The 144,179-nt window shown below is 40.4% G+C and overlaps 4 protein-coding genes across 5 annotated transcripts; 2 read left to right on the top strand and 2 right to left on the bottom strand.

The window, feature by feature from the left end:
- Positions 1–3,018: 3,018 nt before the first annotated feature.
- PCOLCE2 (procollagen C-endopeptidase enhancer 2) lies at positions 3,019–29,322 on the bottom strand. Its single transcript, XM_086468180.1, has 9 exons — positions 29,081–29,322; positions 28,031–28,139; positions 20,009–20,264; positions 17,240–17,364; positions 13,994–14,130; positions 10,516–10,670; positions 6,975–7,058; positions 4,802–4,969; positions 3,019–3,149 (listed from the first exon to the last, which is right to left on the bottom strand). The coding sequence occupies exons 1-9, from the start codon at positions 29,170–29,172 to the stop codon at positions 3,019–3,021; spliced, it is 1,257 nt and encodes a 418-aa protein (XP_086324306.1). The 5' UTR covers positions 29,173–29,322.
- A 26,841-nt stretch (positions 29,323–56,163) lies between these two features.
- Positions 56,164–57,414, bottom strand: PAQR9 (progestin and adipoQ receptor family member 9). Its single transcript, XM_086468379.1, has one exon. The coding sequence runs from the start codon at positions 57,412–57,414 to the stop codon at positions 56,164–56,166; it is 1,251 nt and encodes a 416-aa protein (XP_086324505.1).
- Positions 57,415–67,273: 9,859 nt separating this feature from the next.
- Positions 67,274–111,722, top strand: U2SURP (U2 snRNP associated SURP domain containing). 2 transcript variants are annotated; one of them, XM_086468391.1, is made up of 28 exons: positions 67,274–67,344; positions 75,037–75,084; positions 78,081–78,179; positions 79,282–79,396; positions 79,784–79,917; positions 81,059–81,100; positions 81,874–81,941; positions 83,898–83,992; positions 84,076–84,111; positions 84,215–84,297; positions 84,776–84,941; positions 86,072–86,283; positions 87,224–87,267; positions 90,548–90,652; positions 91,882–91,948; positions 92,040–92,203; positions 93,261–93,423; positions 93,931–94,010; positions 95,058–95,145; positions 96,381–96,503; positions 97,805–97,961; positions 98,638–98,733; positions 99,326–99,392; positions 100,364–100,526; positions 106,269–106,379; positions 108,828–108,946; positions 109,730–109,906; positions 111,209–111,722. In XM_086468391.1, exons 1-28 carry the CDS (start codon positions 67,300–67,302, stop codon positions 111,345–111,347), a joined length of 3,006 nt encoding a protein of 1,001 aa, XP_086324517.1. In that variant the 5' UTR covers positions 67,274–67,299; the 3' UTR covers positions 111,348–111,722. The 2 variants fall into 2 exon arrangements, with proteins under 2 accessions (XP_086324517.1, XP_086324519.1); XM_086468393.1 differs by lacking the exons at positions 67,274–67,344; positions 75,037–75,084; positions 78,081–78,179; ... (7 more) ...; positions 84,776–84,941; positions 87,224–87,267 and having other exon boundaries at positions 86,197–86,283.
- Positions 111,723–125,185: 13,463 nt separating this feature from the next.
- Positions 125,186–126,481, top strand: CHST2 (carbohydrate sulfotransferase 2). Its single transcript, XM_009960930.2, has one exon. The coding sequence runs from the start codon at positions 125,186–125,188 to the stop codon at positions 126,479–126,481; it is 1,296 nt and encodes a 431-aa protein (XP_009959232.2).
- The last annotated feature ends 17,698 nt before the right edge of the window (positions 126,482–144,179 follow it).

Raw genomic sequence — 144,179 nt, forward strand, 5'->3', positions numbered from 1 at the left:
GCAGCATGTTAATGTAGCTATTTCTAATTGCTTTTGATATGTTAGGCAGAGTCACTCAGAGCTGGCTCGGTCATTGTCACATGGCACTGTGTTCTACTACAGTGTAGATATGTCCTTAGGAATAATTGTCTTACTTCAAGGCACTTTTGGAGGGTTTGAACTGGAACTGGGTGTTCCAGAGTGTTTATTTGTCCCTGAAATGCATACCTGTAAAGTGATAGGTACCAGAGAAAGAGGAGTTTGCTCTCTGTAGTACATTAGTTGTATGACACACTGCATCTCTGCCTTGTTTGAAAGCTGTTGCAGTCTTCCTATCTACTTGGCTACTGATCAATACAGAGTACTGTGTACTATTTAGTCAATCTTGTCTTACCATTTAGATTTTCCTAGTTCATGTGTATTGAACATGCTATTGCTTTCTCATTTGACAGTTTAATACTGGCTGTTCCAGAAGTCATCTGTGGATGTTTGGGCTCTGAGATCTCCCTTATGCATACTCACAGAACAGTTCTGGACATGCAGAGACAAAATTTTAGGCATCTGTGATACTTCTTTAAACGGGGATGTAAAAAAAAAAAAAAAATAGTTTGGAGAAGCTACAGTTTTCTTGGCTATAGAATTCAGAATTTCTTTGTTCAAAGTTTAGTACAAGTCATGAAAGGACCGAGTGGGTTTTTTTGAGACTACTGAAAAATGTTGATTTTTCTTCCCTTTGATGTTAACGTCTTTTGTCTTGGAGCTAACTTTGCCTTGATGAATGAAAAATGGAGATGGAAGTTTTCATGCTACCTCCATTTGCAGCAGAAAAGTGAAAACCCTTTGTTACTGAAAGTCAGCCTACTTTATGCGCTTGCTAAACTATGGTTTTGATTGTTATTTCTGTTGACATGATTTCAGAAATTGTATTGCTGTTACATAATTTTTATTCTATTTGGTTGCAGGTTGGATTTTAAATGTCTGAAGCGTACAGTCACTATATCTGCTTTTAAAAACATGTAATAGTTGTTACCTATGTTTTGTAACCAATTCTTACTTGAGAAAACTGGCACCGTTCTGTGTTTCTTTTAAGTCCTGGCTGCTGTTCCCTGTTGCAGGGTTACTGCTGTCAGTGCTTTGATTTGGGAAAGAAATGGGTCTAAAGGGAGTGTTGAGAAGAGCAGGCAGGAGCTTTCCCTACCCACCATTTGGGAGACGAGGAGCAGGCTGCCAGACTCTTCTTGCCTCACGGAAAAAAGCTGCATGACAGAGGGTCATGTCATCATAAATAAAAATTTATTATTGTAGTTCAAGACAGTTCCAAGCATGATTTCCACACTGCTTCTCCCCAGGCTGCTGTTGAGAAATGCAGAGAGCACAGTGCATAAAACCCCTTAATCTGCATAGGAATCAATACTGGAAAATTAAAATTACCATTTAAAAATTTTAAAATTGCTTTGCAAACAAATACTGCTGTCGGTCCCACAGAGAAATGGTGTTTGGTTTAGTCAGTAAGGCAAAGGCCTGGCACCGTGTAAAGTGTGGTTACAGCACTGAGCTGTTTGATGTGAGCTGCCAGCACAGCCTTTTTGTGCCTTAGTGCCTCCCTCCTGCCTAGCTACCCGTTAAGGCTTCCGAACAGATGCTGCTGTGCTACTGGGCTGCGCTGTGGCAGTACCTCTTGGCGTTACCTATGAGAATCAGTAATTGAAGAAGAATGGTAATCCACACTCCACTCCTGAAGTAAGCAATGAGTGCTTCCAACAAGGACTCTCTGTTTCATTAGTTACCTGCCCATGCTTGCAGATTATCAAAAGAACTCTGGAGTGGTATTTATATACGAGGGAAACAAGTACTTGAAGAGATCTTAGATTCTGTTCCATCCATGACATTTTTATCAATATTCAAGTTCTACTCAGATTGAAAAGTGTTTCTTTCATATCTGCTTTTGACCAAAATGTTCTTCAATTTCTCAGTATTAATCTTTACCTATAATCTGATTCTATTCCTCCATCTTTGGTTATAGCCTTTCAGTTTCAGAGTAACACATATCTGCATACAACAGACAGACCTGACAAAGATCTCTTTAATGTTATAACATTGGCTAACTGCTTCCAGTCATGTTCCTTCCCTTATTCTCAAAACAGCTACTTGTTCAACATTTTGCCTGTAGGAATGAAATAAATTAGACAGATATGCTACTATTTATGCTACTGGTGCCAGACTGAGCATTGCTGTGTTGTCCGTCCTCTCCCAGTAGAGACAAAAATGTAAACTATTTTATGTGTACTTTACCGCCACTAAATTAATTCCTACATTCTTCCTTCCTAATTAACTTATGGAACTTAATAGTTACATTTACTAACTAGATTATAGTCATCAGTAGAGAAAAGTGTGGTGCTGTTTTACAGCTCTTTAACTCTTGGAAGAGGAAATCCAGTTCCTATTCAAATCAACAGTTCAATGGAAGGAAAATCAGGCCCTTAATCAGCAAGGAAGTGTAGTGTCAGTCATACTATGCAAGACCCAAACCATCAAAAGCATGTAAACGATCAAAAAAGAGTTTCTATGTTTAACCTGCCCCACTTTATACATAATGAATAACTAGTTGGTCTATGATTTAATCTTAAAATATTTTATTAAGCACAGATAATAATGCAGAAATCCATGTAGTAAAACAACTTTAGAGAAAAAAGCTAAGTTAAAATGAGTTACTATAAATATTGCACTTAGAATTCTTATTTTACATACACAACTCCTTAAAAAATTGGACAATTATAAATTAACAGCTTCCAAGTAATTGGAATTTGCTATGTTTGAGATCAGATGGCTGTGCTGCAAATCTTCGGCTTTAAGACTTGGGAGGATCTGTTCTCGTCTCGTAATGGATACCACTTTGTGCCAAGGTGTGCTTAGGTGGATGGGAGGGAAGAAAGGGTGAGCATTGTCTTAGTGTTGACAGTCAGTTGTATTTTCATGATTTATACTAAGTGAAAATTATTTTTCAAGAGAGATGATAGAATGCAGCTGCAGAGTTTAGTTTTAACATATTTTGGTTTTCAAGGAATTTAGGATCTTTGAGTTCTTAGTCTTAAAACTCATGACAAAACTGTTGGGAAAGACTTTGCCTCTACCATCGTCTTCTACCTGTCCCATGATGATGTAGTTTAATCCTACAAAGGAGAGCACAGAATTATGATATTACAAGATGGAAATTTGGGACATGATTTGATAAGTATAGCTCTTTGTCTGTGCTGTAGTCTCTATTTGTCTGCACTCTGTTACCAATGCCTTCTAACATTTTTTTCCTTCTTACCTAAAGCATGTACTCCCTTACCCATCTTTGCCATGCTTGTTAGGCAACAAAGTACAGTAATGTAAAAATCAAGTAGATGTACAGCTAAGTATCTCCTACATACATAATTAAATATATAGTAGATATTCATTAAATGTAGACTGTCAAATGAGTCTGAAAGACATTAGAAATGCAGTATAAACACTGGGTGACTTAGCTACTAACACCCAAAGTGGAATGCGTCTCATTCATTTTGAATACCTTCTCATTTGCTCAGGTTGTAGGGTAGTGCACTTATGGGATAATGCACGTGAGTCTTTTCATGCCCTTTTCCTCCCCCCAAAGACATAAATATCTTTTAGATAAATAGAGAGGCAGTCAGGCAAGCAAGGTGGACTTACTGTGTGATAAACCCTAGCTTTGGAGAAGTCGGATGGATTTGCCTATTTTTATGGCTTAGAAGGGTTTGGGGTTTGCAAGGCCTTAGGCTGGAAGGAGTGGTATTATAGGGGTATAAGCAGAAAAGTTTAGATATTAAGTAATGACTAATAAATAATTCATGGAGATTTAGGATGAGAAACAAGTGTGTGGTTCAGAGTCAGTGGTCTGCCTAAAAGGAGACAATTTGTTCCACCAAGGATACTATTACGTCTCCCAGACAGATGTCTAGTTTCCAGAGAACTAAAGGTAAAAGCAAAAGCTAGTTTCTGACATGGATTTTCCACTTTGGTACTGCCAAATTAATCTGCTTAAACACCAGCAGTATCCTGAATGTTACCAAGGTTTTTTTGACGTTTATTAAATTATTTTGACTGCTTCCTGCTATGGTTCCACTTAGGTTCTGTTCTGCCTGTTTACTCAGGAGGCAGAGCTGAAAACTGTTTCATTTTTTACTTAGTTACTTCAATGGAAAGTACTCTTTCTTATAACACCATATAGGTAGCCCTTGTTACATTTACCTGGAAATTATCTAGGTTGATCTCTGTATAATACTATTTAAGATAGCTATAGAAATACTGGCTGTTTGCAGGTATGAGTGGGTGTAATACTACTAGTATTTCTACAGTAAAGATGTGAATATGTACAGGAGAGAAGCAACAGGGAAACGTGTTGATTTTTGTCACTTGCTGTAACATACTGTTCTTCTAGGTTTAGCATGCTGTTGGTTTTCCCTTCTAAATAACTATGTATGAAAACTAGCTCCAAAATACATACTTGTACAAACAAAATCTAACTGAGCTTCGAGAGAACCAAATCAGGTTTTACTTTATATCACATGGGGTTTTAAAAAATATTTCTTTCAAACTCCTTTGATCTGTCTAATCCGTCGTAAGTAAAACTAAAAAATGCAATATAAACTTGGATAACTAGTTATTTTTATCTTAAATTGATTATAATATTAGTTATAGATTATATTATTATAGAAACTAATTATTGTAATTTTACTGATTTTTGTGGTCACATTTCAAATAGCAGTTTTCAAAACTGTTCTTTTATAAACACAGAAAGCAGTTATTTTTGTGTACTTACCTCTTCTGATGAGAGGACACTGCTTACATACAACAATAATCTTGGCACTCATACTCTTGCCAGCTTGTTGAATTGCTAAATTCCCCTCCTTATATACATTAATGATTGATACTGTTGCATGCAGACTGCCAGCCCGCGTTATTGCCGTGATTACCGTTCCAGTTATTACTGGAAGAAAAGATATTTGATACATTTTTATTATTTTTTAGACATAAAATTTGAGGCATCATAAAAACTGAATACGTTTATTAGTCCATAATAAGGAAACAAACAATACTGGAAGCAGTTACTAAAGCTGTGGGTATCACCTGTAATAGATGACCCACCACTGGCAAATTTTGGTGGGACCAAATATAAAACTGTTCCTAGAATGTATCAGTCTCTTGCAAACCCGGTTCTAGGTTTTGGTAATTTCAATTAAACAGTACAATTTGATGCTACTTTTAATGACTAATTTTAAACCACCGGAGAAGTTGAATTGAAAATGTTCTAGCCAAAAGCTGAATTCCCAGCTCTCTGACACTCTCAAATGAGCAGCAGGGAATAGTTAATGCCCTAGGAGTTAGATTTGGAGCTGTCTGAGGCCTGATACTGGTATGAATTTGCCGATCTCAGCTAAATTTAGACTACAGATTAGACCATCATATCTCCCAAAGACCTCTCAGTATGAAAATAGGATGACTAGATTAACTTGTAGGCCATCTTCATTTACCGAAAGGGAATGGTAAATGATATTAATGATTTTCTTTCTTCTCAGATCACCTTTTGTAAATAAGCTATTCTACCCTAGGATCAATTAGCTCTTCAGTTATCAAGTACGTGCAGCCAGATTTATCTTACAAATTTGCATAATCCATATGTGGGGTTAGGTGTTTGTAAATTTGCACATCATCTTCCTTTAATCCAGAGCTTTTAATTAAATAGGAATGTTCAAGTTCAGTCAAAAGAGAATGGTGGATGTTAAAATGCTGGATATTGCAGTTACATTTCTAGAAACAATAAAAATGAAATGCATGATGAAACAGAAATAGCTCTTATTTTCTAAAGTCATAAAGTCGGCAAACAAACTTAAAATAAATCCTATTCTACAAACAGCACACTTTCTGTTAAGATACACTTGCATTCACAGAGGTATATAAAATATTTTTACTTTTACTCCTGCCATGGAGAAGACTCAAAAATTTCAAGTATTTGGCAAAAGGTGAGAGAGAAGAAAGTAATTTATTACCCTTTTGCTAGAGGAAAAAGAACAAGTTTTATGTAGCATCGTTTACCATCAACCACAAAAGCTGAGGTGTGGTTAGTGAGAGGAGACCGTGGTTTGGTTTGGTTTGGTTTTTTTCTACTTGCTTCTTTTGGTCTTAGGCCAGCCTATACTGGTTGCTAATTAAACCAGGCTGGTGGTCAAGAGTGGTAAGGGGTCATGCTGCAGTGACTCCGTGCTGCTTTAGGGTACAGCCACAGCCCTCAACTGTTGTTTCTAGCAAAATGATGCAAAGCTGCCTCATGTTCCTGAAACAGCAGATTTCCACAAATTCATGAGATTAGCTATAAAGTTAGAGAGAGAGAGATTAGAACAAACAAAAAGGGGGTGGGGGAAAGTTGTCTTATCACGTTTTTAGGCATGTTATGGGGAATTAAAAAAGCTTCCACTATTAATATGGGAAAATACTCTGAGACGTAACTGAATAAATCAGCAGTAACAGTGCTATCCAAATAGACAGCAGGCACCATTTTTCCTGAGTGATTTGTGCCTGTGAATGGAAAGCAGTGCTTGTAAGCTTCCGTGCCTTCTAATTTCTTTTAAAAATATTTTGGAAGTCTATAAAGTGAATCGTCAGCAGGTACAGCGTAAAATGTGTATCGGCTGGTTACAGACAAAGGAGATGACAATACAGTAATTGAATCAATACTTTCCTGTAGGAGGTTGTCTCACATTGTCATGATTGAGAAAGTATGTATGTTTCAGACATATGTGCAGTGCCTGTTTCGGAATATCTCCAAGAATGTATTGAGTGAAACACAGATACTAATGTCAGATGAACACATCAAATGGTGTAAAAAGATAGCCTATATATTAATGGTAACTCAGAACTACATCTGGTAAATCCTATGAGTCTAAAAACACAGTGCCAAGTGAATAATTAAAAAGAAAAAAACTTTGCTTCCTTACCAAAGTTGCTTGAACAATAATTGCTTTCCAGAGTCCCGCTCCTCTTACACTTTTGCTGGCACAGGGCAACTGTAGGTTTCACAGCTTTTTGAAGAGCAGAAAGTAAATTGAAATGGAAATGAGGTATTTGATACAAATGAAAGCAGTATGTTTAAAAATAATGAAGAAAGATGAATAATCCTGATGAGTACATTAACTAGATCTGGTATTGCAAGGGATGAACACCACAATAGCAACATCCCTTTTCTCTGCCATCACCTCCAGTCATCATCCTATCACGTGTGTCTTGGCTACATATCTGTTCAAGTGACCTTATAGAATAGGATGTTACAGAAAACTTACATTTGATTGCAGTGGGATCTGACATATGTAACTGATTTAGTGTTGTTGCCTGTTGCCATACAGCCCTAGTTGAAGTACCATAACGCTGTATTACGGTAACACTTCAGAGGGAGGGGGTGGCCTTTTATCTGAAATTCCCGTACTGTGATGGAAGAGATCAGAGTTCAAATTCCTGACTTTCTTTTTCTAATTTTTTCACATAGCTTCATGACATGTAGTACGGGGAATTTTTTCCTGACGACATTTTTGAAACACAACATTGAGTATCTGTTTAATATTAGGGATTGACATTTCCATTCTGAAATGGCATGCTTTGTTTATAAACAAGTGAATGCACTTTGTATTTTTTTTTCCTCTGGTGGATGTTAGTTGTCTCTGTGCTTTACTCAGCTAACCCTTTCTACATAACGTGGTGGGATACAGTATTTTTAATGCTTTTGTGTCCTTTTCAAATTTAGTTGGAACTGGTAATGACATCATCATTATTGGAAACATGGAGCTGACACCAACAGATTAAAAAACACCAACCCCCTACGTTACCCTAATTTCCAAGAAAAACCAAATGAGTTGAGAAGAGTATCTTTGCAGTTTTTTACTTTCCTCAGAATGGAGCATTTTGCAGTTTTATTCAGCCTATACTTTCTGAAAAAGAACTTCTAATTTTCCCATCAGTAATTTATAGTTGTACTTCTTTTTAATTGAATGAATTGATTCTTTTTATAATTTTCCAGGTTTCTGAGATTCAACTCATTAGAAAGTTAAATGCCTCCCACAAGGAAAAGTGTTCTGAAAAGCAAGTTACTGTGTCTACGGAGGCATACCTGGTCATATTCTACCTGATGCGCCCTCAGTCCTACAGCGAAACTCCCACTGCCTTGATGTGCTGACATAGCCCTTTCCTATCAGTGTGTGTTTCTAAAAATGTTTTTAAATATACGCTGAGTTGCTTTTTGTAAAGTGACTTCCGTGTAGAGCCCAATGCAGAAATAATACCCTATATTCAGCTCCTAGAACTTTAAACTAAATGATAATTTTTCCAATTATTGTTCCAAATTACAGTAAGCACTTGGCAGGGTGCCATGCCATTTAGTTAGTTCTGTCTCACAGTGTCAGTTGCCAGGTCAGGCAAGTGGCTCCAATCTCAATGCTACATGCAGCACAACAAAAACTAAGAATTTAATGTTCCTTGAGTCTTTCAATTCAGTGTCCATCACAGGAAGATAAGACATGTAGCAGGTAGATGAGTCACAAGTACATGCCAGTATGGTAGCTGCCAAAAATTTATTGAGGTGCTCTGATTTTTCTAAAACCGGGATTATGCTTAATGAAATATACTTGTTTGGTCCTCTTGGGGGTTTGGGGGTGTGGGGTTTTTTTTGGTACTACTACTTCAAGTTTTACTTTTGAGTTTAGTAAATTTTGGTTGGTGAACTTTGCTTGTTTGATTTGCCAGGAGAGGCTGCCTATTGTCTGTACAGACAATTGAGGTAATTTAAGAAAATATGAATTGGAGAAGAACCAAATTAAAAGTTTAGTTGCCTGCCCTTTTACATGTAGCCATATTGACAGACAAATGCATGATCCAAAAGAAAATCGGATACTAAACCATATGTATCGGATTAATCTTCATGACTTTCATTAATGTATTGTATAGCATTTACTTATTTCTTCAAGTACTAATATTTTAAAGTAAGATAGAGACTGAGGTAATTCGTGAAAGTGCTTGCTAAAGTTAAATATTTTATTAATGCCTGGAGTTCTGTGCAAGTTTGAACAGGTCTGATTTGCAAGATAAGAAGGTAAGTCTATTTGAACTCAACACTTCTGAAGGCAAATGACTGATCAGAAATTTAATGAAACTGTAGAGGTTTGGTGCGCTTTGGTTTTTTTAAGATCAGAAATGCCTACACCATGTGTAACTCAACAGACATTGAAAGGACTTATTTCTGTCTGCCTGACAAGTCTTTTTGAACACCTTCTCTCTGTTGTCCTCTCTCAGATGACGTTGCATTGTTTTTATTTTCTAACCCTGATGTTTTCATAAAAACAGATTTGGAATTAATTAGTAAAGTACACCTCTCTTGCATGTGCACACACAAACAGCTCACAGAGCAAAACTCAATGGCAAAACTCTGAACACAAATGCAGTGTGAGATATCTGACAGCCTGGATTAGTTGAGACAAGTGTTTGAACTAACAACTTCGTTAAGAAATGCTTTATAGTGAAGAAGAGGTGAATTATTTATTGTAAGAGTAGCAGTCACATCAGGATGATTTGCAGATCATTATGATTTCATTTTTATAATGTTTATATTCATCTATTTTAAATACCTTTCATTATCAGTAGTTAAGCACCACACCTTCTCAGTTTCCTGATGACAGGCCATTGCTGTCCTGACTTTTGATGTGTTTTAAATACAAATCAGGTTATGTGTTGCAAAAACATCAAAAATAATTTGGGTTTCTGCTATAACTCTATCTTACATCTCTCACATTCAGGTTACAGAAATTGTAAGAATTTATCCCTTCAGTGTCTCAGTAATGAGGTAGTTTTAGCAATACCTTCAGAGAAATCCTCCTCTGATCTTTCATATAGCTGTCTAGTCTTAAATATAAAAGGAAATTTATTTTTAGTGTGACATATTTCTTTATAAGTTCCAATTTCTGGTTTGGTTTTTTTTTTTAAATAAAAATAATTCTAGGAGAGTGTCGTATTGACAGGATGTTGATAGAACATGCTTTTGATACCAACTCCGCTTGATTGTAATAACTATATGAAGAAAAATATGGTCAGACTTTTACATAGTACTTTGTATAGAAGAAAGAGTTCCTTTAAATGAAACAATTTCCTGAAATATTTAGAACTTATACAAAAGAATTTTGCTCCTCCATTCTTCTATGGAATTTGCTAGTTAACTGTCAAGATGAGACAGGAAAATTCTTTCAGCTGAAGTGAGTTACTGTTACACTGAACTCTGCCTGGATAGATTTTCTTTTAATAATGGTAAGTAGATTCTCCCTTGAGTATATTAAGATACTCCCTTGAGTATATTAATTTTAATTAATTCCCTTAACATTTGAAGTACCAACAAACAATAAAACTGTAATTTTTAATATACTTTCTATTACATTTTTCCATAACCCTCTCCTTGCCCTGGAATAATTTATTTTTCTAAGAAATAAAGCCAGTAAAACTCACCTGAGGTAGCAGGGACTGTTGTAGTACTAGGTGGAACTGTAGTTGTGGGTAACTTTTTTGGTCTAAATTTATAGTGGCCAATAAAACCATCAGCTGTTAAGCTTAAATCAGACAAAAACTGAATAAGCAACTCATTTCTCTCAGACAGAATAGGCCTGAAATAGAAAAACAAAATAAAATATTTCCATTGTTTTGAATGTCAAAGCCAAAAAGTATTAACTGCTTTCTTCTTATTAAAAAAAAAAAAAAAAAAAAAAAAAAAGAGTGCGCTTCATATGTTTCCCTGCTGGCATGTCAGACACTGGTGTTTTGAGTGTGAAACTTATTCTGATGAATCATCTAAACCTCTGATTCCAGAAGGTTATGTCAATATGAGTATCTCTAAATTCTTCTGTGTGACTTCATTGTAGACTTCAGTTCCCTGGAATGGAAGGGGCTCAAGCAACACAGTGGGAAAATATGTGGAAGAAATCCTCAGTATGTAGTGGAGGTAAGTAAATGTTTGTGGGTTTTTTTAATTTGTTTTTGCTTAATAAAAAATATATTACGCATTTGGAAGGCCTTAAGAAAATTAATTCAATGTTGGATTCTGAAACTCTCTGACAAAAACACTAAAAATAAAATGTTTTGGGTTATGATTTCTGTGGGCTCGGTTTTTGTCCATGATTGGATATTCATTACCAAGGCCTTGAAGAGCTAATGGAGTTATTTTCTTAGGATTTCAAAAAGTGGATGTTGGAGTCTTCATTCAGGACTCCTATTAGAGAAAAACATATGGAACGCAAGTATAGCCAAAGCAGCACTTCTTTCATTCTTCTGAGCTTTCCACAGACCTTGTCTCAATATTAATTAATAATTAGTAACACAAATTTTCAAGGAAGAACACAGTTTTTGGAAAGAGGAAGAAAAATAAATATAGGGGCAAAAGAACCTGGGTGAGGAGAGAGTAAAATAGTTTTAGAGAGAAAGTAGTTTTAAGATGTAGTTTTACTAAAATGACTGTGTTGTTTCTTCCCAGCAAGTCTGATAGAGTTCATGAGCAGGAGTTCTTCAAAACACTTACTCAGGCCTTTGAAGTAAAAACTTGTGATCATCTCCCAGCTTTTTGGCAGGTGTTTCGGAAATCAGTTTACTCTGGTGGCTGAGTCTGACATAGCCAAAAGTTAAGTGCCTGGTTATCTGGACTTGTACAGATTTACAGACACAGCGGTAGTTGCAGAGATTACTTTTCTTGCTGCAATATTGACACAGGCTGTGGACATAGGGGGGCACTGATTATCAGCTGCCAGAGAGCTTTGTTCCTTTTCCTGAACACCAGGAGTACAACACCAAATATGAAAAATCTGACCTAGTCTGTGTATCCTGCCTTTTTAAAAAAGGCTTTTTTGTCTGAGAAGGGATTTTTTTTTTAGCAATTACTTCTCCTAATAAATTGTGATTATTATGTACACCACTCATGTATCATAGGAATTGTATTTAGGAATCAGGTATGTGGTTACACTGTATGCTTGCTGGTCTGCAGTGGGATCTGAATTCATCTCTGCAACCACCAAATGAGTTCAGGGTATCCACTTTACTCACACTTCTGATGTATACTGTTTCTGTTACAGAATGCCACGTTACATTATCTGTATCTCATGGTTAATAAGTTCCACCTTGCATAATTACTGTGTCATACATGCAGTTTATAGAGGGCTTGCTTCACAATTCAGTTTCCACACCATGATTTCTGGTTCTTTTACAACACTGGTCTTGTCCTTACTGTTTTTCTGAACCCAGCTGATAAATTATAATGAGAATTCTGCAGAGCTAGTGGAAAATCCCCAAGAGCCATACTTTCCCACTTTCACTGATTATAGAAGCTGCCTACATACAACTCTGCAAGGGAAAGTGACTGTGTTCAAGCTCTATATTGGATCTCTGGTTAGGAAGCAATGCTATCCTAAAACTGGCTTTCAGGACACTTCTAACATTCTGTAACAGGAAATCTCATCTCTAAGCTATGTGGCCGCAGCCTGAGCCAGTATTCTGCTCTAATTTGCCTGTTGCACAAAGTCCATACTAAAATGTCTGTATTTTGAAACTCACTAGGGTTTGGCAGACCAATTTAGAGCTTTGACTTGCTGTGGGAATAGATGCTGAGCCACAGCTGAGAGGTGGTTTAGGAATCTACTCTTGATTGCCTCTCAGGGGCTAACTGGCATTTCTTTCTTTCACGCTGCCCTGTCAGCCAAGACCAGCTCCTGACCGTGCAAAATGTACTTGCACAGCTGGGCTAGGTTTTAGCTGGAAAGAGGCAGCTAAGTCCCAGGGCCTGTAAGCTGCCAGCCTCATCTGTAAGGGGTGTTGTATACTGATGCCTTCTGAGAACCAAGGGAAGGGCAAGATCTTGTGGAGCTCAGTTCTTACCTCAGTTTGAAAAGGTCTGAAATGTCCCAACTTACATACAGAGTGAGTCAAACTAGACTTAGAAAGATAGGTATGCACCTCCTCCCCCAGTACCACACTTAGTTGCTCTTGTGTATCAAACTAGCTGCCAATTCTGAGACTAAGTCTAGTCATGCACCTCCATGTATTTTTAATAGCTTGTATTACTGAAGCAAAATGTATCCTCTTCATGTTCTACGGCTACTCAGCTTTAAAAAGCTTAATGGAAGAGGAACAATGGGAAAGGTGAGGTAAAATTTACTATCCTCACCCAAGAAACTTCACACTTTTTTGGGGAATAATTATGATCCACTATTGCTAGACCTCGTTATACAGTTACAGTGCCATTGGCTGGTTTGGGGGGGGGGGGGGCTTGGGGGGATGGATTGTTTTGGGGGGATAGGTGAGTTGTGGATTGGGGGGGGCTGTTGAGGGGGTTTGGGGACAGCAAGTTGATAGCAAAGTTGGTGAAAGCTTGCTGTGCTACCCAGCATGCTCAGGAAAGCCATCTGCACCACGAGGGAATGTGCCTTGGCACAGATGGAAGAGACGGTGAGCAGTGATGCAAGAAGCAGCCAGGGAACCAGCAGAAGGGAAGTGGGTGAGGAGGAAATGAGTCAGATCAAGTGAGTAACGAGCCAAGGGGCTAGAGTTCAGTTGGATGCTTGTATTTCAGTATCTATAATCAAAACATACATCTTAAGTGATGTTAGTGTTCAGCTACCACTGATATTGGTATTATATCAGTATCAAAAGCATTAGCGTTAGTATTGGTGTTATTAGACAGTGCTCTAATGAGGCTTGCAGGACAGGACAGAAAACAGGTTGGAGCCAGGGCTAGTCATGGAGGAAGAGAGAAAAGGGAAAACCTAGAGAGGGACCAGATACTAAGCAACTGCAAGAAGTTCAAAGAAATTCAATTTTCAAGGTAGAAAATGTCATATTTCATTTAAAAAAAAATAAAAATCTTTCAGAAGCCTAGTACAAAATTGGTTTTGTACAAAATGACATGTAGTGGTAGTGAAGTAACTAATTCACAAAAGTTACTTACGCTGGTGGACTGTCTCCACAGAACTTCCCAATTCTTTTAGCATCGTTGATTTCCCCACCATTAAACACTGCGACATAGTCGTATCTGCAGTAGTTGTCTCTCTCCACATCAAACTTCTCAAACTTTAACTCTATTAGCTGCAGGGAAAATATAAGTAGCTCATTAAGGTTTTGATATGCAGAATTTATTAGTGCTTCTTATAGTAAGTGACCTCTTCATATGAAGTACTAATTGATTTTTCTTTCCATAAAGGAAAAGTCCTCAATCCACTTAATTGTGAAGGTAAAGTATTTAATCCATGTGACTTCTCTCCAACAAATAGTTCAACATATGACTCTAATATTCTATAAAACATTTTGTTCTCAAATATATGCAAGTGACTTCTGATAAAGTTATTTTTATGAGTGAATGAAAATACCCTAGTAGGTGTTATGCTTTAGTTGCTTTTAAAATAACAGTAACAAATGTAAACCACAGAAAAGAGGCTTTAATGTCATTGTATTATTCAAATCATGCTAAAGAAAAAGCAAGGGCAAAGTTGGTAAAAGCCGTTTCACTGACTTCATTAGGAGCAGGGTTTGAATCACTGTGGTTGCCAATGCTGTGTTTTCTTGATGCAGAAACAAAAAGGTCAGAAACAAAAATACTGAGAGGACAAAAATTAATAAATAGTAAGACTAAAACCAGAAGAAAGGAAGTAGTTAAAGGAATTGTGTTTCCATAAATGATTTCTAGAAATGTTGGGGCTTTACAAGTCATGAGAACTAGTATAACTTTGGTATTTCCAGTACTGATGCCATTATCTCCATTATGACTTGTATTTATGGACTTTTCTACTTAAGAAAGAAAAACAATGGGCAAGAAAACAGAAATGGAATTTACTACTCTGAAACAAAGTCCAGCATATGATTCTATCAGTTCTGTGTAGAAAGGAAGGAAAACACAACCTAACTGCATGATTGAAATAGAGGTAATATATGCATTTAGGTTGCTCCTTCATATGAAGCACAACAGTATTTAAATCGCCTTCCCATAAAAAGCACAAATGAGGCTTGAATGACAACACTAAATTGTGTTGATGGTAGACATGCAGGATTTCCCTTTAAAGGTTTGTCTCAAACAAAGATGATATTAAGTCTTCTAAGACTGTACAGAGAAAGAGGAGTCATTTGTACATTGCATACACTTTATTTGATTTACTGACATAGCAAAAATTATCTTGTTCTACAGCCATAGTAATGATAGCCTGTTATCACCTGATGTCTTAGTTTTGCCTGAATATGCTTTTGCACTATTCAGACGTGTAAGGCATTAATTTTGTTTCCCATAAAGTATGAGTAACCTAGGGGGACTTTGTTTCAGAGATGAGTAACAGGCTTGTTTCAAAAACGTTGTCATCATGATGAAAAAATGCACTTTAAATGCAAGTAGCCATCTGAATAACACGCTCGTGATCAAAAAAGATGGTATAGAAAGAAGTAATGGAACTGGGAGCAGAAATGCTGAATTTTTCCATAGCAGGCAAAACAGCAGGCCGTAATATCTACTTTACTACTGTTCGTAAGTGCACTTTGCTCTAATGAAGAAGTATTTCATCATAGAATAAAAGCTCTTCAGCATCATAAGAAGCTCCTCCACCTTCTGCAATAAATGAAGTAATTATTGGTTTGTATTAGCAGAAAGAGAGTGCCTTGTTTAATTGCTCACATGCTTGCGAAAGGGAAGTACAGACAATGGCACCTAAACTTTGGCCAACGGAAGAGTGAACAGCTTTTCATGTGCACTTGAAGAGCGATGCTACTTCCTCAAAAATGGCTTTTGTCACTGTCAAAATTCTGCCTCATTTGCATGCAAACAGCCACTATCGCAGTACATGAAAAATATATATTTGGAAACTTGTAGATTTATGGAATAGGATCTTCAAAAGGCACAGGATATAATGTCCTTATTTTTATGCTCATATAGCCTTTCTTAAATCTTCTCTACAAGCTTAGGAAAAGTTTTTAGGCTTATCTAGAGATATTTGGAAAGAACCAAAGTAATCTGCAGTTCGCAGATAAGGTTTTAAAAATCACTGCCTATCTATAGGATTGTTAAATGACCTGTATCTAGCAAGCAAGGAATGTGGATTAAAGAGGAGTACAGGAAAGACTAAGCTGACATAATGCTTCAGCTCAAGGGAAAAAATATCTTGGTAAATGGAAAAGTATGAAAGATCTAAAGAATATATTTATCTGGGGCAGCTTTTTTTATTTGGAGGATTATGGTCATGAGCAGAAGATTAAGACGAAAGTTGTCTTTACACGTAGAGGAATTTAAAAAGCTGGACAGGGTTAAGGAAAGCAACCTACCAAACATGCCTGGCAACCAAAACATTAAATCTTTGTAGAATCTGCCAAGGTACAGAGCAGATGGCTCAGCAACAACCAAAAAATGTGAAGCTAGGATTCAGATTAGCCCTACAGCGTAGGGAACACACTTGTGTTCGCCATGTGTGGCAAATGGTGGCAAATGAACCCTCTTGGTCTGCTGTCACATCTCTTCAGGTCTTAATGAGGTGGTAACATATGCTCTGGTGGCATTTAGCTGATTAAGCAAGCATATTATGAGATGGAGCATTTATTATGAAATAAACCAAACTTTATGAAATGTACATTGAAAATCCCCATGCAGGACACATCCGAATACATTCCCTGTACTGTAAGCAGAATAAAATAATGTCTGCTTTTAATAAATTAAATCAGCTCTGCCTGGGTACCTCAATAACAAACTGCAGCAACACTGAAAATGCTACAAATGTTGTGCGACTTAAACCTAGCATTGGTCATCATCATGTTTGGTCCTGAGATGATCACCTGCTATAACAATTTGTATGATGTTTTGTTAGTCTATAAACAAAATAGTCTTTTAAAAAATGTGGTTTAAAAGCCACACCAGTCATGGGTGCTTTAAAAAGTTTAATTTAGGGGAATGTACCAATGCACAGAAGAGGACATACAGTGTTGAGAAAGCAGAGGAGTTCCTGGAGTTAGCCAGGTAGCACACGAGAGGAAGGCGGGTACTGCTGGAGCGCAAGTGTGCCTGCACTCCTCGCACCTCCCCAACTTTACAGTTCAGCCAGATAGCATTTTTGTTGTTTCAGTGCAACGCAGGCAGCGTGTTGTGTGAGCCGGCTGTTGCCAAGGTGTTAGTCCTTGCAGGCCACGGAAGCTGGGCCACCCCGGCGGGGCGGTGGCAGTGCCTTACCTGGTTCTTCGGGGCGACAATGTGCCAGGAGCAGGTGACTCCTGCCGGGTAGTCTCGCTCCGGCCAGTTGGGCGTTTGAAAGGACCCCGATGGCTTCTCCAGTCGTCCTCCACAGTACTGATCCCCTGCAAGTACAGTGCACCATGCTGACAAGAGCGCAGTGGGGATGCAGGCAACCCACCTGATGCACCTGTTTTACTGCAGGGGCCTTGGTGATGGAGACATGGCCGGTCCCAGCTGCCTCTGCCATGGCCCCACCACAGGACGTAGATGAGCCCTTCAGCTCAGCTGGTGGCACCTCTGGGAAAATGTATTTAATAAAGGGCAGAAAATGCCAGATGTAGACCAAGAGTTGGGTAAAAAGAGTGAGAAACATTCCTGCAAACACCAGGGTCGGAGGAGGAGGAGCTGCAGGTGCTGGAGCAGCCATCCCCACAGCCCCTGGGGGAGCTGTGCTGGGGCTGATGGGCATTCCCAAAGGAACCTTTTTTCCAAAGAAAAACAGACAGGTCATTTTCACAGGAGACTCCCTTCTGAGGGGAACAGCAGGACCAACACGCAGACCGGACCCACTTCTTATGGAAGTCTGCTGCCTCCCTGGAGCACGGGTTAAAGATGTGAAGAGAAATCTTCCTACCCTGGTATGGTCCTCAGATTAGTATCCATTATTGATTTTTCAGGCAGGCAGTGATGAAGTTGCAACAAGAAGTCCAAGGGCAATCAAGAGAGACTTTAGGGCCTTGGGACAACTGGTTAAGGGATCAGGAGCACAAGTAGTGTTCTCTACCCTTCCAGTTGCAGGGAATGATAGGGGAAGAAACAGGGGGACCCAGCAGGTCAATACCTGGCTCTGAGCCTGCTGTCACCAGCAGAATTTTTGGGGGTTTTTATCATGGGTCGGTTTACATGACACCAGGCCTGCTGGTGACAGGTGGGGTACACCTGTCTCAAAGGGGGAAATGGATCCTTCCACAGGAGTTAGCAGGGCTCATTGAAAGAGCTTTAAACTAGATTTGAAGGAGGGAAGGGATAAAACCGGGCTCATTAGAGATAAGCCTGGGGCAGCCCTCTCTTCTCCCAAGTAACAAGTGATAGGACGAGAGGAAATGGCCTCAAGTTGCACCAGGGGAGGTTTAGCTTGGACATTAGGAAAAATTTCTTCCCCAAAAGGGTTCTCAAGCACTGGAACAGGCTGCCCAGGGAAGTGGTTGAGCCACCATCCCTGCAGGTATTTAAAAGATGTGTAGATGTGGTGCTTAGGGACATGGTTTAGCGGTGGACTTGGCAGTGCTAGGTTAATGGTTGGACTCAATGATCTTAAAGGTCTTTTCCAACCTAAACAACGCTAAGATTCTATGAATTGCAGCCTGTGGAGAGCCTATGGTGGAGAGGGCTTTTTTTCTATATATTTCCTCCTCCCAGTCCCAAATTACAAAGCTACATCAGGTCTGTAATCCTTATTTAGAATATGATTATGAACCTTCTTTATTAAATTAACTCTGTCACATCATGGTCATTTAATATATCTTTCAAGAAGTTATCAATACAGGGGTACAACTTGAAGGACTAATAGATTATTCATTGCCTGCACTTTGTCTGCCCAACAACCCGTCTAGTCTGGTATCATGCAAATAGCAAAAGCCTTGAAAAACAGTCACTCAGCAGGGCGATACCGCCTCGTTGTAACCTTCCAATCTCTCACAGTTCATCGTCTTCCCAAGCACAAGGCACTGTCTTTATGTTTAATACCTAACAAATTTTTCTTTCATATGTTTTTTCTGTTTTTTTTTCTAATTGTTTAATACCTAACAAATTTTTCTTTCATATGTTTTTTCTGTTTTTTTTTTCTAATTGTTTAATAACTAATAAAATTTTCTTTCATATGTTTTTTCTGATTGTTTTTAAACCAGTGTAGAAATTGACAATCCACAATGCTCCCTCACACAGCACTACACCACTTAACAGCTCACTGAGAAAAATCACCCTCTCCCTTCCTTTGCAGCCGCTTGCTCATCTGGTTTTTGTATTAGAAGAGACAGTGACTGTGGTCACTTTCTCCATACCATGGAGGTCATGGCTTTAGAGCCCTGTCCTACACTCCCCTTGACCTTCTCTTTGCCAGCATTAAGAGGTCCACGCTGTGCAGCTCAACTTTGTATAGATGTTCTTTATCATACTTGTCTTTGCTTCTGATAGCTTTTTTCTGATTACTTTTGCCAGAATGGCAAACAGTGTTCAAGATGTAGATGCATTACAGGCTTGCAGTGGCATAATTTGTTGTTGTTGTTGTTTGGTCTCTATTCCCTTTTCAAAAAAATTAAGTTTCTGTTTCTTTTTTGATACCTATTGAGCACTGGATTGATGCTCAACTATTGTTTTCATAAATTACTTATTTTAAACCTAAGATCTCATTCCTAAGCAGTACTAGTCAATTCTGAGTCCATTGTACTGCACATAAAATTAGGGTCTTTTCCCCTTATTTGTAACATTTATCTATATTGAATTTCATCTGCCATTTTATTGACTAGCCATTACCATATTGCTACCAGGTGAAGTTCCTCCACAACTCTTACAATAGTTATTCCACCTCTTTAACTACAATGGCTAAATAGTTTTACTTTGCTATTTGCTAAGCAAGATAATTAATGAATACGTTGAACAGCACAATCCCTACTATCTCTGGCATCGCATCTTTTTAAACATTAATGCGGCTCTACACAGAGTAGCACAGTTATATTTGTCTTCAGCACATATGTGATTGTTAATTACCTCTTTCGTGTGGTTCTGCTGCAGAAAACTTCGCAATGAATCCACTTCCAGCAGTATTAGCATCTGAAGTCATCTGCACCAACATTTTATTGCTATTGGATACAAGGGCACCTGGTTTCACAGTACCACAGAACCTGCCAATGCGTTGTCCATTGGCATGGCCGTTGTATATATCCACAAAATCGTATCGGCACAAGTTGTCACTTTCCAGGTCTAAATATCTAAAAGAAAGAACCACAACTTTTCCTTCTGGGACCTGCAGAGAGAGAAGGAGGGAGGGAGAGATGTATCTTGAAGTGTGACCAACACCACATTATCTGTCTGATCCCACTATCTGCATGAGTATTTTCAATCCTTCATGCCAGGTAAACTCTTTTGGTCAACTACACTCCAGGCAGAGTGGTTTTTAAAATCATATCAGACCAATCATAAAAACAAAACTCTGGCCATCTCTGTTGCCATTATCTTCTTCTTGATCCACAGTATGATCTAGCCAGGCTCATATAGTTGATTATATACCATCACCACCCAGTTCAGCTTGGCATGTTTCTCTTACTTTCTGCTGAAAGTGTGCAATCAGCCATGCAGCTCCCTGTCACCAAGTAAGCTGAGGAGGATGAGATTAATATGGGGTTTTTTAAAAAAAAAAATAGAACAAGCAATTTACAATTTTGAGCAAATTAAATAGCCTCTCTTACCTTTCTGATTTGTGACATAAAATTTTCATAGTTTGAAGGTTTTTTTATTTACTGACATGCAACTTACATTTATAAATAAAATTGGAAACTTTATGGCTAATGCTGTACAACCCTAGTATTTAGTTATTGGAGTGGGTACGTTTAGCTTGAAGGCTGCAGTGAAAGAATTATATTTGGAAAGAATATGTAAAACTATAAACGGGGAGTTCAAAAGAACCATTAGTGGGTGTCCTCAATACAGAAAAGAGTTTTGTTTTCTGAAACATCTGAGGAAACATAAGACAGGGCAAATCTTCTTACATGTCTGCATCTGTGGACATTACGAAAGAGGCAAGAGTACTAAGAAGGATGTAAATTAAGAGAGCATAATAGTTTACAAGGAGTAGAGAACATTTCCTGGGATAGAGTTGCAAGCTCTTAAAAGTATTCTCTTAATTCTCAGAAAGAAGGGGAACAGTATTTTAAAGTACAGAGGGACCCTAGACAGGCAGAATGTAATTATCTGCATTCAATTTATAGACCAGTAGAGTGGTTGCCTATTAAAATAACTGCAGCTGTTGTATTTTACTGAAACACTGCTATTATTTTCTCCTTTAAATATATAACGCACACATAATGTATCTGCAGTAAGTCTATATTTAAGCCACTTTATTTAAGAGTTCATGGATTTTTCCCTTCCTTAACAGTGACTCATTTTAAAATACCAGTTTGAGATAAGCTACAACTAAACTGTTCCTATACGGAATTGTCAAAGAGTGTTTTAATGTTGTGAGTTTCAACAGTTAAAAATGCCTGGTCAGGTATAGATGGAAGTGATCGCTTAACCCACAGAAGATAATGATACAGGCAGCAGCTCCAGATGTAGTGAAAAATGTGTGTAGATATGCTAAAGTTACTCATACATGTGGCTGCTTTTACACCCGGTGCTGACACTGATCCTGCAGCAGGACAGACTTTTGCATGAGTTGTTTTCAAGTGTTCGGGGCCCATGTACACACTGGCTGACCAGCCCCACTGCAGATCCTGTTGCTGGTTTCAGAGTATCTTCCTGTAAGTTCAAAATTCTCTCAAAAATGCATTCAGTTCCCCTATGCTGATGTATATCACTACTACTACATCAAAACCACAAAACCCATCCAATCTTACCCAGAAATTCCAAAGCACGATGACTATGTTTAGAAAACTTTAAAGCCAGATGTTAGGTTTAAAACTCACACTACTGAAGTGAGCAAGCCTTGTAGCTGGTATTAAAAAGTAAGCCACATGTATATTTAGTCAGCATAAGGCCAATACATGATCATCTTGTAAGGTATTCTGAGAAAGCAATATGACTCCTTGAATCACTGCTCTCACAACTAAATCTCTCTCTTCTTACTGCATTCACTTGTCTTCTGGTCTGAATCACCAAGAATAATTAAGACATGGTCATTTTAACAGAAAAAGAGCTAAAAGAAATTTGGTATTCCTGACTCTTATTTATGGTTATACTACAAACTATGTGACCAGACAAATCAGTTCAAAAATGCTGGCTGTAAAGTTAGTCAGATAAAGTCGGATTTAGGCCATTAAATTAAAGCAGCCTTTTTTCCAGAAGTATGTGTGTAAAATACATATGCTCTTTTGAGCTGGAACACTCATGATTTGTAAGTTTGTACAACTGGTACAACAGGATCCAAATGAGGTGATCTTTAAAGATTATGTTTTAAAACAGACTGAGCTGTTATGCCTACAGTTAAGATGGTCCGACATTTTCCACTACAGTGTCTTGCAGCTTTACTACAACTTACCCATCGTTGAGAAGTTTCCCCTTTTCCTTCCCCTGTTTCTGAAAGTTGAGCAGAAGTTGCTCTATTCTGTTACATTAAATAGTTTTGTCAGTGCTTATGAGATTTTTCCCTACTTTCTCAGCTCGAATTGCTTCTTTGAAGACACCTAATCCCTCCCAGAGTTCAAAGAAGGAAGTTGAAACGTGAGAAGTGGCTGGTTCTGGGGTAAGAAAAGGCCTTTTTGCTGTCCTTGTAGAAATGCACTTAGATTTAGCCAAGTGGTTATGCCTCAGTAATGCTGCTGGGTGCTCACTGGCAGCTTTGCTCCATGAGCACACTGAACCAGAGCTGCTCTGCTCACACCAGCCTCAAGGCTCTCAGTCCTGCCCCTGGGTATTCCACTCTCTCATGCTGCCCCAAGGGGCACGGAGAACCAGGATGTGGGACTGACCCGCGCTTGAGATGGAAAGGATGCTGGTAAAGCAGCCAAACTCTGAACTGCCAGCTAACCATTCACTCAAGTCTTGGGTTTTCTGTTTCATGGTGTAAGTAATTCTGTGCAGTGTTGTATGCTTCCTTCTCTCTCCACCACTGACCATGTTATACCACACTACATTACATTATCTAATTATATTTCATTATAGTTTTTAATCTCTCTAGCTTCTATTAGTTCAGTCTACTTGATCTTGGTCAAGACTGTTCCTCATAGATGTACCAACTTTCTAAGTTTTGTTTCATGACAGTATGTAAGAAAATGAGTAGGAAAAACTCAGCCACATGGTCATGAATGTTTAACAAGGAGCCTACTTCAGATTTTAGTTGTCAGAATAATCCTTGCTCACATTTAGCTGAATTTGGGGACGTAAGTCATTTACAGAAATGTGTGAACTGGGGCCCTTAATCACAGTCACTACTTACTTCCATTACTTTGTAAAATATTGTCATTCCTTATTAAAATAATATTTTTCATTACTCACAAAAATAACAAATTTGTTCCAGCATGTTAAATCAATTAAAAGTCTATGGTCTGACCAGATGACATTCAAGAGTGCAGAGAATGGTGGTTCCACATTCTGGCAGCAGCCACTCCAGTTTGCAGCTACTCCCAAGGAATCCCACCCTAAATACAGACGTCTTTGCAAAACAATATTTTTCTTTCATTTCTACCATTTCACTTTTTTAAATGTTGTAAACTAATGTGCTAAAATCTGCCAATGTTTATCCTAGGACATTTAAAATATTGCTCCATGAGAAACACTGGGGAGAGAGCAACAGCCAGCATGACTCAGTATTGTTTACTTTGAGCCACGTCTGCGCCTGATGCAGTAAGATGATGGGATAGCTCAGAGGAAGAATTAGAAGGAATTCCAGCTCTTAAGAAGGAGAAAAAAAAAAACCAACAACAGAGGGAAGAGTCAAAGGAAGAATATGTGATGCTTCCCCTGCAGGGTGTGCCTTATTTTTCTGTTTTATCCATCCAGCTGGTATCTTTCAAAAACAAAGGCACTTAGCTTCTGCCTCTCCTTGTCACACTGAAGGTGACTGACCCATACTTGCCTTCTGCTTCCCTACTTATTTTAACTCTGTTAACTTCTGTAGGATCAGAAATTATGACACCAAAATCATGTGAAGGATGCCTTACTCCTATTGGAGGCTAAAGGAAAATAGCACTCCCTGAATTTTTAGGGGGAGTTTTTATAGATCATAATTCCCTAAAATCATCTGTGTAGATTATTAACCTCTTCAAGAGTGCAGGATTATTTTATATATACAACCCACCACAAAATAAGGTCCCTAGTTTGTTGGGGTTTTTTTTGGTTATCATTCATTGCAGGTATTTCATATAATGTTAATCAAAGTTCACTTACATTTAAAGTAGTTAAGTGTTTTTCTGTTGTTCTTCTGACCGAACGCAAAGCCCTCTTCATTGTGGTGCCTCTCAGTTTCTGGGGAGGATTCCCAAACTGTCATACTTTTCAAAATCACTTGGTTTAGATTATTTGCTTCAAAAATAAACTATTGGTGGGGAAAACCCCTTAAATGCCAACTTTCTGAGAAAATATTTTGCCTATTTTAAACCTATATTGTGTATGGGTTTAATACATTTTGGTATACGTTTAATACCAAGATGCTGATCATGTGTTTTGCCACAGCAGACCTAGGCAGACTTGAAAAACACATCAACTACCTTCAAGCCAAACATATTATTTTTCTCTGCTGAGAATTAATGTGAAATTTATTTGTAGTTACATCCTGGGAAGAACCACAGTTCCTGCCTAGTCACTTGTTCCCTAGCTCCATCCTCTCCAGCCACAAAGGAACGATTTTTTAAAGAATTCATATTAGCTTGCTCTCCCTGACAAAGGCACTAGGTTCTGCTCAGCTATTTCTTTTCTGGCAATACAAGTAGGCATAAAGATCTGTTCTCTACTGGAAGGACAGTTTCACAATGATATGGGAAAATGAATGCTTAAAACATAGAGAAAATTATTTAAAATATTTCAGTTTCCCAGGGCAGACTCCCAACTCCCCTGATAAGTAAATTTTTCAAACCTTGCTTATTGTCAGCAAACCTGCTGGAACACAGCTCCTGAACCTATAAAAATACAATCTTACATAACTCTGACAGTCTTCAGTATTATTGTTGCACATGAAGTTGTTAAGAGTTTTATGGGAACTACAGTCTGCCAGAAAAACACAGGACAGCAGTCCAGATTCTTGGACTGTGTGACACATTAATGTGAGGTGATGGCCAAGAAGGATTACAGAGTATTAAAAGTAAATGTATATGACATATTTTAGATAAAGCTATATGCATTGCTATAGGAAAGCAAATAGCTGTACAAATGACTTCTTAGCAAAGCCAGCTAAAAAGCTGCTGGGTAGTCTGCCAAGGTTGTAATATAACCACAAGCATGTGCTGAACACTTCTTAGAGCTCTTAGAATAGAGAAGCTGTTTTCTTTAGCCAGCTGAAAAAGTCCCAGTCTCTTGAAATAACAGAACCATAATTGAGTTAGAGAGACTCTTCTAGCTTTAGCAAACCAGTTGGAAAGATTTCAGCTGATACCTGAATGCTACATTGCTTTATCTGTATTACCCATAATGTTTTCCAAACCTATTTTCTTCTAAAGAATGAATTAGCTGTCACTGCCTCTCTGTAGATTTCTTCTATAGACGATGAAATCCTGTAGTTAAGAAAACAACAGCCTCACGCTTCTCATGACCCAGACACAAAGTGAATCAATGTCTCTTCCAGCCTTGCAGACTTGTCAGATCCTGCATTAGCCAGACTGTTTCCAGGAAGGTGTCCACAGCCCTTGGCTAAAACGGACAGGCAAAAAGTCTGTGTAGTTACCTTCTAAGATCAAATGCTAAATGAGGAAGCCTCACAGTAACTACAACATATTTCTTCATGGCAGTGTAACTGGCTTTCTTACTTGGGTGCTATTGCAAGCTATCTTGAGCCGCAGCAGTACCTGGTGAAAGGATTTTGTTGTTTAAATTCAGGCTAACCAGATCCTTGAGTGGACCACTTTCCCTCAGTTTGGTAAAACATCCTCTTTTTAAAGAGGGTGCGGGCTTAGTCTTGTAAGTTGTGTAGTCCTTGCATTCCCTACATCCTTTCTGTGCATCCAAAAGACAGGGCATTCTACACAGTTGATGGGGGGATAAAATCAGATTGGCTTAGTGAATGATATTGTCTAATAGGGGTTAAATGAGGTGGGGGCAAGAAAGCCTGGACTACTACAGTTGTGCAGCCCTTCTCTGGCTTTGGGCAAGCTGCAGAGAATAGGTATGCAGCAGTTGAAGAGCAGGAGTAAACAGCAGCACAGCAGCAAAGTGGGAGTCAGCATGATGGTGAAATGCCAGAAGCCATCGAGTTCCTCCCATGGTCAATAAAGCCCGAGTGCAGACACAGCTCTGCTACAGCTTTGTGGTAATGCTTCTCACAACGTCCAGGCTAACCTGGAGGCTCACATCTTGGTGGCAACAGCCACATCAAGTCTACAATGAAAACACTCTGTATGGACTTTTTAAATACAGTCAATTGTTCTCTTCTCCCTCTACCCCCAATATATGATGAAGGGCAGATCCACAAGATGCTTCAGTAAATTCTTCAGTGCTGCCTCCATTTGTAATCTGAATTGTTTAATGGTAAAAACTTTATGCTGTTATAATCATAATTATTATTTCCTTCCAGATTCAATTTTGAACTTTTGAAGATCTAATTCTGAGTAACATTGGTAAACTGACTTTGGAGATTTTTTCCCTTTCCTTTAAGGCACGTGTGTATGATTCCAAATGCAATTTGCGTCTGCTCTTCAGATTGTAAAGTGGGCCATGCCAATTACTGTAATCTCAACAGCGGGAAGCAAGTTTATTTATGAGCATACACTGTATTTCGCATTATACCCTCCTGGATAAAGCTAGTCACAGATTAAAGGTAACCTCCAACTTGGCCCTAACAGTAATGCAACATAAAGTTGCAGAAAGCAACTGTTGCAGCTTCAGTGGTATCCTGCAGGTAAAATGACTAAACTTACATCACTCGTTTGGTACAAGAGTCGTTTTGACCGAACACTCTGAACAGATCAGTGTCTCCTGCTTTGCATCAGCACCTCTATAGTAGCAGGAGACAATCATCCTGTGACATCCTATTCTACTGCCAACACAGCCTGTAATGCAGTCTTTTGAACTGTAGGCGTCTTTAGTGATGCTGTCACATGCAGACTATTTTTTTTTTTTATGGTTTCTTATACTTCTTTTTTTCCTGTAAAGCCCACATTATAGGTCTGAATGTCACAGGAGTTCTTAGTAAACTGTGCCTAAAAAACTGAGAGGAAATTTGGTGGGCAATTTTGGAGGGCTTAATTTGTGTGTCTGTGGATAAGGACACATCCAGCACCGGAGTGTTTAGTCCTAGTTGTTTAATGGCATCTGCTGTCCATGAATATGATGTCTCTGTCCTACAGTCTCATTTCGGCATCAAAATACCACTCGTACCACATGCTTTCCTATGGTCATTTATAAATGTAACGGCACTTTCCTGTTGCTTTTATGGCTTTGTCAGCTTGCTGTATGACATACTCCAGATGTCCTGGCTGGCAGAACGCTGTTATTAGCACACTACATGCAAACCTGCCGGAATGTTTGGGTTTTGTTTGAAACTTTTGTATGCCTTCTTGCCAATGAATTTTGCTTTTCATTATCTACCCCTCAAAGCTTTACTTGAATCGATTTGAACTAACTAACTATTGCTTTCTGCAGTGACTAGAAAGGCAGATGTTTGCTTTCAAGTAGGTTAATTTAAAACAATTAGAGGTGTATCTATGGAAGTCAATGAAAATTTGTTTCTGAGATTAGGCAAGGTCAGTTCTATTTCGGCCACTATTATCGTATTACAGCAACCCTAAAATGCTCCAGATAGTCGAGCTGCTCTGAGTTAACCGAGTTCATTATTGCACATATGTTATCCTGTATAAAACACTGGCATTAACAACAAATAGCTCTTCATTTTGTCTTCAGCAGTGATTTTGTGATATTAAAAATTCTTACTGTGATTTTCCAAGTACATTTGCTGTTTGGGGGGTAGACTCCAGGAAATCCTTCACTCCCAATGAACCCTGACTCTCCAGATACAACTCCTCCACATGTAAATGTAGGCCTGAGAATAGGAAAAATGGTGTTTCATTTTAAAATACATTTCATTTATTCTTTGTGTAACAGTGAAGAGGCACAAACTGTCTTATACTTAAAAACACAGCTTAAATACTTAAAAACACGGCTAAATTTAAATGTGTTTCATTACACAATTTCACTATTGACATAGAATGTGAAATTTAACACGCAAACTTAGGTGCGGAGAAAATTAACTACTTGGACAGATTGTTCAAGATTCTGGGTGTACAGATTGTTATCCTTCCCTCTCTTTTTAATTCAGAAGATGGAAGGTGTGATGGTGTGATGCATCATTGCAAACTGCTATTATAATGAAAAAATAATTAAAAAGTCGTTAGTAATGAAGTTTTATAGTATATATATAATAGTAGTTAAAATAGAACAGTAATAAAAATAACTTTGAATTCCTTTCTGTTCCGTTTCTGCTTTGAATTTAGATCTTTTAATCAAGTAAGTCGCTTTGAAAGTTCTCTGCACCCCGGGAACACAACCCCCACGCACACAGGTCCTGCTGCTCTGCGCTGGTGACGCACCCGATTTCGCCGGTGTGAGGATGCCCAGCGCTAAAGAGGTCCGGTGTCAGCCCCCTGCTCCGGCCGCCCGGGGCCACGCGAGGAGCCCTGAGACCCCCGGGGCCGCAGGAGCCCCGGCGTTCGGCTGAGGACACGAGGGTGAGCGGGTGCCCTGCCGGGCTTGAGATGCTGGGGTATTACATCACACCACAACGTGACGTTACGCTATGTCACATACTACGTTGTCCGGGGCCGCTCTCGCAGCGGCCCGTTTCCGCGGAAAAAGCCCCGTCCGCGCCCGCCCTCCCCTGATGCCGCCACGGGCAACAAACGACCCGCGGGCGCGGCGGGCACCGCTCGTGCGGGGGGAAGGGGGGCGCGCGGCGCGGGGCGGGCGCGGGGGCACGCGCGGTACCTGTGCGGCGGGGCCGCGGGGCGCGCCGCCGCCGCCAGCAGCAGGAGCGGCAGCAGCAGCGGCAGCGGCGGCCGCGGGGCGGCGGGCGGCATCTCCGGGCGGCGGCTGGGGCAGGGCTGGGGCCGCGGAGCCGCTCCTCCGGCTGCCGCCTGCTCCTCCCGTGTGCGCCGGGGCCGGGGCCGGAGGAGGAGGCAAGGGCTCCCGCGGCCCTCCGCCCCCGGGGCAGGGCAGTGCCGGGCAGGGCCGCCCGCCCGCCCTCCGCGGGGCGCGGCGCCGGGCGGCCGCGGAGCCGCGGGTGCTGCCGGCTGCCCCTTTCCCCTGGGGGCCCGGCCCCGGGCGTGCCCAGCCCCGCCCCGGTGTCTCCCGGGGGAGCGCGGGCGGCGGTGCTGCAGCCGGGGCCCGGGGGGCGCCCCCGGCACCGCGGACTTTGCGCACGCAGGGGCTGAAGGAGCCCGCGGCGACGGCGGCGCAGCGACCCCCCGTCGGCGGGGGCGGCCGGGAGCCCGCACTCGCCCGCGACGCCCCGCTGCCTGTCCTCACGTGGCACAGTGGGGGTGTTTGTGCCGGCCATGAATGAACTCAGTGTCACCGCTTATGCAGTCGCGTACGGGCTCCGCCAGGGCTTGAAAAACAGTAATGCTGCTTTGAAATTTCGTCTTTATTTAAATTCTAAAGTAAACTTGAAATGTTTCGTTTTGTTTACTAGTTGGTAATCTTGACCCGTTTTAGTAGCCTTTTCCCTCTGGCTGTGAAAGATACTCTTTAAAAGGCTGTGGCAGAGCTCACAGTAAGGAACTCAATACTTGTGTGTTCGTAGGATTTCGGCCAAAGTTGTTTGACTGGGAAAAGAAATGAAAAATGAAGTCAATATTCTTACTGAACACAAGAAAATTTGACATTTAAAAAAATGTTTAGAGAAACCACATTGTTAGTGCTGTTGGATGATGACATGCAGATTATCACATCAATAAATGACAATTTATCTTTCAGGGACTGCTTTAAGAAGAGCCTGCCCTTCTTGCTTGAAGTGCTTCTTCCCGTATGCACTTCTTGCAAGAGAAGGTAGTAGGTCTGTAGTAAAGTGTCCAGGCATAGCCAACTGAAGCAAAGACTGGAGGAACGTAGACAGAAATTCTGCTGCGTGCAAGGCAGAATATCAACTTATGATCTTAGATTTAGCTTATTTATTAAGTACTTAACGTTCCCATTATTGCAAAATACAAAGAAGGGCATTCCCGCTCCCAAGGTTTAAAGAAGTGCTGTGGATTAGAGAGGATGCTCTGAGGATTAAGCAGAAAGTGGATGCTGCAATTTAGCAGATGCAATACCTGTACTCTCCCTTCCACAGTGCTGGGTGAAGAAAGCAGTAGAATAACCTGGATCCGTGCTTGCTAAAATTCCAAGAGGATTTGTGTGGGAGAGGTGCAGCTGCTATTGGGACATCCCATATCTTTGGAGGCAGCCTGCAAGATGGCTGGTAAGTCAGAGGTGCCAGCAGTGTTCTGTGTGCACAGAAGCAACGGAAGACAACAAAGAGCAGAGGCTGAGGTTTTGTATGAGTGCATATGTGTCAGCAGCCAGGTGGGAGTGCCTGGCCTGTAGCCCTGAGGAGGGGCTGTCCCACATGCCCCAGTGGGGCTGGAGGAAGGAGCAGGACATATCTAAGCACGGCTTGGTGAAGGCTTGGGAGAGGGAGCTCAGTCCACAAAAAGGAGGCAGTGGAAACAGAGAAGATTGTAACGTGGTCAGAGCAGAGGTACTATTTGCAGCTGTGTTTTGAACTGATTTGAAGTGACAGAAATGGGAAATAAGAACTTAAAAAGGAGACATTTACTTACTGCATGGCCAACAAGATGCTGGTTAGCAGCCAGAAGTTTAACCACTACCACTAGGTATATTTGGTTTAGTCATGAAGGTAATGTAATGTTAATAAAAATCTCTGGATATGGAAGCCATTGATTAAAACAGAGTTGAGTAATCCTCACACCACAGACACCTGTATTCCCTGCTGCTCCTCTCTGATTGTCAACATTTTTGTCTAGAGAAGACCCACTATTTAAAAACAAGAAAGCATTTCAGGTCTTGTATCCACTGAAGAACTGGCCTCCATGCAAAACCCCTAGCAAAGGCTGTTAGTTCGCATGGATTATGTGTTCGAGGACTCTTTTACATGTGGTTACTGCAGACTTTTAACCTCTTCCAGAGGTAGTTTTAAACTTCTGAACAGTTAATGTGACAACAGGTTCTGGATTACTACCCAAGAATATCTACAGATCTGTAGAGCAAAGGGACAATTCAGGCCTGACGAGCAAATCAAGGCAGAGAACAGGCTGCCGGGAAAGCCCCACACACCCATACACAGCACGTGCAGCCAGGCTCCTGCACCTTTGCCATATCGGGAACAGCATCAGCATCACTCCCTGGCACTGACTATCTGGGAACACACCCTAAATTACAGACTACAAACAAGACACTCAGTCTAAATTAAACTGTATTTACCAAATGTAAATGATGTTGCTAGAGAGAATTCACCCATGAACTAAACCAGAGACATCTGGCTGGTTTCCATCGATGGCTGCAGAAGGAATGGAAAAGTAACAGGCCAGTAAGTAGTTACCTATAAATAAAGGTGTTAGTATTGGCATTAAGATTAAGATAAATTACTACCTGTTAGGAACACAGAAATGGGAGTGACCTTTCTTCTTCACTAAGACCAGTCCTCTACTGTTGCAGGGAACCAAAGCAAATAAATGCTTTCATAAATTGATGATGCTTCATTTTTTAAGTCAGGAAGCAGCTCGATCAGCATCTGTTAGAGTCCTGTCTTTGCGGATAAAACCGTGAAATGCACAGTTAGGAACTGCATGTAGGAGATGGGTATAAATTAAACTATAAAGGTTTTAAGCTCAAAACCAAAAGATGGCAGATTTACAGTGTCTCATGCAATCTTAATTATGCTGCCTTGTGTATGTATTCTTTGCATAAATGATGCGTAGGTTATGTGACAAAAATAGTATGGAGTTGCATAAGCAAAAGGTCCGTATTAATGTGCGCAAAAAATATCTAAGTTTTGACAGTTGACTTTGCAACACAAGTAACTTTCTTTCTTTTCTAACGTAGTTTCTTTTTGAAGGTAGAACATAAACTGTTTTCTGTTACATGTTTCCCTGAGGTTTCTTCCTTATATCTAGTCTGAATCTACACTCTTATTTAAAAACATTACCCCTTGTCCTGTTGCTACAGGCTCCATTAAAAAGTCTGTCCCCATCTTTCTTTTAAGTTCCCTTTAAGCACTGAAAGGCTGCAATAAGGTCTCCCCAGAGCCTTCTCTTTTCCAGGCTGAACAACCCCAACTCTCTCAATGTGGACTTACGTGCCAAAATCTTGGTATTTTCACTTCCAAAAGAACTTTGGTATTTCCTGGAACTGCAAGTTGTCCCTTTTCAGAGTAGGACTGGACAACATGCAATAGAGAGGACGTATCCCTATTTTCTTGATAATCCTAGCACCTAAAATGCCTCTTACGAACTGATTTACCCACCCAGTTCCTAAAATTTGCTTTAATCTGTAAGCCAAGGATTTGTCCATGTTATGCCTTTAATTGAATCCACTACTTTATAGAAATAAAAAACCACACAAGAGTTGTCACTGGAAAACTTGCACTGCCTCCACCCTCCCCCAGGCTCGAATTCCCACTTTTCTCTCTTTTTTTTTCTGTGTCGAGCTGCACTCTTGGTTCATTCTTCAAATGACAATGTAGTTTCTGGCTTTATATAAAAAATGGGTGTGATGAGTCATAGACCTCCCTTTCCCTTGCTTTCTTTTGGTGCTGAGATACCAAGTGCAAATGCATTATTGACAGTATTCCCACACCTTCTTAGGAATTTAGGACCCTCTTAGAAACTGAGCTTACATTCCTTAATTAACTTTTTTTTTTGTCCTTTTGCTGGCTTTACCTCAAGTAATAATGTATTTAATACGGTTGCAAAACTTCATAATTCATATTATCATCTAGCAGAGAGACCAGATGTGATGCATTAATCATAAGAGTGGTGCCATTTTTCAGTATGGCTCTTCTAAATTACCTTCTGGTCCTTCCATTTGTCAGTTTGGGCAGTTCTGACACCAATTTCTACTTGCCTCTTCTCTTTATAGGAATACAAGCTGGTATCCAATTATGCTTTTTTAAAAATGTTTTACTCCCTATTGTTCAAAGTCAATTGCTTATTTGCCAGCATAAGAAAATATGAAGGAAAATGGTGGTGATTTATTGTTAGCTGAATTGGTTTTCGTCATAATATAAAATGATAAATTGGACAACTACTGCTAAATTGCAAATATTCCTGTAACCAAAGAGATCTAATAATTATTAACCAGAGTGTCTGCTATCAAGCGGGATGCTTGAAACATTCATGATGATGTGAACAGATATTCCATCATAGTACAAGCCTCCTAAAGGATTGTTTCAACACTTCCAATGAAGCATCCCAGGGTCCATTAACCAAGAGCCTGCATTTACAATGACCATGTCACACAGCAGGTGGAGAAATTGCTAAAGTACTGATCAGACAAATGGACTCTAAAAGAATGTTTTTAAGCAAGAGCTATCTCCCTAATAGTGCGTTTTAAACACGTCAGTCCAAGGAAAATATTCAGTACATAAAAGGAACCAGAACATAAACCACAGAGTAGAAGGCCATAAAATTATCAAGGCAGAACCCCTGAACTGCCTGCAGGTACCTGTGACTCAGGCAGTCCCATGGCCGAATCTTGCAGCAGCAGAGAGGAGCAAAGCACTTCAGTCTCTGCAGGACAGCTTCCAAGCCCTGGCACAGGACAGGGCATCATCGTGTCAGTAAATGCTATTCTTATCTTATCTAAAGAGCTGTAAAGCAAAGATAGGTCAGCTACCCAGTCAGTCATTATCCCAGGCTTGATGTAATCTAAATCAGCAAGTATTCAAGTAGATAATATTATGAAAGAAAATTCCAAAGCAGGTTCCCTTTGCTTTGGTGGATGCGGGAAACAAAATGAGACCATTAATTATGCTTGTGCTTGGGGAAGGAAATACAAGAGGAGTTAGAAAATTGTGTCACTACAATGGAAAAAAATAGACTTTCTGTTTCTGGATACAAAACAGAATTACTTTTATCAGGGATATATAAGAAAAATTATCCTTGGATCCATTGTCCTCATATAAAGACAAGGCTAGCTCATGTCTGTATATGAATAAATTTCTGAAGTCCTAGAGCAAAGTCTGGTTTATAGACTGAGAAACGAAAAGAGCTGATATTTTGAACAGTCTAGAGCACAATAGCATCCTCTTCCCTCCAAAAGCACCACCACCACCACAGACTTTTAAGCTCAGCTCTGACCTGAATGAAGAAAGTGAGTGAGAGTGTGGAGTCATTGCTGTGTTACATGACACACTCGGTAGTACTAACAAACTGGTGATGATCACAGCCATCTTCCCTTCCAGTAGGCTGCAAGCAACAGTGGAGGTGTAAGGTAAAGGCTCATGTGAATCCACTCAGAAGTTCTGGCTGTGCAATGAGAGACAGACTTTGTCAGGTACTGTATGTGCAGAAGCAGGGAAAGAAAAGTTGGAAAAGGCATCAAGGGTACTCCAGAGAAGTCTCTTTCAGGCATAGAGTGCACTTTTGGGAAGAATGCCGTCAAAAAGAAAACTGGAAGTGTGTGCAAAGAAGCTGCCTGTTTTTGTGTGTGTGCTTTAATTCTCTTGTGTTCAAGGAAGAGAAAGTTTTACAGCCTCTGTAAATGAGTAGGTTTGTATTAAGGCACCCAGCTTCAGTTTCCTTTTTTTTTTTTTTCCTATCTTCTGAATGCTGTAGTTGAAAAATAGAGATATTTTTAAAGAGCATCAAATGTGTTATGCTGTTGTAGTACTATTGCACAGGTGATACCTGGGACCTGAGTCTCATGGTGCAGTTTCACATATTATAATTAGTTTACTGTTACTGGCAACACAGATTGGAAATCAGAAATAAGCACTGTGAGAAATTACTTCATGCCAATAGTCTCTGCTTTTCCTAAATTTCCCTCTATGGCTCTTATTTATAAGGCTACTACTCTTACTTATAAGGCTATACATAAAAAGGAGAACAGTTTGATCTGATTTATTTACTGAAAATGTTCTTAGGAAGAAAAGTGTTTTGGACAATTTTAGTTCAGACAAAAAAACCCTGTTTTCCTACTTTTACTGATAAGAAAATTCACTATCTGCTTCCAAAATACCATAAACTGTATGGGAAGGGGACAATGAAGATTGAATTCTTTACAGAATGTGCAAATTATATGATAGCCTGTGCAACAAGAGATGGGAGGATACAAGGAAATTACCGTCAGACATAATCATTCCTGCACTTGTTTTCTTGACTTCAATAGGAGGCCCTAACTTAAGTTAGCAGCTCAGCAGCTACATGTGAATGATAAAACAGCGAAGTCTACATCTGAAGGACTTCCTTCTCCGAAGATGAAAATCCAGAACAGAGAAAATACCCTATCTTTGACACGCAGATTAGATCAAGTTGAGAGAGCTGAAGGATTTGGGAGGGAACATCTTGATGCAGCCATCCTCTGCCAGGTACAGCATCATACTGATGATACAAAAAGACTTACTGGATTCCCCTTGTTGTTTATTCTATACCCTCTGTTGTATTATTCAGTCTTTGGAGCACAGTCCTTGGCAAGAAGAAGGATGTTACACCACTGATGTAAATTAGGACTGTTCCTGTGCAACAATAAATTGTACCAGGGCTGGGCAGTTCTGACTAGGAGAATTACAGCCTGTCCCTATGGCCTCCTTCCCATCCGAGTACAGGGGTCATGGAATGCATAATTGGGGCCAGATTATTTCACTGGTGGCTGGAACTCAGCTATCTGCCATGTGCATTACAATGGCACGTTTACTTTTTCTAAATGCTGAATTACTGCCCTGGGAGATGCATACATGCATTCCAGGCCAGAATTTGGAGTTTAGCCTAATATTATGTTTTTAAGCACATCTGGGATCTATTATGTTGCTGGGTAATGATTTTCACAGAATCATCATTACTTAATATGTAAAGAAATGTCATTGTCAGTATCAGTCTCAGCATGGTATTGCAGAACAACATGTCTGAACACTAGATAAGTGCTTCTTGCTATGGGCAAAATACTACAGGTCATTCAAATGCTAAAGTATTAAGGCCAAAAGTTATAAAAAATGGATGGATCCTATATGGAAATTTGAGGAGCCAAGTCCAGAGACTTCCAGAAAGTAGCAGTTTTGTTTACAAAATGTATCACAAAAGTAACCTAAATACTGGAAAAGCATTAGGGAAACAACATTATAGGCTGAAATTAGACACATACTTGGTATAAAAATGCTTCAGTGTTTAGTGTTATGTGGAAATGATTGCATGAAACTTCTGTGAAGTTCTAACTCAGCAGCAGTCCTTTAGTACTTTAGGCATCAAAAGTGCAGGGCCAGAATCAAGGAGTAGTTTATCCTTTTTGTATTCCAGGATTTACTTGTTTTAATCTTTTCAAGACGTTCAGACTATTTTGGTTTTAACAGTCTCTGAGGAAATTTCCCATATCAAACAAACAAAATAAAGGCCATACTGAGTCAGTAATATTATAATTTAATTTCAGTGTTCCTAAACTATACTTAACTTCAGTTTGGAGGTGGACAGTTGAGGACAGGCGACTGTTTGGAAAGAGTATGTTTAAATGCTTCAGCTCTCTTATTGAAAGGGTACTTTCAGAGGAGAAAAGTAATTCCAGATTCTAAGCCTGGTTTGGGGGCTCATTCTTGAGATTAGAGTCAAGTTTCTTTTTAATCCTTGCAGGAAAGGAACCAAGAATGACTGCCTCTACCACATAATGTTTTCTGGCAGATGTGTAGCATCTTTGAATAAAGAATCAGAGCATTTGCAAGGATTCGTGAGTATTTTTTTTTAATTTCTGTTGTTACCTATTCTATAGTTGAAGAGCTGTACCGCTGTAACTCCTTCCACTTCAAAAAAATTATGCCTGGCTTTCAGTGTGTATGAAAGACTAATCAGGCTCTTTTGCTCCTGTTTTATGTATGCTATCGTTCTTTAAGAGGTGCAGTACTTTGCCTGAGGTATGCTGAGCCAGCATTCCCTCACATTTCCAGATGTACTGCAGTGCACTGATAATAATTCTGCATAATGTCAAATAATAAGGAATTCTGTGCTGTAAATAGGTACAGATGCAGATATGTGATGCTAGGTATATAGATTCTTGAAAGGGAATGAGCGAAACAGTTTTATGTGGAGTCTGAGTTACAAGTGCAACCCATAGATCTTGATGGTTATACTGTCTATCCAGCACAACATCTCTGTATTCAGCTTTCCAGCTAAGTTTTCGATGCTCTTGTTTCTTAGGCTCTTAAACTGTGCTGACACACCTCTGCCTTGACACCACCCTAAATATGCCTAAAATGTTTCCTCTTGGTTATCACCCTCTCACGGTTACAGCTTTTACCGAGGTGAAAGTGTGCTTCTGTGGGTTCCTTAACAATATTCTGCTATTATTAACCCTGGAGTGTCTTCTTAAGTACCATTATTCAGTAATCTGCTGTAAATGTAAGTGAAATCCAAATACATCTAATTATGCTAAGTGGATTCTAAGCTAAGTGTATCTTCCGAAGCACTACTATGTGTCTGACCTGCCCTGGATTGTTAATTTATGGATTTATAGCTGTAGTATCACTTCTATGTATTCTTAATGTGGAATAAGACTCCAGCACACGATTCCAGCCAAGCTGTAATGCAAGACTCATACGCAAAAGGTTATAGCTATAAAAAAAATGATCAGAGGTCTGATCCAAACATAAAATTTTTTGAACAGGACTCTTGATCATATTGCATCCTCATTGTATTCAAAGTTTATTTTGGCAATTTGACTCCATTTCAGAATTCTTCAGATACTAGGTATTAATATGAGAATTGGGGGTTAAATCTGCCATTCAAATTTGGATAGTTTAGCAGTCCAGTCCACTCCTAATCCCAGATTGTCTGTTTTGATTTAGTTTGGTGTTTGAATTACCCTCAAAATATTAATCTGTTTGTTAAACCATGGGCCATATTAAAGTAACCATATCCCTAGAAGTGATGAAGTCTGTCTAAACACCAGCAAAATGTGAATGCAAGCTCAATAGTTATTAGAGGCACAGGTGTACAAAACAACTGAAAATAGAAAACCTGTATTGTTTGTTAAAAATGAATTGTTAAATTTTATAAAACAAACAAACAAAAACAGCCAACACACTCAAACACTTGATTCTGGGATAAAACAGTCCCTTTTTTTTGACTTTTCCTATCCAGCTTTTAAATCCAGAAAAAAAAGATATATAGAACTGTGAAACCAGACAGACCTTAACTATGTTAGGTTGCTGTCAGCTAGATAACAGCTACTGAGTTGTGGCAAGAAAGACTTATTGTTAAAAATAATTCCTATAAACCCCTCAGTATCATGGGAATAGCTGAAAGTAGACATTATGATCACTGTCTAAAACAGCAGGAGGGCATAAGGTTAACCTTGCTTTTGCATATTTCTTCAGTAGATGAATCGAATGTTTTCCAGTTGATGGAAATGAAGTTTTTCCAAGCTGTGAATTCCCAAGTTATCCTGTCTTTCACAGAAACCCTTCACTCCGTGACAATAGGTACAATTAATAGTTTTTAAAGCAGAAAGCAAAGATTACTTACCTGAACTCTGATTAGACTAAAATAAAGGCATAGAATTTGTGGAATCCATACTGGTAAACAAGATAATATTTGGGAAGGCTTTCTAGATTAGTTTGGGCTAATAATTGACTGAATACTTGGACAGGAAAGAAAATCTCAGTACCCAGGAGCTGAATATGATTTTTTTGTATTTCTAAATGAAATTAAGTCCTCAAACTCAGTTTCATTGTGTACAAAATATTACATTTAATGCTAAAAATATGTTTTTATGTAAGTGCTTGTCAAAGTAATGACATAAGTTGACGTGTAAATGCCACAGAGAAAGAGAAGATCATATTAGTGTTCCTGAAGAAGTCAGTGCACACCTCACAAAATCTAATTCCTGCCTGCATTTGAGAGGAACTCCCTCTCCCCTCAATTCAGATTAGGTTTTGGCCTCACAGCAGTGACCTGACCACCAGCCCCTTTGACTGGAACAGTCCTACTTTGTAAAATATATTTAAATATTCATGGAGCCAGCTGGTGAGAGAAAAAACAATGCTCTAGTTTGGTGGTTCGGTAAACCTCCTGGGGAGGGTGAGGGTGTTAGTCCCAGTCCCAGTGAATGTGTAACTATTTATACATAGTAGGATAGTGTCAACAGGAGGAGTGACAAGTCCTGTCCCCCCAAAAATTTCCTTGCAGGAATGAAGAAGTCTAAAGAAACAATAATGCATTCGACAGAAATCTGCCAGGTATAGTTAACAACAGTTTAAACAAACTCTTAAAATAATTTACAGATTATTCCTGAAATAGCTAAGCTTTTGGATGAATAGATGTTCTTCCACATCTCTGAGACAGGCCTTGTTCCTCATATTAAGTGAACAGACCTTTCATCCTCCAAAGCAAAACAGCTCTTAAAATAGAAATAATTCAGAGCATATTTTAAGATCTTAGCATGTCATAATATCATACCTCTATCCTTGCTCCTATTGACATCAATGGAAGGAAAAACAGTATTTATATGTCCCACAAGCAGATCTGTCTCTCGGAGAATGCTGCTCTATAATGGTTTGTGTCTGACAGCAATAAAGAACTCTTGAGACCTGCCTGCCGGTTGAATAGTCACGGCTGTGATGGAGCTCCAGCAGTAATGTTTTTGCAGCGTGATTGCTGAAGACATCAAGCAAGGCAAGGTTCTTAGACACAGATGAGTTTTCATTGGACCAGCTAAAAAGACAGGCAACATTTTGGGCAACAAATTCTTATTCAGGGCTAAGACAGAAGGAGCAAGCTTTAAGCTCTGTGCAGGCTGAGGAGAACTGCTCTCACTTTATCTCAATATGTGAATTAGGCAATGTGACACACTTTTCTAACATTTCCTTACAGTTCATCTGAGTTAGCATTAGAGAACTCACAAAAAGCATAGATAGTTTCAGTGCATAGCTGTGATTTCTTTTCAATATGCACATTTTGCTAAAGTCTGAACCTTAGAGAGATATTTTGCATGCAAACACTTAACTGTTACTGACGCAAAGATGGTGTCTTACTGATGACTGACTTGTGTATAATGTGGTCCCTAAGCCAAAATTCTCCCGATGGCTAACATACAACAGAAGTAGATATGTGATGGGATAAAAGAGTAGGAAAATGATGAAATCTGAACCAAAAGATGACTATGCCAAGCAACGCTTACCTGGAAGTTTTTATACTGATAACATTTGCGCTTCAAGAAGGTAGGTCCCTGTGACACCTCTTCTGCCACTGCACATGTGAAACCTGGTCCTGAATAACTGCTTTAGGTCTGAAACTCGTATGACTTCGGTGTTGAGAAGGCCTGGGTTTTCTAGCGGTGACTCTCTGCTGGTCAGGCATCAGATCCATCAGCCTGGCTTTTATGGCAGTGGTGCTACAGCTGCTAGTAGACAGATGAAGAGGACACAGACATCACTCCTCTGTCCTCAGGCAGTATCCCATGTAAAGGTTTTAGAGAAGCAGTAGCAAACCAGGACGAGAAGTATGCCGAGAGCTCCTCATCACTCACAGCAAAGAGGGGTGTTTTGTCCAGAGCTTGGGGGAGAGTCATGTCTGAGCACCCTAGCCCAAAGCCCAGAGACCTTCTTCACCACTCTGCTTTTAATCTCCCCCAAATCTCTGCTCGCTTCCAGTTGGGCTGTCAGGCTTTGACTGGTGTCTTTTGAAAATGCTCCAATGTTTCTCACAGAATTACAGGAATCACAGGATGTTAGGGGTTGGAAGGGACCTCGAAAGAGCATCTAGTCCAACCTCCCTGCCAGAGAAGGACCACCTAGAGTACTCCATTATCTTACTAATGAGGTGAGGGTGCACAATTTACTTAGTGTTACAGAGAAGAAATGGAGGCACAACTATATAAGTATATTCTGAATAGAGTGTATTTTACTTTTGCAATTTGAAATGTGGAAAAAGCTAATTGCAGACGTTACAATATATACAGAAATACAATAATCAAGGGTAGCGGATGCACATATTTTTGGAGGGAGCAGCATTTCTCTGCTCCCTTCACTGCTATACTGTGTGCCCCATAGCAGCTTCCACAAAACCCAGCCCAGACCAGGAAACAGACTTTGGGCTAAGAGGATGAGAGCACCTGGCCCTGGAAAATGAGTGTAGTGAGCCACTGCCTAGCTGAGGTTAAGGCATCCTTCTGACTGGCTGTCACTGGCCAAGTGCTCATAGGAAGGAAACTCTTCTGTCCCAGGTCTCTGGTGTGCAAGTGGTGTGGACGTAAAACTCTCTGCAAGTTTGGTTTATAGCTGTTTGTCTTTGGGTTTCTGATCTGGGTTTTCACCCATGATTTCCTAACTCTGTTCAGCTCTGCTCCTGATTGTGGGCTGTGGCTGCAGGATGCTGGGCTTAACCTGTCTCATTGCCCCTGCTTGCTCTCCTGGTGGTACAGAATATAAGGCTGGGATGGTGGGGCTGCACCAGCATGATGCTGCGATGCTTTGAGAGCTGTGGCTGTGCAGCTGCAGGATATGGGAGGATTGGAGGTTTTGCATACAGCTTGGAGAGCCATGAAGCTTGGCCTACCAGAATCAATTCCTTCCCTCTTCCCCTTAGTCTGTGGTGTCACAGGAATTCTGTGTAGGCTTAAGATATCTATTCAATGAGCGTTAATAAGAACATTGCGCTGTAATGCCAACTGGACCAGGGATTTAGTCTGGACTACTACCCTCAGTAGTCAAAGCCGAGTAACAGCTTAAAACTATTTTATTTTATTTTCTTAACAGCTAGTCCCAAAGCAACTGATACTTCTAAGACTTGATCTCTTCATGAAAGTAATTTAAGGGAATGTGGGAATTTTAAAGAAAATTCTTTGAGTTAAAGGATAATGTGGGGAAAGTTATATTTCCCCATTACATTCCTATTTCTTCTGTTATGTTCCCACCATAAAATAAAAATCTTTGAATGCACAATGATAAGTGAGGTCTGAAACTTGAGACTTAGCATCAGCATACCCTGTAGATGGTTGTCCTTTCTACTTACTTATGAAGCTCCCAGAGTTCAATGCATGCTGTGGTAATTTGTGTAAGAGGAATTGTAAATATTTAATTGAAACTCACCCTGCTAAATCCTCTAGGAGAGTGTTGTAGGTGAGAAAACTCCCCAACATGTGAAACCTTTCTGTTCTTACCATGTCACTAGAAAGAGTTGCTGTTTACTGCACTAAGTCACTGTTTACTGCATTAGCTATAATCCAATGAGATGCTTCCTGTAGCAGATCCAGGGCTGGAATAGCTGGACAGATTGTGGTGATTCTATTATTAGAAGCCTGTTATGTTTAACATTGAGCATAAAAGATGCGGCTCATACTGCAGAACATTTCTCACACTCTTAGCTGAGAGTAAATCCCAGTTGTTATTGGAAAATATGGTCAGGCCTCCAGATTCTCATTGATCAGACTTGCAAGTCAATCAGTCATGCTGAGATATGCAAAATCTGTTGACAAAGAAATGATGACTGATATCCGAAGAGCAAAATCTGATGAGAAGAGACAATACATCTTGCTATTACCAAAGCAAATTCTTCAGAGCATAGAATTTCACTCTCAAGGATTTCATTATCTACATTTTGTATGGAGATAGGTTATATGTAGACTTAGTTTATATAATGTGCCTGAAATATCCAGAAAATCTTTACCTATAGATAGATTGTGTAAGGGAATAAGTACATTCAGTTTTCAATGGTGTGTCAGAAAAAATTGATTGTTACGTTATTGTTGGATTCAACTGAATGTACAGGTATGAGTGCATGTTGCTGCATTTTGACCATCCCTCAGGTGGGATATAATCATTTACTCTTCTTCAGTGCTAATACAACCAATGGTACAAGACAGGAAGAGAAGACTATCGAAAGGTAGTTAGGAAGTCAGTTGTATGTCCTGTTTGCATGACAGCAGTACATGTAGCTACACAATGTTCACAAGATTCAGGCAGGGCATTGGTATGTCAGTGACGCAGGAAGAAGCATGGACAGTCTTGCTATCTGCTCCACCTTGGTTTTTCTTGGAGAATTTCCACACACATTTGAGGCAGTTGTCAGAGCTCAGATTGCCAGGAGTCCAAAGGAGTCAGAACTAAGGAAATACAGCTTCAGGCTTCAATTTTGTGAAGAGAAGATAGTGACCTAGTGAAGTTGGGTTAGAAAGTATGAAGAAATAAACAGCTGGGGAAAATATTTTTTGAAAGGAAGAAAATAGCATAGTAAAGAAGTTCAGAAACACTGATGAGATGCTAGATCTGCATCCATGCAGTGAGGCTGCTCACTTTGCTGCTTGTGTCAGCACAAGATGCAGGGGTCATTGGGCAGCTGACGCAGGAGCTCATACTGTAAAACACTTTCCTATATGTTAGTGTTAAAAGAGAAAGGAGTGGACCAGGCTTGCTCATATCCCAGCTTTGATGAGAGCTGTGGAGATCATCTGACAGCCTCAGGGCAGCTCTGGCTTGTGCCTGTGCCCAGAACAGGCTTATTTGAAGGATGAATAGTGGACAGGAAAGCACAGCTGTGTGACCTTTGGCTGCAGGTTGGGAGTGAAGTGTCACTGGCCAAAATGAATCAGAGCTACTCAGGAGAGCTCGAAGGTCATGGCAAGCCAAGGACTACTAACCTTGTCTGTCACTGAGTAGGAGGGGTGAGTGTCAGCTCTGCTTTACAAACAGCAGAGCTAGTCCAACAGCTCCTGCTCAAGTGGGAAACTGTGGGCAGAGGACAATGTCTATACTCTGCAGCTGAAGGAGGGGGAGAAGGCTAGTTAACTAGCAAGCAGGGATTGAATCATAGCACTGTTACAATACTTGAATTGACATGTCAACATTATAGCCAAAAAGAGGACTGAATATTTCAGAAAGTACTTTTTAATGCTTTAGGCATTGAAAACTGTAGCATGGACTAGATGTGCATTGTTTGACATTAGCTGGGATATGGTAGGTAGGCTGTACTAACATGGACCAGTCTGAAAACTGAGTGGCAGAATAAAAAAGCTGTTCATATCCAGCAGGTGACAGGTTGACTGTGGCAGGGTAGACATAGCATCATGCCAGCCAGGTGTATGCCTTGTGGCTAACTCGGGCTTTACCAGGGCCAGTCCTGTTCACTTGCCCTGAATTTGTCTTGAGAAATGCCTGCAGAAAGTTCTGGGCCAGGATGGAGCTATTTCTGAACTGATGACTTTCAAATGCTCGGCCTTGCAGCCTTCCAGGTACTGGAGGATGAAATCCTGCACAAGGGGATATTTTCAGAATTTTTTTTGACCTATTGCTTGTTTTGTTTCTTTGCTTGTTTAGTGCACATTTAGTTTTAAACTGATATGTAAGCCTAATAGGTACATTAATCTGTATCTGCTCTGGTATGTATGTGGTAAAGGAAACAGAAAAATGAACTTTTGTCAATAGGTTTAAATAAAAAGTTAACATGGCAAGACGCATGCTCTCGCTCTGACTGACTCACTCCTGGTTTAAGTTCCAGGAATGCCTAAGAGGGCAGCGTCATCGCCTCCAAAACAGTTTTTCTTTTCATATGGGATTATATCAGCAAGCAGCTGCCTCTAAGGTATTATTTTTGCCAGGCCGTCAGGCTCTCTGTGCCAGCTTCTCCCTTAAAGTGTTATACGGATGGGGCATCCCTTCCAAATAAGCTCTGGGGGCAGTAGGGGTGCCCAGTGGAGGGGAGCAGCAAAGGGCAGTGCTTTCATCAGCTGTGCAGCATCCAGGGAAAACAGGGCGGTGGGCGGAGGTGCATGGTGAATACTCCTCTGCTCCCTTCTTCGAGCTGCAAATGAGAAATATAGCGGCTAGCTACCATGGAAAAAATGTGGCCTTGCTGGAGCCAGACAGCTTCCCACCGGCCTTGCTGGAGGGACATCCCTGTGCCCCAGGAGCGGTCTGCGCGCTCCTCCTGCTGGCTCTGCTGCCCAGCCTCCGGCCTCGCTGCCAGGCCAGCCCACGACCCGCCACCACGCCGGCCAGCTTCCAAAAATCACTGCAGCCAGCTTGTTTTAAAATAGACACTGCGCTACAGTACACGTCATTTGATCTTCACACACACTGCTGTGCTACTGTTCAGGTCTGTGCATTGACTGGGACAGATTAAAGAAAACCAACCAACTCAATTAGCTGGCATTTTTCAATAAATGTGAATAGTTTACTTTGTCTTTTTTTCATTTCAGGCTGGTGAAATATGTGGATTCAGTCAAACTCTGAGATCTCAGAGCACCAATGGCCAAGTTTGAAAATTAAGGTTTGTTTTCTTAAAACGGAGTAAGACCACACCTTGTCTAGGAAACTGCTGCTGGCTGACCTCAGTGTCCTCCACAGGTCTGCTGGGCACAGACTAATGTTGCAAAACTTTCTTCTGAACAGCAGGCCTGAATCTCTTTATTCTGAGGTTCACTTGGCACAGCAGGCAGGCAGGGCTATAATTGCCTGGTTCTCAGGCTGCTTTGACTCACGTGCGCGGGGGCAACCCCAGTGGGATCATCTGGGGCGATGTGCCACATATGGACTAGTGCAGTGCAAAGGAGATGTGCTGTGCCACTCTGCATTCCTGTTGCATCCTCTGTGCCAGTACTGGAGCGATGTGATTAGGGAATAAGTAGGGTCAGAGGGCTTTTTACCAGCCAGAATTATTCTGCAGCCTGTTTGTGCCTTCCAGGTAAAATGCAAAGGGAAATAAATTGAGTCTTGTGCTTGTTTGTGAATTTAGCTCATGAGTCACTTGTGAAGGGAACGTCACTACCACTAATCTACTGTAGTACACATGGGAAGCTTTCACCTTAGAGACTTCATTTACCAGCCTGTTTGTTGCAGGTTGTTTCATTCATGACGTATTGGGTGACTAAAATGGCTTTTAAAACAAAGAGTGATTAATGTTGAGTAATGAGCTGGAAGTCACTCATGTCTGTGATATATCTAGCAGTTCTGTCCTGACACTGAAGCTAGAAATCACGACACTTCCAGAGCCTGAAAATCATAAATAGTTGTTACCTATATGTGCATATTTGGCTAACGAATAACATTCCTTGCTATTATTTAAAAGCGTCAATAAACTGCATTTGATACCACTAGGTGAACATCCAGTACGTTCCACAGAGGACTTGCACTCTGAGCCACAACTGCTGTAAAGGTGAGATGGTCAGATTTACTGTGGGTCTTCAGTAACTCTGCTTCGAGAAAGTCACTGTGACTTTCAGAAAAGAAAGCAGTGATTACTTCACTTGGTAATATTTGTAAGTCCACCAGGTCATTTGCTTTGTGCAAATCTGTGTAACAAGTCTGCAGCAAAGTCAAAATCAACAAATCTTTTCAACTCTATGAGATTAACTTTCCACTTTTTTTTTTTCCTTTAATAAGGAAGACTTTAAAATATCTTGTTGGTAGCAGCTGGAAACATCAACCAAAGTATGTAGGGCACTACCATCTTTTTTATAAATCTTGCTATCTGAACACATTTACCATGTAAGTAATTCAGCCTTATCTCTGAATATAGGAATATACCCATCACAGCTTAACTGTAATGGAGGTATGTACTGTTTTCCATTTGTTATATCAATTCACTATATCCTTTGGATTACAGATCATCTCAGTAGAAGCAGATCCTAGCATACACTGCCTGTATACTCCCCCTGAGGTGTTATGGCTGCTGAGTGCCAAGTTAGCCGTGACTTTATGTGATCTTTATTATTCAACCTGAATATTGCATTTGAGGCAGTTTTCCACTCTTGGGTACCCTCAATTCCCTATGTTATTGTCCAAAGTACATCTGAACTTTAAAATAAAGGATATGTCATGCTTCTGTTGGGGTGGAATACTTATAGTTCAAAGGAACATGCCCTATTTCTAGGGACAAAGGTATTCTGTACAGCGTATTTGGCTTCTGTGTTTAATCTCTGAGTCTATATAATACAGAAATAAACATTCTTTTTAACCAGGTTGACTAGTCAATGTATTTTATAGTGCCCAGTGAGTCTGATTACTGTTCCAAACTGGTTTAGTCCAAGCTATGCTTTTCTACCAGACTACAAGAAACAATGTTCTGTTATTGTAATTGCTACAATTGGAAATTTTGCAGTTTTATTTCTAGCTTTTACATATGTATTTTGCTCTTTCTTTTGTATTAAAATCTTTCAGACAATGGTCTGAAGGAAGAATGCTTTAAAGCACTAAGGCAGAGGAGGGAATGTGAGTCTTGGGTGTTGGAAGGTAGGACACTGCCTTTGGGCTGAATGGCAGAATTTGCTGTGCCAGACTTGCTGGCAGCATTTCCCTGGCACTGTCTGCTCATTAGGGCTCTGTTTCTATAGCACACTTAAACACGAGGAAAAGTTCACCCGTCTGAATGAACAAAACTTATATTCATTTTAAAGTTAAGTGTGTGCTTATGATCTTTGCTAAATTTGGCATAAGAGAGAGACTGCCTGTATGTACAGAGGTATCAGAGAAGCTGTCCCATGGACCTGTTTGTTTACCTTTTGCTCATTATTTATATTATTTCTCAGTGCTTCAGATATTGGTGCTTGTTATCCACCTCACTGACATTTCATAGTTGTCTTTCCAAATGCTGCTAAAAAGAAAAGCTGAGATTTTGGGACACCACTGTGTGCCAGTGATTGAATTCCGTAGCCCCAGGGCTGCGGATGCAGAGAGCTCAACATATAAAGAGAGAAAAAAATCAAGGTTTTTTTTCTTCTTGTACAAGTGGCATTGCCCAATTCCTCAGTACCACAGAGGCGAGTGACAGAGAATAGATGCTTCCTAGCGAACAGAGGATAATAGATGAGAAGCATGCTTAACACCAAAAATGAAGGAAAACTGTATTTTCGTATTTCTTCAGTCAGGAGGGACACAAAAAGCTTAGATCTTAGGAGCAGGAGAGACTTAAATTAGAGAAGTCTATAAAATTGTTTACTATCCAAAAAGATTGTGTGATATTGTTGTTGTCATTCTCCTGTAAAGCATATATTATCTTCCCAAAGGCTGTGCTCCCTGGCAAAAGAAATATTTCCAGCTCCCCACTAACAGAAGTGTACTACCACTCTTGATAAGAGATCTGCTTTGTAATAGGGGGCTTTCTGATGCAGAAGAGTGCATCTGTAGTGTCTGCCCCAGAGGCTCTCATTACTGAAACCAAGATTTAGCCTTAGCATTAATACTGATTTCCTTTTCATTTTTACCAGCTTTCTAATTTTTTAATGAGTTTCATCTGCACTCACAGATTCTAGTAACCATACATTATCCTACAATGAGAGAATAAAATCTGAATGTTAAAGCTGTGTCAGATGTCCCTTTGTTCCTCCACAAATACACTTTTAGGGCCATTTGTCAGAGAAGTGATGTCATGGTAACAAAATGTAGATTGCCTTCAGATTGCCAGTTGGTTATCAGAACAACTATGGAGCCATCTCAGCTGAAAGCTGAGGGACTGACCTCAATAAATTACCTGTCCTAGCAGTGACTTTTGTTGCTTTCCATTCTGCTCAGTATTTTGGCATCCTCACTGGCTCCATCAGTTTTGTGAGGTTTTCCTGCAATGTGTTTGCATCCAGCAGTCAGATCCAGAGCCTACCAATAACATTAGGAAAGGCCTTAAATGTTAACAGTAGGATGCAGTCTTTTGCAGCACTTGTTTATTTGTAGGCTGTAGTCTTTTGAAGCATCTGTTTGTGAGGTGGCAATGGATGTTTTTGCTGGGCTCATCAAAAACTTGAAGTCATTACCTTATTTCAAATTGGATGTACAAACTCTGCAAATAAGAGGTCTTAAGAATTTTAGAGCTTTCGAAGGAATTCTACAAACCTCAACTAGAAGATCCTACAGTTTTCCATTGTGTTCAGCCTTATAGCAGTATCAGGAGGTGCCTGCAATTATGTTGGGATACATCGTGCCTTGATGAATTTTGACACAGAAGGCTTAAAGCAGATACTTCATGTAATTGCAGTGTACTGAGTGCTTTTTGCTGCCTGACTTGGACTGAAAACAATATTCTGCCACTTGGAACATTCCTAGTCTGCCAAATGGGAGACTGTATTTGATGCCAAATAGACCTCTTAATTTTGCAGTCAATATTTTGCTGTGATTCTTGACATAGCTGTTGCTACCGATTTCAGGATTTTTCAGTGAGCACTTTAGGCAGAACACTGATCTCCTTATACATATTAATGAATGTTAATATAACAGGGATGCCTATCATTAATTAGCTAGCATAGATATCGCAGAACTAAAAAGGCAATGATGCTATTTTATTGCTTTAAAACATAAAAGGCAATAAAATGGCCACAGTACTTTTGCTGCAGTATAGTGTTTTCTGAAATACCAACACCACTACACAAGAGTTGGAAGTTCCTGTACTTATGCTAATAACATCTGTGTTTGAAGATAACTACATTCAACACATTTCTGATCCTACAGGTGTCACAATAATTTACATTAAGAAATTAAAAAAAAACTTTCTAAATGCATTTCTGCAAAATTTTACTCAGAATCAACTTTATTTATAGCTACACCTTTTTTTGCTAAAAATGCATAGTCATTACATATACAGTAGTCAGCATCCAAAAGTGTACAAAGAGTAAATTTTCAAACCCTCCCAACAGAACTAGACAAAATTCACACTTTTTGTTCAGTGCATGCACAGACCCTTAAATGTGATTCCTCTTACTAAAGCGTGCTTGAATCTCTAGCAGACAGAATTGACTTGCTGTAAACTGTTTCTCCATACTGTTAACCCCCAGCTACAACCACAAATCCTGAGGCGTTCACATGAAATAGCAAAGCCCAACTTCAGAATCCTCCATGTTCTGAGTATGGCCCAGGAAGCAATTGCCCTGAAAGCAGAAGTCTGCTGGCGGTGTTTCCTTACAGGGAACTTTGAGCAAAAGCCTACTTCCTTGACTTGGTCATGAAGTTATTACTGAATTCAGTGGAATGAGGCAGCATCTGAGTTCTGAAAATAACGTAACTTTATTCCACACCCAGCTGCAAGACACTTAAACATCTTGAATGGAGGTCTGTGTCTTTCAGTGCATGTGACGCTTCCTCAGCATCTTGCATCTCATCTGAGGAGAAGAGGGTAAAGTCTCAGCTGTAACTTGGGTGTTGGTTGTATAGCCCTGACTTACAGGTGTCTAACAGAAGCTACGAATATACTCGGACAGGGCAAATTACTGATGGTAGAGGCTTTGATTTAATGAACCACTCAAACCATTTGATGTCTTCATTGCCTTTTTTTTTTTTTTTTGTCTCCACTACTGCTGCCAGTTCGAAAAGCTCTTAAAAAACATTGTCCTCTACTCAGTGGTGCTGTTTATACCAGTCCTTCCAGGAGAAGGGCAGAGTGGGTTAGCAGGATGACTAGTCAGGGCTCCAGGGCAAAGGAAGAGTACACATATGGGATAAGAAGATCGAAGTTCAGTTTTCGCTCAAGAACAGGATTGGCTCGATGTTACTGGTTTTGGGTGAACGGCAGGGGAAAAGAGAAAGTTGTTTGTCTGATCAATATAATTTTATGTTCCCAAATGATTACATATGTTTATTTAAAAGCTTCATTTATTTGAGGTCTTTTTACTCTGGTAAGAAGTAGCTTGAAGTAGGTTGAAATTCCCAATGGCAATTGAGACATAATCATAGTCTTACAGACACTTATGGGAAATCTTCCTCTGTTGTTTCACAGTAACTGGAATACAATCCATGGCTAAATGAACAACGAGGCCTCATGTCAGCATTACGATGCCCCTTGGTGTAAGTCACTAGTGAGAATTTCTGAAGAGTACTTAACTCATGTATGTTTTCTCTTTACTCCTGACCCTTATGCATTTAGTCAGCCTGTTTACTACTGCTTAGGTCTTGATTGCCCCATCTGAAGCCAGTGGAAATTTTGCCATCAGCTCCAAAGGACACGGGATGTGACCCTCCTAGGAGTATGGCAATGACGAGGGTTTGTCCCAAGAGTTCACGATCTAGAAACGTTCATGTTCTTCTCCCTGTGAGATGGGGAGCTACAGAAAAATATAACATTCTCTGTGCTGGAGTTCAGTAATATTTCTTCTTAGCACCTAGGAGAGTCTTTGCATTTTTAAGTGCTTTACAAACATTAGCTAGTCTTCAGAGCAACCCTGCGAGGTAGGTAAGGTATATTTTCCCCATCTTAGAGATGGGGAAACTGAGACACAGAGGGTCAAATTCAACCCTGGTACAATTCCAGTGTTTTACATGAATTAAATTCATTTAAAATGAACAGAGTTTAAACAAGTTGCCCTAGATTACACAACAGGTAGTGGCAAAGCAGGGACAAGATCCAGGAGTGCCTGACTCCTCAGCTTGTTACTGGCCACTTGGTCATTTTTACTCTGACGGACAATGAAAAACAGTATAATCTGGGCAATTACTACAGGTATGATTTGCTTCTGTAAGGCATGTGGATGGTAATCAACTGAGTTAAGTGCAATAATACTTTACGAATGTGCTGCCTCAGAGAGTTTACTTAAATATGAAGTAAAACTTTCATATGGTCATTTTCTGCAGGTGCACTGTTGACAAAAGCCCAACATAGTAGCTGGATTCAGCAAATAAATAATAAACACAACACTTGGACAACTAGGCGAAACTATCATTTTAGCAAAAACCAATGCATTTCTACTTTTAACTGTTAAATTTCTACAAGTGCAGCATGCAGGTGAAACCTTTCCCTTTGTTTCCATACTGCAGACTCCAGTTTTGCTAACGAAGTGGCTCAGAGCTGCACAGATAACCTGGATAGTGACATTCAAATGAATACACTGCAGAAGAAGAAATACTGTATCGCCACAGAATACGGGATAATTACTACAGACCAGGTATATCAATCTCACACAAAGATGAGCTTGGAGCTTACAGGTCACTTGGAAGTGCCCAGAAGCCAGGCTTACCGACTCTATGCCAATGTGTAGACTGCAGTTCTAGGCACATGCAGATTGCAAGGGTGAGTGTCCGTGCCACCACCACGCTGGGAACTGGCCCCATGAACAGTCAGTTCACATTGGCACAGGTACATCAGTCTGAAGGTCAGTGTTGGCCAAAGACGGAAAGACACGTAGGCATTTTCAGGCCAACGCCTTGTGCTCCAGTCCTCACCTCGTCCCCCATCCGCACATAGATTCTACCACAAAAGGCCTGAAAAACCTTGGTTTTAAAGATGAGCTGTGAAGTCCACAGTGTAGACCTTATGGCAGGTAGCCAGGCAATAAAAACATTATGACAGGTACTTACACAAAAAGGTTTGTTTTCTTTTCATAAGGATGTCCTTATGCATCTAGCCTGCAGGTTAGACCTCCTGTCTAAGCTCTGGACATGCTTACAGATGTTCAGCCATGTGTGCTTTCACACCAGAAAGAGATCCTGCTCCCTTACAAGCCACACAAATGCTGACACTCACTTCTACACAAGTAAATTCAAGCACTATAATTATAGACATCTTGTTCCACTTTTAACCTCTTTAACTCAGTTTTGTTCTGTCTGTATTTACAGAGACTGGCTATCAGACATGGCAAATGGAGCAACTATCTACATACATGTCCTTCACTGAATAAACACACTCGGGTAGCATTTCCCTAGATATTCTCCACACTTACTGGAACTTTTTAATTTGTAGCCACATTTTAAACAAGCAGACAAACAAACAAACATACATAAATTAGAACTCTTAAAATCTAATCACATCTCCCTGTACCCATTCACTCCTGATTCATACAGCCTGCTTACAGTGGCTCAGAGAACAATAACTTTCAACCAGCATTTACAAATAATTCCACAAAGTGCTCAGGCCCATACATCTGCCTCAACATTTTGCCAATAGAAACTCCTAAATGAAGCAATATTCTTAAAATCAGAGACAGGTACCAAATCTGCAGTGTGACTGGTGCTCAGAGGCAACTTTTATAACAGCAGTAAGATTCCAGTAAAATTGCAGTTGCTTGCAATCCAACCTTTATACTGTTATCTGTTGTTGAGATATATATAGATGACCCTGTGTGGCCTAACTGCAAATATCAAATGTATTTTTACAAGTTAGCAACAGCCTTTTTTGACATTGCCTCTTGAGGTGCCCTCTACATCGTGACTGACAAGCACAAATATAATTCATTAACAGTATGCTTTAAAAGCCTTTTTTACATTTGGCCTTTATTGCTTGTTTCTGAGCTGACTTATAGTGCTGAGATTTGCTGTCCCGGCCTTTTTGATTTCTTTCTTAGTTTATAATTGCTGGTTGGACATGTTAGTGGCATCTCCCAGGCAAACCCTTTCTACATAATTAGTTTTGAAACTTGGATGAGTCATTGTGCTCTAACTACTATGCCTCTATTATTTTAACTTGAATACATCACATCTCAAAGATTTTGGCTTCTTTTTGCAGTTGTAGAAATTTGTCAGGTGACATCGTTGCAGGTCTTGATCCATTTGCTTTCTGTTGTGAGTTTCCAGGGTTTTTTTCCCAATATAGAGCACATTTCAAAGCATAACAGTCTTGTGAACCAGCCTCCTCTCCCAGTGGCAGAGATCATTTTCTGCTTTATTGGCAGCTGAATAAAGCAATGCCGCATTTATGACAAAAGTTAATGAAAATATGTAAAATTAAAAATACTTCATGCAGTTTTCATTTTCTTTTAATGCAGGTTGGCAAATGAAAACAGAACACAGACAGCCATACAGGGCCATCGTGGTTTTTACGGCCCATCAGTGATAACTAGAGGCCACACTTTGGGAACTGCTGTTTCAGAAAATTCTAGCCAATCTCTTTAAGAGACCACAAGTGACCCTACCACAAATTATATACTGGCAGAATTGTGGCTGGCAAAGAATATGTATTTTTGTTAGGCCATTCTCATCATTCACTGAGAATCTAAAAGTTCCAACCCATTATAAAATGGGTTGAGATAAAAGATAAAATGAAGTGGGTGTAATTTTTTTTTAGCTTATGCTCTTTCATAGGGAAGTTTTCACAAAGCTGACGTTGGTACAGGACATATCACTTATTGTTTTCTGTGATGATTCTGACCCATATTAAGGATTTGACCTCATAATCTCTAGCGATAGTCCTTCTGTATTCCCATTACAAACAAAGAGAGCTTTGTCTTACAGGAGACTATGGGACTGGACTCAAAATATTTTCTTGGGGTTAGGATGCCATGAAAATGGCAAAGACCCAAGCAGAAATGTCTTTCCACTATAGGGGCAAAAAGGCTGAGTTAAAGAGCGACTACACTATTGTGTATTATGACACCAGTGTTTCCTAAGGAAGTACCACCCTTCTTTTTGAAAACAGAGTATACAAGCAGTTTCTTACCTGAACTTCAAGTTGTAACCCCCTTGTGTAATATTATTGCATACTTGTTACTTGTTCTGTCAGATAAAATCAAAATGCATCAATTTAAAATCTGCACGTAGTTTATAAAAATGTCTCTTTATATAGAGAGTAAGTTCAATCTATAGTTAGCTGTTTGTCATGTGAGAAGGGTAATACCTGGGTTGCTGTGCAAAGATACTGCTTTGGAAAATCTCATAATTCTTGTCTTTGAACTCCCCAAAGCTTCTGAAAGAGGACTTCAAACCCAGCTGCAGCCAAAACGAATGAAAATGATGGGGAATGATGAGAAAGTGCCAGTATTCAGTACTTGTAGAGCCAGATTTTAGGTCCTGAACTCAGATTCATCAGTACCTTATTCTGCAACTAACTTCAGAATGGTAAATCTGACAGAGTGCTCTAATTAAAGAGCAGAAGAAACCAGTTCCATGTAATTCTTTAAAAGATCCAGAATGAGACCTCATGCATCAGTTACTCTCTTTACATCCACAGAACTCCCACTGAGCTTGGCAGGAGCTTATAGAAAGTCTGGCATCAGACTTTGACTCTAAAGGGCTGATTTGGGGGTGATTTACCAAGGAAGATAAAGGAGCCCCTTAGCAACCTTCTTTACACAACAGATGTTACTGACGTGCTGGGGGAAGAGCCATGCCATTATGCAGTGTCCTTCTCCCCCCATCCACGCTCCAAACTAGTTTGACCCCTTTCTGGTTCAGTTATTTTACATATCCCTCTATTTTATTTTAGTATCCGAGTGGCTACACCAACCACTCACTGCCTGTCTAATTAAAGCCTCTCCATCAACTGGTAATTCTGTAATAATTCACAGCTGTTTTTCCTCTCTCTCTGTTAAATCTATTGTTCCCTGGCTGAAAAGGCTGCAAGACCTTAGAAACTATAGATAGCTATCGATTTGTTTGCATTTAAAATCCAGTATGTGGCTGCAAAGGCTTGTTACAGTATCACAGAGGAAGATAAATGTCAGTGCATAATCCACTAGGAAATTTCACATAGGAGTTCATTAAGAGTCTATGAGTAATCATTGCACAGGTATCTTCAGGTGTATATATATATATACACACATATATATGTAGCTAATAAATATATAGCTAGATATATAAATATATATATGTATACACAGACCTAGTTTAAACCTAATTGTTATGAAATTAGTAAGTGGCATTCACAGTTCATGCATTCTTCCTAGTAGCAGAGCTAAATTGTTTCAGCTTATGCTCTAAGCAGCAACATACCAGTAAGCGTTTGCTTGCTTCCCCTGGTTACCTAGTAGTTTAAAGAGCACGAGCAGTTCCACCACGGTCATTTTCTCTGGCAACCCTCCGTGAAAGGGACCTGGCTCTTCCACAGGTGCGTTTCCACCAGGTTTCACAGCATCTTCAGGACATGGTAGGGCCAGTCTGAGGGTCGCCATTCTGAAGGTCATCAGCCCAAGGGTCTCCAGCCCACAGGTCACTGGTATGGTGGTTACTGTCCCGAGGGCCGCTGGCCTAGCTAGTCCTGCTTGCAGAGGTCTGCAACGCTGAGGAACTTTTTGACGACCATGACCAGGCAGAGCGTCAGGAGCAGCATATACCCCACGGTGCCCAGATACGTGGGGGCGGCCAGGGGCGCCTTGAGGAACTCGGCCAGCCCATCCTCCACGTAGTGCACCTGGTCGTAGATGCTGAGGAAGGTGAAGATGTGGAAAAGCTGGTGGCTGTGCCCCACGATGTCGAAGAGCCCTGGCTGGATCCGCTCGGGGATTTTGCTGACGTTGAAGAAGGCGGCCACCAGCAGCCAGCAGTAGCGCCGGTAGAAGTAGACAAAGAGCGTGGGGTTGCGGGTGCGGAGGTCGAAGAGGAGGCTCTCCAGCATGATGGGGCAGGCCATGCTCAGTGGCATGGCGAAGACGAAGGTGCGCACGGCGAAGGGGTAGGCGCAGCAGGCGGCGCGGCTGCGGCAGCAGGCGGCCGTGCAGCCCACGGCCAGCGCTAGGGCCACGGGCAGCACCAGGGCACGGTAGGCCGCGATGGGCAGGCTGCAGTCCAGTTGCCAGCCCAGCCGCTGCTGCACATAGCGGCTCATGGCGCTGGCGTCCAGCAGGCTCAGCCCTGGCAGCAGGTAGTAGGAGTAGGCCACGGTGCTGGCAAAGCCATAGTAGCTGATGGAGGCGTAGTCCAGGTAGAAGAAGGTGGCGCGGAGGCGCGGGGAGAGGCAGCTGAAGAGGTGGGCTGTGCAGCTCATGGCGAAGGTGAGCAGCACCCCCGAGGCGTAGCACCAGAGGGGCAGCAGGGCCGGGTGGTGGAAGGGCACGTCCCCAGCGCCCCGCAGTAGCAGCAGCCGCCCGAAGCGGCTGAGGAAGAGCAGCAGCGGGATGAAGTGGGTCCAGAAGTTGAGGGTCTCGTTGGTGGGCTGCAGCACCGAGGCCAGGCACTCCTGCGCCGAGCAGTGCAGCCGCCGGTAGCCCGAGAGGATGAAGCACTCCACGAAGTCCTCGGGCACCTCGTCCCACCGCAGCAGGGCGGCAGGGCGAGGTGGCGGCGCCGCCTCCTCCTTGTCCCCATCGCCCGCCGGCATGCTGCTGGCCCCGCCGGCCCCAGGCCCCCCGGCCGCCCCCGGCCCGCCGCCCGCCGCCGCGCCCCGCCGCCGCCGCCGCCGCCGCCCGGCTGAGGCAGAGCCGCTGCTCCCGCAACCGCCGGCGAAGAAGCCGCGGTGGCTCTGCGCTTCTCCTCCTCCGCCGCCGCCCCCGGCAGCATCACTCATTGCAGCAGGGGCAGTGGCGGCACCACCGCGGCTCCTCCCGCCCCGCCGCCCGGCATCGCGGTAACTGGAAACCGGCGGCGCATCCAGCGCTCCCGGGGAGCAGGGAGAGACGCCTCCGCCGCCCCGGGTAGGGTTTCCCGGGGAGGGAGGCGCTGGACACCCGAGCCGCCGTTAATGATTGATGCGGCCGCAGCGGCGAGGGGGGGACGGGGGACGGGCCCGGGAGAGCCCCGCGGCCGCCCCGGCCAAGCCTCCGCGCAGGAGGTGTGCGGCCGGGCCTGGGCAGCGCAGAGCCCCACGGGCCGCTCTCCGCCGGCAGCTCTCCGGGGGGCCCGGGGGTAGGGCCCGCAGGCACGGGGACACGCGAGCGGACCCAGGCCGCTTAGTACGGGGCCCTTCCCGGGGGGCGCTTTGGTGTGAAGAGCACGAAGGGGGGGCACCGGCACCGGCTGTCGGCGGGGCTGCGCCGCGGCTGGGCGGGCAGGAGCCGGGCAGGAGCGCCGAGGAAGCGGAGGGTGACCCCGCGGGGCCGGGTGACCCCCAGCAGGCGGGACAGGCCTGGGGAGTGCCCCGAGAGGGGACATCTGGCAGCTGGGTGGGTTTCTGCCGTGTGTGCTTCAGTGAGGCCGCCTGGGACCCAGTTTCTTTGGTGGCATTATCTCATGCAACGAATGCAAACGTTATTTTAGGCTAAACGCTCCCGGCCAGGCTGCAAAGGGTGTACGTCACTCTGACATATACGGCACCCACCTTATCCCCGTGCTCCAAGCAGGGTGGCTGGGAGGGAGACTCGGTAACGGGCTGACAGTAGCTGCTCCTGATCCTTAGACAAATCCTACATTTATCAGCGGTGTGGTTACGCAAGCGGCACAGTTACATAACTGGAACATAAAAATACAGGGAAAGGCACAGGACGGGTGTTACTGCACCTTCGTGCATCTGCAGTAGCTAGAAGGCAGTGCGGAAAGGTGAGTAACTTGCAGGTGCAGGTAGGAGACAGGGTAAGGAATTGCTCTCCACTGTTTTGACGTGTTTCCTTTTCGATTGTTTTCAGGCGGTCTCAAACATCTGATCGCTCCGGGTTTTCAAATGTATGTATTACATACGTGATATATGTATGTCTGTGATATTTGTATATGTATATATATGGTCAGACAGCATAAACCAAAGTCTAGTGTAATTAGGACACTCTGCCCAAAGATTTTTGTCTTCTATTTAATAGTGAGTCATGACAACATGAAAAATCTCCTGAACAAGGAGGTAACTGGAAACAGGTTTTTAAAAATGAGCACCAAAAAAGTAGTAAAAATGTGTTGCCAAAAGTGATTTTCAATGCATTTTTTCATTACAGTAAAAATACTCATTTTACGGAATTATCAAAAGTGGGGCAGACTGGTGACACTGCTTATAATCTTTATAAATATTAAGGAAGGAGTCCTGCTGGGAAAATAAACACAACTCAACAGTGCTGGAAACCAAAGAGGAGGAGTAAAATACTAAACTAAGAGACTTATTTTTTAGATAGCGGGCCTAACGTGCTCTGACATCTGTGGGTTTTAGAGGGGGTGCCTGGCAGCATGCAGGACATATCAGCCAGACGCTCCTTGAGGACTGACTGACAGAGGGCTCTGCGTAACCCGCCTGCAGTGAGCCTCAGCTGCACCAGGGGCGAGCAGGGCCCCACTTGCCACAGGCTCTGCAGTGTGTGCTTTAGGGAGAGGAAGGGCTCTTTGGGATTAATGAAAACTGCTCAGGCTCTGGTAGAGGTCAGGCTTCTCATGGGGCTGCTCTGTGCTAGAGAGGCTGCCCTGAAGAAGAGACAGGCCAGATGCTGGACCGTTTGCTGCGTCACCGTAGAGGCACCTGGTGGCGCGGGGGCTGTTAGCTAGAAGGCACCTCCTCCCCTGCCCTGCTCCCACCACACCACACATGCAGACGCTCCACGTAGGGCTCTGGAGATTGTTTCTCCCAGTCCCTAAGCAATACTTTCATTTACGACATTGAGTGCCATTGCAGGCCCTAGAGAAGAGGACTGAAGTGACCGTGATCTTCAGCCTCCCTCGTCAAGGTTAGATAAGGAGAGGCGGTTGACTGGCAGCCATCTGGTTTTAGACCTGCGCTGAAGAGCCTGTTGGAAAGCCACCAGCAGCTGTTGTAACAGATGGTGCCTAAAGAACAACAGCATCCACCGCTGATTGGGAACTGCTGGCCCTGCAGCAGCAGCCGGGCTCGTTTGACACGTTCTGGCTTTCCTACAACCTCCAGACTTTCATGGATGTGGGAGGTGTTCAGCCCTCTTGCCTCAGGGAATACTGGGGTATCGCCTGGCTTCCTGGGAGGGACATCCACTGGGTTTGGGTTTTATGGGGGGCAGCCGAGGCTGGGAGGAGCAAGTGGGGTTTGCTTGTGGTTCAAGACTGACACAGTTCTGGTGGCCACTGGACTGTCTGGGTATTGGTGGAGAATGCTGCAGAGAAGATAAATGGAAATTTCTTCCTACTACTGATGTCTTCCTGTAATATTTTAAGATGTCTTAAAATAATATTTAGGGGGACAGAGGCTTTTTGCAGAGCTGAGAATCACTTGAGAGATTTTACACATATCAACTTCTCTGGAGGAAGCACAGGCCCATGGTAGCTATCTAGTTTTGCTCGCTTTGTCCCTGGTGGGTTTACCTGTTAACACTGTGCTACAGATAAATACAAGCAGCATAAAATAAATACACATTTTCTTTTCTCTGCCTCCATACAGAGATCCACCTTTGGCTCGTCCCAACTGCTCTGCTGATGTCACTCACACATAACCTGGGTCTCCTTGTCTGACCAGAAAGTGCCAGGGAGATCTCAGAGCTTCTAAAGATCACAGTTCGCATCGTTGCCAAGTGACAGCAATGTAGCTTTAGCAGCCACATTAATGAGACTTATTACTGATGATCTGGTTCTTTTGCTTTTTTCTGAAGGTACCTCCTCACAGGGGAGAATGGTCTCCAAGGACAGATCGGGCTTTCATAAAGACAACTGCATACATCTTACATTGAGTTAATTATTCTGTTCCCAAGCCAGCTGCGGAGTAGTGTACTGGGAACCTTACAATTTAAAGCACTTAAGACCTCAAAATAGCCTCTTATTCATATGTAGTCCATCAAGGTTAGTATTACATGACTATTATGTGGCAGGCCAGGGAAAATCAGGGCATTTGGAGGTCACAGAGAGTGCATGAAGAGGCCTCTGCATTTCTTTAATCAGAGTTTATATTTAGAAGGGCATGGTCAGCATATACAAGGGTTTCTTCTAGCATGTGTAGAATTTTCTGCAGGCTTTCTCTCCAAATAACCTTTGAGAAGACTCTTAGAACACTGATGAAGGCACTGCCTAATGAGGTAAGTAATGGAAGATAATGTTAATCAGTGCTGGCTGAAGACTCAAAGAAAAAAGATGTGCTAAAATACCAAATGTGAGTTTGTTTCTGTATTATACTTTTGTTTTAGTCATTGTTGAGGTCCTTCCACAAGGTATCATTTTGTCTGAAATATCAAAAGCCCTATAAGATATTCTGAATTACTTCAACCCTTCCCAATGAAATTATGCCTTTTGGTTAGAAAAGAGAAGCTAGTTTCATCTTTTGCACTCTAACATACTCAGCACACTAGGGAAGAGGTTGTGCTTAGCTCTCCTGTTATCCATTGCCTTTCAGAGTGAGTACAGAAATTAACTTAAATCTACCACCAGAGAGAAAGTTCTCTTGTGGACAAGCAATGGTGGTTGGAAGGTTTAAGATACTTTTGAAGACAGACCTTCAGCCTCACTGGATTCAACCCGCTCACGCTGGCAAACATCAGTCTTAAGAGCTCTTGCTTCACGTACTCCTTTATCAAACTACTCGGTCTCTCATGTCTTTTCCTTTTCTATATTTTCACCTTCAAGACAGATTTTACCTATTTATTTCTTAATAAGAAGTTTTATCTGAACAAAAATATTTAACCTCTTTGTTTGCTTTAGATTTTTATGCTTCTTTACTAAAATCTCTTTAGTAAACCTGGTTCTCTTCTGACATCTTCCACGGAACCCCACTGACCATGAGTGAGGGCAGAATTTGGCTCTACTTAAAAAGAGCAGGTGTTAAAGAAAGAGAGGCTTTAGCCTCATCTAACTTTGTCTAACATAGCTCATGCTTGCAGTTTCTCTGGGAGAACATCTTAAGAGATACACAGACATACAAACATGTTTTGTTTGTTCTATGTGATTTTTTTTTTATCTTGTCTCAAGTGTGTATCAACCTCGTGAAAATAATGTCTTGGTGGGTAACTTTTTACTGCAGTGATTACAATCTTTTGTAATAATTGAGTAGGCACAGTGCTTTGATCTGACATTGAAGAGATTAACTTGCCTTCAGAGATTCTACCCCATTATTTTTTTCAGACTGGATAAACAGGAATCCTTGCATCATTTTCTCCTTGAGAAACTAATGAGGGACAATTATACTTTATAAACATAATTCCTTAATAGATAAATAAAAGTGAAAGTGATACTTGTATTTTAAAGCCTCACTTGGAAGTGAGGAAAGCTTGATGTGGTGAAGGGAATAACATTAACCCACACGATCATAGCTGCATCACAATGTTAATTTTAACCTCTCTTTCACCAGAAACTTCTAATTTTCTGCCTTCTTTACCTTCCAGTTGAATATTTTCAGGTTTTTACTCTTTATGCTTTAAAATACAGCAATAAAACCAATCTGAAATAATCTGAAAAAATTTTAAACACAGCAAACTGGGAAAAAACATGTCACATTCTAAGAAAATTTCTCTGAATGTTTGGTTGTTGTCTCTTTTAAGTTCTTGGTTTTGAAAGATTAGGGGTAGAACTTGTGTTTTTCTGGACAGCAGCAAATCTAAATGTAAGTATTGCAGTGAAATTAGTTTCACTGTGATGAAGAATAGCGTATTTCGTGTATGTGTATTTCATACATGTTTTCCGAGGTCAGAATCCACCACTGTCCCACCTACCAGTGGCTCACAGCAAGAGCAAAGCACAACTTGTCCTTTGCAAGTGTTGCAAGACTGAACCCTCTCTTACAAAGTGCGTGGCTGAGAAATTGTTTTATTTGTCAATGTGGTGAGTGAGAGTGTTTTCCAGAGCACAAATTGCTACTCATGGTTAGTAAGCTGAAAGGAGGTATGGACAAAGGAAAGACTGGTGTTGCACTCATCTTGAACTTATGAGCTTTTAAACAGCTGATAAATTTGCACATCTGGATTCCAGCCATGTAAGCTAATTCTCTCTGACAGGAAGCTGCAGGAGAACTTTTGGAATTAAGTCTTCATTTGATACTTGCACTAATGCCTGGGAAATGCACTGCAAATTACCGACCTTTCTCAGCCAGACAGTACAAGTCAGATGTTGCCCCTGTGACTGGTTTGCATAATGGTCCTCACCGCTTGAGGAGTCCTGGGGGGAGAAAGAACCCAGGTTCCCCATAAGACATGAGTCCCAGGAGAGCAGTGGGGTCCTGAAGGGGAAAGCAGCTGCTGAATGGCAGGACTAGAGCAGGACTAGCAGCTGAGAGGTGGTAGGACACCAGCACTGAGAGATGAAGCCACGCAGAGACAGCTCCAGCCAGGAGACAGAGAGCAGACAGAGCAGTAGCAACAAGTCCAGGCTGCTGGGAAACTCACAGCCAAATTTCCCTCTCCCAGCCACCCTCTCTGGCTCTTTTTTGTTATTCTGGGCATCCCTGCTAAAGCATCTTAACTCAGCCCAGGCTGTCTGTGCTCCAGCTGCGCATGCCGCCTCTCTCTCCTTCTCCTCTCTCCCCTCCCCTCTCCTCCTGCGCTGCACACCCGTAGCTTCCTAGCAACACAGGGGAGCGTGCATCTACCTATTTTGAGAATCCTAGCCTAGCAGTTTTCAGTCTCAGGGGTGGGAGGAGAAGGAGGGTGGAATAAGGGAAAAGAAGCTGGAAGACCTGCTGCCTAAGCGTTGGAGAAACAGCACACACAGCCTGTCACTTTAGGGGTGCATGAGCCACTACCGAGAGCATGAAATGAGTCACAGAGTTACACACCTGTACACCCAGCAGCTACACTTCTGTACTACTTCCAGTCTGCCTGACTCCTGCCCTCAAATGTGCTTCCTTTGCTACAGGGTAGGGAACTTCCACAGCACTTTAAATTCTTCCTCTCCCCTTCCCTCACACTTTTGCAAAAGGATTGCAGCAGCTCAGCTGTGCCCTGGCCTGGGGTGAGAGCAAGGGAGAGATCTCCTCTGAAAGTGAGGAAAAAAAAAGCCAGAAAGACAAGGGTAATGCAGCACAGCATGTGGTTTACTTAATGTAGCTTAGTGTTAATTATTTATGATAATTCATGATTTTCCCTAGTATATGGCCTAATGATATCTGTCATTGTAACAACAGTTAATAAACAACTCCCAGGTCTGCATGCAACCAGACCTACTGCATTATAACAAAAAATGTCTAGTATTTCCTTTTTAGTACTATTATTAGCCTGCCCTTTCCAGCATTAATTCTCCAGAGTTCTGCATCTCGCTGCTTCCTTTCCTTCCCTCTCTCCTCCCTCCCCTTCCTCTCCCATTAAGCCCAAGACACTGACATGTGTTGTCATTCACTAACTGTACACAAGTGCTACTGTACTATTGCAATGTGTTATAAATAGCACAAATTCAGGAGTACAGTTCATTCTGAAAAATTATCTTTAGAGATGACCTTTGAAACTCTGTCTTTCCTGTTTTTCACAGCATGCGCTGGATCATGATGCTCTTAATTTGGTGCAGTTTATTAATTACACAACAGCATAGAGGCTGAGCAGCAAGCAGAGGATTTAAACAACAAAGTGTATAATTGAAAAGGATTAATGAGATGGATTAAATAAAAGAGATTAAGGTCAAATGGAGCACAAATTTTCTAAACATTAGTGAGCCTAAAATTCTAGCATCCAAGGGCACGTTCCTCTTTCCTGCTAGATGTCTGTTTTTTATCCAGAAGTGCCAGTCTTTCTTTCATACCAGGTTTATTAATGCAGTCCCAGGACAGCTGAGCAGCATCTAGAGTCTCCTCCTGTGGCCCTAAGTGCCCCTTCTCATTCAGCACAAGTTCCCCAGTCGGTTTGCTTCCAACTCATTGCTGCACCTGTTTCCACTATCATGTTAAAAAAAAAATCCAAAAGCAGGTCATGGATGGCACTATGCTGTGCCTCTCTAGACTGTTGAAGTGGTTCTCAAGGAAACAGTGAGAAAGACAGGGGAAGAGAAGGGCTTGACCAGTTCTGAAGCAATAAAATCCAGCCTAATCCATGTCTAAAGCTCCTTGGCCAGCACCATTCCTTCCTGTGGGAGGGCTCATCTATGGGTACGTTTGGAGCTCAAAAAATCCTAAAAAGACTGATGGATTGTCCCCAAATCCTGCTGTCAAAGGATGCGTTTTCTTTCTCCTTCCTTTTCTGCAAGCCAGCAGTGATTCCAGTTCAAATCTGTGCAAAGCCTTGGGGTGCCCACAGAAAGCTGCGCAGGTGGTTGAAGAAATGGAGAGCTGCCCTCCGGAGTGGAAGGTGAGACCCTAGAGGGTAAGGTACCGTGTCCGCTGCAGGGAGAGCCAACCCTTACTGCTGTAATCGCTTATTGCTGACGGGAGCAAAATAAACACCTGCTATCTCTTGATCCTTAGCTGCTAATTCATTACCAGAAAATTTGTGCGTGTTATTTCGCAAGCTGCGGAAGGAGGCTTGGGAGAAAGGCAGCATTCCTGCCAGCCGACCCCTCTCGGCTGACCTCCCCTTTTCATGGGTGCAGCAGCACTGTCTGGTCACCCATAGGTTTGATCGCAGCGTACAGCAATTTGCACCTACTGAATGAGTGTTATTATTATTAATTTACTATTTTTCTAATTTTTTGGTGTGACTCAGGAAGCAGAAATCACGGAGCGGAGCAGACACGACCTCGCCTCGCCGGAGCGCGAACCGACGTCCCGGAAGGGCGAGGGGCGGAGCCGGGGCCGGGGCGCGGGCTGGCCCCGCCCCCTGCCGGAGCCTGCGCAAGCGGCCGCGGCGGCCGGGTCTCCCCGCGGCGCCGTAGCTGCGCGGCGCTGGGGGTGCGGAGCGGGCGCGGCGTTTGCTGGTGGCCGCGGTGCTGGTCTGGCGTGTCCAGCCGCGTTATCCGGCGTCGAGGGGACTTTTCTCCTTTTCCCGAGTGACGCTGTAGCGCTACTGCCACCGGGCGGCCTGCTGGGTTACGTGGCAGCGGCGCTGGGACCCGTGCTATGGCGGGAGCCCGAAGGCTCAGCTCCCCCCTCACCCTGAGGACAGCGACTCGCTCCCGCCGGGCCATCTCCCCGCGCAGCTGGACGCACGCCTGCAGCGGGCGAGGTTTCCTCAGGGTTTTGCCCCCATCTCTAAAGTTGCCCCTGCCCTCCGCAGCCTCCTTTTGCTTTTTTTTTTGCCTCTTCTGGAAGCTCACACTCAACTGCTGCTGGAAATGCGGGTTTTAGCATAGGCCCTGCTCCCTCCTGTTGCTCACAGGGCCGCGGGTGACAGGAGTTGGTGGATTTAAAGCTTTCATTCATTTCTGTGTATCTTTTCCTTAAGTATTACCAGAGTAATACTTCTTAAGTATTATATTATTTTCTTAAGTATTACCAGAGTCTCCCACGTTACGCTGAAAACCCATAAAAGCCGGGAATGCAAGACTCGTGATAAATGTGATGTGAGCCCTGGCTATAACCTCTGGTGAAGTTGCTGTGGTGGTGTGCTCGCAAACCCGGGAAGGGAGGATTTGCCATGCTCTCCTTTTCGCTATTTATTCCTGGGCTTTTCTTGATTTAATGTAGTATTTTGACGTTGCCCAAACCAGTACCCTTTCACTTTGCTGGGTGTTTAGGGGCAAGCCCTGCCGCCAGGTTGTACCGCTCTGTGTCAATGGACATGGATCAGCGGATGAGGAGAGCTGGGCCGAATGGCTGAAGCCAAGCACGCAATGGCTGCTGTACAGCACGCTATCCGTCCTGCCCACCCTCATCCTGGCTGAAGCCTTCCCGACTAAACCACATTTGGGGCCCTTGGTGTGCACCAGGAGCACCCCCGGCAGTCCCACACCCCCTGCACCTGCAGCCAGGTCACAGAGTCACAGAATCATTCAGGTTGGAAAAGACCTGTGAGATCACTGAGTCCAGTCATCAACCCTACTCTACCAAGTACACCCCTAAACCATATCTCCAAGCACCACATCTAAACGACCTTATACACATTGAGGGATGGTGACTCAACCACCTCCCCGGGCAGCCTATTCCAATGCCTGACAGCCCTTTCGGTGAAAAAATGCTTCCTAATGACAGGCCCAAACCTACCCTGGTGCAATTTGAGTCCATCCCCTCTTGTTCTATCGTTAATTACCTGTGAGAAGAGACCAGCACCTGCCTCTCTACAGTGTCCTCTCAGGCAGCTGTAGAGAGCAATAAGGTCTCCCCTCAGCCTCCTTTTCTTAAGACTAAACAGCCCCAGTTCCCTCGGCCGCTCTTCATCAGACTTATTCCCTAGGCCTTTCACCAGCTTTGTTGCCCTTCTCTGCACTCTCTCCTGTGTCCCGGGTCCTGCTGCGGTCCTGCTGCAAGCCCTGCTCACCCCGTCTCTGCCTGGCGGGACGCGGTTAGCTGGAGGACGGCCTGAGCTGTTCCCAGCTGGCCCAGGCCGGCCGCCGAGGGACCGAGGGGTGCCGGTGCGCCGCCCGGCCTGAGGGGAGGACACGGGGGCAGGCCCCGCCCCGCCCAGGCGGAGGCCGCCCATCGCCGGCTCGGCCATCGGCTTCCCGCCCTCCGCTCGCGGGCTCGGTGGGATCGGCGCTCGCTTCCTCACCGCCAGGGCTGAGCGAGGGGAGAGGCAAGATGGCGGACAAGACGCCCAGCGGTTCGCAGAAAGCCAGTGGGAAGGTGAGGCCGTTCCGCGGGGCAGCCCGCGGCCCGCCGGCACGCCTCGCCTCCCGAGGGTACGGCCGCCGCCTGTCGGTGCGGCGGCAGGGCCCGGAAGTGGCGGGGCGGCGAGGCTCGGGCGGCGCGGCCTGCTCCGTCCCTGCTGTCTGCGCGGGGTGACTGCGGGCCCCGGGAGGGGGTGGGGAGGCGGGAAGAGGGCGGTGCGGCGGGGCCGGGTGGGCCCGGGCTTCTCGCGGGGCATCCCCGGTCCGCCGGATCGCTCTGGGCACGTCTCTGTGCTAGGCCGGCGGCCGCGGCCTCCTCGCGTCCCCGTGCCGCCGGCGGAGGGATGCGTGGGCGGGCGAGGCGGGGGAGCTGCGGCCGAGTGCGCCGCAACTGCAGGCGCGGGTCGTCCCGTTTTAACTGGCGCATCCCCGGTTTCGGATGCGGACGGTTAGTTAATGCGTGAGCCTTACCCGTGCCGGTGTACGCGTTTAATTTCACTCGTGCCGGGAGTCCTGATCGGCCCGTGGGCTGAAGCCCGCGTGGGGTTACTTTCCAACTTGCGAGTGTGAAGGAAAACGATCGTTTGAGATCGAGTCTTTTTTGAGTTGCGATTAAATTACAAATTTTGCAGTCACCGTGGCGTTCCCCGCGCTTTTCGCTGTACCAGCTCTGCTTCTTGTAGTTACTGTTCGTGGGGTTTGCAGAGCAGAAGTCCAGGTAGGGCAGGAGCTCTGGCAAACTTGTCCTGAGCTGTGCGCTGAAGGCAGCGCTCGGCTGTCTGCGGGTAATAACACCACAGCGCTGCCTGCTCTCTAGGCATCCCCTCCTGCTAGGGCAGGAGAGGGTAAGGTGTTTTGGGGGACGCACTGACAGCTGATGGTATGAAGAGTAGTGGTTAGTGACACTCCTTTTCACTCAACTTTTTTGTAGGGTTTAGGTCTGAAGTATATAAATCTTCCAGTTTTTGGTATGGGGCTTTTGTGTGTGTGTGTGTGTTGGTTGTGGTTTTTTTTTTCTTTTTGTGAGTGTTCAAATCAAAGGAGAAGCCACATTTTGGCTCAGGAATTTCTAGTGTTATGTAGATTAATAATTTTTACCCATTTTCCTGTTGAGCCAAAACAGGTTTTTGGGTTTTTTTTGCTGCTAGGAAGCTAACTGAAATGTAGTTAAGAGCCTTTGCATGTTTACTCAGTTGGTGTTATTACAATAGGAGAGCTTTATTTTTGTTTCCCTTTTATGATCTATTCCAAATGTTGCTAGAAAACATTTTTTTGGATCTTGCCTTTGGCTTGAAACTGCAAGTAAGAGCTGGACAGAAAACTTTAGTAGTAAAGTAGGTCTTAATTTATGAAGAATAGCTTCCAGGGAATAAGACATTTTGGGATTTCAAGTATAATTAGACATAGAATAATAATTTAGTTATTGATTACTGTGACCTATAACGTGCTACACAAAACCAGCCCAGATGTGAGCCCTTTATTTTCACAGTTACATCATAGAAATTTGTCATTTACCATTTCTGTACTGATATTATTTTTTTAATATACAATAATAATTAATTTATAAGGATTGTTTTCTGTCCTAGATCTCAGTTCTGCAGAGGCATGTGCAGACGCTTAATGCTTCATACTAAGTCATCCATCCCACTGAAGCCAGTGGGACTGCTCAAAAATGTGAAGTCAAACGTGTGGTAGTGTGTCGAGCTTGGCCTGTTGAGGAAGTCCTGTATCTCGCCATCTTTGTGCAGCTCCCCCTCACCCCAGAATTTTCTGTCACTCTAGATCTATAGGCTGTGTTTCCAGTAGTCTTTTTCCTATGCTTTACATTCTAGATCTTACTCGTTTTGTATTGTCAATATAATTTTTTGTGCCAAAGCAAACAGTAATAGGACATACCTGGATCCTTGAGAATGTTTTTGTTGAAAAGTGAAATAAAATGAGACATGCCTGGCTTCTGGGATTTATTTCCTTCAACCTCAAGTTTCTTTGGGGGGGGAGTGGGGTGGGGGGTGTATGTGGTGGGTTTTTTTGTGATTTCATGAATGCTTGTGATATGTGTATCCATAGACGTACTTTTCAGATGTCTGCGGAAAGGAATATGACATAACAGTAATGAAATTAGTAGTATTTTTAATTTTTGTAATTAATTTATTCATGCAAAGATAAAAATGTGTATTTTTAGTTGAGCCTGTATGAAAATGTTTATCATTTAACAATCTAAGCAAATAAGCATTTTGCTCAATTTCTTAAAGTAGTTGTTTAGCAAAGATTTTGATTTTTTTAAACATTTTAAGATTCATTCACTTACATAGTAAAATTGAAGTTTTAGGCTCCGTTTCTTTTGGTGCAGTGTATTTGCAAGTTACAAGAATAATTGTACTTGCAAAATACATAGGTCTGGTAGACTCCATAGGATAAGTTTCAGTGGCAATTCCAAGATGCGCCTTTGCTGGCTTCTAGCCTACTTTCTGGGAAAACACAGTGACATTTTATTTTCTGTGTTCTGTGGAGAGCTGTTACCCAGCAGTTCAAGACCTTAGTGCTTACAGTAAGATACAGTTTCTCCCCTTCAGAACATGTGGTGTTTTTTCTTCAGTCTTAGTGTCCGAGTACTAATTTTGACCTTCTAGCCAGTTATTTTGTTTTGTAGTGTAGAATCAAGCTTGTTTCAATCGGGGATTATCTTCTTGATTTACTGTTTGAAAACCGTTGCTGGAGATGGTACAGAGGTCCAGGAGCACCCGTTGCCTGTGTTGCTGTGGTTGTGGCTGCTTTTTATGATACTGTCAACTTCTGAATAAGTTTGAGAGTCTCTGATGTGAAACGTGTTGCAAAAGTATTCTCTATTCCTTTATCACTTTGAGGTTAGGATAACAAAGTATGTGCTCGAGACTTCCAGAAACTTAAATAGGAAAGGAGGACAAAATTAAGGAAGAGAAAATAGAGATTGCCCAAGACTGCACAGGTGGTCAGTGTAGAATATCATTCTGAAATGGCAGATACTGATTATGTTCAGTTATTATCTTGATGTAATAAAATGTTAGCTGCTCAATGACTCTACCGTTTTCTTATTTTATCTTCTGAGGGTAGTGACTATATTGCATGTTCACTGCTCTTACGTACAATACTGTACAAATTTGGTACCATTGGCAGAAGACATTATCCACTTGAACCAAGCTGTAGGTTTCCCTTTTTAATGCTAAAAAATATTTTAACAACATTTCTTAATCTTAAATGCATTTCTCAGGCTTTTGGGTAAGTTATGTGGTAATTAAATGTTGAAGAACAGTGATTACTTGCTTGTGAATGAACAGTTTTTCCTTGGTAAGTTAAAGCATATGAAGAGTGGCAATATAAAGTCTGTACATGGTGAATTCCAGTTAGGTGTAGCGTTCTGCAGGATGGTGAAACTCATGATCTTTAACTTCCCTGTATTGTTCAACTGGTGACCAGGAGCAGGAGAGGCATAAGTGCATTCCTCTGTTGATGGAAATGTAAAAGGAGGTCTCCTTCTCATTTCCTGTGTAGCAGTAGAAAGTTAAATGTTCGCAGCTCCTGTTATTTCAGTTTAAGGATAGAATGGAATAGCATTCCTTGCAGGTACTTTGGAGAAAAAACAGTTTCCAATTACTTTTTTGCCTGCAAGTGATGTTTATTTAAATAGTGAATAATATTAATATGCACTATTCCATTAAATGTAAAGAGTAAATAGATTAGTTATAAAGTAATTTGCAGATGTTTGCAAGCATTTGTTTTCTAGACAGTTGAATAGAGAAAGGAAGAATAAAAAAGACAGGTTGGGCTCTAAACCTCCCCACAATTGCTGGATTTTAACATCTTAATTTAAGTTGTGATTCCATTTGCTTTTCCTTGGTATTAGTGCTGATACAAACTAGTCCCAGCCTGAGCTACTTTTTCCCTCCCAAACATTGTCCTCTTTAGTTGATTTGGCATGATTTGGGGTGGGGGCGGGGTGGGGGGAAGCCTGCTATGAATTGAAAACTGGCTTGGCTGAACCTTCCCAACTCTCTCTTGCCGAGGTGATCTGTTAGGCTGGGAAGAGTGATCTAGCTCCGTGTGACCAGCTGCCCGGTATCGGGGCAGAATCGATGGAGGGTGTTGAACCAGGGCAAGAGTGTCTTACACCAGAATTTCTTGTAAAGACTTTACCCTGAAGCTATTAGTATTTGCAAGGTCAGGGCCTTTATTTATGTTTAAGTTGTAGCCATTACAGTTGTAAAAATAAGTTTCAGCATTTGGCAGGCCACAGGGTTTTCTTCTGGGTTTTATTGGCAGCTTTTGTTGCTCTTTGTTTTACTAAGTGGCATCAGTATCAATAAAAAAAAAAAGTTGGCTTACATTATACAGCATATTTTAAATGTTTGTGAAATAACATGATTGTGGCAGTTTTGCCCAGAGATCATTACATTTGGAGAAACTATGAAGAGCTGGATTTGTGGGCACTTGCAGTGCTGAAAGGAAGGAAGATTTGGGAGAGCAGTTGTCTGTTCTCTGTTTTCTTTGGAAGCTGCCATGAAGCTGGAAGAAAATTTAAACATCAGAATCTGAGAGAAGGCTCTCTGCCTTGGCTTTATGATATGAATTTGTCATAAATCTCATTTGTACAGTCCTTTAGAAATTTTATTTTTTTTTTCTTTTGAAGTTTGAGTAAACTTGGCTAGACTCAGTAATGGAGCTTTGAGTGACCTGATCTCCAAGACTGCAGTTTGACAGAGCCGTATTTTACTGGAATGCCATTTCAGCAGCTTGCATTGCTACTTTGGTTATGCTGGCACAATTCTTTGAGGGACTTGTGCAGTGAAGGTGATTGAGAAAGTGATCCAGCAGGAAAATAGTCTGATTTAGGAAAAAAAGAAAGATAGGTTTTATACAGAGTGCTAGAGCCAGTGAATTGGGAGTATGAGACATTTGTAGACCATTTATGTGGGCAGTGGCTGAAAGGTGGACTCATCACATTTTTTCTGTCATGTTTTGAACATGAAGGAGCTGTCCTCACATCTCAGACATCATCAGGTGCAGGACAGAGGTTTCTTTCAACAGTTAGTTCAGTTGTACTGCTTAACACAATGAGAAGGGGCAAAAATAATCCTGTTCCAGGTTTCAACACAGCTGGCCAACATCTTCTGAAATGCTCTTCTCTGAATGTTAGAGAGACACTGTGATTCTGCTGAGTTGACTCAGCTGGTATAACTCTTAAGGAAACAAATTGCCCCTTTTGTCAAGGCAGTGCAGATGTTTGCAAAGTGCAGTGCTGTGAGAATTAATTTTTCTAATAGCTGCTCTTCAGAAACTGACAGATAGCAATGTGTAATTTTGTTAAGAATCAGCTCATCTCGTGCTTCGTGGGTGCAGTTGGTTGGATGGTCAGAAGCAGTTCCAAAGGTATGAGCTAAATTTATAGGTGGTGAGAGAAGACCTTAAAAATAAGAACTGTTTAAGGAGGAGAATAATGTGACTCTGCAAAGCTGCTAGTTGCTGTGGGATGAAGTTGGTGTAAAAGCTAAAACTGCTTTTAGAAGTTTTCAGAGTGCACCTTAGTAGATGTTCTGTTGCTCACCTAACGTTTGGGGTGGCTTGCTCCACAGTGCCGTGGTCCTTGGCCGGTTGGGGAGCGCCACTGTACTTCTGTGTGACTTCCAGACTTTTTCGATCATTAGCCTGCTTTTCTGCCATTAGCCTGCAGAGTCTTTGTGGTACCACACATTGAAAACCTCTCTGAGCAGTATCATCTGCTCTGTTGCTGGAGAAACAGATTTAGTGTCTGTTACTTCTTTTATGTTCTTCAGGATATTGTGTCATTGTACTGAGTGTTGGTACTACTTGTTACTGTCTGTGATGCTTTGTTTGTTGTCCTCCTTGAATGCAGGTTCAGCACCCATTCCTGTTGGAAGGTGTCCCTTTCCAAAACTTTTGTAAATTAAACAGGTGTGGAGAATGGAGAGATTGTCATTTCATTCTGCTGTTGCCAAACAACCTCCTTCCCCCAAGCAGTGCTAGGTCTCAACTCTGTCAGTACGCTAAGGCAGACGGCATTGTATCAGTCCACCTTTGAGCTTTATCTTTTTAACTGCAGGTCTGAATTTTTTTTGTTTAAGGGTGGAGTTGTAACTGATGTGTTGGTTTTTGCAGGGTGGCAGCAGGAAGAATGCCGTTTTCAAGCTCTGAAATTCTTTTGCACAGTGTCTTTCTTTTATCTGTGTGATGTTGTACTATACATTCATAAACTCTCTGGGGGAGGACAGGTTTCCTTAACCTACGTTTTTGCAGTACATAGAACTGTGGATAACAGATTACTGATTTGAGTGCCGCAGGCAGATGTGAATCGCAAAAAAATTCAGCACGAAATATGAAGGAAAAGTTTGCAGGAAGCAGTGTTAGTAAAAGATGCTTGTGATACTTGCTTCCACTTGTATTCTAATGAGCTGCTACTGGTACATGTGAACAAAACTTTTTATTAACTTTTGTGCAGAGATGTGCCTTGTGAGTGATGTATGGTGTTGCAGGTAAGTAGATTTGGAGATCTTTGAGAATAAGACATAATTGGGTGTCCTGTCCCCCCCCCTCCTTTCTCTTTCTTGAAAAAAACACTCGGACATATTCCTAGGAGCCTTTTGCTTCTCCCTTTTAAGGGTTGTATCTTTGTGTCTCTCTCTATCTTTGTGGACTTAGTTCTGGTTCTTGAAGTGCTGTCTGCTGTTTTGTTTAAATTGATTTGATTGTAAAACATAGGAATATACTTGTCTGAAGATAAATGTCTCTGTCTTAGTTGATGAAAAAGCGTGATGCAAAATTAAAACAAGGTCTGGTAGATTATCTTCTAGAGTAGCATTTGGTGCTTGTTCATTTTGGAAGACTGGAGATGAGGGCCATATATTACTATTTCTGGTAGAAATTATAAATTCCTGGTAATAAGAAGTGCTAATGTTCTGTAACTAATGAACAGATTTCAGCTAATGGAAATGTTTTATTTTGACCTAAATTTCCGTGTTGATATGAATTGTGCATCAGGCAGTTATGTCTTAATAGTAGATGTTATGTCAGAGAGGTTTTCTTGAATTTGGGCATTACATAATTTAAAAAAGTGTTCAGTCCTGTTTGTTGGAGTGTTCTCCATCGCTTAAACTGATTTAAAAACCTAATTTTTAAAAAAAGCCTGTGCAAATTTTGAATATATGCTGGTTTATGGTTCAGTTTAAAGTAGTAATGTTAATTAGTACATACTCACAAATTGGACTTAAATTAGTGTTGTTGAGGTGGCCAGGTTCCATCTATGCACAGCATGGCAAGAGCAGTTTTGGAAATTATTTTACAGTAAGGCAAATATAATCAAGCACTTTATGTAATCTTTAACAGCCTTTAATGACAATTCTTGCAGATTCAGTGTCACAAACTTAATTTTTTTTTCCTTGCAGTGATGATAGTGGCATGTTTATAAAATCTGGCTGTGGAAGTTTTTAATGATAGCCAGAACAATTTATCTTTAGTCCCATATTTGCCTTATACTGATATTGTTCATGCTGTGACCCTGTTCGGATGTCATTGAAATACATTACATGTGTGTTTGTTCTTGTGTATTTGGATGTTGAAGTTAAAATGAAAAATTACATTCGAAGAACTGAATAAAAAAGCCCCCAGATGTTGGCTGTTTCTTTTTCTGTGCCTCACCTCCTCTTCATTTTCTCTTCAGGTCAGAGTGCCAGATGCAGTACACACCACTGGATCTGCTGATACACATGTAAGTCCATAATATTTAAACACACACACAAAAGAATCCAGCCAAACCCACAAACTCAAAATAGGCCCATTCTCTAAAGAAAACTACTTGCTGCAGGCAGACTGGTACACTGGGTATCTAATCTGTAGGTGTTTGTAAATGAACCATTGATTTTTGTGTTTAAAAATATTCCTTGAAACTTTCAAACAACCTAGTGTAGGAAGCTCTACTGCATGATATTGCATTCATAATAGGTGCTGGAACAGGAAGAAGCTGTAAGGACTCTGTATGTGTTTATCTCTTATACTGAGGAGTAGCTCAAAATATGAGGTGATTAATCGTAAGAGTCACTGTATATTAAAGGGTCTCTTTGTATACAGTTGGCTTCTCAAAAATGAGATTGTGTGGCCCTAATTTAATCCTTTATTTTTCTGATAGAATATACTTAAAGCAAAAGGTAAGAATAATGACCTAGGCTTCCCCCACACCCTCAAAGAGACCTTTGCGTGGTCATATGGTTGGTATGTTGCTTGAAGGCCTACCTGTTTCTGAGATAAAATGAAAACAGGCCACAAGAGCCAAACAGAGCATTAATACCAGACAATTCATTCTGTGGTTTGGATTTTCTTCAAGATTTCAATTTGATTTTGTATATGAAAGTCAATTACAAGGTTGTAATTAAATTGTTTGTAAGATAACATTGTTCAAGTTGTGATAGCCAAAACTTTTCATAAAGAAGAGGTCCTTTTATTGATTTGCTTTACTTGCCACAATTCGAAAGATTGCTGTTAAATGTCCTTTGGGTATTTTGTGTTGTCTATGGAACTGGGACTTCAGTACTTTGTGCCTTCTTATAGTTAATGCAGCGTTATGTTTAATGGGAGCTTGCTTTCATACACTGATTTGATTACTCAGCTAGAAGTTTTCTCTGCTTCTTTGATTTGCTTTACCTTTTTCACTATTATTTTCCATTTTCTGAAGGAGGAAAGCATTCAGGTTTTGTGTAGCTCTGTTGTTAGGAATTCTGTGAAGCTGCATATGGTTAGTAATAATTTTGTAATTGCCTGCTGGAATGTAACTAGCAGGCATAAATTAGTTCAATCCTATTAACTTTATGTTGCTCCAGCCACTTTGAAGGTGTTGGTTGGGTTTTTTTGTTTTGTTTGGTGGTTTTCTTCAGGGTGGTTTTGTGTTGTTTGGTTTGGTGTGTGGTGTTTTGTTTTTTGTTTTTTTTTCTGAGACCCTTTCTAAACTGAGGAGATGGTAGTGCTAGAAATCTTGTTATCTTGCAGCTGCTTCCCTTACATCACTAGAGTGTATATTCATGTGGTTGATCTGCAGGTATCGTGTAACATTACTGTGAAAGACTATTTCCTGATGACAGGATAAGCCTTGGGTAGGAGTTTGATACTTGTTTTGTCTGCACTGCTGTGCCATAGCAATATGCCCATGTTTTGCCAAGGTTGTGTGTTGTTTGTCATACTGAAATATAAGCTGTCTTTCAGAAAACAGGAAATCCGGATTTTATTAGCATTAAAAACATACAGATGCATGAAAAGCTCCTGATACACCTGTCACGGCAGGTCACGTTGACAAACCTGGTGTCATAAACAAGATAGCTCCACAGACAATGCTGCGTTCATTTGTAACTGATGGTTTTCCTTCTAATGATGAAGTAGGGAACATTTTTCAAAGAAATATAAGCTATTTTGGTCATACGCTCGGCATAGGTCTAAGAGGTGTTTGTGATACTGAAGAAGGATTATAAACTGAAGGTATTTGAAACAGTTGTTTTTCACAGTGCTTTTTTGTATATAAAAAATTCTGAATAGAGAGCTGATAGTAGAAATAAAACACTTTGTGAAGAAAATTATTCGTAGAGGAAGCTCTTCTTGCAGTTAGTATCTGAAATTTTTTATAATATGATAGTTAAGTTATTCACCTTCTTTGTCTTGATGTTTTATTAAATTGAGCTTTTTGGGTTTTTTTTAAAGATGCTTAAAGTGGTACTTTTAAGCATCACTGTGTAAGAGCATCAAAAATATTTTGAAGATAAAGGCTAATAGCTTATGTTTTGCTCTTCTGGGGCTTTTTTCTTGTTCTTGTGCTGATTCTTTATGAATTACTGTGTTAAGCTAGGCATTTTCAGAGAAGTTTCTTACCTTTTCTCTCCTTTCCTTCCCATTGCTCATGTCTTTTGAATGTGGTCTGCATCCTGTTGTCTTTCCCCTCTCAGTGCTCTACTGTCTGTTCACTACCTGAATAGAATCTTAAGAATTCTAATTCCATGTTCTCCAGAAATGACTGTTACATAAAGTCCTCCTTCATCAGGGTTTCAGGAACGGAGGAATGCAAGTTAAACTACCTAAAATAGAAAGAATCTAAGAGCCACATCTAAGGTCTTTTGTTTTACTTAACTAGTAGCTGAAAACATCAAGAATGCCTTTTCTTCTTCAAGCAAAAATATTACACTTAACCTTGAAGTACAACTGAAATTTAGCATCCATTTTGTTCTTCGGTTAGACCAGTTCAATGCTGTGCAAACATTCTTCTGTCCAAAATAGTCAGAAAAGCTTTTAGAATTTTTCCTTGTTTTTACTGTGGGTTGTTGGTTTTTTTTGTTTGGTTGTTTTTTTTTTTTCCTTCCTGGGAAGTACAATGATCAAAAAGGAACTGTAGCACAAAGCATATATTTCCAAGGGTTTAGAAACTGTGTTGCGTCATGATAAGATCTCTGGGCTCTTACACCAAGTATTCTTCAGATTTCAGCTGTGTTTGAGTGATGTATTAAAAGATTTCTCATTAAACCAAGGATGACTTGTTTTTAAAAAGACATAGCTTTAAGTTTTTGGGTTATATTAGGTAATGGCACATTCGGACAGAAGTATGGGAAGCCTTTGTTTTGTTTGGGTTAAGTCACTTTGTAGAAAGGTTTTGGTCTAGACCAAGGTAAAGAGTAATATTATTTTAATTGTTTTGTAAACAGTTTAATGTTTGTTTTCTTACTCCTTTTTCAGCCTCTAATGGAAAGCAAACTCAAAGCATTCAGTATTGGCAAAATGAGTGCTGCCAAACGGACTCTGAGCAAGAAGGAGCAAGAAGAATTAAAAAAGAAGGTAATGGTATACAACCAAGTTTTGTTTTGTATGCAGAGCTGAAATAAGTTTGCTTTTAGATTACAACGAGGTTTACCACCAAATTTCTTTATTTGGATAATTTTAGCTTTCTGAGAACGAAAGTGAGTTGTATTTTACATGTTTAATTGTTTTTTCTCATCTATGGCATTAAGATAGAGAGGCTTGTTTCTCTTCACTTCTGTGTGAGAAATCAAGCTCTCTGGCTTCCTGAAGTACTGAATTGCAGCAATCCATTGATTGTTGTATTGCTCAAAATGAAGACAGCCATCACCTTGGGTTATTTTTCTATTCGTTTGCTGTCTATCATTGGATTTCAGTAATTAGAAAGAGTACCTGTCACCTCTGAAATTGTTTCGGTATTCATCCTTGTTATTCTGTGAAACATATTTTTGTCTAATGACTTCTTTTGCAGTAAATAAAACATTAAAATTTGATACTGAATTTTAGGATACTCAGGAGCGTCCAAATTTTAGGAATTATGTAGCTGATAGTTGCTAAGGTGGAAGTTTTGAACGTGTTGGGCTTTGAACTTTACACACACAACTCTCTCACTATTTCAGTGGGATATCTCCTGCTAAGTTGTCAGAAATACTAGCCTAAGAAAACATGGTAGTGCTAAATTTAGTGTCTCGTTCAACTTTATTAAGTCATTGAATTAACTTCTCTGGGAAATACATAAAGGTGATCCTGTTGTTAATATCCTTAGTCACTTGGGTTGATCATAATGGGTAAGATGGATTATGTACTGTTCTCTGACGCTTAGGTCAACAAAGCTCCAGTCTCATAATGCTGGTCTTATGGTCTTTTCTGTTTGGCGTCTTTTAAATGTTAAATTGCCCTGTAAACTCGATGGACAGTTATATTTGAGCTTACAGGCCTTATTTGCTTTATGTATTATGTGCTATGTTCTTCCCACATGTCTCAGAAATTTGAGTTCTGTCTAAAATTGAAACTGATTTGATGCAGTTTGTAGCATGAACTCTAGAAAATAAAAAGGAGTGTCACATAGCTAATTTAAGAATAGCTGTCTAGTGAAGGTTGTTCTGTGATGATAGTAAATAGATTAACATTTGCTATGTAGGAGGATGAGAAGGCTGCCGCAGAAATTTATGAAGAATTCCTTGCTGCCTTTGAAGGAAGTGATGGTAATAAAGTGAAAACATTTGTAAGAGGAGGAATCGTTAATGCATCTAAAGGTATATCTAATCTTTTTGGGGGGGGTGGTGGATCATTTGGCTTTGAGTAAAGACAAAGACTGGCTTTGAGTTGCATTTTAAAATTAGTATGTTACGTTAGAAACAAGGAAACTTGATGCTAAAATCTACTTTATGCTTTGACTCGGTAGGTAGTGGTGTGATTTGTCTTTCAAACTTCAGAGGAAAAATGCGTTATTTTTGTGATCTTTGTTCCTTTTCATATTAATAGAGGTTAAATTACAGAAAGTTTGTATTATCCCATTTATTTTTTGATGAAATAATATATTGAATTGAATGAACAAGACAGAACAACAGCATTCTTTCTAATGAACAGTATTGTGCAGCATTAGTTAATACAATTTGTTTTAAATTTGTCTTTAATTTCAGAGGAGCATGAAACGGATGAAAAACGGGGTAAAATCTATAAGCCTTCATCACGATTTTCAGATCAAAAAAATCAACCAAGCCAGCCATCTAATGAGAAGCCTCCATCCCTCTTAATGATAGAAACCAAAAAGCCTGTAAGTTTTGTGTTTGAATATTAACCCCATACTTAGAAAGTATTTATAAGTGCTTACAAAAAGGTCTGTGTGATCTTGCATAGTAGTTTTATCTGCATTTATCAGATATTAAAAGGTGGAAATTATTTGCTTAATCCCGTAGCAAATAACAAGATGATGAAATGCAAAGGTCCGGTAGCCCTGTGTCCAGCATAATACACCTAGTACTGCACTTTGATTTGGCTGCTGTATGTTTTTACTGTGTTCCTGCTAATTGAGACAGACTTCTCATGAATACAGATTTAGTGACTGTTGCAAAGTAACAGTATCTCCAGTCCTGAGAATTTGTGAGGTTTTGGAAGCAATTTTTCTCGCTGCCATCTGTTTTTAGGTTTTTATAACTTGGAAAAAAAAAATGAAAAAATTGACCTTTGTGTTGATACAGGTTTTTTTCATGCTGAGGTTTTTTGATTTTTTTTTTTTTTTTTTGTGGTGGTGTTTTAGAAGTTACTTTAGCTCTTTGAGTTATACCAAATAAGTTGTAGAACTTGCATGTTTTTGAAGCTGAACACCTTGGTTTTATTTAATTTATTTTGACTTCTGTATGGTTTGATACTTTTTTTTTGTTAAACTGAGATTTCATCATAAAAAATAAGTGGAAATATTATGAACAAATTTAGTCTTTAAGTCAAGTGATAGTTACATATGACTACTGTTACTACTGTATATGTGTAATGTGTAATTAATGTCTTGGATGTCTTTAAAAAGTCTTATAATAGAGCTTTATACAATTTTTAAGCATAAGTGGAACACATTTGATACTGCCTGTTAGGGTGGGAAATGAGATGTAATGTGGTAATTGTGGGTAATCCCATCCTAGCCTCTGTCCAGCTCTATAAACAAAACTCAAATTTAGACTAGTGGGGTAATACTGAATGGCAGTTTTGATTTTCATTGTATGTAAAGCTCTACAGTTACAGAAATGTATTTTTTTATTATGCTGAGCTCTGTTCTGTCATATGCGAGTGTTTGTGCTGTAAGAATATTACTGCTTTTCAAATTTGTTGTAAATACTTACAAGTAATGCAATCAGTTTACTCACTTGCCCTGTCCAATGGTGATTTAAGATAATGAGGTAAAAATGATTTTATTTATTTGGCAGACCCTCCCCAAAAACAAAAACAAACAAACATCTTTGCCTGGGGTGAGTAGGAAGTCCAGTTTTTCCAAAGCTGTAGTGTGTAACACAATAAATATTTTGTATGTCTGCCTATTGGAAACGTTTTCATTTAAATTTGGTTATATAAAAGCAATGTTGTTGAAGAGTTCACATGAGTTAGTTAAGGTACATATATTACAGTAAAATAAAAAAGTATGACAATATCCATATTCTTTGCCATTCAAGAGTGTTTTTCTGAAGATCTTGAACTATTTAGAGTAACTGTTTCTTCAGACCTGTATTTATATCTGAAAGCAAGCAAGAGAAGGAAATTCTTTTCACATAGAATGTTTGTCTGTGGATGAAATAATTGATTATATATGTGTGTGTATGTGTGTGTAAAAATAACTTGTGTATATATCTACACACGTATGTCAATTTAATTAGAGCATGATGGTTTGCTAGGGGCGCAGTCAGCTTTTAAGTTTGTAAGTGGGACAAAGTGACAATGCATCACATTTTAAATTTATTTGTGTTGTAGAGAGAGTGTTTGATCACACGTGATGTATTGTAGTAATGAGCAGTAACAAAGTTTAAGCTCTCCTTAATTTTGTGTGTTTAGCTTTGTGTTTGATAGCACTCAGTCTTAATGTTTTCAAGTCTGTTTGTAGTTTTGTTTTCCTCCTGTAGTTTACTTGGTTTGAAAGCTGTGGGTAAAATATGCATGGAAATTATCTAAAATTTTGTACATACGTATAATTTTTATTTTTGTTTCATTTTATCTGCTGAAATGTTGGCTGATGTGTCTTTAATTTTAGCCTTTGAAGAAAGGAGAGAAGGAAAAGAAAAAGAGTAATTTGGAACTTTTTAAAGAAGAATTAAAGCAGTAAGTTGGACTAGTTTTTAACTTGTTTTCACAGGCAATATTTAGGATCGTTCTTGCTAAGCTGTTTCCCAAAGTAGGTGGGTTTTTGTTGGTTGTGGGGTTTTTTTGGTTTTTTTTTTTGTTTTGTTTTGTTTTGTTTTTCCCAAATTCTTGTGGAGTGGTATAACTTAAGTTCCAGTGATAATTAAACAAAGTACAAACCCATGCTGGTAGATGCTCAGTATAGGTGTCTGTGATTTGTCTGGATAATCAGTTGCCACCTAACTAGTTCTCTGGTGTTCCTTGATACTTCTACCCTTTCTTAAGCTGGGTGGTGGTAGAAAGTGTTTACCACTCTTGCTGAAAAGGGCTTCTGTTTTGAAATCTAGCGTCAACCAGAGGCTGTAAAACAATCAAAGAATAAACCAAAAAAGCTTGGTATGCTGGCTTACATCTTTGTCTGTTGGAACAAATGGATTTCGTAGCATGTCAAAGATGTTTCATGGTGACCTTTGAAACAGTTTGATACTGCCTTCCTAAGCAGAAGAATATCTGCAGCAAATAAACAAAAAAGTTACACATAAATGCATAAAATATTTCAGAGATCGCAGTAAGTTAATAACTGGCTATGTTTCCAAAGCTACCGAAGATGATTTTTGAATCAGTTAGGTGTGAATAGATGCTTTGATGATTGAATCAACCAGCCATCTACCAGGATAAAAAATGGAAACCTAGGTTTGTTCTTTGACAGCTGCTGTCAGTATGTTGCAAACAAGTGGGACTTAGGTAGCAATTCTGTTATGAATTAGCAAGTGTGAGCCTGCGAATGAGAACACTTGTTAACATGGTCTCGCGCGTTGTTGAAGTTAGTGGAGGTACAGCAAGACAAATAGGTGCTGTAATGGATGAGGATGTGCAGGTTTTGGGTGTTGACTTTTTCTCTTGTTGGGGACGTAGCAGAGAGATTGGAAGCAAATTGAAACGTATATCAGACTCAGGAAGAATATGAAGTTTTGCCAGTGTCTCTAAAACTATATCCGGAGGATCTGTAGTATGAGATTGAGCTTTTGTATTCATGCAGAAGTAAGACTTGTAATTAAAGTTGAGAGATATACTTCAGTTTGCATAATTTTAAAAACAAGCGAAATAATGCTTCAAAAAGCAGATTGTTTCACTTTTGAGTGTGTAATACAACAGAAAGAGCATCACATGTATGTAGTGTAACAGAGCACCATATGTTTACACTGATGTTAGAGACGGAAAACAAAATAATCTGTGTGCATTAGAAAACAATAGGTACTGCATTATAAATCTGTAAATGGCTCTTATGAGTAGTGCATGAACTTCACTGCTGTCTGTTCATTAACTGATGTAAATGAATTTAATTGACAGCCTTGTATGCCTGGTACACAATATCTTCATACCAGGATTTAAGGCCAAACTACGAAGAACCAAATAGTTACTTGTTGTGTGTACTGTCCTTAGAGGTATAAACTGAGATGAGATCCTCTGTGTTCTGGAGATAGTCATATGGGGGTGTCTGTCACCCTACAAGGTGACAGCCTACATGAAAAAGGCTTAGGAAAGGTAGGAGGAGAAATAGACACTAAGGAGTTATGTGCATCTTGAAAAGCCATCTGAATGGTCAGTGGCTCTCTGGCACTTGAATGTGGAATTTGGGTCACTTTTTCAGAGCACAGTTCTTATTTTTGGTCTTGTAAATTGCTTCTCAAACCAAGTCAATTTTGTTTGAGATAAAACACTCTGACAGTATGAATGAGGAAGCATGCAGCTAGAGTAATTTTGGTAGATACATTCCAGTTGATTAAACAAAAATTTCAAATTGTCAGTTTGAATTTCTAGCAAGCACATTGTTTAATATTAAAAATTCTCATAATTCTAAAGTTAATTGGAAATTTTAGAATTAAAACCTCAAAATTATATGAAGTTGTTACTTAGGTTAAACTTGTTTTGTAGAATACAAGAGGAGCGTGATGAAAGACATAAAACAAAAGGTAGACTGAGTCGTTTTGAACCACCCCAGTCAGATTCAGATGGCCAGCGTCGTTCAAGTAAGTAGATGTTATTTTTTATGTTTGTTTGGACTACAAAATTTGTAAACTAAGTTATATGTATTTTTATTCTATTCATTCAGTGGATGCTCCTTCAAGAAGAAACAGATCATCTGGTGGTAATACAGTTTCTTTTCTCATTCAATATAACGTTGTCACTTAAATGCATAACAAGGATTATGACTTTTTTTTCCTGTTTTTCTTTTTCCTCCATCATTGTAGTACTGGATGATTATGCACCAGGGTCACATGATGTTGGAGATCCCAGCACAACGAATTTGTATCTTGGAAACATTAATCCTCAAGTAAGTTTGGAGCCAAGGAGTGAAGTGCATTGTTCACATGTTTGGGTCTAGCTGAATTTTTTTCCAGTGGCAGTTTTCCTCCCTTTTTATTTTAAACCATATGCATATGTGTAAACCCATATACTAGGTACAGTTGGTGACTCTAGAGGCATTATTTATTTGAGTAGATGTTCTATACATGATGCTGCTGAAGTTAAGGTTTAGACTTATCGGTTACTAGATGTAAAAATGCTCAGTTAAAATTATTTTTCTGTTTTTCTTAGTGCAAGGCGGATCATATCTCAAATTTGTGTGCTCAGTTTAAAATGCAAATTTTTTAATTTTTTTTTTGCAATGGATCACATTGGGGAGGTGTCAATGGAGTGCTGATTTTCAAGAAAATTAGAAAATTAAAATCTTGACATTTGGATGATAGTATGAAAAAGTATCTTGGAAATACAGTAGCAAGATGCTGATTTTTACCGTTTTTTTCATGTAGATGAATGAAGAGATGTTATGTCAAGAATTTGGACGCTTTGGACCATTAGCAAGTGTTAAAATTATGTGGCCAAGAACTGATGAAGAAAGAGCAAGAGAAAGAAATTGTGGCTTTGTTGCCTTTATGAACAGGAGAGATGCTGAAAGAGCACTAAAGAATTTGAATGGTAAACAGATTTCTCTATTTGAAATTGTAATTATCCACGTAGGAATATTGAGGAGTAACTGTAAGTGTATCTTGAAGTTACTTTATCAGACTGGTGATGGGTGTGCTGTAACTCCAGTAGCTACACACTGGTGGTGATTTTTGTTTACACTGACTGTTACTGGCAGCTGTATGTCGTCAAACTATAGCATACACCAGGGGCTGGGAATACGGGTGGCTTTTGCTGTGGGTAAAGATGTAGAATTTCTGAGTGTTTTGAAGGTGTGACCAGGAGGTAATGTTTGATAATCTCTTATCTGTAAACAGACTATTTTAAGACTGAATCTATTACTTGTAGTTGTTTAACAACAATATTTTTTTTTGTAATTTAACTAGTGCACAGGATATAATCAATAATTGGTGATAAATATGTTGTGTTCTTTTGAATAACGGCTAACTTTATAATACTACCGAGGTAATGGTACTACACCAGACATGTCATTTTGCATATGGACTGTCTTGTCTATCTTTTATTTGGAAAAAAAAAATAAAAAAAATGATGTGATGATGAAAGCTATGTGCTTTCTGTTCGTGAAGAGCCTGACAATCAAAAATCAGCACCCTAGACAAAAAGAATAAAAAATGAAAGGTTGCCCTTGCATATCTTATTCAAAATGGTCCTTTACTAGGACCATTAGTAAGTAGGCTTACACTGTGTAGGAGTTCTAATTGGTTATTATATTTGGTTTTGAATAATATAATTTGAAATTTGCTTTTATGAACAAAACATTTTGAAAACTTGAAGTGCAGAAATAATAGAATTTAAAAATTACTGTGGTGATTTTGATGTGCTGAATATAAAATTAAAAAAAAAATTTTCCACCCAACAAGTCAAGTAATTGTGTACGGTAGTTTCCTGAAAACGTACATTGCGAGGAAGACTAATAAAATACTTAATGTAATAGGCTTTCCTTTGCACATGATGTCGTCTCATAAATGTGATACACTAATCAACAATGTAAGCAAAAAGCGGACTATGGCAGGAAAACCTAAACATTGCACTTACATGGAGAAATCTCGAGTGACGCAGAGGCAATTTATAGCATAATGATGTGTTTTGTTTTATTTATTTTTTATTTTCACTTTTTTCAGGCAAGATGATTATGTCATTTGAAATGAAGCTAGGTTGGGGCAAAGCTGTACCTATACCACCACATCCAATATACATTCCGCCTTCTATGATGGAGCATACCCTCCCGCCTCCGCCATCAGGACTGCCTTTTAATGCCCAGCCTAGGGAGAGATTGAAGAATCCTAATGCTCCAATGTTACCACCACCAAAAAACAAGGAAGATTTTGAGAAGGTAACTTTACAGTACCCTGGGCCGTATCTTGTTGTTAAATGCTACATCTGTGACAGTATTTCAGTGGCTTCATAGATTTGCATTGTTCAGACTGACTTTGGCGGCCCTTAGTGTACAAACTCGCTGGCTCCCTGCTGTAGCCCAAGGGAACCTACTTAATTCCTGAAGCTCTGTTTCATGTCTGTGTTAGGGTACAGTGTATTGGGTTTTGATTTATTTTAGTGCTGCTTTAAATCTGGCTATCATTTTCCCCCTCCAGGCTCCCTGGATTTTTTTCTCCTACGTCCCCCCCCTTTTGTTGGCTGCCAAATTGCAGTATCTAAATTGTTTTCTTTAGCGAAAATAATTATGTTTTAATTTGGGTAGCATTATTTTTACACTAGAGGAGTTGATGTATTTTGTGTAGAAGGTAATTAATCTGGACATTGAGTAAGTATTTTATGCTACTTATGGAGTCAGTTTTCAAACTCTTTTTTTTTTTCTGGAATATTAGCTGATAAAAGGGTAAGTATCTTGTAATCACAAACCAACTTGAATTACATTTGTAAGAATTTGTTGAATCTTTGAATGACACTTAAATGCTAGGGCTGTTTTTTGTAAGACTTGGGAATAAAGTAATACCGATGTGATCCAAGTCGAATAGTTTCATAAACTTAAGAACTCCTTTCTTAATTATATTCAGTGTAGTACCTATTCAGTGCATCAATGTACATTCTGACAGGAATGTTCTGATACTTTGCAATTAGTGAACCTTTATGGTTCACTGACACAACCATTTGCATTTTGTGTAATTGCTTAGTTATAACTTCACAGCAGTGATTGCCTGCAAAACTTGTGATAGATGTGTAGTATTTTCATTGCATATGTATATTTTTGCTTGTTACTTGTTAACAATACTCACATATTCTATGTTTATTATCTGATGTGACTTCATATACAGACTCTGTCGCAAGCCATAGTCAAAGTGGTTATCCCAACAGAAAGGTACATGTTTTTCTTTATTATTACTGATCTAAATATAGAAAATTTCCCCTTCGGAATTTTAAAGAAAAATGGTGATGTTGAGGAAAAGGTAATGGCTTGACTGAGCAATGGTACTTTTGTCACTCTTGAGAGAAATCTGTGTTTTACAGTCTGTTATCCTTATCTTCATAACTTTTTTTTTTTTTTTTTAGTGAGGATAGATTTAAGTAATTGTCTTTTGCATTTGATTTGAGCACTAATAATTGAGCACAGGGTAATTTTGTGAGTGAACACTAGGGTGAAATAACTTATCTTAGAGATGCTGTATACGTCCTGATACAAACATCGGAGTAGTTCACAGCTAGGATGCAGCTGTCTCCAGTGTGGTGCTGTGGGGTTCACGCCCCCCCCTCTTTTTTTTTTTTTGACTTGCATACTTTGTAACCAGTTTAGTTAAAAATAGCTTCTGATTTCTGCTATTTTTTTTTAACGTACAACAGTTAATAATTTTGGTCACTGAAAAAGGTGATTCTGTATTGCAAGGGTATTTTTACATTTTGGTCCCCATCAGCGCTCTGACCTCCACACTAGTCTAGGTATACTCTTGCTCAGTTAAGCTAAAACCTTTTCCCAAACATAGGAACACAACACTGTTTTAACAGTAAATAAGCACAAAAGATTACCAAATTCTCTTTGACATTGGCCTTGGTGAGCAACACCAGCTGAACTGTCTGCGGCAGCGGGGGACCAGGAAAACATCATGGGATGGATTGGGAAAGTATACAGTTTTTGACCAGACATTGGTACGATCGGCTCCAATAAATGTGGTTTTATTATAACTGAAAAACTTTTTTTGTTGGCCAACTTAAGCTAAATGACATTTTAAAATAATGCACTTAAAACTATCATCTTTTTTTACTACACTGTTTTAATTGTCACAAAGTCCCTTTTTTCTTTTTTTCGCGTGTGTGTGTGGGGGAAGAAAAAGATTTGTGAAGCTAGTTATAGTAGTATATTAACATATTTGTTGATTGTAGTATTCTTGAGATTTTAGGACCGTACAATTTTGGTTGGGTAGAGACAGGAATAATAATTAGGGTGACTAGGAGAAGATTTGAGAAACGTATTGAGTAGTAGAACCAGTCCTTGTAAAACTGTACAGTGATTATAGAGTAATTAGCTTTCAGAGAAAAATATTCCATTTTATTTAACTGTAGCATTTTGAAAGCTCGTATGATAACAAAAGCTCATGTTAATTGAATTGTATTTGAAAATACTTTCAATTTTTTTTTCCTGATGACTTTCAAAGGTGCTAATGACAACTGCTAAGACGATTACACAGTGCATCACATCATGCAAAAATTTCAACTGACTTAAGTGGGGTGATACGTTTAATTATTCTTCTTTGTTCGAAAATTTTCAATACTGGTTTTTAAAATGTCTTACTTCTTAGTATTTACTAAACAGAAAACCTTGAGTATACACAATCAAGTTTTTTTCTGAGAAATTAATTTTCAAGTAGTCATGCGCTCTATACCAGAACGCATGTTAACACTCTTTCAGATACGGGATGTATCAGATACTGCATCTTTTTTCATACATCTGAGGTCTTTCCAAAGCAGATGTTCGCGTTCAAGCATAAGCTGCTCTTATGCAACTTCAGTGTAATTGATGAAAGAAAAATTAGATGAAAGCCAATGCCATGGTTCTACAGGAAGCCAGAATGATCGCATTGAGCTTGCTTTAAAATAAATGAATGGTTGAAAGCTAATTGTATTTTTTTTCTTACTGATGTTTTCAAATACAGTTCATGTAACAAGTCTTGCTATTTAGACTTTCAGAACACTGCTTTAAATAAAATGGTTATGGAATTTTTGAGACTGTCCTCTTTGCAGTGTTTATGGGATTATAAAAAACAAACACAGGAAAATTGAGCTGTAAGAGCTGTTTGGCTTTTTATGTGTAATATTTGAGGCAAATGTAGATTTAATACTAGCTGGTATATAACAGAACATTTGCTAAGTTTGCAGATGGCAGGGGCAGGTTTTTATTACTAAGTTTTTAAGCTGAATTTTTTTTTTTTTTGATCTAGTGCATTATATCTGTGGCAGAACTTTGAATACTTATGGTAGAAAATCACTTCATTACTAAAAGTAATAGAGAATTCTGCAGCTTTTCAATGTAGAAGTTTTTGAATTTTAATAATTAAAAACCTGCTAAAAGGAAATCTAATAAGACACAGTAAAAAAACAATATCCATTTGTTACATGAAAGAAAGTAAGCTTAAAAATGTTAAAATCCGGGATTTTTTCTGGTTTGGGTTGGGTTTTTTTAATTTATTTTATTTTATTTGAATGGCCTTCAAAGGACATGTGCTGTGAAGCTTTTGGTATATGTAGGTAATCTATATTTGAAAATTCAGGATCCTGTTTCCAAAAAACCCAAAAAGGTTGGAAACTGACGATCACTATTCTTTATGAAGCTTACATGACTGTCTCCTGTTAGCATGCTGATAAGTGGCTCTGCATTTTCAGATGTGACTTGAAAAATGTAAACTTCACATCTGCTTCTTGCCTGTCTGAGGATGTGGTGCTGAATGAAACATACAGATTTTTTTAGAAATTTTTTTTTAATTGTGATTTGGTTCATTTGAGTGTATGAGGGAGGAAACATTGGATGGTATGACATAGTGATGGACAGTTTTGTTCTATGCCAATAGTTCAGTCTTGAACAAAAAGAGATTATAAATTTAATAAAACCGTTGCCCTGTTTGGCATCAAGAAGGCTATTTGCATTTCTTTTTCATACTTGGATAGTTTGAAAGCTGAATGCAGTTTCTATTGAATATTCAAAAGTATGTGTGTTTAATTTTGAGCATAATGTTCAACCACTTCTTCCTCTGTAGAACTTTAGCTAGCACTTTTGTCTTAGTTCTAGACAACTTAGATGAGGGCTTAGTTTTTGATAGTTAATTCTACTTTGGTGTTCAGTTGCCCATTTTTATGCATAAGGACTATTAAGCTTCTGCTAAGCAAGAAATGGTGTAGGCTAAGCTGTGGAAATTCAGGAAAGAGGTCTCCTCTTAAATTCTTACTCCACCACTCTTAGGCATGTTTTGATTTTAGAATGCCCATGTCTATGATGCAAGGCTATAACATATTCCATGTTACCTTATCTTTTATACAGTTTTCTTAACAATACAGCAAAATAATCTCCTGCACAGTTGTAGTATCTTAGGTGGAGTGTAGTTTTATAGTGTTAGGTCTGAATCAATTTTTCTTTAACTGTGTTGTTGTTGTAGGAATTTGCTCGCTTTGATACATCGAATGATAGAGTTTGTGGTACGGGAAGGGCCCATGTTTGAAGCCATGATCATGAACCGAGAAATCAACAATCCAATGTTCAGGTGCGTATTACGTTACTTCAGTTTGAAATAGCGCTATTTTAACTGTTGCTAATATTTTTATTTCTGAGATACTAATAAGAGTCGGTTTTACTATGTCTATGTGCAGATTTAAATTTTGCAAACTATAGAAATGCTTATGCTGTCTCTTTATGAAGAATGCACGTTTATTCCAGTTGTTACTACTATGTCCATATAAATAAATAAAATACTATATGCACACTATAAAATAGATTTGTACATATATAAGAATATCTATAATAAATTTTAAAAACAATTACATTTAATGCCTTCTTTTCTGAGGGATTCAAAGTCATTAGTGGAAGCAATAGCATACATTTTAAAAAAAGAAAAAATCCCCCCCCCAAACAGACTGACTAACACAATATAAAGTCTAGTCTTCCTGGAGCCTAATTTTTAACCTTTAGCAAGAGCTGTGAATAATTTTTTTTCTTTGACATCATTCCAAATAGGATTAAACTTTAGCTGACATAGTGAACTTGTCAGAATTTCCAGCTCTTGTCGTTAATGGAACAAAAAAGGATCAATTTCCAAATTTCTTGTGAAATGCAGTCTCTGAAAAACTTTCAGAGAAATACTAAATGACCTTTTAAAAATGTTTTATTTGCAGTAAGGCTGAAGTGCTTCGTTATGATTTTTACGTATGAGTTGAGAAAATATGCAGGTCAAAATATCCTGGCCATTAAAAATGGGCTGCCTTTTTTTTTTCTTTTTTTTTTTTTTTTAAACAAAACAAAACCCTGATCTTGTCAGAGTGTTCTGACAGACAATTTACTGGTGGAAAACTTTTGAGTCATTTAGTATTCAGTCAGAGCAACCAAACTGTGTAACTGCAAGTTCTTGCACCACTTGTGCTAAGGTTCCAGTTGCTCCCGTAGTGACTCTTTGCACTGATTATTCTTCTGCTTTACTGTGGGGCTGCACAGGTTCTTTCTGACCCTGTTTAACTCTGAAAAACACTGTGCTTTTGTGGGATTCTGCGCTCTGCTTTGCACATCGCGTATGTGTGTGTGTGGAGCGGTTGCACTTAGTTTGCACAGCTGTGCTGTGGATGTATATGATTTTAGCTATCTTGAGGTCATTTGGTAGCTGAGGTGGCATTCTGAACAGGGTTTGGTTGTTTGGTTTTTTTTTTTGTTACTTCCTTCAAATTTACTTCAGTTAAATAATTTGAAATGTATTTTGTGTCTTTTCTTTGCTCTTTCATTTAGGTTTTTGTTTGAAAACCAGACTCCAGCCCATGTGTATTATAGATGGAAGCTTTATTCAATTCTTCAGGCAAGTAGAATTTTAATGACAATTCATAACTGCAAGTGTAATGAAATAAAAGAACACAGAAAACCACCCCAACCTTTTTGTTTTTTTGTAGGGAGATGCTCCAACCAAGTGGAGGACAGAAGATTTCCGTATGTTCAAAAACGGATCATTTTGGAGGCCACCACCACTGAATCCATACTTGCATGGGATGTCAGAAGAGCAAGAAACGGAAGCGTTTGTGGAAGAACCGAACAAGAAGGGTGCACTTAAGGAAGAGTATGAACTTCCATCAATTTATAGTGCTGTTTTAACTGCTCATCTGCTTGGTTTTTTCCTGTTGTGTTTTTGCAGTTATAATATGTCATCCTTAAAATGTTACCATGCTTATCATAATATTACTTAAATTCTTAACCTTAGTGCTTTTCAGTTAGTCTTTTTTTGATGATACTTGTTGCTAAATACATTTTCTGGATTTGGTTAGATTTGTCATCATTGAACAATGAGTCCTTTCAATCCAATTGTTATTAATGTTTTATTTGAAGGGGATTGGGAAGATGAGAGTTTCTCCCCGTTTTCTATTTCTATCTGTGGATGGCGGTATATAGCACCTTTCTCTACATTATTATGATCTCATGAACTAAACAGTTATTTTAATCTTAAACTTATTGATGCTGTTCGTCAGAAATTAAAATTGGGAGCAGTTTAATAAGCAGGAAGAGATGGATCATCAGAGTTCTTTGCTGTGAATTCTAAGTGTGGTAGGGATGGCTATGGTAGTGGTAATATATACAAGATTTTGTTAATTTTGCTAGTCTTGTTCCAGCTGTGTTCTTAGCATGTTTGTTTTATTCTTTTCATCATAGTTACTGTACCAGTCATAGTTCTGGAGGTTTTAATACGTAATTTGTTTCTTAAATCTTCTTTTGAAAGGCTCAAAAAGGTATTCTTTTGAGAATATGGAGGTCAGGGAAAATCTGAAATAATAGCTTCTTACTAGCTTTCTGAATGTAATGTTTCTTATTCCACAGCAGAAATTACTTGCATGCTTTAGATTTATTTTGCCTTAATTATGCCTGCATTAGGTATTTCTCAGTTATTTTTCCTTGATTTCTGTATGTAGTCAAGACCTGAGTGGGAATTTTTTGCACTATGTTTATTTATGTAGTGTGTATGCATATGTTCATAAGCCACTGAAAAAATGCAGGCAACAGACTAAAAATATTTAAAATTTATTTTATCCTAAAGATGGAAAAATAAAAAAATAATAATTAAATGGAAAATCCTCAGTGCTGTTAATTTTATATTGAAAGTATTAAAATTCCCGATATTTCAGACAGAGGGACAAATTAGAGGAAATTCTGCGTGGATTAACACCTCGGAAGAATGATATTGGTGATGCAATGGTTTTCTGTCTAAACAATGCGGAAGCTGCTGAAGAAATTGTAGACTGCATTACAGAATCATTGTCCATTCTGAAGACTCCTCTTCCTAAGAAGGTGTCGAGATTTTGTATAATCTTGTATTTTGAGGGAAGAACTCACTTAACAGCACATGCACATAATTTACAAACGTTATTTCTTAAGTTTCAGATAGCATTGAGGTTTTGTATGAAAACATGGGTTTGAATTTACGTATGCTTTATTTCTGTGGGATTTTGTTTTATATTTTTGTTCTTTCTGAACCTGCTTGTAAATAATGTTCTGCCTTGCTGTGAAGTTGAAAATGGCAGAATAGTCTGTTCGAAGAAGGAAATAAAAATTGGAATGCAATGATCTGTTCTTTGTAATACTATGTAATATCACGTTACTGTGGCTAGTATCCTGTAGCATAACAGAGGGCTAATTGCCTCTTAGCATGTTTATTGACAATATGGCGGTGTTACACTTAGTTCTAATTCAATACTTCTAGGTAGTTTAAACTATCTTGTATTCTTTCTGGAAAAATGCATATATTTTTCAGGATAATTTAAACTCTAGAGTTAATATGAATATTCTTTATTGTAGATTGCAAGATTGTATTTAGTGTCGGATGTGTTATACAACTCTTCAGCTAAAGTTGCCAATGCTTCCTACTATAGAAAATTGTAAGTATAATATTTTAGGTGATTGGCTTAAAGTAATCCTTATATTCAGTTTTGTACTTCTCTTGCTAAATATGGTAGTAGAGGAATTCACACTTTTCTATGAGGACACTATTACAACACTGATATTTGTATCTTTTTGACTGAAAATGTAGGACATGTACGGTGTTAGTGCATAGGACTGCTTTGTAATGCAAAAAGAAGTGTATATACCCTATGCAAGTGACCACTTGCATGGAACCTCATAGAAGTGAGGATGTGCCTCTCTGGAGAAAGAGAGGCTGTAGATAATATTCAAGATACGGTATATCAAATAATCCATGTGAATAATTCAATTTTTGAAATAGGATTTTTTTTATTACAAGGTATTTTTTTAGTTCTACATGAACTTTGGAGAACTTATAAGGGGATTATGTACTTTGTTTCTAAGGTGCCAAGCAGAATTTAGGGAAAATGTCCAAGGGATAGTACCTTTGTCCTATTTAGGTATTTGATTGTGTCTTACTTCTTGGAGTCTCTCTAATGTAATGATAGCGTCATGGGGAATATTCAGCATGTTACAAAACTTTAGTGATTGCAGATGATGTTTCTTGTTGCAGTGTGTCTTTGCTGTGCCAGTTAATTTTTTTGCACATTGAGAGAAGCTCAAGGGCAGCTAGGCAGCTGTTACTCACTGTGCTTTCCTTGAGGGCCTCATTGAGTAAATTAGAATAGAAACTTAACTGAGAATTTTTTAAAAATACAAATTGAATTTTGAGCCAATTCTTGATTGTATATAAGGTTGTGAAACTTCTTTTATCCTCCTCCAATCTTTCCAGGCTGTATAAAGAGACTGCAGCAGATGTGCAGATCTCCCTTCACAGTTCTGTTGTTGTCCAAGGAGATTTAATATATAGTAATCATTTGCTTTATAGTTCAGTTCATGGCAACTATAGGGATCAGAACCTTGTGCTTTTGAGTCCTGTGTTCCAGGTATTTTCGTGAACTATGTATGTCCAGAAAACACATATTACAAAGTTTAACTAAAGAAATGTATATGTTTAATTCTAGTTTTGAAACAAAATTATGTCAGATATTCTCTGATCTCAATGCTACTTACCGTACAATACAAGGCCATTTACAGTCTGAAAATTTCAAGGTATGTATTTCATTGTTATTTACGTGACATAGAAGTCAAATAGGTGTTCCTGCACAAGAGATTGCATACTGTGATAGGTGGCTTAGACTTCAAGCTTCCTAGTTAAGCTTTTTTAAAAATTTATTTAAATAAAGTTTTCTGTCTTGCAAAGATAGCTTTGAAATTAAGAAAGAAAATTAGCATCTAACAGATGAAGTGTACTGGTAGATGTATAGTTGTGGAGTTGAGAGGTTGTCTATCTAGTACTTGAATTACAAACCAGGCCTTCTAGCTTTCTGATTATTTTTGGACCATCTATATTTCAGTTGCAAAAATAAATTGGGCTGCTCAGTGTGGAAAGAAACTGCTGGATATTACAGCATGAAGTTACTTTTAAACACTTTTGTGACAGTTCGGCTTTATTTTTTGAGGTCTGATAAGCAGTCTGACCATGGGTAGTTGATAAAGTGCTCTGCTTCTCACCATTCTCATGCTCAGCCTAGCTTTTCCTTCTCCTCTGTTAAAGATGCCTCTACAGTTTGGGGGTTGGTTGGTTGGTTGGCTGTTTATATCAGAAGCTTTAAATACAGAGCTTACAGCATAGTTAGTTTTTCTGTATCAGGGTCTTTATACTGGTTGTCCTACCTTCTCTGTTCCCAGTTACTCCAGATTGACAATCAGTTTTAGTTATCTGCTATTTTAAAACTGTTTATTAAATTATACGGTAAAGTCAGGCAGTAGATTTTTTTTTTTATATCGGCATTTCCAGCTACACTTAATGTACCAAGCTTGAGCTGAAGCCCATCATTTCAAATGTAATTCACTTCTAAAAAAAAAAAAAAAAAGAAAATAGGAACATAATTTCAGTTCAAGAATATGAATAACCCAGTGTTAATTTCAGTTATTTTACAGAGGGAAAGATATTTTCTGTTACATTTAGTAGAGGTACCTGCTTTGAACATCTGGGCAGAATGAAATTTGCTATCGGGCTAGGAACTGTGAACAGCTGAAATTGCTAATGTACAGGAATGTAAAGGGAAAATGAAACCCAAGTGAGATTTTTAGAAGAGTGGTTCCTATATACATGTTTTTGTAAAATTACTAGTCTTGCCCAGCATGGTGTCTTTGTAGTATACTTCAGTGTGGAACTACTTTAGGAGTGGCTGTCTACAGTAGCAGTTCTCTGCGGTGTATTTCTGATCGCTTAAAATTTCTTAATACAAATTTATTAGGCTTTTTTTTCCTATTGCTTCTAGCAACGGGTAATGACGTGCTTCCGAGCATGGGAAGACTGGGCTATCTATCCAGAACCATTTCTGATCAAACTACAGAATATTTTCTTGGGGCTTGTAAATATCATGGAAGATAAAGAAACAGAGGTAAGTGACCTTGGTAGTGATGCTAGCAGATGGTGAGGAAAAATGTGTAAATAAAAAATAGGTTTGGCAAGCGATTATTTTGATATCTCTGTTAGGGTGAATAAACCTTTTTTTTTTTTTTTTTTTTCCTCTGAATCCTTGCTCTTAAATACAGGTGTAACAGATATTTTCAGATGCAAATACTGTTTAATCTGTTTATGCATTTGTTGCTTGTAGATTAGGTGCTGTGGTGGAGTGTTATTGTTAAACCATATCAGAGCAAAGACTAGTGCAGCATGACAGGTATTTCCTTTGTCTGTGAATTTTGAGTTAGAATTTCAGGCACTAGTTTTAATTTCCAAGAGTTCTATATAGTTAGGCATCTGGCTACCTGAATCATATGCTGTGTTTTTCTGTGAGTGTTATGTTTGGATGTAATAGAGCCATCTGAGCTTTCTTAGTTTGAGAGGAAGATTGTGATGCATCATTTATACTGGTGATATTCCACTTTGATCTTAGCTGTCTTGCATAGCAGTAAGTTGCTAACTCTAGCTATGCTACAACATTTATATCTTTTTTAATAGAGGTTATTTTAAACAGGATATGTATCAAGTTTTAGTTATTGCATAGTGACATGTATAAATTATTATTCAACATTTTGAAACTCTGTGCTTAAAATTTTTAGAATACCATTGTCATTGAATGTGTCATTGTCAGTGAATGTGTACTGATCTGTTCACAGTTACATATAAATATTATTTAAGAGAATCAGGACAGTGGACACTAATAAATGGAGGTATGTTTAGGGTGAGTTAGGTTAGCTTATTTCCTTTAGCAGTGGAGCAGGGTAAATGTGCATATGGACAGTGCCTGTGCCTAACAATTTCGCATATGTAGGTGTATTTATTATTTATGTGTGTTCCTTCAATTTGTGTTCCTGCTAAATAGTTGATTTCTGTCAGTTGTTCAGATTACTGGTTCTCAGGGATTTCATACATAGTAAGTATAATTTATCTGACTGTAACTGGCTCATTTTGAGCTAAATCTTAGCTTAATATTTCTTCTTTTGAATATAGGTGTTGCAAAACTTCCAGTACATTGTGGATAAATTGCAAGCTCTTGCTTGTAATTTTTTATAGGAGGATATTGTCGTATTTTTCCTCTGCAATAAGCAGCTGTACTTGGTAGCAAAAATGGTTAAAGTTGAGTTTTTTTGGTTTTAGGTGTTTTTAAAGCTAATCCTTTAAAAAGAAATTAATAATTGGAGAAGTAAAGAAAAGCAATGTAGGTTTGTTCTTGAAATAGTTATTATTTGCTTTCAGGAAGTACCAGATGATCTTGATGGTGCTCCCATTGAGGAGGAGCTTGATGGTGCTCCACTGGAAGATGTGGATGGAATTCCTATTGATGCTGCTCCCATTGATGATCTGGATGGAGTCCCAATTAAATCGCTGGATGATGATCTTGATGGAGTTCCTTGTACGGAATGTTTCAGCTTTACTTTCAGTTTGAATCTTCAATTTTTGATGATTCCCTCCCCCAATTAGTTTTTACAAGTGCCAAGAATTAATCGTAGAATCATAGAATGGTTTGGGTTGGAAGGGCCCTTAAAGATCATCCAACCCCCTGCCATGGGCAGGGACACCTCCCACTAGACCAGGTTGCTCAAAGCCCCATCCAGCCTGGCCTTGAACACTTTGAGGGAGGGGGCAGCCACAGCTTCTCTGGGCAACCTGTTCCACTGTCTCACCACCCTCACAGTAAAGAACTTCTTCCTAATATCTGAATCTCCTCTCTTTCAGTTTGAAACTGTTACCCCGCATCCTATCACTACACTCCCTGATAAAAAGTCCCTCACCATCTTTCCTCTAGGCTCCAATTAACATTGTCATGTAGCTTCGTAAAATGTTGAATTGTTTAATTTCAATTTGGTCTAGGAAGAATTAGTTTAAAAACTGCTTTTAGATTGTAATTGCTTTAGAGACTCATTAGGTGTCTTCTGATGTTACACACATCAGGTTCCAAATCCTAATTTCTTTTCTTTGCAAATACTAAAATGATATAATATACTTCGGTATTTAAATCTGATTGTTATATTCTGTTTGACCTTTTAAAGAGCTTTGGAAATTATTTTTATGTGTGTCTTCTCCAACAGTGGATACAGCTGAAGACTCAAAAAAGAATGAGCCTATATTTAAAGTTGCCCCTTCAAAGTGGGAAGCAGTCGATGAATCAGAACTGGAAGCTCAAGGTTAGTTTTCAAAGTATATATGAACTGAAACACTTCTCTAAGTAAACTGAAAGGTTAATGTCATTTACCTATTTCATGATTATTTTAAACGGATCTGTTTAAAAGTGCTAATATGATTTTTGTAGTAATACGGTAGGTTTTTCAATTGTAACTTCTTTTTTTTGGTTACAACTTCAGTGAAGAAAGAGTATTCTGGTTTTGTTATTTTTAAAGGTTAGTAGGTTATTGAAGTTTCAGTTCATTAAGAATAAATATTGGAAAAAAAAAAAAACAACCCAAAAAAGCACCCTGGGTATATGGTTGGCAGTCTTTCTAATTATTTGTTTGGAAGATAAGATTTTACAAACTGATAAATACTTGGCTGCTTTTGAAGGATTTACTGAAACGTGGTATACAGTGTAAGTGAATATCTCTGTAAACTAAATATTCTGATAATGTGCATTTTTGAGTATTTCTGTGAAATAGTCTGTATTAAGTGCTGGATGCTGGTAAATTTTATCATACTGCAGTGTTTATTGTATCTACAAATACTAATTTTCAGATGAAGTTATAGCTTTTCCTGTTGTTAAAATTATCTTTCTGTCTCTTCTAGCTGTTACTACTTCAAAGTGGGAGCTTTTTGACCAACATGAAGAATCTGAGGAGGAAGAAATTCAAAAGTAAATACTTTTTCATTCTGATAAAAGCCTATTCATTTTCTGCCTCTAAGGTTGAGTGTCCTTCGAACTCCTTGTAAGATATATATGTATTATGAGAGCAGAACAAAAATAAAATTTTGAAAGTAGGAAAATAAGAAAATTGTGACAAATCAGGATTTTAGTGCAGCATGCTTTCAGCCTCCATAACTTTTTTTCTAACGTGATAAATTACACTTTTTGGTAGAGTTGTTAACCATAATCTTTAAATTGATGCTGATTTGATAACTTAATGTCAAATAGTAAGAACTAAGATAGTAGTGTTTTACAGTTTGGAAATCTTGACATCAGATACGTACGAATGTATCTACACCTCTGCATTTTGCTTTTGAGACAAACACAGTGAATGATGTTTGGATAGGTATGTTTCTTTGGATGCTAATAAACTCCATGCCATCTGTTGTTTTTGGGCAGTCTTTTACTTTGTTCTGTAGGAAATGGAGAGTATCTGTTACTCATGCCTTAAATACTTTACTGCAGCATTCCAGTGGCCAGTCAGGGAGTGTAATTTTGAATCTCTGCCATGTCTTGGGTTTGTCTCTAAAAAGCAAAAGTGTGGTAAATGTTGTTCTTTTATAAAACTTACTATGAAAAGCATGATTAGAGCACTTAAAAGAGATTTTGTTGAGGTAGTGGACTTGTTTTGAGCTGAGTTAGATATGCATTTGGTGACTGTAAATTTTATGAATTCTCGTGCAATCTGTTTATATGAAAAGTGCGAATTATCGGAGTATTAAAATCAACAATTCGGTTAAATGAAAATATAAAGATACCTATCTCACAGATGGAGACTGTTTTGTAGCTGCAGTTGTAATCTTAACAGATTTCAAAACTAGTAACTAATCATAGAAACTAAGTAGGAGAGAGGGTAAATTTTGTAACAGCTAATTGTCTTAAATATGTATATTGGCTAATTCTGTATGTTTTCTATAAAGTCAAGAAGAAGAAAGTGAAGATGAGGAAGACACTCAGAGTTCTAAGTCAGAAGAGCAACACATGTATTCCAATCCTATTAAAGAAGAAATGCCCGAATCCAAGTCATCAGTCAAATATTCAGAAATGAGTGAAGAAAAGCGTGCCAAACTCCGAGAGATAGAGGTCAGCATGTGGTGTTTTGTGTCACCCTTCTGTACCTTATCAGTCCTCCCCTTGCCCTGCCCCAAGTTCTCTACATGTAATGGGGAGTTATTTTTACTGAAATAATTACAGTACTATTATATAGTGGGTTGTTTTAGTCCAGTGTATTGTTACAAAGGTGTGTTTGTTTACAGCCTTGCCTTGTTTTGGCTTTCAAAATAGTGCAGGAAAAAAAGAAAAATTGAGTCAGGGATAATGCATATTAGGAATTACTCTTCTTTTTCAGTGTCCTTTTTCAGTACCACTGGTAGCCTTAGCTTGCTTGGGTTCCTCCACACTTCCCTCCTCTTGGCAAATGGGAATGACTTTTGGATGTGGCCTTAGTACTATGCCTTTCTTGTTTTCTCTGTCTCTTGCCTTGAAGTGTATGTATTTTATTGCATTTAAAAGTTGCTCTTTTCGCTGTGTCATCCATCAAAGGAGTAGGTGCAACTAAACCATCTGCTCCTGGAAATGGGGCATTTGAATTGAAGACCTACATGCAGTTTGTAGGGCTTAGTATTTTGTCCTTTCTCCAAGCATAGGTGTTAGTATAGCTGTTAAGAATCTGTGCTTATTGACCTTATGTCTTCATGCTGGCTTCTGAGCCTGTGGTTGTCCTAGAAGGTAACTAGAACTTGAACTTAGCATAAGCTTTGTCGAGCAGTGAAGCCTTTCTGTCATACAGTGACATACAAAAAGAGGTTTAAAATTACACGTGACTTTCCAGCTTGTATTTAGCCTTAAACCTGTGATACATTGAATACTGAGATCCTTGTACCTTCTTTTCAGTGCATTAAAATATTAAGAAGCTGCTAAACTACTTGTTGCAGTTGTAGCATCTCCAAGTGACAAGAGTAAAATTTGGATACTATTTAGTTTATAATGTACTAGTTAGCTAAAAGCAGACATAAGCAAAGCCCTATCATACTCTTTTAAGATGTACGAGCGATAATATTTTGAAATATCACAACTGTTGTTTCCCAAATATGCTTCTGTTTAATAATTCAGATTATTAAAATCAATAGACTGTAACTAAGCACTTAGAAACCTCTTGCTTTGCATGGTGGTTTGAAAGTTCATGATGCAGAGCCATTTGAAGTGAGGAAATTCTGAATTTGAGAAAAGCTAAATGGGATTTATGTCTGACTTGACTCATGGTGGCAGTAGTTATGTAGAAAATACGTGGTGTTAGACTAACAAAAGTACAACTGAAACTGGTTTTTGATTTGCTGTAATAATGTAGTGGTTATGGAAAAGGCTCCTTTCAGATTGAGTATCTGCTTTAAAGATGTTATCCTGGCAGTTGTGGAGGCAGATTAGAAAGCAGTTAACCATTGTCAGTTTTACACAGTATAAGTGTTGTAAGTTCTTTCATCAATGTATCCTGTCTGTAACAGTTTTAGGTGATAAATATTTGATGTTTTCAAGTGCATGTTGCCATCTTTATTCTTTGTGGTAAGTAAATTACCATCTCAGTTTGTCTGTTTTAAGGAAAACCAAAACACTTTGGTCTGCTCCGATGTCTATCCTGTCTGTAATCAGTCTAGATTTGAGCACAGTTATATCAAGAAGTTGTTCCTATCTTTCATCAAGCAACTGGTGACTAACTTCCTGGTTAATCCTAGTTTGTAGTATGCAGCTAATTTACCTCAAATAACTTGTGTTTGAACCTGGCCACTTAAGTTCTGAGGCTGTGTAACTGTGGAATAACCTCTTGTGAAAAAGCCTATTTCCCCCCTGAAGACCACTGTGTATGGACTCCAATAGCATCAGCAGAAGATTAGAAAACCAAAAACAGTTTTTGAAAATAGATTCATTTTAAGCAGCGGAAGCAACCCACAGCACACCTGTTTGTGTCAAAATGCAAAAAGCTACGGGCAGGGCTTCAGTTTGTCAGTCTGTGGTTTCCCTGAGCTGTGGTAGCAAGATGCTACCCTTTTCTGTAACTTGCTAGCTTACTGGTTAGTCTGTAATCAAGGCCTCAACTTCTAGGAAAGGCTGAATCTTTTAAACTCTCCTCAAATGAGTTTGAAGAGAGAAGAGGAAGATTTCAAGATGAGAACCAATAGACAGAAGCATGTTGTGGAGCTGTTTATCTTGAACTTCTAAGAGATACCTCCTCATGGTTAGCAAGCAATACAATCCTTGCCTTGGAGCATATAGTAGAGGTTGCTCACAGGAACTCCAGTGATATTTGACACTTCTGCATTGCAGTCTCTGAAAACCTTTAAACTCTCTGCTGTGGGAGACTGCTGTGTCTGAGAAATTAGTATTACAAAGTTTTAGCACAGGGTTTTGAAAACTTTTCTGCTTCCATGTTACCATGTGTATTAATGACTCTGGAGATAGTCTAATGTATCCACTCCTAAGGGTGAACAGGCTTAACAGTTTTTGTCTGTTGGACAAGAATAGTTAAAGAATAAGCAAAAAATAGTTAAAGAATAAGCAATTCAATGAGAATGTATTAGTTCTTTCTAAGTGCAGGCTTACGAAGTGGAATGCTTACAAAATTCCTCTGCTTAAGCAGATTTAAGCCTAAGTTTTAAGGATCTGTTTCTCTGATGGAGGTATCTGGAACTGTATGATAGGAATGTAAGCATCATATACTGTATACTCTACATTAAAAGATCAATAAGAAGAGTGTTCACTATGGCCAGTATGTTCTGAATAGTGAAATGGTGAAAGGAGATAACCAATGTGTAAGTCTATGTAGTAAGTCTGAGTGGTAGAATTCTTTTCTGGACTTTGGAACTGAAGTAATTCCTTTTCTTTTTAAAACATAGTTGCGGTGGTGATGTTTTAGAGCAAGTAGCAGAAGCTACTATACATGAAGGTATCCGATGAGCTGATCTGATCTAACGTTCACCTCTGCTGAAAGGGAATATCTTGATCCTACCTGTGAGCTCTGGCACTTGCTTATTCTTCTTCTGAGCCAATACATCCCACTAATGCGGGGGGGGGGGGATTGAAGGTGAGGGTGTGGCCTTCTGCTGGATTAGTGAATTGATCTGGCTTGTGGAAGGCTCGGCAAAGCACTGCAGCTGCTGCAAGGGCAGGGTGGAAGGGGAACGCTTTGCTTGGAGTGCAGGAGTGGAGAAGGAAGGTGGAAGAGAATGATCTTTCTGTAGTGAGCTCTTGATTTCGTCTCAGCGTTTTGTAATGGTTAGTCTCCTTTTCCAGGGGATAGACTAGAGCTGATTTCGTCTACTCACAGCATGTTTCTAAAAGGAGTCAGTTTACATGAGTTCAAGGGGAGATACAGTAAGTCTACGCAAGAGAGATCTGTTGGTGATTGGTCTGTAAAACACCACAGCTGTCTTGTTAAGATCATGTGGTTTCCCATAGCTGGGGTTTGGGGAGGTGTTGGGTCAGTGGTTGTCATATAGGCTTTTCCTGGTTTTCCCCTCTCCCTCTAGGCACCTGCTAATGACATACGCGCATGCACACACTGCCCTCCCCCCACGCCAGTTATTGGAAAAGTTACGTGCAAATAGTTCCTCTTGGCATTTTAAATTTAATGTCAGTATTGGGTGGCGTGACATGTGTAAGAGAGGCTGATAGTTCAGCATTTCTTTGTGTCCAGATTAGCTTATTAAATCAAGTAAAGTGTGTTGATAGGATTCCTAGTTTTCCTTCATTTCGGTTTACTTTGGGATATAGGCTTATGCTTCCTTGCTTTCAATATATACTTAAACAGAGATAGTGTCACAGCTTTGTTGGCTAAAAATGTGAAGAAATAAAATCTTATAAGGAAGGGGTTTTGTTTTGTGGGTTTTGGGCTTGTTCTGTTTTGTTTGGGGGGGGGATGGGTTTTTTGGATTTTGTTTTTGTTTTGTTTTGTTGGTTGTGGGGGTTTTTTTTGGGGGGTAAACTATCTGGGTCATTTAGTTGGGAAAACAAAGTAAGGAGTCTTATGGGCATGTTCATACATTGACAGCTCAAGCAGCCTTCTGGATCAACTAAGCCTCCTCTGTACTCTTCCTGTTTAGTACTGAATGTGCTAAGCTTCTGACGGCCTTGGAATTTACATGATGGTAGGGAATGCAATCTTGATTTCTTACCAGAACAAGTGGTACAGGGTGACACTGAATGTGTGGTTCCAAGAGGTATTCCTGCTTTCGAAACTTTTGCATTTGAAAGGCAGGAGAAGAAAATACGGTTTTATGGAAGGTGGAGTGGTATGTGACAAATGATGATGTCACCTTTCCATTGTCTGCTGTCTATTTAATTGGCTGAATTGTAAGCAAAAAATGAAAAATGCTCAACCACAGGTAGAGCATACTCTGTAAATGAGGGAGGTAAGCGGAACATTTTTCAGAAATTTACTGTGGTACAACATAACAATGTCCTCTCCCCTCTGTAACGGAAGGGGATCCTGTTCAAAGTAGTGCTATGCTTGCCTGGGTTTTATGTTTCTTAACATATTTGTTCTTGTTAATAGTTTGGTTTTGTTACACCTTTCCTTTCTGCTCTGTCAGTAATTGGAAGGGCTGATTAGAATATATGGTATCTTTGTATCCAGTCTGACTGCTGATTTTGAGAGGGGAGAAAAAACCTTTAGGGTTTGAATTTGTGCCTACATCATATTAGGGAATTGAGGACCTGGAGAATAAGAATCCTTTCAGATAAGCAAAATGGATGTAGTTACCAAGTCTTTTCTTTGTGTGTTTTTAGTATGGAAGAGCTAAATATTTCTAGGGGAAAAAAATACTTTGTGTGCTCATTAAAAAGTGAAACTTCAAGCACTGGAAAAATTACTCATATATATGACTGTACAGGTCCGTATTGATACAGGAAATACAAGAGGGTCAGAGCGTAAATGTTTGGAAGAGGGCTGACAAATAAAACCTGACTTATTACCAAGCTCCTCCCCCCATTCCCCCCCCCCCAAAAAGAAAGACACCTTCTTATCCAAAAAAATCGAAGAATTGTTTGTAAAAGGCCATGTCAGTAAGAATAAAGAATTGACAAATTATAAGAGTTCTGAGTGAAGTTTTGTGATGTGAATCAACTTGGAGAAAGGTTTTAGTGTATCTAGACAAAAAAAATAAAAGCCACATGGAGAAATTCTGACATTTGCCTAACTCTGTCACTCAGCTGGAGATATTATTGCAGTAAATTTAGTGTTATGTTTAGCAGCACTAGTGAACTGAATTTTGTTGCTAAGGTTGATAGCACACGGAAGAGTATTATGTTAGTCTAAAAATCACTACTTTCAAATCAGCTGTTATGTGCAAACAGCCCTGAAGAGATGCATTTGTTTTATGTCCTAATTATGTCAGTCATTTCACTTTAATATTTAGGGTTAAATGGAAAAAAGGCAGTTTCTGAAGGAAAACTTGGGAGTAGACAAGAGAATTTGAAACAAAATATTAAGACACCTGCAGTAAATTACCTCATTTTGAAAGAAAAAATTGATAATGACCTAAGAAATACAAGGGTGCGGTGTTCTAATGATGGGAACAGAATTTAGTAGAATAATGGAAAAAAAATCCCTTTACTTCTAGTTCTTAATGGGTCTGTAAACAACTGCAGGTGCCTGCAGGCGAGTATGTGATTTTGTTGCTTTGATCCAGTTTAAGTTAGTATCTTTTTGTGCACAAACTTGTATAGAAAGAATGAAGAACACAGATTATAAATCATGGAAATTTCATTTTCAGCCACCTGCCTAACTGGATAATAATAAGCCCAATAACCTAATGGTCAGTATTATTTTCACAGCTTAAGGTGATGAAGTTTCAGGATGAGTTAGAGTCTGGGAAAAGACCCAAGAAACCAGGCCAGAGTTTTCAGGAACAGGTTGAACACTATAGAGACAAGCTGCTCCAGAGGGTAAGAAATGTTCTTTATGTTTGGCTCTGATTCTGTGATAGGCTTTTGTTGAGTTTATCAAATGTAAGGTGGCATTAAGTATAACAACACATGGTTCTCATTAAAATTCTACTGTAATGTCAAACTGCATGTCTAAGTCCAAGTGCTTTCTGCAGAGTAGATATAATCTTGCTTTTTAATCCAAATAATGTAGTCTATTTCATGCTGTACAGACGGGTATTGTTAGGATGTATTGAAACCTTAAAGAGGTCAATTCTGGATCTACTATATAAAGCAAACCATTAGGTGTGGGAAAGGAATGGGAGAGCAGTCAATTGAAGATGTTTATCAGACTTTTCATTTTGCTTTTAGTAACTGATCCGTTGTGCTAAAGGCTTCCAAAGGAAGAGAAAGAATAGTATTAAGTAGCATATATGCTTCTGATTCTCCAGTGTCTAAGATTTCCAGCTCTTACTGCCACCCAAAAGAGAATAATTCTGTACCATTACCATTTTTAGTAGTCCTCTCTGGACTATGAAGTCAGAGTGGCTTTAAAAAACAGCATCATATATGTGATGTCATGTGACCTTGAATCTTTGAAACATAATGAAAGAACACGTAACCTGTTTGGACGACGCGTTTAGTGAGAGGGAGTAAGTGGCAGTTGCTTCTGTAATCTGGTTTCACAGCCTGACAGATCAATGATGAAATTAGATACCCATGCAGTTTCTTGGAAGCTAAATAGAAATAGGCAGTTTTCATCAGTTGTTTGTCTGTCACTTGCTTTTGGCGTTATTTGGTGCTCAATATCTGACTAATTCATTGAAGTAATTTTGCACAGTACCTTGAAGAAAGAGACTTGTAAGAATTGAGAAAGCTTATCCCTGAAGGAGATTTACACATTTGGATGTTGATGTTAGCAGTTAAGACTTTAATTTTTATAAGTAACTTTCTTTTTAAGTGTAGTTGTATCCTAAAACTTCCCACTTCGTCAGTGTTTTCTGTGATTGGAGAAAAGTCATTTGTACAGTAAGCACAGAATGTTTAGTGAGACAGTAGCTTAAAAACAGAAATTATAATCCTGGTGACTTTGTTAGATGCCTTGTGTTGAACTAGTTCAACCAGCTTGCAGTATCTTAGATTTTTAATAATTATCTCACTTTCACTTTCGATGACAAAGGTAATATTTAGTTAAGGAATTTAATGATAATTATAACAGGTATTGTTTAAAAAAAAAAAAAACCAACCCTGTTGTGAAGGGAATAAGTTTATCTTTCGCCTTGATGCCATAATAAAATTAGTTTGTATAATAATAACATAATACTGGTTCTGATTGCGTTTCTCATGAACTTGGTTGGTCATTGTTTTTTGTCGAGTGTACTATAGAATAAGCTTTCCAAGAGTAAATTTCCTAGTAGTACTGTGTATTCTTAGGAGAACAGGAACTTACAGCTATTTAAAATACTGTTTATGCCTATTTAGCAAAATTAATTTATTTGTGATGCTATCAAATATAGTAGGCACATCTTGAGAGCCCATTGATTTTAAAGGAATCTAACAATAGTTTGTAGTAGTAGGTCTAATGATAAGTGACACCCTAAAATTTTACTAGTAAGTCCTTTATGTAAAGCAAATGTGAGACTAGATTAGTATAGCTGTCCTGGTATCTTCTGCGTGTGTGTTATTATCTGCCCTCCCTCCCTTTTTTTTTTTTTTCCTTCCCCTCCCCCCTTTCTTTCATTTAGCTAAACTTCCCTTTCTTTGTCTTCTTACGGGATACACAGGGAATATCTGTTTGGGTTTTTTTTTATGACAGTACTGAATCTCTTGATGTATGTGTTCAGACTTGCTGATGGTTTAAGTTTATTTTTGTGTAATTAATTTTCTAACTGACAGACCAGTGTGGCATGCCTAGGGTGTGTATTTTCTGTCAAAATGGTCCTGTTAGTATATAGAAATGGACCGTATTTGTGGTGTTTTTTGACAGAGTAGATGTTATTGCAGAATCTTGTTTATATTTGTTTTGTCTTTAAATGTCTTGTAGTTATGAGATTATCTCAATTTTCAGTCTGGATTAATGAAGATGAATGCATATATTTTAAGTAGAAAGAGGTTCCTGGTATTCTTTCATGTTTCATTTAGTTTAGAAAATCTACTACAGCTGGTAATGTTTCCCTGAAAACTGTAAAATCGAAGACTGTTCATTTCCAGTTAGATACTCAGACTTTCTCATGTAGTGTGACATCTTTCATGTTTTTGTCAGTGTTTGTGTTACAATAAATATTTCTGCTGTGTACAAAGCAGTAGTAAAGATTTGAAGAGTGGGTATGGTGTGACCATTAGTGCCTTCCCAGATTATGTCCTGTGGTCCTTCAGTGCTCAGTGCTTTTATGCTGTTTGTGATTAGCTTGATTGTCTTAATAATTAGTCACACCTCATCTGAAGTCATGAATGCTTCTAATAATTTAGGAAAAAGAAAAAGAGTTGGAAAGAGAACGGGACAGAGACAAAAAGGACAAGGACAAATTTGAATCCCGGTCCAAAGATAAGAAGGAAAAGGAGGAATGTACACCAACAAGAAAAGAGAGGTATGGCTTTCCTTGGACTAAAGTGGATGGGAGGAGAAACCTCACAGTATCTTTGTATACAGTAGCAGCCTTGAAATTGCATTGTACCATGCATCTCATTTTAAAAGAAAAACACAAATCCACCCAAACAAAAAAACCAACAACAAAAAAAGTGCTTCAGATATTAAAGCATGCTTCAAAATTTTAATGGAAGTGTCATTTTTATCCTGCCCCAAGTGATGTACCCTTTTGAATAGAATCTCCTTTTGTCTCATTTAGACCCTGAGGAAACATGATAAAATAATGACAAGTTGAAAACGAGGTGTATTTAACTCTCTTTTACTAGTAAATTGACTGCAGTATATTAGTTAGAAAACTGTATTGAAGTCATACCACAAATTATTTGCAGTACTTTAAATGTTACTCATCTCATAGTGAAAATTCTTCAAAACAGCTAGTTTTAGGGTAATTGATTGTATACTTGTGTAGCCAAACTCTTCTGTGGTATTAAGTGTAAATATATAAAGTGCCTTTTCAGGAGACTATGACAGAATGTTTTTATACTGCAATAAACAAAGACAAGACACAGGCTTTTTTTTTTTTTTTTTTTTTCAACGAGAGGAAATCTGGTGCACATGCTTGATTTTTTTTAAGAGTAATAAAAACCCTACTACTTAAAAGGGTATGACATTACATTGGCAAAATAAATTATCTACAGAAAGGAATCCGTTTTCTTAACATACATTTTCACTTCTCTTTGTCTCAGTGCGTGTGTGTTCATAACTATTTGCTTTCTTTACAAAGAAAAAGACGACACAGTGCTTCACCTAGCCCATCGCGCAGCAGTGGCAGTAGACGAGCAAAGTCTCCGTCACCAAAATCGGAACGCTCAGAGCGATCTGAACGGTCCCACAAAGAGAGTTCACGTTCTCGGTCATCACATAAAGATTCTCCCAGAGATGTCAGTAAAAAAGCCAAAAGGTAAGCTGGTATCTTTTCTGTTTCAGGTTGTAGGGAAGTTAACTACACAGGTCTGTCTTCATTGGAGTTTTTTGTTTGTGTTTGTTTTTTTTTAGCAGAGCACATTTGATGCACAAGTATTTTCTCTCATAATGGACTATACTGCGGTGTTCCTGGTTAACATCTTGGGACACTTGGTGTCTGAAATGTATACAGCCTCCTGCCTTGATAGCACAACTCTTCACTTCTGTGTTCTTTACCTGTTTTCTGATGATTTTGAGAAATGCTGCTTTAAGCCAAAGCACCTTGTTGTTTTATTAGCTTTTTATTTTGAAAGGACAAATCTTCTGTAGCCCATAGAACTTCTAGAGTTAGAGTGAGCATGCAGTCTTTCACTGGTGATTTGCTTACATGAAGCTGCCTCTCCCACACTTTGTGGTTTGGTTTTTTTTTTTTTTAAATGAAGAAAGAACTCTAGATTAGATACTGCTTGTGGGTTTTTGTTTCCAAAGTAGGTTTTTCCTAATATCTAGGCTGACACAAATGTTTGTCTCTAGTTAATGTTAGCCTTGGGCTGAGATTTTATTATTGTATTGATGCTTTTGTAGCTCAAAACTTGAAAGTTCAGCTTCCGCTTCTTTTAGAGGTGTAGAATATCTTATTGATATATGATTCCTCAGATATGCTGAGGAAAATTCCTTTGATGCTGTTGAGAAAATCATAGTACATATTTACAGTAATCAGATTCTTGTGCTATAAGTTAGGACTTCAAATAGAAGTAGAAAAGTATTTGAGTTTTTTTTTTTAGAGTTAATATGGTGGTCATTCAATTTAGATTATATCAGATAAATGTGTTAGGTGTGGGTTAGATGACAGTAAGTTTATTCAGTCTCAGTTCTTCTGCGGGATTACATCACCAGCTGAACATGTTTGAGAATCAAAAGTATTTCAGCATAACACAACTAAACATAATCTTTCATTTCTGTTCTCTTCTGCATGGATATAGGCTGCTATTAGTACAAGAGCCAAGGTGGTGGAGGCACATGAGGAATGTTGTGAGTTCCTTATGTTGGTTTAAGAAGGACATGAGTTGATGTTATTTTTCTTCAGGGCTCTAAGCACTGAAGTTAAGCCCAAAATACATTAAAAACCTCATAATGCAGAAATTACCTTTTTCTCAAAAGCAAGATATTGTTCTGTTACTTCCCCTTACTTAGAAGAATATTTTCTAACTTGTTTAGCTCGATAAGTGAATGCCAAATAACTGCAGAAAACGTTGGTATTATCAGTTAATATTTGACATAAAACTTCATGTTTTTGCAGGTCGCCCTCTGGCTCCAGGACACCCAAAAGATCAAGAAGATCACGATCCAGATCCCCTAAAAAGTCAGGGAAAAAATCCAGGTCTCAGTCCCGTTCTCCTCACAGATCTCACAAGAAATCAAAGAAAAGCAAACACTGACAATGTTAATATTTTTTATGATTCTGTCACTTACTGGAAATGCGGTTTTGTTTTTGTGCCTGAACAGTCTGTTAAAAAACAAAAAAGCATTCCTAATTTTTTTTTTGTGAATGCACGTGTATACTCATGAGTATTGGCATCTGTAGACCTGTCATTGTTTTATATTGTACAAAATATCTTCATTGTGACTATTTCCCAAAAGAAGCATTTTTGTGTTTAGAAGTTTCATCAGAACTGTGTGTAACTGATCTGCTGGCAGTAGTGATACTTTGTTTTAGAATGTTGTGACATAGCAGAAATAACTCAAATGTTCCCCCTTTTTGTAGCTTTGACAATTTGAATTAGATTTCAAATAAAATCTGAACAGAAAATTAAGATGTTGTTTTCTTGCCCCGCTGGTGATACAGATCTCTAGAGGAATTCATAGTTTGTTTGGAAGTACTGTGTATTTCAGACATACTATGGTGCTTAGATCTTTCAGTATAGTGATAGTTCTGTTCGTGTTTTCACTAGTTTGACTATCCAGATAAAAGCACCTTTTGAATCCAGTGGATGGGTTTTCTGTCCTACCATGGTATTTTACTGTAAGAACAGCTGAGCAGTCTGCTACCTACCGTGATAAGGTTTACAAGTTAATCTTTGCTTCGCATTTCTCCATTTTAATTGCAGGGAATATTTGTGACACCAGATTAATGGTTTTGTTCATTTTTAAAAAAGGGGCTCTGCAGAGATGCATCGTATGTATATCATATATATATGATGTATCAATAACAAGCCGTATTTATGGCACGCATAGGGAACAATGAAAGGACAGGAAGCTTGAGGCTCTGTGACTTCTTCGTTAACTATAGGTACAATAACTGCATCCTACAGTACACTATTGTTTTCCGAAACGGATTTTTACTCCAAAAGAATGGCTTTTACATTATTTTATTGAATTGTTCCTCTGTTGTGGTAATTCTTCAAAATGGGAAAAAAATAATTTTTTATTACATATTTTATTTATTAATATTTTGGAATCAAGGGGCTGTTTAACTTTTTTTTTAACGGTGGGCTTTCCCTTCTCCAAATCTGTTCTGTGTGTTAGGCTTTGATGTGGCTTTAAATTGCTTCACCTTGGTCTCTTATCATGCAGCCTTTCTGTGAGTGGGATTCGGGGAGGGATGAGAAGTGGGGAGGGTTTGATGTTTATATTTGGAGGTATGGGGAGATTGTAATAAAAACATAAAATTAAAAGGGATCTGGCCTCCTGTGAACTGTTTCTAAAAGCAAAAGCTGTACTTAACTACAGGCACAGAGTGCTGGATGATGGCCTGCTGTTGTACTTGAGTATCTACAGGTTTTACATTGTTAGAATTTTGTAAATGTGCCGGGCAAATCTTATGTTGTACATGTATATAGCCTAAGAGGCAACACTTTCAGAAGTGGCATCTAAAAGGTCTTTTGAAAAACGTGCGTATTTAATTTTAAAAAATTATATATTTTTTTTTCTCCTCTTTTTTCCTGATGGGAGACTTTGTTATAAGATTATATAAATTGTTGCAAATGTGAGAATTAAGTAGAGAATTCTCTTTGCTAATGAGAACTGAGAGATGATCTGGAATACTGAAAGTATGGAGAATGCATGTGTACTGTAAGGACTTTCTTAGAATGACTATTGAATAGATGCATTGATAATGAGAAAAAAATACACTTTATATCTGTTTATATTGCATTATAAAGAATCTGTTGTAGAAATATGCAGAGTTTATTTTTTATATTTTTCTTTCTCCCTATAACATAAGGTGTTTCAGATACACAGATTTTGATAGCTAAACTATTAGAAATTAAGTTATTTTTTCCTTAAATAATGTGTATTCACACTTGGCACAGACTAGGTAAGGTTTTCTAGAGCAAAAAGTAGGTACTAAAATCAGTTGGGGCAGGGAGAATCCTGACTTGAGAATAGGAAGAAGGTAGTTTCAGATGGGATTAACGTCTTTAAAACTATTACTTTTGTCTTGTAACTGTTTATAAATGGAGGAGTGATGAGTGTCAATGTTCTAGGTAAAGTGAGACTAAAGATAGCTTGCCACAGGAATATTCTATCTGCAGAATCAGTTGTGTATTTCATTTAATAGCTAAAAATCCTCAGGGTAGGAAAGCACTTAGCGTTATAGGTTAGCCATACTTTTCAATAATTAATTTTGATTTCAGCTTTTAGAAAATTCTCATCAGTGATTATAAAAAGCAGAGTAGCTGGAGAGCTAAAGGAGCACACCCATTAGACTTCATTTTGTAACAGCTTTATTATGCAATACCTTTTTTCAGTATCTTTATTTTTCTAAATACCATTCTCATGCCTCTTGTTTGTATTCTGGGCTTTAGAAAAGCTGTTTTCTGCCTAATAGTCTTTTAAGAGCAGTTAAGAATCCGTGTCCTTAACAGGTTGGCTGCTTTTTCTCCTGTTGAAAAGAACATCTTTTGATCCTACTTATTCTTTTAATTTTCCTTCCCTTCTTTTATAAATAGTTTTGTTTATAGCTTGGCTTTTCTACGAAGAAAAGCGGAGGGCAGCCAATGTCTGGTAACAAATCTTTTGTAAAAGATGCAAATTGATACTGAAGACTGAAAATTATACTGCCTATGAAATTTTTTTTCCTTAGGTCGTGTTGCAGTGACAAGGTATAGTCGCAGTGTGCCATTACAGTGTAACTTGTGTTTGTGCAGCTTGTTGGGGTGAAATGGTGAAAAATCATGTAGTTGATATAGGATAGGGGTAATTTAAATATTGATCCTGGGATTCGGGGAGTAGCATTCAGATGAGACCTTGTGAAAAAAAGGTCTGACCTGAGGAGGTGTGGTCCAGTGTTTCCAAATGTTTTTTGTGATTTTACAGGAAGTGGGCGTCCATTATCCTGTAACACCTCTCAGTCAGTGAGCATCCGACCCTTCACTTGGGGAGGGGGGCAGAGGCATGAGTGGGTGAGGGGCTTCTCTGTCCTCTCCTGCCCTGCTCTATGGATGATATTGGAGGTAAATATTCATGCTTTAGTGTTTAGGTTTATCCGAAGCAGAGAAACGGAGTGTAGCTTGCTACGGCTCAGTTCTGGTGCGGCTGAGTAACACCCTGCGGCCTGAAATAGCAGCTGGTGAGGCCCATCTCGGTGTGGGATCGCATCAGAAGCAGAACATACGTGGTGCCTTCCCAGGTATGTAGTGCAGTCTGTCGTGCTGATACGTTTTGGTGAAGGCTACCCAGCACTCTATAGGGCACTTGGATGTTTATGTGAAGGCTTTCTAGGTAGGACTTGCAAGTTCATCTCTGTTTTCTCTGAACCAGTCCTGACCCCTGTGAGTGTCTCTGTAAGAGTTAGACTCTCACGCTCTGAGCATGTGGGCCCTGTCTCTGTGGAGAAAAGCTACTTGGTTGCATAGAGTCTCCTTCAGACGATTAAAATCTTTCCTTACCAGTGTTACAGAAGTGTTTATATTTGAACTGCCTTTTTTAAACTCCAACTTCCTTTGACTGCTCTGCACACCAGCTGCATATACGTTCTGTAATACTATTTGAGGAAGACTTGGTTTCTGAAAGTCAATGTCAGGTTATTTGGGCACTAGGCACTGTGCATGTGTTCTCCCTCTGCCTTCCCCTTGGAGGTTTTGAAGTGTAAGAATAAACCACTTATGAACAAGGGTAACAAATTATGTTTTCCAAAGCATATATTTAGAATCGCAACTATCACTAATGTGAATTCATCTGTCCCAGTTACACCAAATATACTCCTGCTGTCTGCATTTACAGACCACCTTTTGTACTAACAGAGCAGCTCTACCCAAGCATGTGTGAACCCTTTGAAGTTGCTGGATTATTGTGTCCTTTGAGTTGTTCTGCATGTAAAACTACTCCTGTACTTTTTCACTTATGAACTTACAGTTATCCTCACCGTTGGGATAGCTTTCAAACGTGGTTTTATTTAATACATTTATTTAATAAATTTCAGAGGCAGATTTTATAGCTGAAGTTGTGTAAAAATTGCATCAGACCTGCACTCTGGCGTGAGGACTGCCTGGGACATCTAAATTACAGAGCACTAAAATGGGAAATCTAGTTATATCCTTAGGGGGTTCTTGGGGATCAACCAGTGTTTGAGGCGTGTTCTTGGCATGTTGAAAAGAAAACAGTGCTGTCTCTGAACTGTGCCTGTAAGAGGAAGCTATCTTGAAGGAGTTCTTGTAACATGACTCGAAAACTAGGGTCTTGTGATGAGAAAAGCAAGATCGGCCAAAAATGGCCAAAACTCTGTTCTGAGCATCTTTGATCGCTTTAGTCAACTTGCTTGTGGGTTCTTCCTCCACAGGCATTTACAGTCCTTAGGTGGAATTAATGCTTTTAATAAATAAAAATTAGAAGTATTGTTGTGTTTCTGCAGATGGATTAAGGTCTGAACTCTGTACCTAGTTTTAGATTGCTGACTTGCTGTAGTTTCACGTAGCTGCTTCAGGAATTTGAGGTGAGACGTTTCTGAACTATTGTGGGTCTACACTGAATACTTACTGAGGACACATATATTTGGCTGCATTAAGATACAGGTAGTTTTGAAGGATATTTGAATTGCTGCCTTTTTAGTAAAGATTGGTCTACTTTCTATGCATTTTCTTTGTTGAAACATCTAGATTTTGGGGCAGTTGTGAAGGAGCAACAAGAGAAGCGAATTCTCTACAGCCGAAGACAGCAGCAGCGGAATAATCTAGATGAGAATTTTGCAGTTCTCTTTATTTAAAATTAGATGGTCAGTATCATGTGATTTATCAAATTACAAACCTGGTATTAGAAATCAAACCCTGAAAATTACATCAGAGTTTAATTTTATGAATAAGGCTGTTCACAAACTTACATTTTATTAAAACAGCTCATAGTAGTATTTGAAAAATTCTTTTTGTTCTTGTTGCTGCATGAGCTATTCAGGACTTTCAGTATACCACCAGTTCATGCCGCTGCTGTAACTGCTGCTCCTGGGTTTGTCAGCCACTTTTTTAAGAATCATAACTAAAAAAGTAGGCTAATTCAGTTTTGTCCACGTGTATTTTTCCCATGTAGGATGCAGATGTCTTAAACAATTGCATACTATTTTTTCCTCCACCTGCTTCTGTCAGCACAGTCAGTTTTTATGGGTAAGCCTGTTCTGTTTGTCACTTCTGATGTCTCATCTTGTGCAGGGATGTTTTACTGTGTAACACTGTCATAAGCTGGAAAGTTTTCTGTTTGTGGTTATTTAAAGAGGAAATGCTAGTTTCACATGAACTTTTTTGTCTTGCTTTTGGTTTTGTATTTTATGCAGAAAATTTTCCAAATGACATGGTGGCAATAAAATTGTCAGTTTGCCAATATCCAGAAATGGTTTTATTTTTAACCTGGAAAAGAGTGATGTTCGTGTGTGTTACGCTAAGGATAGTTTCTTGGCCTCACTAGCTCTTCTCCTGGTTGACGACGATTCTGCCTGTGTTGTCAAACTGTAATTGCTGCTGCTGTTCTACTGTCAACAGTGACCTCTGTGCTTCTCAGAAACTCATTAATGAGGCGTGGGCTGCTCAGTGTGTAGTTGCTTGTATAATCCTCTCTTGAACAAAGAAAACCTCCCACTTGGAACTGCTGCTCAGATATTGAGAATAATGAGCTGCTTTTCAATACCTGAAATGGTTTGCAGGAACATCAGGCGAAGGAAACGGAGACCCTGTCATGCCGTAGTGCGAGGCTGTGTGGTATGGCTGGGCCCATGTCGCAGCTTGTTGCTGTGGGGTGCAGGTCCTGTTCCTGCCTTGTCTGTGCCTCCTGTTCTCTGACTTTTCAGTCCTTTTGCTGCCTTTTGTGCCCTGTGCATAGCCATCTCACTTCATTAAGGGAAAACACTTTTTTGTGTGTGTGCTTGTTTTCACTTTGTTGGCTTTCTCCTGGCTTAGAGTTGAATTGTCTCGGTGCAGGGAACAGGGGCAGACAGTGAGCAGGCTGGTCCTCATCTTTGGTAGCAGTTCATTTGTAACATGCAACTCCATCCATGGTATTTTCATTTGGAGCATGTTTTTTGATAAGATGGGCTGAATCGATGCTGCTGTCTGCATCCTGCTCACTGCTCTGGTGACTTACTCCTATTGTTTTCCCACCACCAGCTCTAGCACTTGTTTGACCACTTTCCTTGTGGAAAGGTAGAACGAGCACAGGGTAGGCAGGTTTATGTGACAAGGTGCATGGGGGGAAGGAAATGCAGAACTGGGGCCATCCTCTTAGCAGCAGTGAGCTGTTAACACCGGCTGTACCACTCTCTGTCTCTGCTTTTTCTCCAGTGACACTTGAACCCATCAGTCAAATCTGAGAGGAGCAAAAGCCTCCAAGATAATTTAGTTTCAGCAAGATCCGTGAAAGACCAAATGAGGAAAGAGACCTCAGATGCCCCCACAAGATGGGAAGGGCTGTAATATGAACTTTTGATGTTGTTTGAGCCCAGAGCGTTCATTTGGGAGAGATTACAAGTCCTAGTTACTAACAGTCTTCACTTAGAGCTCACAGTCAAGAAACACAGTATGCTGTGATATCTCTGGACCTACTTGCTCTATTTTTATTTTTACTCTTGTGTGAACTGGAAAACTTCCTTTAGCTGCTTCCCCTAAATAGAGACCGTCAGCTTTACTCTTCAAGACCTTGTTAAGAGGTTGCCTGCAAGCAAGTGTAGAATCTGTTTCCTGATTCTGCTGCTTGGCCTTCTGAGGCTAGACCTAGGCCTGAGACTTTGGCCATTAGAATTTATGTATGGTTAGTGTGCCTGTAGAAGAGTGATCATGGAGAAAGGGTAAGCATACAGCCTATGTAATAGGTCTCAGAAATCTTTCATGAAAAGGTTTAACCTAGCAGAATAGATTAGTTCTTTATGACAGACTGCTCTGGGTATAAAATTTAGCTGGTGTGGGAAGAGGAGGGTGGAATTCATGCATACAGTTTGGATTTGTGGAAGATGGATCAGGGAATTAGCCTGTGCTCAGGATTCAACTTCCAAGATCATTATCAAAGTCATCATTAGAGGTGGAAATCAGTTTTCATCTTTTTAGCCATGCTAAAAAGGTGCACCTTTGATGTTTCAGGAATGATTTAGCCAGATGTCTTCACCTGCTAGATACTGTGAGAGCTAACACTGCGCTGTTGCAAACAGAGAAGCTCAGAGATGAGATGAGATGAACCTTCTGAACTTATGGTATATAGGTTTTTATTACAGCTGTTACTGGTCATTTTCATCATAACATCTGTATCTCTTGGGTTGCTAGTGACTTATTTTTTTCCTGGCATTTTAGCTTATCTTCCCTACACTATGGAGAAAGAACTGTCTGCTGATTAACTGAATGGAGAATATTGCCTCGGGCAAGATCTGGAAAAGAACTGGCTATAAAATTTAAGACCTGAGACTGGGATTGAGTTCTGGCTGTTGTGCAAATTGAGGGGCTGTGGATTCTCATCCTCTGTTTTTACAGAGGGTAACTATACTAGATAATTAAAAGAGTAAAGTTTACAATAAAGCCTGATTTCTAGGCAGGGAAGTTTTGCTCATCTTTCATGCCAGCCTCAAATCCTGAAGATTTTTAAGAGTTAGCAGTGAATGATTTATGTTAGTCACTGAGTTTTCAAGAAATGCAATGGATTACTTTCAAGACCTTTCCTAGACAGTCATTTATAGCGTGGTGCATGTTAGTTATGTGAGGAACACTGCATTCTCACTCTCTTTTGCCCTGAACTCTGTATTTGAATTTTAAGACAAGGACTGGGGACTCTTCCTTGGGATTTAAATGAGTCCAACCTGTAGTCTAATGAAGACCAACTATTTTGCTTCATCATCTGAATGCTTAAATCCAAGGGGACGCTGTTGTGTGACTTCTGCTGCCTGCTATCCTTGGGGAGGCAAGAGGCAAGTGAGGCCCCCAGCACCCTGCAGCGCAGCACAGCCCTGGTATGGGGATGCTAACCAGGGGGAGAGATGCACTGACCAGCTGAAGAGTTTTAGGGCTTCCTGGGCGCTGCAAACCATTGGGATGGAGGGTGCTAAGGCATTAATTAACCCAGGTGCGTGGGTTTTGTTGTAGGGAGTAGAGAGATACCCTAATGTCTGTGGCTGAGGTAGCTCTGACGTGTGATGTGCTAAAGGTTTTGGAAGTTCTTGATGTGAAATGTTATGTTGCCCGTTGTTTTAAGGTACGTGGTTATAACAGTAGAATCTCTTAATTTCCTTTAGAGCACAAAACAGTTACACAACAGCTGAGAAAAGATTTCTAATTTTAATAAAAGTTAAATAGAGACTGAACTACACTGCAATGTCCTCAGGACATTCATAAAGTTCTGGAATTCCTTTAGCTGCACAAACAGGAATTTATAAATATTTATTGAAATTAACTTTATTCAAAATGTCACCTGTGCAACTGGAGGTGAATATAAAGGAGAAATGTGGGAGGTGGGGTGGGGGGTGGCAGGTAGGGCAAAAGCTTACTGCAGATAGGTTGTCTACTTTGCTATGTATTTGTGGTTTATGACTAGCTGGGTTAATTTTGGTCCATGCCAGTTTTCTGCAGCACAGCTTCTGCAGTTCAGAAGGAACATCCAAGAGAAACTGAGTACTTTAGAAGGCAGATTGCTGCACCCATTGCTTAATCAAATGGCTGCTGAAAACTTCAGCATTAGTGGAAATAAGTGTGTTTTGAGGGAAATCAGCTGCCACTATTGCATGAGACCAAACAAGCTGTTAGAAGTTATGCACAGTACTAAAAGGAAGGGTGCAAAATACAAATATCTGCAATTTAAATGCTACTGTGCAGATTTTTCTGACCCATTTCTAGTGGCGATACCAAAATAGTCTTAAACAAATTCATAGATCTCCAAATTTGGGCAGCTACCCAATTTTGTATGAATTTTGTTCACATTTTGCTATCTATAACTTGTGATTTAGTTTTAAGAATCTCACTTATGAGCAGTGTTTGAGAAATTCAGCATCTATATTTATCCTGATAGAGTAGGCTAGATATAGGAGTTTTTAATCAACACGCAGAACTTACTGCATGCTAGGTTTGTAACAGCAAAAACCTCCCTCTTTCATCCAAAAATCATTTGTTGTAAAAGATAAATTCTTGCTGAAGTTTGACTTCAGGAAAAACTTTGTCATCTTGTGCCCGCTCCATCCTTGTGAACACGAGAAAGGCAAGTCTTAAAGCATAAAAATACCAAGTTGGGAAGTGTTCCAGTAAGGATCAAACCTTCTGCAGCCCCATTGCATTAAAAAAGTGTTGTTGAGGGGGAATCTTGGGGTGGTATTCCTTGGGGGTGGGAAGAACATTCAACTAGTCAGGATATGGGTTGTCTAAATATTACATGTAAAAATAATAAATATAATTACCAAATATAAAATATTAAACTGTAACAAAATATTTAAGCATTAAATGCAAAAAATGAGGTTTTTTCCCTCATAGTTTAAACTGGAGGATTTTATTCACAGTTACTTACCCCTCACTTTGTGCATTGCTTGCTGCAGAGTTTGAGGTAAATACAGCCGCCTTATTTGTATCTGAGATGTGACTGGGTTGTAGTGTGTAACTGTGCACAGGAGAAGACGCATTCTTTTCTGCTCTCTCAAAGCAAACGAGATGTAATGTTTAAAAAGTGAAGCTGGCCTAGAACTAAGTGTGTGGGGCTTTTAATTTTATTTTTCAATGGTGAATTTTACTTCTAGTGGAAAGGAAAGTTTTATTACTTGACATAAGTGTTCTAGTATACTGAAACTAATGAGCCTAAATTAGACCATCATGAAGTAAAATAGAGGGTGGAAAATATACACTGAAGTATCTGAGCGAATTTGTGCAGAGCTGTATCTGTTCAGCTGCGGAATGTTCCTCTTTCACACACTTACCATGGCTCTTATCACTTAAGTTTTCATTCTTTTGGTTTTGCACCAAAAACTATGATAGTCTACATAACTTTTCGTTACTTCAGTGCAAAACCCAAGAGAAGTTCTTAGCTGCCAGCTGCTTGGCGATGATTTTTGCTAACACTTCGAAAGAGATGATTGATTCATTGATACAATCTCTCTACATTTTACAACTCTATTAAACTTGGAGGGGTGTGTGGGGGTGGGTGTGTTTGAACTTCTCAGCTACTTGTGGCAATCAAAATTGCTGTTACAGTCCATTGCTCTGGTTGCACACGCTGCTGTGCCTTACCAGGTAGCTGGTACCTGCCAGCCTGCAGCACAGCCAAGAACTCACGGTTACAGCTCTTGATGGGGACTCTTGCCCACTTGCCTGCCTGCACTCTTACTCTTGAAGATCAGCAAATACTTTAAATCTCAGACTGATGAAGAAAAAGCAAAGTTCCGAATCCCTTTAAGACGAGTTGCTTGTATATGATGACCATGGCCTGAAACAGCGTGCCTCAGCTTCATCAACAGATCTGCGGAGTGAGTGATCTGGTTTTTTGCAATCTGTGTTTGTAATACTTTGCATCAGATGTGTAGGTGATTTTAAAAAAAAACACCCAAACTTGATGTGAATTGAAAGTTGGCTGCATAAATCTCTTTCGTATAAACTTATTAAATATTCATTGATATTGGGTTGCTTGAAGTGATAACTTGACTATCAGGTCTGAAACTTGTTCTCAGAGGATCGAATATTGCAGCTGCACTGAACCTGATTGATTTCAGTTGGGTTCTGCATGGGTGCTTGAGTCCACCTGCATGGAATAAATACATATATAACTACAGTTTTGAAAAATAAGATTCCATTTTGCAGTGTGTAGGTCGAATTAAAGAGCTGCTTGGACCCATGTTTTCACAGGTGGAGGTGGAGCAGTAGAACGAAGGCAGTGTTACTGTCAGTGCTCGTACACTCACTGATTCAGAGAGACCTAACCACTGTCTAACAGCGGGGAAGGTGCAGAGTCCAATTACAGCTTTTAATGTTTGGGTTTACTGATTAGTTTTGACACTTCAAATGTTATACTTGCAGTTCATGTTTGCTTACCTTTATTTGTTGTGTGCTAGATTTTAAATTGTGTAAGAACTGGAGATGGTTTTGTAGGTTTATTTACAAAATTTCATACCCATCTTCAAATGAAATGGAAAGAAGGGATTAATTTGAACTTCATGGTATTTTAATGATTTTTTTTTTTTTCACTGCTATGAGTTGGTTTTGCTCCCTGTAGTCTCTATCCTTTATTGCACTGGTGCTGCAGTACAATATTGGTGGGGGATACTGTTTTATGAACGATGGTGTCTCAGTACTGCTGTTGTTACTCATCATTTAATATAGGCTAATTGATGCTATTACAGACTGTTCCAAAATTCAAAATAAACATTTCTGCTTTATCTGGGTGAAGGTCACTGCATTTTTAGTGGGCATGTAAAGTCAAATAAATATTTGATCCATACCTTCATAAAAGGGATATAAGCAGAAGTTGTTTTGTATGTGAAGAACTCAAGGACTAGGACTATAAAATAAAATAACTGGAAGAGTTTTATGCTGCAAAGTGCTTCAGAGGTATATCCTTTTTCATTATGTACTGTTTCAAAAGTTACAAGTTAATTGTTTTAAGCTCATCAGGTTTGAACTTTGCTTTTTTTTTTTTTCCCAATGAGATACAAATTATTTTTGCAGAATGTGGCTTTAAATGCTTCCCCTTCCTCCTCACTGTTTCATGAAATACAGATACTTCTCAAATATTTAGTGGCTCTTTAAATTCTGCTATTAACAAGTTACTTCTATGTGAAAAGTCACAGCAACTTTTTAATACTGATTATCAGCGTTACTGGCAGCCTGTGAAATGATTCCCGACTTGTCCCAAGCGGTTTGATCGCTGCACCTCACGCAGGGCAGCGGGGCGTGGGTGGCAGTACTGTTGCGGGCTGGGGTTTGCTCCCTGCACACTGCCACCCAGCCCTGCGAAGCTTCGTGGCTCGGAGGAGCAAGCAGGGACGAGGGCAGCCCTTCTGCTTTGGATGTTACCCTTTGCTTTGAGGCTGGAAGGGGCTCTTAAGCTTTTCCATAGAGGCAGCTTGGCTGTTAATATCCCTCCAGAAAATATGGAAGGAGTAGAGAAATCCTTTTGAGAAGGGATATAAAGTTTGCTTACACGTTTAGCTCCTTCACCCTATTGTACTGTTTTCTTCTCTTTTTTAAGTAGAGTGCTACCAGACAAGACATGCACCAGCTGCACTTGTGTCTTGCCCACTTCATGTGTCAAAGCATGTACTGTAGGGTCAGACCCGTGCTGTTCAGAAAATGTTCCAGCAAAAACTGTCATCAGTGCCATCCATCGTGGAGGGATGGGTCTGTGTCTGAGCCCAGTTCTGGGGTGCATTCTGGCGATGTGTGTCGATTTTAAAGCACGGGTGCTGCCTGGAGATGCACCACCGCTTACGTTGGACCTCGTACACCGCTGTGCTAGGGAAGTTACGAAGAAGTCCCTCTAGTATGTGACACAAACCCCCCACCCCAGGGTGGTGGTTGTCTCCACCACCGGGCCGGGTGTCTGGTCTGGGGCCGGGGCAGGGGCAGCCTCCGCTCCCCGTTCTTCCCGAGCACAGGCGGAGCCCTGTGAGGGTGGGGTCGCCCCTCTCCTCACCTGTCCCCGGCAGGAAGCCCGCCTGGGCGCTGAGCTCGCCGCCCGCTCGGGACCGGGGCTGGGGCGGCTCTGCCCGCGGCGGCCTCCCCGGCTCACGGGCCCTGCGGCGGCCGGGCGGCGCCAGCCCAGGGGAACCGGCGGGTACCCGAGGGCTGCAGGGAGCGGGTGTTCGTACCGGCTGGGGAGGTGTTTTTAAGACCCGAAGGAAGAGGCATTTCTGTCCCAGCTGTATCAGGAAGATCCAGTTTGTGGGTTTTTTTCTGGTTTTGGAGAAGTTATCAGAGGGCCCTTGAGAAAATCGGGTTCCTGCTAGCGGTGCGGGGACCGGAGCCGGGACCTTAACCCTTTCGGGCCGTTTATGGGTCACCCCTCCTGTTTTTCCCGTTTCCTGTTCCCAGCGCAGCTTCACCGCCCGAGGCTAACCCGCGGCGGAGCCTGCGCCCCGGGGCAGGGGTGACGGACCCCCCCCGCAAGGGAACACCTTAACCGCGCCGATCGCGCTCCGGTGGCTCAGAGCCTACTGTTACCGAGCAGGCCGGGCTCTCCCGACAGGCAGGAGGGGACGGGGCGGGGGGAGCGCTGCAGACCGATGCCGGGCGGGGGGCCGCGGCGGGGCCAGGGACAGCGCCACCGCCAACCCCGCCGCCCCGGGGCGCACCGGGCCCGGCGGGGCACTGCGGCAGGCGCGGGACGGCGGCGAGAGTGGCAGCGGCGGCCGCCAATGGGGAGCGCGGGGCGGGGCGCCGCCATTTCAGGCCGCACCTCCGCGGTGGTTCCCTGCGCAGCGGCGGCGGCGGCCGTGACTCTCCGCTGCGGGGCGGGGCGGGGCCGCTATGCGCGCTGGCGGGGCGGTGCAGCGCAGGGGTCTGCCCGCCCTTCCCGGTTACCGCCCCTTGCTCCCGCGGCCGCGCTGCGGGGCGGGGCGGAGCGGAGCACGGCACCGCCTCGCCCCGGCGGCCGCCGTGAGCTGGGCTGCGGCGGCGCCCGCGGCCGCTCGGCGATGGCGGCGCGGAAGAAGCGCGGGTGGCCGCTTGGCTGCTAAGTAGGGCAGCGGCGGGGCGGGGGCGGCGGCGGGGCCGTCGCGGCGGCTGCGCCATGCGGGCCGGGCGTGGGGGGCCGGCCGGGAGACGGCGCCGGGGGCGGTGCGCCCTGCTGCCCGCCACGGGCCCCGGGGCGCCGGGGCGCTGAGCAACAGTTGGCCCCGCTGCCGCCCAGCATGAAAGTGTGCCGGCGGAAGGCGCTGGCGCTGTGCCTGGGCTACGCGCTCCTGCTGCTCCTCGCCGCCCTCAACCTGCTGGAGTACAAGTGGCGGCGGGAGCCGCGGCGCTGCGGGGAGACCCCGGCCGCCCCACGCCACCGCCCCCCGCCGCCGCCCCCGCCGCTGCCGGCCGGCAGCCGCGGTCCGGCGGGCGCTCGGCGGCAGTTGGTCTATGTCTTCACCACCTGGCGCTCGGGGTCGTCCTTCTTCGGGGAGCTCTTCAACCAGAACCCCGAGGTCTTCTTTCTCTACGAGCCGGTGTGGCACGTCTGGCAGAAGCTGTACCCCGGGGACGCCGTCTCGCTGCAAGGGGCGGCCCGCGACATGCTGAGCTCCCTGTACCGCTGCGACCTCTCCGTCTTCCAGCTCTACAGCACGGCGGGTGCCGGCAAGAACCTCACCACGCTGGGCATCTTCGGGGCGGCCACCAACAAGGTCATCTGCTCCTCGCCCCTCTGCCCGGCCTACCGCAAGGAGGTGGTGGGCATGGTGGATGACCGGGTGTGCAAGAAGTGCCCCCCGCAGCGCCTCAGCCGCTTCCAGGAGGAGTGCCACAAGTACCGCACGCTGGTCATCAAGGGCGTCCGCGTCTTCGACCTGGCCGTCCTCGCCCCACTCATGCGGGACCCGACCCTGGACCTTAAAGTCATCCACCTGGTGCGGGACCCCCGGGCCGTCGCCAGCTCCCGCATCAAGTCCCGGCACGGCCTCATCCGGGAGAGCCTGCAGGTGGTGAGGAGCCGGGACCCCCGCATCCACCGCATGCCCTTCCTTGATGCTGGCCACAAGCTGGGCGGGAAGAAGGAGGGGGGGGGCGGCTCGGACTACCATGCCCTGGGTGCCATGGAGGTCATCTGCAGCAGCATGGCCAAGACCCTGCAGACTGCTTTGCACCCCCCGGACTGGCTCCAGGGCAACTACATGGCCGTGCGCTACGAGGACCTGGTGGTCGAGCCCATCAAGACCCTGCGGCAGGTGTACGGCTTCGTCAACCTGGCGGTCAGCCCAGAGATGGAGAAGTTTGCCCTTAATATGACCAGTGGCCCCGGCTACTCCTCCAAGCCCTTCGTGGTGTCGGCCAGGAACGCCACTCAGGCACTGAGCGCCTGGAGGACTGCGCTCAGCTACCAGCAGATCAAGCAGGTCGAGGAGTACTGCCACCAGCCCATGGCCCTGCTGGGCTACGAGAGGGTCGGCAGCCCCGAAGAGGTGAAGGACCTCGGCAGAACGTTGCTCAGGAAGCCGCGGCTGTGACGGGGCAGCGCCGCCGCCGGGCAGGGGGGCTGCTCCGGCTGCCGCGAGTGAGGGAGGGAGCTGGGAAAAGCAGCCTGGTTTCTGATTTCCTCCAAAGACTGCTGAAGAGTAACAGACAGTAATGTGATGATTTCTTTCCTTTCCTTTCTTTTCTTTTTCTTTTTTTTTTTTTTTAACCCCTCTGCCCTTGCATTGGGTTAGATGCGATTTAAAAAAAAAAAAAAAAAAGTGGAACTAAAATAAGTGTAAAGCCCCTTTCCCCTTCTCTAAAATGCCAGGCAGTCATTCTGTACCAAAATCTTGTTTATGGAGTTTTTGTGGGTTTGAAGATGATAACAAAAACTCTCGCACAATTCCTAATGCATCTTTTATCTGTCTTGGTGCAGAGGGGATGCCCTTGGAAAGCATAATGCTGAAAATCAGACTTCTGTGTGAAAGCAAATGTTCAGACGTAATAGTAATAAAAAAACAATAAATGATATTCATTTTTATTATTACCTCAATTGTTTGGGAATTACAGTGTTACTTATGTACAGCTGGAGGGGATGCTTGCTTAAAATATCAATGTGGACTTTTTAGAGGGTGGAGGGCTGGAGTGCAACATTTGATGTGTTCAAAGATTAGGAGCTGCTCTCACAGGAAAAAGTACAGATCTCACAAATGTAGTGCAGGTTTTATGACTATGTCAAAGCAGGTTTCTATTTAACTATTGTCTTTTTTGTTGTATTTAAAAAGTCTTTCAAGTGCCACTGTATTAGTGTCCTAAGAGTTCTAAAACATTTGCCATCACAGCAGTATTTATTTTTGTCTTGACATGTATGTCCAGGAGTCAGTCAAATAGAAGTGGATCTACAGTGTGACAAGAAGTGCAGGATTTAAAAAATACATTTATCATACTGGAAACATTAGCATGTGTGAAAACAAAAATAAAATTATATATATTATATATATTCTATTGTGCTAACAATACATGAGATACGTAAGATATTTCTTGACGTTGATTGGTATCAGGCATAGCAGGGAAGCATAGAAAATGCAAAAATGATTTATTTTTTCCCTTTCTCTAAGTGTTCGAGAGTATATTTATGTACAAGGAGGGAGGAAATGTACCGCTGGGTGTTCATAGCTATAATAGAGCTTTTACAGAGTCAAACTAGCATTTGATTTCAGAGCACTGGTTAGATACTCATGAAGTGTCGTGCTCTATAATGGAGCCAGATGGGGGTCTGGCTCTTTCTGGGAGCTTTGCCTAGAGACTCTCTCCCATCATTAAAACTTGGTAAAAAAATAGGAGATTTTACTATTTCTGCTTTTATAATTTCCTGAGAAAGTCACAGTTTATTAAAGGTTAAGTGATGTGTTGCATATGAGAAGTGCAGACACCTCAAGTAGTTTTTAATCTTGGCGGTGTTCTCTGATGCTCTTTGAAGGCTCATTTTGGAACTTGAGTTTTTAAATAAATGTGGTTTTGCCAAACTGTTCTCTTAGGAGACTATAGACTTTTCTACAGCAAGTACATTTTACATTGCCTATTTGGGTGTTGTGCCTTCAGAAAATGTGAATAGTATGATTAGGAAAAAGGAAATTGATTTGTGGAAATAAATTGACATAAATGGGATGGTGATAAGTGTGTGTGTGTGCGTATGTGTGAAAATTTTAGTGATGCGTAATATGTCTATTTCTTGTATTAGTACTTTAAGTTAAACAAGTGAAAACTGGCTACTAAGCTACTTGAGCTCTTGATGAAATTTTGGCATTAGATGTTGAACTTACTCTGAAAAGGAAACACATTTAATAAACTAGTTAAAAGATATTTCATAAGGTTGCCTATACACTTGCTGACTACATTACACGTGTCCATTCCCTCGGTTCATCTTCACCGTCAGTATAAGTAACATAAATAACATCTGTCAATGGGAGATCTTGTAATTGGCCTATTAGGATGTATTCCCAAATTCCAGATAGCAGTGCTAAGAATGGGAGGGATAGTTAGTTTGTTATTTAAAATGCAGATTAAGGTACTTGTGTTGTGGAATAGGTATTTTGTGTTATCACTGTATGTATTCTGATGCGGTGCTGAGTGGATTTCAGACATCTGGGTTTGGACTGTACCCTGTGTGGTTTTCTTTTTTCTTCTTTTCAGTCGAATTTTGGACATCTGGGTTTGGGCTGTACCCTGTGGGTTGGTGGGTTTTTTGTTTTGTTTTTTTTTTTTCAGTCAGTGTGTCCTGGGGCTGTGCTTGAAAATCTGATCTGCTTATAGAGCATGTCTCTTGCTTTTTATCCATCCGCTGCTGCGTCAAGGACCCCTGCTACCCACCGCACAGTCCTGTCTGGCTGCCTTGTAACAGCCGTGCGTGGTGTTTGCCAACTCTGCTATCGGCAGGGCGAGCGGGCCTGGGGAGCTGCAGAGCCGTGTGCTGCCCATGGGGCAGCAAGCCCAGCTTCCCCTCTGGGTTGGGACGCTGCACCGTGATTTTGGCTCCCACTGTCTTGAGTATGAAACTTTACTGTGGTTTCTAAACAGAGCTTTCTCATGATGGCGTGTTACAGTATAAGCTCTTTTGATTTTGGGGGCTGGAGCATGGTTATTTACGTGTGCAGAATTCCTTGATCTCTTCTGGGAAAGTTTTCTGGGTGAGTAAAGTGAAGAGGAATTAATTGCCTCTGGGATTGTGAAATAGACAAGCCTGATAGACTGGTATGAACGGTGTGCCAGCAGAGTTACAGCATCGGAATCTGGTCCATAATTTGAGCTCCACCTACTACGTTGCAGCAAGGAATTGCCCAACACACTGAACAACTGTACCTGGACATGTTTCGGTGAACAGAAGAAGTAATGCAAACTTGTTTTATGCAATTTTGTTCAGGTAAAGCTTCAGGAGAACTGAATGGGGCTCTATGTAAATTGCAGGTGGGCTAAGCCCTATGTTTAATGGTGCTCCGTTAAAAAAATAAGTATGTGAACAACTGGCAGTTAAAAGAGGCCATTTTTAGTCCTTTTTTATATTCAGAAAAGAGGATTAGAGGAATTTTAAAAAGCCAAATATAGCTGAAAAAAAATGGAAAAATTTTTAAATGTGGAAAATTATAGAGAAAACTAGGATATCAGAAAGATTATGAACATGGTTACAAAAGACCTCTGCCTGTTGTGAGAAGGGACATCTAGCTGAGGTCAGAATACTTAAATAATACTTGACTCTTATGCTCAAAAATAGTGCCTGGGTTTGCTTTCTGTCTGATTTAATAATTACAGTTTGCTGCTTCAACTGAAGCTAATGCTTGTGTTAGTGAAGAATCAATAGCATACACAAGATACAGGGTGCACTAAGTTGCACTGAGCTGGGAGGGAGGCTGTTTTGAAGACTTGGCACGTCGTTTCGATGGAACAGAAAGGCCAGTGCACAGCGACGTGTTGTTTTCTGCTGTGAACAAAACTAGAAAACTGTACAAGTATTGTAAATGGTAGTGATCACTCAGTGCGTGAAAGCACAGGAAAACCTTCTGTCCTCCACTGAATCAAGTTAAAATACAAGATGTGTGAAATTGTGCAAGTTGCAGCAGCTGGCCTAAATGCTGATAATGAAAAAAAAATGGTTAGATAAAGTATCTTTAGGTCTTTCTAACCAAAGGAGGAAGTTCTTAATTTTTCCGATCACTTTGTAATTTGTCAGGTGTTAAGCTTCATGCCCTGGCTGGGAAGAGGAACATAACTGACTTGATTTAAAACCACAAATCTTGTTTTTCAGTTACGATTTGAGCTCAGGTTTCTAGAGATAAAATACTGGTGGTTACAATCAATTGTGAAACAAGCGTTTCTCATCCTGTAGGCCATGGGAAGAAGTGTGGGATTATTCTTTATTTTCCTCATCGTTTATAATTGCTGTGGTGTGTTTTAAGTGTCATTGAAAGTGAAGGGTGTTTAACATGAGCTTTTGCACACCTCATGGGGTGGTCTTAGAGTCTGTGTTTCAGTTTTGCTCCTGTGCATCCCTTAAAGTGCAGACGTGGGTCTCTGGAGCAGGGAATGCCAATTGTGTCAAATTGTGTGGGGCGGTGAATAGACCGAATGTTGTGCAAATGCTGCGTGTGTTACTTGTTCAAATAGATCAAAAGTGTTCTTATTCTAGTGCCATTTCAATTAAGGGTGCTGTACCAGGATAAAGATTACTCTGCTGGAATTATGCATATGAATAAGGCAAGGAGATTTAATTTGGAGGCTGTAAATGAGTGTGAGACTTCTTGCCACTGATGTATTCAGCTTTGATGGCCCGTGCTTTCTGCTAGTTATCCTGGTGGTCACTGGGTGCAGTTTACTTTTTGTATCAGAGCTCCTGAGCAAGATCTTATGAAAATGTGCAGATGATTCTAAAATAAAAAAATACATGGAGTAACATTTCAGCAATATTCATTATATGGCACACATTTAAAGTAAAAAATAAGATTTATCTGGTTTATTTGGATTGTTTGGTATCAAATGAGATCTGTTAACATGTTTAAATAGGAGCTCTTGGCTGTCATGACGTCCGTGATTCTTCCCATGTTGTAAGAAGAAAAAGTACAACACAAACTGCTTTAACTTAGGAAGCTGGAAAATTTCCTTGTATTGATTTTTCTTTGGGGCTTGGGATTCCCTGCGTCATGAGATCATGAAAGGATCACAGGAATGGGTCTGCATTATTGAGTGTTTAGTGTTTGGATCAATGCATATCCAATGAGAATCAGTGCAAAAACAGAGACAGAGGTGTCCTGTCTTCCCTTGATGTGTGAAGAGCCAATGTTCCTCAGACACATCAATACCATTAAAGCTATGAAGAGAAGTAATTCATAATATAAATGACATTGCAAATGGGAGAACTAGGATTAAAGAATCATCTTCTACAGTGAAACACAAAGCTGTAAAATACATGTAAAAATATATGGCACATTCCTTTGCAGAAGAAATTCTCTATTTAAGGACCCATTTACACTCATTGATGTGGGTGAGATCCCTAGTGTCCACTTCAATATCTGATACAGGAATATGCTTGTTATAAACAAGGTGGCGAGAAGGGAATTGAGGTCAAGCAATAGGTTACCATCTCTTTGTTCCTATCAGGGAAGTTGGTCAGTAGCCGTGACAGCCTGCGGGTCTTTTAGCATGAGGTACCACAGACTTGTGTCTGGATATTATGGCATTATTCTGATGGGGTTTGAATGAAAATGGCACTTTCTTGCTGAAAAACAAGATGAAAATCAGATTGGAGGAACTCCACTAATGAAAAATTAACAAAGCAATCTGAGCAAGGCAGGCTGGTGGGAGCTGCTGAGCAACCTCTTTCTAATTGCATTAGTGGAAGCTGAAGCTTCTAACTGGAAGGGGCCCTGCAGCTACAATTTTAAGCACTCTGAAGATGCTAGTAAGCTTTAAGTGGGATTTTCAAGAATACTTTCATGTGTCATTTTCACTGGAATAGGAATATTTTGCAGGAGTCAGTGGGAGTTGTAGCTCAGGATGCCTCCAAAAATCATATACCCATAAACTAATATTAGAAGGGGTCTCAAGAGGTTTCTGGTCCACTTCCTGCACAAATCAGGGTCAGTTTATGAGGTCAAACTAGGTTGCTCTAGGCTTTATCCTGGTGGGTCTTGGAAACTTCCAAGGACAGAGACTGCACAATGTCTGTGAGCAACATGTTGCAGTACTTGACGATCCTCTTGGTGAACCATGATGCTTCAGCAAAACTTGCCTCAAATCACCAATTATGTTACGTAAATTTGTCCCTTAATTTTGTGTTTTGCCCATGACTACTGATGTGGGTCATGTCTTCACTTTCCCTTAACTGCAATAGATGTCAGCTGCAGCTCAGCTGTTGCTAAGGGTCAGCAGCAAAATGGTTAATGAGTTGAAAAATGTGAATTCACAATTAGAATGCTGCATCCAGCAGTGTCCCTTGTGTCCTTGTTTGGCTGGGACAAAACCACAGCCCAGCCATGCCAGGCAGGCCATTAGCAGGTTCAAGTCAGCCATGGCAGCTGACCTGAGTGAGCTATAGGTGTAGCCCATCCCATAATGTCATGGTCATTATAAAGGGGGAGGGTTGGGTGAGGAGCGAGAGCTCTTGGGGGGTTTCTCCTCTGGCTTCTTTCTGCTCCTGGGGACTGGATAGTCATTTGGCTGAGTATAACTCTGTATATCTGTGTTGGTGGTGTTCTATTAAATCTGTTTCACTTCTACCCATGGGGCTGCTCTCCCTTTTCCTGATTCCCCTCCCTGGCTGGTGAGGGGTTGTCGGGTGACAGACCAACTGTTATAGTTTAGCCCTGGGTACAGGCTAGGCTTAGACATTGCTGTTTTATCCAGGAGTGATGAAGAGGAGAGTAGAGGGAAAAGAAATTCACTCAGAAGAAAGAAATGCAAAATGGGGTCTATTGGAAGTTGGTCTTTCTCTGCTATAAGAAGAAAGAAATACTGTTAAGGAAAATGGAAACAGAGAAATGATACCATGCAGCAAGGTCAAGAGAGGATGAATAAAGGCATTTGCATGTTAAAAGTGGAGAGGACAGAAACCTGAAGGATATGAGAGAAAATGTGCTGATGCTGTGTGCTCTAACCATTTGTGTTTAATCATGATGTACAGAAAGTATTCCTCCCTTCTAACACAATTTTAGACTCACTGGTTTTGCTTGTAATTGCAAGATGCATTTCAACCAGGAATGATTTTCATAATTGCTTGGATATTTTGGTGTTCCAATTTGTTTTGGGTATAGATAGAAACAGAATACCGGACCTTTTGTCTAAATATTTCTTTCTTCAGATCTCTATGCATAAATTCTCAAGAAGGCCCCTAGTCTGCTAAATTCTTGGCATCTTCTTATTTTCCATCTGCCAGATGGTTCCTTCTCCCACCAGTCAGGATTATCAGTAATTACCTGTTTCAAGCCATGTGCATGTCTCATAACAGTTTATCATGGGAGATGTAAAATGGAAAAGGGACATATTTAGTGTTTATATAACTTCTAGAGTCACTTCTGGCAGCTTTCAGTATTTGCTTATTTGCTGCTGGTGGTTGCTGTGGATGCTTGCTGTACTGGGATCAGCCCTTTAGATTCTCATGTTATTTGGTCCATTTACTGAAATCAGACACCTTACACACTCAGTGAGCAGGTGTTTTTAGGTGTACTAACTTAGCTGGTTGAGTAGTGACCTGTGTTGTTCTTTTACCCTATCTTGTCCCAAGTAACAAGTGATAGGACAAGAGGAAACAGCCTCAAGTTGCACCAGGGGAGGTTTAGATTGGATGTTAGAAAAAATTTCTTCACTGAAAGGGTTGTCAAGCTTTGGAACAGGCTGCCAAGAGAAGTGGTAGAGTCACCATCTCTGGAAGTATTTAAGTGTGTAGATGTGGTGCTTGGGGACATGGTTTAGCGGGCATGGAGGTGTTAGGTTTACAGTTGGACTTGATGATCTTAAAGCTCTTTTCCAACCTAAATGATTCTATGATTTGATAGCTACATCAGACCCCACTGGGGTGGGTGCCATATGGGGTGGGTGTGGTGTTGGAGACATCTGGGTTTTTTCAACCCATAAAGCAGTGAAAAAGGTATGACTGCCAGAGCAGAGTTTGGGGTTGAAGCATGTTAATCTCCATGGTGTTATGTGCTTTTCACCTGCTTTGTTGGCTATTGTTCCAGCTCAAAGCATCAGAGTTGCCAGCGGTAAAGGATATCTGTTTCCAAGAAACTTTGGTAAAATGGTAAAGAGTAAGTGGAGGGAAACAGTTATTTGTGCTTCTTTTATGGGCTATGGGAATAAGCACAAAGCAGCCAGTGCTGACTGTAGTGCTTTGATTTTGTAAGGCTTTAACATCTGGTCCCTAACAGCACATTCTTTCATGCTGAGCAGAGGTAAAAATGTACAGTATAAAAGTGTAATGTTGTGGCTACTGCCCAGAGGATACCTGCTGTGTTGTTTTAACCCACGAGACCTCACCACAGGGCACAACTCACGTACTCATAAGCCCCCTCCGTTTTATTTTGCTTTAATAGAAAATGTTGTATCTGGTGCCACACTAGAGGTGTAACCGCTGACTTTTGGGATGCAACGTGCTGCAGGTACTAAGTATGAGTGCTGACACCTGATGTCAAAAAAGGGCACCTGAAAGTGGTTGAGAAGTGCTGCTAAACCTTTCACCTCTTAGGCAGGTAAGAGCTGCTTGGGAAAATGGGATAAAAGCAGAAGTCTTCCCTGCCCTCCTGGGTTGCATGGGGCTGAGCTGAACACGCACCCCCCCCCCGCTTTATTTCTCTCTGTATTTGCTGTGCTGTTGTGGTGGGGAGGGTGAATGGAGGGTGGGGATCTGCAGCATTGGGACACTGCTTCAGCAAATTTGTGGGTGCAGGTGGAGTGTGTTTGAGAATGCCGTCTGCTAAACTGTGCTGAGGAGATGAGCACTGGCAGTCTGCTTGTCCTTGTGGCAACAGGGCTCTGGGAATTTTGGTTTAGGATGGTAACTGGAGGGGCTGAAGCTTGAAAGAAACTCATCTGGGTAGGTGTTAGAAATGAATTAACGTGGCACAAACCCTGTGCTTAGCCAAATGGGCTCTGAAGGGGGAATGAGATGTGTAGGGAAGGGCTCTGCACACCCAGAGTCCAGAGTGGTTAGGTGGTGCTGGGTCAGGCTGTTGGTGATGAGCTGTCTTCCTGGCAGTCCAGTGGTGGGAGGCTGCTAGCAGGTGTCTGAGTGGTTGCTGCTGCTGCTATGAAGCCCTACCTGTGTCTTTTGGGGAACAGCTTGGAACCTGTGAGGGACCCCTGTGGAGCAGCGATGCCCATGGGCATCCGCTGAGTGGCAGGAGGGTGGTGTTTATCTGGGGTGTTGCATTGTGGGGTTCAGGCCCTGCAGGTGGTCTGCTGCCGTGAGGGTGTTTGTCACCTGTCTGGGCCATGGCATGCTGGCAGACCACTGTTGGCTGCGTGATACTGCTGTGTCCTGCCTGGTACTGTGGGCATGCTCTGCTGCTAGGCTCTGGATGCCTCAGCACTCCTGCTTACAGCCCTCTCCAGTGACGTGCAACAGCTCAAGTAAATCTCCTACAGGTAAGAAGAGGCTTCAGAGTCAATGGTTCCTCACAGACATATAGTACATATAATGACTGACAGCAAAAAAATCTCTATTTGCTTCCTTGCCTTTTTTAAGTCTTGTTGGGGCTCAATGTGGAGTCCTTTAGAGTATCTAGTGGCGGTCCCATCCTGTGCCTGGAGTTGCAGATAAATTACAGAAAGTGTCTGTGTCTCCCTTCCTTCCTCTTCTCCCTGAAATAGCCATGCCTGCCCTGATGTCTCATCCCTCTTGTACAGGTGAGGCCTCTCTTCTCCTTGTTCTGTCTCATTCAGAACCTGTAGGTGATCAGCTTCCTGTTGCTTAATTAGTCCTTTCATAATGAATAATTCTGGTAAGTGCTTTGCTCTGAGTGGTAACTAGCCATTTATCTTTGCTACTTCTATATGAATAAAGAATTATTTTGAAGTTTAACCCTTCACAATTGCTGGCTTTCCCTGTGGCAGAGCCTGTAAACTGTACTTAGAGAGATTCCTTAAATCATATCAAGAATTCAATGGACTTTTTCCTCCATGCAGGCTTCAGATCTTGGTACAGTGTCTAGTAATGGCTCCTGATTTTCTCTTATGAGTCTCTACATAGGAGGTGCTGAGAAAATGCATGAGTGTGGGCTCACAGCTGAAGTTCTAGTGACTGCTCTGACCACCATGAATATGTGTCCCTGTAATCTATAACTCCTGGCTGAAACAATAAATCAGGCATAAATTATTCTTACATGTAAACCTTGGATTTTCTTGGCTTAAGTGTACAGGCAACATGTAACAACAGCCTTCTGGGTAGCTGCTGAATTTATTTCTGTGGGAAGGTGAAATGGAAAAAAAAAGAAAAATCTAAACATAATTTTAGAGAAAGAGGAGCTAACTGCACAGGCAGGTGATGCATTTAAAATCGTTTGTGTTTAAAAAAAAAATCACTCATAACTATTTACTTGGTGTTTCTCTTCTGTAATTAAGACAATTATCTCAAGTGTTCTCAGCAGTTCTGCTTTAGGTTACTGAAGCTAAATCAAGATGCCCACTCTTATTTCTTCTCTGACTCATTTGTGAAGGGCTCTCTAATGCTATTGGAGGCTGTTAGTGCCTGGGCATTCTGCTTTCCATGTTATGCAGGTGGGCTCAGAGAGAGAAGAGGGGGGTATCCTGTGATAGCCAGATGGTGAATAAGCTCCCTGTATCCACGCTAGCTATGAGAGAGTGCACCAACGTCCTGCGGCACAAGGCTGTGCCGGGTGCCCTGGGAACTGATGAACAAGTGGGCCAGTGAGGAGATGGTAACATGTCTGACAGAATAGACCATGTTATTGTCTAAAAAGCTGTTTTGGCATATGGTTATTCTAACATGAATATTAAATACCTCATTATACAAAGCTGTTACTGTTTCTATCTCAGCTCTGGTACTTCAGTGAAAGCAACATATCTTTTGCATCTATTGGATTGTAATAGTGACAAAATGTAGTATACTGGCATCCTTATGGATGTGCAGAACACTTCGTTTTTCCAGACCACTGGATACATCACTGATGCAGATCTACTTCCCTCCATTGTCCATGTACTTAACCATAAAATCTTGTTACTGCTTCTAGTGGCAGTGTGACCTGGGAGAGGCACCTCAGGGCTGGCATGCGGCATCTTTTCCTAACATAAGTGAAGTTTCTCCGCAGAGAGAGGTTGTGATGAGGGTCGAAGAGGTCATGATGCTACTAGACAACCCTGGGCATTTGTGGCAACCACAGGTGGTGGCAGGTAGGACCTAGAGCAGCCATGAGCAGCCTGCAGGGCATTGCAAATGATAGGGGGCCTGTGTCCAAGAGCTTGTGATTTCTTGTCCTGTTGCCCTGAGAATAACCAAGGGTTTTGAGCTAACAGCTGTGAGACAAGCCATAAAAATACAGTGAATCACTTAAAGGCTTCTGAAAATATGTTCTTAAAAATGGTCCAACAGTGTTGCTAAGTGCGTATACATTTGCATTCCAACTATCCAGGCCTGGCCTATGTGATAAACATACATAGGGGCAGGTGCTGTGGTACAAGAGTGGTTCAGTGGCTGGAGGAGCAGAAGATAGTTAGGCACAGGGGACAACTTATCTCATTGATTTAACATACATGCTTGGTAAAAAAAAAATATTATTGCATTAAGATTAGAATATGGTCTTAACTCACAAATGTTTAATTCTTATGTAACCGTTTTACTTAAGAGTAACTGTATTTAGGGTAATTTGGAAAGGGAGGAAGCCTTTTCTGTGCTGAGGCATTAAGGAACAAGTGGTGCGTGAGCAGACCACACAAGACATGGTGTCTGAGGAATGGAAATGAAGATCACTTTCATTTCGATACATAATGGCAAGAGCTTATCAGGCAGCAGAATCAAAGTAAGTTTCTGAAGGCTAGGACTGGGAGTTGTAGTATGGGCAGGACTGAGTTTAGATTTACAATAGAGACTAGGTAAAGAGGTTGCAAATACACTTTTTGTCTAGATATTCCTTCTTGTTTTAATGAAGCGTATGGCATAGTAACAACACTTCCTCTCTTCTGTTAAGCTGAGCAGTCTTTGAAGTATATGCTTCCCCTCCCTAAAGTGGAATTGAAATCCCTAGTAATTGCTTTCAGATGTATTCGAATTCTGATTTGGCCTTGCCTTTCTTCTTGGGTTTGTCTTTCTTCAGTCATCGGCACTTCATCTTGCCCTAGATGCCCCATGAGTTGTGTGCTTTGCTCTGCAGTAAGTATACAACAGTATGTGCCCCAGCACTTGCACCAGTCTGGAACTAAACCACATCCTAGCAGCATCTCTGGTGGGCAATCGTTTCACAGTCTCTCTCGTGTAGAGTTTCACAGCAATCTGTGCCCATGCAGTGAGGGTACTGTTTACAAATTTCCCTATTTCCCTCTGGCTTTTGGGGCCAGAGGAACAATTCTGGTCCTAGCACAAATTTAATATGATCTCATGCACTGAAACTAGGCTGCTTTACATGACAATAAGGAGAGATTTTGCCCTGTATTTCCAGCAATATTTTAATTATTTTTCTCTTAATTAAAGCAGTTAGGTTCCTGAACACTCCTATTATTCCTAAGGCATTGTAGGAATTGGTGTTGCTGATCTGGCACTCTTGCTTTCTTAGCTGCTGCTTCATCATGATTTCACTTTAGTGACATCTGTTGTCAGAAAGTCAATACAGTGAATTTGGGAAGTGGCAGCATCAAGCTAAACAGTTGATCTATCAAGTTCACTTGCAATATTTGTTTCAGTAATGGATTGCAGTCTGAGATCAGTGAAGTGATGGCCTTGGCAGTCACCTCGGTACTAGCTCAGGCTGGCTCTGGTAGTTAGTGCTAGAAAAATCTCTTCTGACAACAAAGAAAACACTCGTGCTGGAGTCCCTGAAGGAAAATCAGAAAGTTGGGCTTCAGACAGGGGAGATGCAGCCCAGTCCTTATTCCCTCTGTACCCCTTTGACTGTTCATATGCCTGATACATGGGTGGGGTTGGTTTTTGGTATCAGAATATGCTTACTGAAGTGCTACCCTGAGGGACCGTGTCTCTTCACTCTGCTTTTTGCTGTTAAAAACTTCAAAAGAGCTTTTAATATGCAGATTGAATGAAATGAGTAAAAAGGTTACTTCTCTTATTGCCATAAATCAGGATTCAGATTTGATTGTATATTATTCTTAAATATATTCAGCACACAATGCCTTGCATTTCAGTATGTGAAATGATAGGCAAGACATCAGCTGTAATGGGCCATGAACTGACTAATTAGACAATGCATCTGATTTTTGCTGAGTGCATCTATTTCAATGGCAAGCTTAGTTCTGATGGGAAGCAGAAATGTTCAGTAGGTCATATAACAAAATCAGCTGGTTGTTTGATGGGACTGAGAAATGAATGGCCTTCTTAGTTCAGTGAAGGACAAATATTCTGAATGAAGCTCATCAGATTCATAACCATGCCAAATCAAAGGCTAGCTAGCTGGAAGTTTTTCTCTGAAAAGTATTACTGGATTTTCTAGAAAACTCCCAATGTGCTGGCTCTGAACCTCAGCATGATACCTTATTTTATTACAAAGGTGATGATCAAATGTGTTAGTGGAGTGAGTTTAAAAAAAAAAAAATTAAAACCCTCTTAGGATTAGCAAATTTCCACAGGAAAATCTCTGTTCTCTAGGATCACAGTTTTTCACAGATACTGTCCCAAAGATAAAGTTCTCCACAGAAGGTTATTGAAATTATAACTTGAGAGTGGTGAATGTTTAAGAGGATAGATACCTATTAATAGGTTATGTTAATATACTGTAATTGGTTTCCTCTCCTTTTAAAATCATGTAACTTGAATCCAGTCATGTGCAAATCTTTAAATCAAGAATTTTCCTTTGGATAATGAAGTTCAAATATTGCCTGATCATTTCCCTTCTTAGAGAAGGGACTTCTGGATTCTGTGGCTTAGAGCTTTCAGCATGAACACTTTCCAAAAAAGGTTAGTACTAGCAAATTTGATTTGAATTTGCAGTGTTCAGAGTAGCCATGTGATAGCTCTACACCCCTGAGGTCCAGTGTTATAGATAGTGGAAGTTTTGGATTGTGTTGGAAGAGAATAAGGGAAAGGAAAAGTGAGATTATGGAACATAACTGTGGGATAAAGCTCTTTCTGGCCAACTATGAGGTACTAAACATGTATGGCAGCCTAATGAACAATGCAAGACCAAATTTCTGTGAAATCAGATTATCTTTAATGCATTTTGAGTGCCAGCTACAGGAACACATGTTGTCTTCTAAGAATTGGCAACCATCTGCTCAGTTCATGCTCTTTGTTTCTGTGACGCACCGCCCCCACCAAAAGCATTTGGTGATGGAAAGCAAACGAGTTACATAGTCAAATATGTAGATCAGCTTCAAGAGAGGGGAGCCCAGTATAGCGTTATGCCAGTGCTTTGCAGACAACTGTGTGCATAATGTACCCTCATCAGTATGTGGGGCATATGTTGTGTTTCTGGATGCTGAACCAGCAACACAGTTGTCTGTCCATCTCTTTAAATCTTCCATGATTATAACTCTCATTATAATCACTCATTGGTGTAAGTGAGAGGGAGGGTGTAATAAAATTATATAATTTGTTTTCTATTTATCGTCAAGCTCTCTCAATTGTAAATAACATGAATTAAATCATGTTGGTAATCTCGTCAATGTGTAGTAAATCAAATCTAACATGTTTTAGAGTTAAGCTACAGATCAAATCAGAATGCGTTAGGTAATTTAACACGCGTACTGAACATAACAGTTCTTTTGCATGCTGGAAAACTGAAAGCAATGGTAACTTTGAGTTAAATGTACAATTTTAAATTTGGGATGCTTTTATTTTTTATTTTTATTTTTTATTTTAGCAGCCATTTCTGGGATAGCAGTATTTCAGGTGATAGAATTTTAACTTTTGTCCCTAGACTTAATCTTTATCCTATTTATCTGCTTTGAGATTTGATTCTGCTGCTTTTTGTACCACAACATTTTAGGTCAAAGTCACCTGAACTTTTTCTTCATTTGAAAATACCCATGACATAATACTTCTTTGTACGCTTTTGGGATTGTTGAATAGAAGAGTCTGTATATATTTTTCAAATATAGTCACTCTTACTCCTGCCATATATATTTGTGGATGAAAAGCAATGTGAGTAATTGTCATTTAAGTAACCTGTCATTTTGAGAGTATCTGAAACTATCAAGGTATCTCAGTGGGGCAACACCAGTCTTTTTGCAGAACTTAAGAAATTGTCCATAATTTTCTTGACTAGAAAGATTGTTTTGGACAACACTAATTAGATAAATGTCTGCTGATACACCAAATATGAAAATTAATCTTTAGGGAAAAGTTTTATTGATGATATTTGACTTGCAATGGGCTAGGTACTGTCACAACCTGACTACTTTGTAATAGGCCCATGAGATGCTTAATGTCTGTTCAGAGCAGATACATAATTAAATCCTTTTTTTTTTTTTTTTTTTTTTTTTTTCTGAAATACTCTATTATATTTGGAGGAGGAAAAGAATTTCTGGGTTGAACTCATGTTTCCAGAAGGCCCAAGTATTTTTAGTTATTGAAATCTTTGTCATCTCCACTTTTATTGGAAAATAACAATATACACCTAAGTGTTTGAATAGGACTCGTATTACTGAATTCTGCTCTTAAAGCTGTTGAGTAATAACTACACAGCTGGCTTGACTTTTGGAAATGCCCTTTACAACAATTCATACTACAAAAGTAGTGTGCAATGTATGAACTTATGCATTATATAGCAGTAGTTTATTAAATACTGCTTCATATACTCTGTATCTGGCCAAGTTTAAGCCTCTTGGCTGTAAAAAAAAAAAAAAAAAAAAGATCTGAAGTCAGCAAATATGGGCTTTCTGATTTTAGACATTTGAAAGTTTAAAAGTTAGAAGAATTTAGTTTTTAGGAGGGAAATGCAAATGGGTTTGTTAAAGTAGACATAGAGCAGAAATCTTCCACAGTGCCTGACACGGGTGCTCTGGAAACGTATCACTCGCAGCTTTGCTACAGGAAATACCTCCTCTGCAATAACCCCCAGAATAACCCTTCAGCCCTCTTGTGATGGACCTTGTGCAGAGTTCAGTTTCTCATTGCACAGAGCTACTTGGAAGGGGGGGGGAGGAGGAAGGGGCTGAGTTTTGGTTCCATCACTGTAATAAGAAATAAACTGGATGTGAGGAGCATTTGTGTTGAGCCGTATGACTTGGTGCTCTCAGGTGATGTGATGTTGTGACTGATGCCTTTTCTGACTTTACTGTTACTGAAATCAATGGCAAAACTCCATTTATGTTTAAGAGCACAAGACGAGATCCAGAGTAAATGGTAGAAGCAGTTGACTAACAGTAATGAAAGTAATCGAGGAAAGAACAGTGCTATCAAAGGGTATGTTCAGAGTTGATTCAGAGCACTAAGTAAAGATCATTCAGTGTCTGACTCAAAACAAGATAAACGCAACAGCCATTGAAGGCCTATCTACTGTGCGCGGAGGGAAAGAGCCTCTTAATACATTTTCATTGCGAAGGGGGGGGGGGGGAGGGGGGGGGAAGTACTTTAATTCCAGATGGTGGTAAAGCAAATGATCTTTTAATTGGTAAGCAGGAATATTTCCCTTTGCCTATATTTATTTTTTGAGATTAAACTTTTGCTTGTGCAAACTGTCTGCAGGCTGGTTCACAGCAGTGGACATCTGTGCTTTTTCAAATCATTAGCACTAGATTAGTAATTTTGGCTGAAATTTTGAGTTCTGAGCACTAGCCTCCAATACCTGATTTTGGTTGATCCATATTAGGTTTGGGTACTATCCCTTCTCTGGCTGTTTTTCCTCTACCAATTTTGAGTCTTTCTTTCTCTGCAGCAGCCTTTGTCCTCCTGGGAAAGTTGTGCCAGATGTGCCTTCTTCTGGGGTCCCTTGTCCTTGGCAAGCGGCTGCCTGAGGGCTGCAGAGCAGCAAAGCAACCTGTGCTCCTGGCTCATGCACTGTGCAGAGGGATTGCCTCATGGGTTAGAGATGAGCTATTTAAGGAGTTTCTATGAAGTTGCCCTCACCTTAATGTAATATCAAACACTGCTCTGACCGTATGCAGAGGCTGTAGTTTTCTTTTTCTTTTTTTTTTTTTTTTTTTTTTCCCCTCCTGAAAATGTGTGCATGTGGACAAATGATTAGCATAGCCATGAAACTAGGCTGCAACAGTGGAGGAGAACAAAGCTGGGATGTGAGCAAGTTAGCTATTTACCATCAGCTTTTGGTTGTGACTTACTTAGGATCTAAGGCAAGTAGGCAGTTCAAGATACTGCCTTCTTTGGTGTGGCAGTACTGTGTTCAAGGAGTGGGTAACACAGTGTCTCTAAATAACATGGAGATTAATGTCTCCTACTTGATTTATAGGAATGAATGGCCAGAATACAAACTGCTTTTCTGTGACAGTGTTGTGCAGGTGGAGTTAAAATTCTTTAAATCACTACTTTTAGCTTGGTTGGCCAAATGTATCAAATGGCTAAATTAGAAGTGATGCCAGGATCCCTGATATCCCCAGTATTTATATCCATCCAGTTTGTGATCTGCCTGGGCACTGCTCTCTGCAGCACTGAATCAGCAAGAAAGTTATGTTAAGAGCTGTATGAAGAAAATGAAGTTGTAGAGTGGGCAGTTAAAGAAGAAACTTCTGTTTAAACATTGAGGCAGTAAAAAGACTAACATTAGAAAGCTAGAAATGCCAGCAGATGTTAAGGTAAACCTGCAACCCAGCTTTCCACTAGCACAGACCTTGGATTTGTTTACTTAAAAACAGTGGCTTTAAACCCTGTCTGTTTGTGGATCCCAAAACACTTTACAGTGGAGATATAGACCTCTGATAAGTAAGTTTATTGCTACCCAATATGTCTAAAATGCAGGACCTTAGTTTCTTCTGTTTTGAGTCCTCAGAAGCAGTTTCTGGACCTTGAAGATCCACTACTTGGTATTGGTGACTTACTCCAAATTAGGAGAATTCCTGACTTGCAAGAGAACTTGGTAGAAACAGAGAAAGAGATGTAAACTTAATTTCTGGCTGCTGGTTCATTAG

The sequence above is a fragment of the Leptosomus discolor genome, chromosome 7, assembly GCF_034619465.1.
Source record: "Leptosomus discolor isolate bLepDis1 chromosome 7, bLepDis1.hap2, whole genome shotgun sequence".
Lineage (NCBI taxonomy): Eukaryota > Metazoa > Chordata > Aves > Leptosomiformes > Leptosomidae > Leptosomus > Leptosomus discolor.

Coding starts and splice junctions, on each gene's coding strand:
- U2SURP (XM_086468391.1), top strand. CDS start 67,300: ATGGCGGACAAGACGCCCAGCGGTTCGCAGAAAGCCAGTGGGAAG. Junction 81,101..81,873: donor AACAAACATCTTTGCCTGGG/GTGAGTAGGAAG, acceptor CTTTAATTTTAG/CCTTTGAAGAAAGGAGAGAA. Junction 83,993..84,075: donor AGATGGCCAGCGTCGTTCAA/GTAAGTAGATGT, acceptor CTATTCATTCAG/TGGATGCTCCTTCAAGAAGA.
- CHST2 (XM_009960930.2), top strand. CDS start 125,186: ATGAAAGTGTGCCGGCGGAAGGCGCTGGCGCTGTGCCTGGGCTACGCG.
- PCOLCE2 (XM_086468180.1), bottom strand. CDS start 29,172: ATGCCGCCCGCCGCCCCGCGGCCGCCGCTGCCGCTGCTGCTGCCGCTC. Junction 10,671..13,993: donor TGTGGAGACAGTCCACCAGC/GTAAGTAACTTT, acceptor TTTCTATTTCAG/GCCTATTCTGTCTGAGAGAA. Junction 3,150..4,801: donor GTGTCCTCTCATCAGAAGAG/GTAAGTACACAA, acceptor TCTCCTTTGTAG/GATTAAACTACATCATCATG.
- PAQR9 (XM_086468379.1), bottom strand. CDS start 57,414: ATGAGTGATGCTGCCGGGGGCGGCGGCGGAGGAGGAGAAGCGCAGAGC.